This window comes from Cinclus cinclus, chromosome 12 (assembly GCF_963662255.1).
Source record: "Cinclus cinclus chromosome 12, bCinCin1.1, whole genome shotgun sequence".
NCBI lineage: Eukaryota > Metazoa > Chordata > Aves > Passeriformes > Cinclidae > Cinclus > Cinclus cinclus.
The window spans coordinates 17,750,826-17,872,721 of NC_085057.1; the positions used below are offsets into that span (position 1 = coordinate 17,750,826).

The 121,896-nt window shown below is 44.6% G+C and overlaps 4 protein-coding genes across 5 annotated transcripts; all 4 read left to right on the forward strand.

Moving 5' to 3' along the window:
• The first annotated feature begins 34,289 nt into the window (after nucleotides 1–34,289).
• MAJIN (membrane anchored junction protein) lies at nucleotides 34,290–51,357 on the forward strand. Its single transcript, XM_062500619.1, has 10 exons — nucleotides 34,290–34,390; nucleotides 34,679–34,724; nucleotides 35,946–36,021; nucleotides 38,821–38,946; nucleotides 40,408–40,439; nucleotides 41,198–41,307; nucleotides 46,631–46,685; nucleotides 49,497–49,569; nucleotides 49,679–49,823; nucleotides 50,592–51,357. Exons 1-10 carry the CDS (start codon nucleotides 34,290–34,292, stop codon nucleotides 50,635–50,637), a joined length of 810 nt encoding a protein of 269 aa, XP_062356603.1. The 3' UTR covers nucleotides 50,638–51,357.
• Nucleotides 51,358–53,826: 2,469 nt separating this feature from the next.
• LOC134048678 (antigen-presenting glycoprotein CD1d-like) lies at nucleotides 53,827–56,148 on the forward strand. The gene is made up of 6 exons (XM_062500603.1): nucleotides 53,827–54,346; nucleotides 54,630–54,887; nucleotides 55,046–55,327; nucleotides 55,432–55,716; nucleotides 55,823–55,919; nucleotides 56,088–56,148. Exons 1-6 carry the CDS (start codon nucleotides 53,827–53,829, stop codon nucleotides 56,146–56,148), a joined length of 1,503 nt encoding a protein of 500 aa, XP_062356587.1.
• A 3,737-nt stretch (nucleotides 56,149–59,885) lies between these two features.
• On the forward strand, nucleotides 59,886–63,705 carry LOC134048780 (antigen-presenting glycoprotein CD1d-like). Its single transcript, XM_062500763.1, has 6 exons — nucleotides 59,886–59,958; nucleotides 61,192–61,452; nucleotides 62,000–62,284; nucleotides 62,389–62,673; nucleotides 63,350–63,446; nucleotides 63,584–63,705. The coding sequence occupies exons 1-6, from the start codon at nucleotides 59,886–59,888 to the stop codon at nucleotides 63,627–63,629; spliced, it is 1,047 nt and encodes a 348-aa protein (XP_062356747.1). The 3' UTR covers nucleotides 63,630–63,705.
• A 9,769-nt stretch (nucleotides 63,706–73,474) lies between these two features.
• Nucleotides 73,475–121,588, forward strand: BICD2 (BICD cargo adaptor 2). 2 transcript variants are annotated; one of them, XM_062500560.1, is made up of 8 exons: nucleotides 73,475–73,748; nucleotides 102,149–102,361; nucleotides 105,217–105,369; nucleotides 105,934–106,386; nucleotides 107,349–108,368; nucleotides 109,402–109,553; nucleotides 116,242–116,452; nucleotides 119,579–121,588. In XM_062500560.1, exons 1-8 carry the CDS (start codon nucleotides 73,509–73,511, stop codon nucleotides 119,582–119,584), a joined length of 2,448 nt encoding a protein of 815 aa, XP_062356544.1. In that variant the 5' UTR covers nucleotides 73,475–73,508; the 3' UTR covers nucleotides 119,585–121,588. The 2 variants fall into 2 exon arrangements, with proteins under 2 accessions (XP_062356544.1, XP_062356543.1); XM_062500559.1 differs by lacking the exon at nucleotides 119,579–121,588 and having other exon boundaries at nucleotides 116,242–116,607.
• Nucleotides 121,589–121,896: the final 308 nt, after the last annotated feature.

The window sequence follows — 121,896 nt, forward strand, 5'->3', positions numbered from 1 at the left end:
TATGAGCACAAGGACTCTGCGCTGGAGCATGCTGCTGCTGAGACGGCCAAGAAATATCAGTGTTTTCTTCCATAGATTAAAGATGTTGCTAACTCAGCAGGTAGTGAGTGAATTCATGGGCTTTCCCGTTGGGGCACAGGGGAAGTGGCATGAGGAGAACTCTAAGCTGCTGCTGGCCCGTGGTCTCTCGGAGATTGCCGTGGTGTAATTCTGTCCCAAATGGTTTGTTCCTCTCCCCCTGCCTTGTTAAGTTGTACCTTCCCCTGATCCAGAATACTCCCTGTTCCTCCTCCTGTTAAGACGGCAATCCCACCTTGTACCTAGCCTTTGGTCTGGAAACTTCTCAGTCAGTTCCCTGTTCTTCAAAGCCCCATTGGTTTGTGTAAATTGTTCCCTCCTCCCGTGTTTCCTCCTTGGGTTATGTCTTGTAAACCCTGCGCTATGATCCTCCCTTGTGTTTTCCCTATTGGTTAAAAATTGTACCTTCCCCCTGAGACCTCCCCTGTATATAAGCTTCTGCACACTTGTGCTCATTATCATTTGTCCCTGACCCTTTCTTGGAATAAACCCTTTTGGACCTCACATGGAAGAGCTCTCCCTCATTCTTGCCCATGCCCTCAACACTTGACAGCCTGTGCTATAGAGCGTAAGCCCTACAGCTGTATCCCAGACTGCGCTGCTTTCTGGGAAGAACCCACTCTTGACCTGGCACCAGGAGCCAGCCGAGGAAAAATCCGGCACCACGTCAAAAGACGAGCCTAGGGAAAATTGCCTGGGCCCTAGCTTCCAGAACACTCCTCTCTTCCGTTGGCATTGTAGACTTTTGCTAGCAAACCTTGTTCAACAGCCCCTGTCAAATAAAGTAGGCCTCTTCCCGGCTGCGGTACCGCTGGACAGTGGAATCGGTTTATGGGAGGGAGGGGTTCATTTTTCATACCCATTGTTCATCATCCATATTAGGGGCCAAAAATTCTGATTTGCGCTAGGTGGACAGGCCACTTCCACTTAACCCAGAAGAAAACCACCCAATTCTATACGTTTATTAAGTAGCCAAATGCCTCATCATCTAATTAGTGACACGCAAAAATGGATGGACGAGCTTCCCACTGTCCGTACCTACTATCTGGTGAAACCACAGCCAATCAAATGGGCTTGGTGGAATCAGTGTGCAAAGAAGACCCTGTTGAGTTTGACTCTACTCGGGCGCTGTAAAGAGATGCGAGAAACGTAGAGTCAGTGGGAAGCCGGGCACACACTCCTGACTGTCGGTGAAATACCACTACAATGATCGTTTGTTGCTGACCCGGTGAGGCGGGGGGTGAGTCCTGAGGGGGGCTCTCACTTCTGGCACCAGCGGCTGGTGCTTGGGCCAAGGGCTCTCTGCTCTGGGCCCCACGCTGGCTGCCCCAAGAGCCCCTGGGCCAGGCTGTGGGAGGGCTGCTTTGCCCTCACCTGGCTCTCTGGCCTCAAGTCCCTCCTGGTTCTTGTCACGCATGGTTCTGGGCAGCAGTGAGTCCCTGTGAAGGAACACAACAGTCTCCTCCAGTTGTCTATCCTCCCCCTCTGTGGGAGAAAGAAGAGAGTGGGGAGATTGCAGCACAAGCCCAGAGCCACGAGGGCACTACTCCCTGCTCAGCCCTGTGTGAGCCCTGCTCCTGTCCACCTTCTCCTCCCCTTGTCAGCTCACACTGACCCACAGCCTGAGCCCAGCGTTCCCTTTTGTGCCCGTGGTCGCCTACAGCCCTGCCCATCAGGCAGCCACAGAGCACCCCTTGGGGCTGATGCTGTAGGCTAAGAGCCCCACACAGGTGCCCATGCCTGCTTCCATTGGCTCTGTCCCCTTGGGTCTTTACCATTAAAAGGAATGTGCTTGTACCAGCTTACCAGCACAAGTCACCTTGTTTGCAATAGCCTCTTATTAAAAAATCCCTTTCCCAGGACACCTGCACGTATGGACCAGGGATCAGCATTGATGCTTGCACAAAACAGCAGACTTCTACTAACTCATGGCTTCCCTGGAATCACAGCACTCATCTCCCCACAAGCCAGAGCCCTGAGCCCTGGAATGGGGCCGGGGACGTTCTGGCACTCAGGAAGGCGAGGGCGTGTGTGGAAACCCTAAAAGGCATTCCCAGTTATGGAGACACAAGAGCCCCGACTCGGCTGTCCTCTCACAACATCAAGCCCTGTTCTGTCAGTCCACTGTAGCCCCGTTCTGTTCCCTGGGTCAGCCCATGTCCCTTCCCTGTCCCTCAGTCTTTTGCTCACTCCCACTCTGTTCCCCGCGTGGTTCTCATGCCCTAATTCGCCCCCTGCACTGCCTCAATGTCCCCTGAGAATTGGTCCCTGGTATCTCTTCCCCTGCCCTGTTCATCTCGTGTACTTAACCTGGACCCTTATTACAAGGCCTTTTACCCCTGACTCTAGGCTATCCATGCACGTGGCTGAAATAAACATCTCTGTGGAACCCCTGCAAAGGCCTTTCCTCCTTTATTACCTGCAAACACCATCCCAACAGCTACCCAGACCACAAGAAATGGCACATTGTACAGGGACATCTATTCCTTCATTGCATCCAAATGCTGCCCCCCCCCCCCCCCCCCCAAGAGTTTTTTGACACCAGTGTTGTGAGTTTAAAATTTTGGGACACTCTTTGCCCTTTTCTTCATTTATACCCCTGCGCTGGGAGAAGATTTGGGTTGAGATGCAAGCAGGAATCATCCACCCACGGCAGAAAATCTACCTCTAACTTAAAAAGACTCTTCCTTGCAAAGATTCTGAATTTTCAAAGGGGGATTTGAGGTGTTTTGTACACACTGCTTGTTTGAACATTTTCCTTATGTTTCACCAGATTTATTTCTAAAGGATGATTTTTTGGAAGAAGTTTGGAGAGAGCTACACATTGGGGAGGACTCCGAAGTGCTGAAACTTTGTTGTTTGTTTCATATGATTGCTTGGTGTGTTCAGACTCCTGATTCATGTTCGAGAAATGCAAAACCCCAGTCAAAAACCTCGCCTCTGTGTCCCCATCCTCGTGTCCCTACACCCCCTCTCCTGTTTTTCCTGCAGGAAAAGTTTTCTTCTCCAAGCGTTCCGATCCTTAGCCCTGCTGCACAGGCTGGCTCCCGCCACGTGCTCGCGGCCGCCTGGCCGCCCTCATGCGCCCAAGATGGCGGAGACCGCGGGGCTGCAGGCACGGGGTCTCCCCTTCCGCCCCTTCCCGCGGCGGCTCCCTCCGCTCCTGTTCGGGACCCTGCCCTCAGGCACGGCCGCCCTCTGCTTCCCACGGTCCCAGTTCCAGAAGCAGCAGTGCTGTGGGCGGAGGCGCCGTCCCCAGCTGGCAAATTACAGCTCAGCCCGCACATCTTGGGAAGCTTTGTCAAGCCGCTCAAGTCTGTACCGAGGGAGCGAGCGTGTTCACCTCGGTTGCCAGGGCTCCGCGACACGCGGCGCGGGCGGCGACTGCCGCCGCCCTCATCAGCCGCGGCCCTGCCGCACAGCTACAGCCGCCGCCGCCGCAAACTCGCGGCCGCCGCCGCCGCCGCCGCCCGGCCGGGGCGGCCCTCGGCAATGTCGCCGGCTCCGAGCCAAAGGGCGAAACCAGAGCCGGGAGCAGCGGTCGGCCCGGGGAGCTTCCGCGCAGCTCACAGCACCGGCGGCCCCGGCCGCGGCACCACCCCCAGAGCGCCGCATGCGTTGTGCACCACCCGTGCTGCCCCCTCGCGTGTGCCGCCGGCGCAGCCAGCGACAGCCTTGCCAGCAGCAGCACGTCCGGCAACAGCACAGCCACGAGCACAGACTCGCTGGCGAAAGTAAAAGAGTCGTTGCCACCAAAGTTTCGGGGCCAGTGAAGTGGTTCAATGTGAAAAATAGATACGGGTTCATCACCCGAAATGATGCCAGGGAAGATGTGTTGGTCCATCAGACTGCTATAAGGGAGAAGAACCCCGGAAAATATCTCCGCAGTGTAGGAGGTGGAGAGACTGTAGAGTTTGACATGGTGCGGGGGAAAAAAAGGCCCCCAAGCAGCCAGCATTACCGAACCTGCTGCAGTTCCACTACAAGGTAGCAAACATGCCCCAGACTACCCACGTCCTAGAGATTCCTCACTCAACTACCACAGGGATGGAGCCCAAAACCAACAGCCATCAAGCCTCAGCAGCAGCCCCCAAAAGCAGGGACAACACAAAACACGAACCAGCCATCCTGCAAACAGAAGTCCCTTCCTGTATTTGCAGGACCTCTCCAATGGATAAATCCCACTCCTTCAAGTGCCTTCCCCCAACCCCTATTCCCTCCCTGCCTCCCTTCCAATTTCCCCTCTTCCCGTCCACTAAATAGGCCAAACTCCTTTAGAAATTTCTCCAAATTGTACTCTCCCTTCTTTATGTTCCCTCCAATTCCTACGTCCCTTTCCCTTCCTTCCTCTCCTTACCTTTACTACTCAGCTACCAATCCCTTTTCCCAAAGTTCTTTTTTTAATACAAAGAGGGGGATGAAAGCAAGGGGAGGAAAGAAAGGAAAGTCTCCTAAGGTAACAACCTTTCTCTTCAGAATTAATGATCTGAATTTGGAGTTCCAACAGGTACTGCACCCCCACTCTACCTCGTACAGACTCAATCACAGCTGACCACACTGCTAGCAGCCACCACAGTACCAGTCCTTGCTGAAGAATCCCTTTCCGGACTCACTTTCCTGATAAGCCATGCCAAGAAAACCTTGCCTCCTTCCTACTAGCTCTGGGATGCTTCAGAAAATATGTTTGGGCATTGGGGACTCAGGGAAAGCCCTGCATTTTGAAAATTATCTTACGAGTGCTTTTAATTACTTTTGTCATTTTGCGTTCATTCAGTTGCCTCAAACATTTAATTTGAAAATCCTTGAAGCCTTCTTAATTAATAAAGAAAGGGGAAGTTGTGGAAGCACTAAAAGGCATTCCCACTTAGAGAAACACAAGAGGCCCCACTCAGCTGCCCTCTCACAATAACAAGCCCAGTTGTGTCAGGCCAGTGTAGCCATGTTCTGTTCCCTGGGTCAGCCCATGTTCCTTATGTCCCCTGGTGATTGGTCCCTCATAACTCTTCCGCCCGCCCTGTTCATCCCATGTACTTAAGCCAGACCCTTATTTACAAGACCTTTGCTTTTTGCCCCTGACACTGGCCTGTCCATGCCTGTGGCTGAAATAAACATCTCTGTGGAATCCCTGCAAAGGCCCTTCCTGCTTCATTACCTGCAAACACCATCCCAACAGCTACCAAGACCGCAACAGGCTTGGACCTGTTGCAAACTGTGCCATAGGTCCCATTTCCTGGAGACAGGATGTCCTTTCATGCTTGAGCTTTACACACTTTCAAGCCTGATCAGCAAGAAGGGACATTCAACCTGTGACACACGTTGCACCCTGCAAGCTTGAAGTGATGTCTAGGTGTTAGATAAGCACAGCACTTGTTGCTAGAATTCTCTTTTTAAGACTCAGGGCTGGGCACGTTTCACTGATGTCAGAACGAGAGGTAGGCTGACCAAGCTTGGGAAGAAGGATGCTCACTGACAGGGGACACAGAGGATGCAGACGATTGGGGCCATAAGAATGTCTGTTGGGACTGCCAAGATAAGGAGAACACTAAGAAATTCATCTCAGCTAATTTGCTGAAATTGTTGCCTTCTCCTCCCATTGTCAGGTCGCACTGACACGTGGCCTGAGCTCAGCGTTCCCTTTTGTGGCCTGGATCCATCTTGGAACCTGGGTTCCCAAGGGGGCCGCCTCAAGTGGTTGCCGGGGAGCTGAGGCCATGCCTGCCCCAACTGTGGGTGCACGATGCTGATGTCAGCATGGCCATTGTGACCTGTGCGACTAAGGGTATAAAAGGGAACGCTGGGCTCAGGCCGTGTGTCAGTACGACCTGACAACAGGAGGAGAAGGCAGGGCAAGGACGCGGCTGCCCAGGGACCAGAGGGATCCAGTGGAGACAGCAGCGTTCCTCAGCGCGACGCCGGGAGGAGAAGGCGGACAGGAGCAGGGCTCACGCAGGGCTGAGCAGGGAGTAGTGCCCTCGTGGCTCTGGGCTTGTTCTGATATCCCCCCACGCTCTTCTTTCTCCCACAGAGGAGGAGGACAAACAACTGCAGGAGACTGTGGTGCTCCCTCACAGGGACTCACCGCTGACCAGAACCATGTGTGACAAGAACCAGGAGGGACTTGAGGCCAGAGAGCCAGGTGAGGGCAAAGCAGCCCTCCCACAGCCTGGCCCAGGGGCTCCTGGGGCAGCCAGCATGGGCCCCAGAGCAGAGGCAGGGGCAGGCAGGAGCTGCTCAGCCATGCTGGGGCTGGGAGCCTCCTTCCTCCCCAAGTGGGGCCCAGCTGGCCCAGGGGGCAGCTGTTGGGACACCGTGGCTGCAATGGCCCCTGCTCTCCAAAGCCTGCAGCCCTGCCCATCAGGCAAGCAGGCAAGCAAGCAGGCAGGGACAGAGCAGCCCTTGGGGCCGATGCTGCAGGCTATGAGACTGGCAGAGGTGCTCATGCCGGGTGCATTTGTCTCTGTCCCCTGCAGCATGCATGCTGTGCCACCGCACAGAGGCTGACCCGGACATCTGCAGTGACATCGTGCAGAAGTACGGGCTCTGTGCCCACGTGTTCTGCCTGGTGAGTGGCTCTGGACCCTCTCTCCAGCATTGCAATGGGCAGTCCATGCCACTCTGTCCTCATCTACCCCTCCCCTTCTCTGCAGTATTTTGCCACTCTGCTTCCTCGACAAGAAAATGAACGTGTTGGACTCGTGGGCTTTCTCCCTCGAGACATCCACCATGCAGTCAGGCGGGCGGCACAGAAGGTGAGAGCCTGACAAAAGGGCAGGGACATTTGTGCCAGGCGAGGTTTGCCTGAGCTCAGACCGGACACCAGGTGAGAAGGGGGGGGCCGGTCCTTCCAGCCCTGTGCGGGACACAGCCTGGCTCCCAGCAGCTGCACGGAGGATCTGGCACAGGATCCTCCTCCACCAGGCAGCTCTGCGGGCTGAGACCCAGCAGCGGCCACATCCTGCACCCTGCCCGCAGCCGTGGGGCTGTGTGGGGAGGCCCCGAGCCCATGGCTGATGGGGCTGCTTGGCTCTTTCCAGTTCTGCTGTGTCTGTGGCCAGAGCGGGGCTACCATCTTGTGCTGCGAAGAGAACTGCAGCGCATGGTTCCACCTGCCCTGTGCCAAGGAGGGCGGCTGTGTCAACCAGTACATTACGCCATACAGGTACCTCCTCCTAACTTCTGGCCACCCCTGGAGGGGGGGAATCCAGCATTTCTCATTTTGCCCATCCCTTTGCCCCCAGCTCCTACTGCCCTGAGCACTGTCCAGAGCAGGACGTGCATGTGACTCCAGAGCCAGGCACCGAATGCCCAATCTGCATGGAGCCTGTGGAGAACAGACTCTCCTATAGGACAATGGTGTGCCCAGCATGCAAAAGGGCCTGGTTCCACAGGGATTGCATCCAGGTAGGAGCCATGGCCTCAGCCCCGGGGCACAGCAGGTGCTCAGCAGCACCAGGGCCTCACTCACACTGCTTCTGTTTGCCCTGCAGGGACAGGCCATGCGTGCTGGTCTTTTATCCTTCCAGTGCCCCCTGTGCAGAGACCGTGAAGCATTCATTGTTCACATGTTCACCGTGGGGATCCGAATCCCCTTCAGGTTGGTGTTCTTCTGCCTGGCCAACAAGACAGGAGGCTGCAAGTGCTGTGCCAGGCCCTGGCCCTGGCGCTGGCCCATGAGTCTGGGCTTCAGCTTCACGGATGACATGCAAAAGCACTGGAGGAAGAGCAGGGACACCCTGTGCCTCCGTGAGGGCAGGGCAGTAGAAACTCATCAGCTACTCCTTTCTCCTTCAGACAGCCAACATGGGAGGACAACGATGCCTTTGCAGGTCTAGGAGAGAGGCACAGCCAGTGCAATGCCAGGAAATGTCTTTACCCAGGAGGCAGGGAACAGGCAGAGGAAGAGGGGTGAGTTGGGAAGCTCCTCCCAGGGCTCCACAAAGAACCAGCGGAGTGTCTCAACAAGGGCTCTATGCCCAAAGAGCCAGTAGAGCTTGGCCGGAAATTCCTGTGCTGTGGACACTTTGTCTTCAAAGCCATGAACTCATTTGCTTCCCCAGGCCCTGGGAATTGCTCCTGTGCTCCTCCTGTGCTGCTGTGGGCACCCACAGGCGCTGCTCTGGCCTGAGAAACTGCATAGACAGCTGGGAGTGTGATAGCTGTGCTGGTCTTGGCACAGGTATGAGGCAAAGCACCTGGGTGTCCCTGGGCTGGGGGCGGTGCCCAGGCTGGGCTTGGCAGAGCCTGTCTGCTCCTGGAGGGCTGGGGGCACAGCTCTGGCCTGGCCATCCTTGGGGGCTTTTCACATTCCTGCATGCCTTTACAGCCTCCAGGGCTGAGCCGGAGCACCGTGGCCCCATCCTGACCAGGCGGTCAGGATTGGAGCCTTCCCATGGCTCCCCAGCATCAGAGGCCATCAGCCCCAGCTCCCGCAGCACCGTGCCATCGGGTCTGGCTCCCCTGTCTCCAGAGACCAGCCAGCACAGCAGACCCCAACATGCAGCAGGGCAGCAGTCGCTGCCAGCTGCCTCAACAGACACCACCTGCCCAAGAACATCAGGGTCACCATACAGCAGCTCCACAGACCCTGACTACAGGGTCCACTCCAGGCGTGCTGGGCCTGACCGCAGGCGAAACCGCTCTCGCCAGCACCGTCGGGCCCCAAATCGACGCGTCCGGTCAAGGAGTCACCGTGACAGGAGCAGCAGGACAAATCCAAGGGCCAGGAGGCCCAGGCAAAAGCAGACACCATCTCAGGAATTCACCAGACACAACCGCTCCCGCCAGCAGGGTCGGGCCCGGAATCCACCTGTCCGGTCAAGGAGGCAGAGTGTCACACGGCACAACAGAATTACAATTGCGGACAGGCCCAGGCGAAGGGATATATTGATGTGGGCGTGCCGCGGACGCCGCCGCTCCCGCCAGCAACGTCGGGCCCAGACTCTAGCTTTTCAGTCCAGGAGTCAGCGTGACAGGAGGCACAGGCAAATTTCAAGGCCCAGGCTCACAGGGACCCCATCAGGGACGTCCCCCATACGCAGCCGCTCCCGTCTGCAACGCTTGGCCTCGAATCGACCTGTGCGGTCCTGGAGTCGTCGGGACAGGAGCAGGAGAACATCAGCAAGGGCTGACAGGTCCAGGCGCAGAGGGACACCGTCAGGGAATTCTCACACGGGCAACCGTGCCCGCCAGCGACGTCGGGACTCAACTTGGACATCAAACAGCAGGACTTAGTGCAGCCAGCTTGGTTCCGGCCCGGATGGACAGACCGTAGACCACGCAGGAGATCACTGAGAGGACTGCAAAGTTGGCGATCAAAAATGAATAATGGGTACAGATTGTTGAGACAAAAATAAAGAGGATTTATAAATACAAAAATAACCAATGGTATGAAGGCGAGCACAGTATAAAGGGGTGCGCCAAAAGGGCCAAGGGCAAGGGTAAACACAACTTATGCAAGGTAGGGTAGAGGTGGAGTTTGAGGGTGAGAGTCCAATAGGAAAGAGGGATTAGGAATATGCAAAATATTGCAGCGTTTTTAAACTTATAATCTTACCGAGAACCTTGTGGAGGTGATTAACATATACGCACAGGGGATGGTGGCCTGTCCCATGAGTCTGGGCTTCAGCTTCATGGATGACTTGCAAAAACCTTTCATAATGTACTAGTTATCTCTATCGCCTTTACCTAGCAACTAAATTCTTTATTTGTGTCATTACACGTTGTTTCTGCATAAAAAGTTGCATTCTTATGTGATCTATTATAAGTTGTTTCTCTACTTTTACAAAATGGATCTATTTCTGTCTTCCCCTCCGCCTACCTATGCATGTTACATGTTTTTAAACTTCTGAATTATCATATGTATATACATTTCCCATATCACCTGTTCCTGGGTCTGGGTTTCTGCCTGCTAAAATTCTCAACAGTGCAGGATTTCTCCCAGACCAAAGCAGCCGCCACCTAGAACCCTGACTGCCTTTGGTGTGCCCAACTTCTCCCACACACTAACATCAGGAAACACAGGTGGTAAAAATATGAGGGTTTGCCTCACCTTTCCTGCTCTGTGCTGAGGGAAATCTTATAAAAAAATAACTGAAAACTTCCCGGGAGCAGTCATCACCCCAGGACTTCCAGCTCAGCAAGGTTTCGTAGGAAAGGAACCTGAATTCAATTCCTAACTCTAAATCTCTGACAAGTCTCAGAAAGACACCGGACAGTCACCCAGCGCGCAGCATTAGAAGACTGTATGAGGAATAACAGAAGCTTTTCCAAGAATAGCACAGGTTCCTTTTTTACCCCCTCACCTGTCTGGGACTGTAGGACTGAATCTTTGCCACCACAAGAGACAAGAGGGCTGTTAATACTTAGACCCCTCACATGTTTTTGTTTCTCAGAGGACTGGGCCAGCACTGAGCTACTCCTATGTGCCTGCAGTGCTTTGGGGAGGGGCAAGACAATGTCTCACTTGGGTCTGGAAAATTCTAAGAGCATCAAAGGTCATTTCCCTTCTCCCTCTCTGTCCCATCACCAAAGCACCATGTAGAACAGGAGGGGGTATTTATGGGAGGGCTGATTCACTTGGGAAAACCCCAAAGCCTAAAGCAACAAAACCACCCCAAATTTCTAGCCGGAAACACACTGCTTCCTGAACAGGAGCATGCAAAACTCTGCAAAGCCAGAGAGCAGATTGCAGAGCAGAAAGAGCCAGAAGATGAACTTTGCTCCCATACACGCTCTGATTAATAATTCCCAAGGAAATTCCCCATGGATCATGAGCAACCACCTCTAATTTTTCCTCTGGAATCATGACTGCCTTGCCTTTCTGTGGAGGTGTTTCAAGCATCCATGGATGACTCAGGTGCTCAGGTGGGTTGTTTATGGCTCCTCCTCACAGGCCCAGAACAAACCCAAGCAGACCCATCACTGCTCCTGACCCAGTCTCAGGGAAATATGGATACGGTTTATAGTCCCCTTCCCTGTAACTCAGTCCATCACCGCACATCCCCGGAGGGAACTTAGTCCATCCTTTCTTCCTGATAGCACCTCTCCAGCACAAATCCCACTTTTTGAAGACACAAACTAAGCAGACCTAAGGCAATGTTTCCAGCAGCAGATGCAATCCCGAGCTCCTTCTTCCCTGGATTGATCATCCAAGCATGCCCAGGAATTTCACCTCAGCCCAGAGACTCTCTGTCCTCAAAGACAAACACAGCCTGATGGAACATGGTTCTGGCACCCCATTTCCTCTTCCCTTTTCCAGCCAACCAGGCTGCTGGAGGCATTACCTACAAAGTTCATCTCAGCAGAAAGGAAGAGAGCAACCTGTGACTCACCCACACCATGAGCAGAACCGGAGGGGCCCTCGTTGCCTTCAGCTGCTGCAATGCCAGAGCTGTTGGCAAAGATGGGATGAGTTCCGTGGGTTTTCCTGTCCTGAAAGAGAGGAGAAAAGGGAAGTTTCTTTCTGACACTCAAGGAATCAACTTAATACTGTCTTAACTCGATGGCAACTATTTAAACATTGGAACAAGAATAACAGGGACACCAGGCTTGGAATTCTCAGCAACTCAGTAGCTTGGCTACTTCAAGGACTTTCCCACTCTGGGAACCTAGGGCAACTCATCACGCCTCCTCTGCATTCCTCACCCACCTGGTCCTTCACCCATTGCAGACCAGGGTGGCTCTCTCCTAGGGATATTGGGTGCCCCAAATGACATGAGACCCCCGAGTCTCCACCCCCTCCACCCTCAGCCTTCTTTTCCCCCTCACCCTTAAAGAAGACACAGAATGAGTCAAACAACTGTGGATAGCAGCACAGCCCTTTACTCGAGCCCTTTCCACATCTACATCCCCCCCAAATGGGCCTCTGCTGAAACAGGAAAGGGGGGCAGCCCCCAGAGAAGAGAGTGCCAGCAGAGAGGACACAGGAAGAAAAGGAAAAACATGGTGCAGGATGAAATTGAAAATAAATAAATAAACCACTGGGTTGGGCAGCAGAACAGAGAGGGATTAGAAAACAACAGGAAACAGGACACAAGGACCCAGTGAGAAACAACAGCACCGTGAGAGGGAGCACCAGAGACCCACAGTGGACAAAAGAGGAACACGAGTGAGACATGGAGGAGGACAGAGAAAAAAGATAGTGCCAAACACACAGCAAGGCATAGAGATACAGAGACAAAGAGGGAAACAAGGACCCGTAGAGGAAACGGCCACACGTGCTGGTAGGGGGAAAGAAGGAAAAGGAGAAGCACAGGGATGGAGACAGAGAGGCACAGCCAGCAGGACAGAGGCCCACCAAGAGAGAGGTACAACAACAGAGGACCGGGCAGCAGGTGCAGACAGGTACAGGCAAAAGGACAGTGTGAGGGACAAAGAAATACAGTCACGGTGCAGGACAAAGGGGAAAAAAAGAGGAAGAAAGAAGGAAATAAAGATGTGGGCAGGGAGGAAGGGAGACAAAAAGCAGGACAGAACAGGGAGAGGGATTGAGCAACATTTATTAAATAAATTATTATTGAGGATTTATTCCTTAAAAGAAAAAAAACAAGAGAGTGAAGTAGTGAAAGGGCATAGGAGGAGGAGCACACAGTACAAGAAGGAACACAAAATGCTCCTATACAGGTGTCATCAGCAAAAGAACCAGGCTGTATTCTTCTGGATTTGCCATTTGAAACTTCTCAGCACAAAGCTGACGTATGTCTTTGGTACTGATATCTGGCCCTACTGGCAAAGTGGACAGCCACTGGCAACTTCCTGGAATGCATCACAAAGGCAGTGCTGTGTAACAAGAAATGAGACATTAAAAACACTTCTCTGACATCCCCATCTCCAAAGCTGACTCAAAAATCCCTCCCAGCAAGTCCTAACCCAGCACCTCACTTTCATCCCCTCTGTGAATTGAAACCCTTGACTTATCTCTCAGACATCCAGAGATGTGAACCCACGGAGGGTGTGAAGGAAGGCCGCCTCACCCTCTGGGAATTTCCTGCCCTCACCAGGCTGCTGTCTCTTAGACAGCTGCAATAAAGAAAACCAAACAGCCATGCATGACCTTAGCAGCACCATCGGCCAAAACCCAACAATTCGGCTACTCACCGTCTCCTGACGACGCCCGCGGGCCGCACGCTTCGGCAACGCTCAGAGGCTGAGGCCATCTTCAACTGCCTTAAGAGGAGACAAGGTGATGTGGCATTGCTGGAACTTGAGTGGACGCGCGCTCCTCCTCCTCCTCCTCCCTACCTCCCTGACTCACCGCAACTCCTCGGCCGTTGCCAAAGACTACCTGGATGGCATCTTCAAACAGGAAAAAGTCAAGGCTTCATCACAGACTGCTGCAATACTTCTGGAGTTCTCACGACAGCGGCGAACCGTCTCTGTTGGCCGGTTGGTGAGAGGCAGTCTCAGCTTAATACGAGTGCACTGCCTGAAACACACAAACAGTAATGGATGCTTAGAGGTGCACCACAAACACCACTACCCTAGCCATACCAATACATAAATTAAAAAAACAAAAACAAAAAACAGAACTAAAAAAAAATCCACCAAAAAAGCCAACTCAAATTACCCATAGCTAAACTAACAAATATAATAAAAAATATGCAAAACCCCCTTTAAAAAACCTCTAAAATATATGCCCCAAAAAAGAAACCAAAACTAAAAAAACCCCTGCCACTAACCAAATGAAAACCAAAAAGACATGCGTTTTAAACTCACACATCAAAACCATAAAAATATAAAAACCTTAGTCAACACTAGCACACAGTACATTAATTCCATCACAACATATAAAAACAAAACTTATTTCTGTTAATAGCAAAATAAAAAGGCACAACATTGAACTGTAAGAAAACCTGAAAAAAACTAGCTAGAAATAAAATTTTTAAATCCCATTATAGCTAACCCAGAAACTGATACATTCTAAACATAAACTTCCTCCAAATCAAATATTTCAAAAACTCTAAACCCTCAAATTATCATTTATAATAATTATTATAAAACAAAAAAAAATATTAACAACTAAACACCTTACCTAAACTGTAAAGGGAAAAAAAAAAATCTATCAGAAAACTTCTTAAAACAATGCCAATAAATACCAATTACTATCTCAACAATACACCTGCTGCGGCCGCCATCGTAGGTGTGGCAGAGTCACACTGCATCGGCCGCGTCGCTCTCACCGCACCCTTCCCCTGCCACGAGAGGACCCCGCGGGCACATCCCGTCCCGTAACCTCCCCGCCCACTGCCCTCCGGCTCGGGGAAAGGCAGGAAAGCACCAGTGCATCGAGGAAGAAAGAACAGTCGGCAGAGCTGTCTGAGCCACCCCCCTGCCTGCAGCCCGGAGCAGGTTACAGCAGGAGGCAGCTTCTCTCTCTGCCAGAAAGGTGAGAGGTGCGGGGTAGAGACGATTTTCCTCACTGTGTTCTGGTGCGATGCTGCTTGCGGGAGGAAAGAGCGTGAGATGCAAAGCCCTGAGCAGAGCGGTGAAAATGGGAGGTGAGGAAGGGTCAGGCTAAGGATGGGTTTAAACCGGGCTGGCTGCTAGTGCAAGAAGAAGCATTTTTCATCCAGGCTGCCAAAATGAAGACCTTTAAAATCCTAGCTCTGCCTTGTGTTTAGCATATTTTTGTTTCATATTTGTGTCATCATATAAAGCAAGAAAAGAGTAAATGTGACTGGTTCCCACAATTGCAATGTAAAGGTTTTTTATAGGCTGGTGTATTAATGTTCTCTTTTTCCATTACAAGCTTGGCTTTTCCCCTCCTTTTTCCATGTCTGCTGCATTGGGTGTCCCAAGGAGTGAGCTGGGCTCCTCAGCAGGAGTCTTAGGAGTTGGTGCTAATTCCACATTTTCTGAAGGTGTATGAAAGTGTTCTGCCAAAATTACTATCTTCTCCACTAAGAAGCTTTCCCTCAACTACCATCAATGCACGTATGTGTTTTGACCACGTAGCCTGATGTGCTAAGGTTTTTTACTTTCAACACCTGTAGCAGATTTCTGTTTGCTTTGTGTCTGTGAGAGGTAGGATTTGTACTGGAGAAGCGCTGTCAGTAACAAAGAATGCAGTAAACCCTCTTTGGGGATGTGCAGTGAAGGACTGAGTTGCAGGCAAGAGGACTATTTATAAACTGCATACATATTTCCCTATAATTCTGGGTGTTTAGATTTGGCCTGGGCTTGTCAGCATAAGTCAACTCAAGCTCCTGAACTCGTAATGCTTGGAACACTTCTACAGAAAGGCAAGTCAATCATGATTCCAGAGGAAAACCTGTAAGTGAAGGCTTATGATCACTGGGGAATTTCTTTGAGAATTATGAACCTTGGGCACATGGAATTTTAGAGGGAGAATTCCAGTTTCAGTCTTGGGTACCTGGAGGAGAAGACACGTCCTTATTCACAGAAAGGAACGCCCGGTTCCCCAGTGTGCCAGGTGCAGACAATGAGCTGTCCAGGGAATGAGCAGCAAGTTCCTTCTGCCCCTGCCCTCATCCTCGGAGGGGCAACAGCCGCAGGTGTGAGCTGTCAGGATGAGAGGACAGAGCAGCCGCAGGTGTGAGCTGTCAGGATGAGAGGACAGAGCAGCCGCAGGTGTGAGCTGTCAGGATGAGAGGACAGAGCAGCCGCAGGTGTGAGCAGTGATGGTGAGGAGGGGGCAGGTCCTGCCAGAGGCTGTTTTAAGGGGAGGGTTTCCTTAGCTTACTTTGACATGTAGGTGCTGGAGGAGAGTGGTTTATGGTGGGCTCCTGGGAGTGTCTCACAGGGTCTGGGGGAGCACCTGGTTGCACTGGGATGTGGAGCATCGCTTAAAGGAGGTGCTGAGGGACAAACCTTTGTGCCAGGAAGTAGCAGCTGAACAGGTGAGTCAGTGTGGATTTGTAGGGGGGACTTTTCTCCTTTCCCTTTTCAACTTTATCTTGCCAATCCCTTCCTTGTGCCCCGAGGAAATAATAGGGGTTATGAGGACAAAAGGAATTTAAATTGAGGGAAGTCCTTTCCCATTCTTGTTTGTTTTTAAACTGGGGGGGGGGGGGGGGGGGAATCTACACTCATCTGTGATTTTAAGGGTATTGATTGAAGGAAAATCTGCCTTTTCCAGGGTCTTAGGGGTATCAGTTGACAGGGAATGTTCTATTTTGAATGAAAGGGGAAAAATATTGTTGTTGTGTTATGGTTTTGATTTGAGGACAAACTCCCCATTTTCATCATCCTAAGGTTTAAATTGGGAAGGAGAAGCCTTGTTGCCCTTGCTTTGTAAGGGTTTTGTGATAATTGATTAAAGATTTGTGTTAATCATAAAAGTATTGGGGTTTGTATAAACCAGAATACTAAGGTCTGAAGTGAAGCATGGACACTAGCTAGAGGAAAATATATGATTAATTCTGGTTTAAATTCCCCTTATATGAATATTACATTTTCTGAATAAGTTTTATCTACTACCTGTTTGTAAAATCAGAATTTCCAATAGTCTGATAGATTTTGCAAAATCAGACTTCCTGCCTTCATTTGATCAATGCTACCTGTCTACAAAGACCAGTCTTCCCCATTTTTGTCAGATTTTTATGTACTAAAACCACATGGTTGTCTATGAGGCTGACTATTGCTCGGAGACTTTATGGATGCTTATTCGACCACCACTGCTTACCTGGCAAAGTCATGACAGCAAAAAACCAAAAATCGTTGATTACACCGTGAGACCATACTATAAGATGAGGCTGCAGACCAAGGTTGGACGGAGCGTGCGGAGTGGGCGGTGACCCCTCACGTTCCCCAGCGCTGCTTGCTCCGTCTCTATCAAACAAAGCAATCTAAATTTTGCTGAATATCGAGACTTTCTGTTTCTCATTTATAACAGGTTGTATTGAGGTAAAAATCCCCTCTTCCCATCATTTGAGGAAAACCCTTCCTTTTCTTTTGTTATAGGGTATTAAACTTTAGGGGAGAACACATTTATTTGCCATTTAAGGTGAGGTGAACGCTCCCTGTCGCCTCATTTTCAGGGGTTCACCTGAAGGAAACTCCAGCTTTCCCAGCGTTTGAAGAGCTGAAATCGGGCTGTGCCGCTGCATTCGAGGTCGCTTCTGCCCGGCACCAAATGTCTTGTGCAGGAGCGCTCCTAGCCCTCATCTCCGGGGGAACTGCTGAGGTGGGACGGGAATCTGGCGGCCGGGCTGCTGCTGAGAGCTGACAGAGCTGTGCCGGGAGCGGCGGCACGGAGCCGAGCCCGTCCCGGCCGCTCTGTCCGCTCCGGGGTGACCCCTGGGCCCGGTGCCGCCCCCGCTGGGCGGGCGGGGGGCTCCCGGCGCGGCGCCGCCCCCGCCCGCCGGAGGAGCCGCCCGAGGAGCGGCTTTTCCTGCCGGGAGCTGCGCTCCGCCCGGTGCCGGGAGCGCGGGGCCGGGCCGGGCCCCGAGTGCCGCCGCTGCCGTGGCCTGCCCGGCCCCCCGCACCGTGGAGCGAGTCCCGGCAAGGGGCGCTGGGGAACGCCTGGGGCTCGTCAGCTTCGGGCTGTGCTCGCGAAAGCCACGGCGGGGAAGAGATGGGGGGGGAAACCCAGCCCCGACCCCGCCGGATTTTTGTCCGTGGGCTTTGTCGGTGCTGCTCTTTAGCCGATACAGCTTTCAATAATGACTTGTACGCCTTCTACAAACAGTGTTCAATACGTTCTGCGCTCTGTCGGGAGCCCTTCAGGTCCGCGTGTTTCCAGTGCAGCGGCAGGGGGGAGGAGGGAATTGCAATTGGGGTGTGGCCTGGGTCTGTTTGGGCTACGGCAGGCGGTTTTTGGGAGGAGTTTGGATTTTTGCAGTGGAGTAAAGTTGAATTCTTGTAGAAGACGTTGTTACAGCTGAGGCAAAATTTTTCGTTTTGGTTAATAAATTAAGTTAGTTTAAAAAAGTAAAAAGTGGAGATTTTCTTTGTGTTAGACAATATGGTTTGGAGAGAATTTGGGGGGAGGATGATAGAGGATATCCTATTATAGTATCATTCTTGGACTTGTTTTTATATCGTCGGCTTAATGCTCAGGTTAATATATTTTAATTATATATATATTTATATAGCTAAATACAGATAGTGCAAGTGCTCTTTAATAAATAGTGGTATTTCTATTTGGGTTTTATTCAAAATTAAGTTTTTTGGTGGCTTGTAGTGTGTTGTTTTAATTTTTTGTCTTATTTACTATATATAATTTTTTGAGTGAAAGTAACTTTATGGATGGCTTTGTACTTGAGGTAGAAGTGATTTAAGTAGGTTTTTTTTTAATAGACTTTTGGTAAGTATTGTTGGGATCTTGGGTAGGGCCAGCTCTGGTGGAGTTTTCATGTTAATTTACTAGATGGCTTTTGTTAGATGTGGGGGGTTTTTTATTTTATTTAGTGGTTTTAGGGTGGTTTGAAATAATTGATTGTATATTTCTTCTTAGATGATGTATGTCAAGGGATATGGTCTATTTGTTTAATGTTACTTTTTTTAATTTAGGTGTTGATAAGGTTGTTTTTAAAACTGAGTTTTCCTGTTGGATTCTTTCTGGAGGGGTATTATGTTTTTAAAGCAGATGTTGTTTAAGGTTTATGATGGTGTTGTGGGCCCTAGCATGAGGTGTGGTGGTTTTTATTATTGTGAGTATGTAATGTTTGTTTTGGTGGCTTTGAGGTAGTATTGTGTTGCAAATGTATTAGGGTTTTTGTTAATATTTATACTTGGATTGTTGTTTATTGTATCATAGCGGTTTTATTTATTTGGTTTATTTTTAGTATATGTTTTGTAGTTATGGTTATTTTGGTGGATATTGTTTATGGTTAAATTTATCTTTTGGGTTTTGTTTTTATCTATAGGTAGTATTTGTGTTTTGATGGTTTGAGGCATTATGGCTTGTCCTGGTTTGAAAGATGGGTATTTGTAAGAAAGGCAGAAACCTCCCTTTGAACCAAAAAGTGTGATCTCTCCTCCCTGCAAATTATTATAATTTGGGAATTAAGGGGGCTCTCAGGAGAAGATATGGGGATAGGAATAACAGTTCTTTACTTAGTATACTATCTAACAAGACAAACAAGAACAACAACAGCTATGAAATTACCCACAAACAGAACAGTAACTCAGTCCCAGTGTTTTTTGGCTGCAGGCACCTTTTCCCTGAGCTGCAGTTCCCGGTGCTGGGGGCGGGCGGGTCCCGCAGAGCCGCAGGAGAGCTGGGAGTGGTGGCAGCGCTGTCCCACGGGGAGAGAGAGATGGAGAGAGAGAGAGAGCCCTCCGCTCATGGTGTCGGTCCCGGTGCTCGGCAGAGTGCTGGATGATGGCAGGTTAAAGCAGAAGGCAGCAGTGCAGGGTCTGACAGCAGTGAGGATGCCTCCCGGCGCTGGGATGGCAAGGATGGATCAGCGGGGATCGTTCTCCTCCGAATCCACGGGAAAAATGGGGAGAGCCGTTGCCTTCCATCTCTTCTTCTGGCTTTCTGGATCTCCAGGGGTTTCCCTCTTCCCTCCCCTTCCCCCTGTCATTAGAGCCTAATCAACAGGTATCTTAGCATAGCAATGGCAAAAACTCCACAGAGGGAAAAGGGAAAGAACCAACCCCCAACATGGGTTTATTGAGTCAGGAATAATTTTTTTGCTGTTGTTGATTTAAGTTCATTTGTGGTGTTTTTATTTTTGTATTTTGAGTTCTTTGTTGTTTTGGTGGGGTTTATTAGTTTTATTTTTGGAAACAGGGGTATTTATATGGTGGAGTTTTTTTAGGGAGTTTGTTTATTTGGGTAGTGATTTAAAAATTATTTTTAGTATGTTGGGGTTTTTTTATGTTGTTAATTAGTTTGGGGTTATTTTTTAGTTATTTTAGAGTATTGGTTGTTATTTATAAGCTAGTGTAGAGGTAGAGTTTTGGGGTTTTTTAGTCATGTTTAGGGTCAGTTACAAGGTTTTGTGTTCGGTAAGTTGGTCTGATTTATTTTTTTGAAGTATTTTTTGTGATTTGTTGTGATTTGAGGTCTTCTATATGGTTGGTTTTGATTTTTGTTTCATGTTTATGATATGATAATTGTTAGTGAAAAGAGTGTAGTGTGTGGGTTTGTTTTTTTTTTTTTTGCTGGTAGTGGGCTGTATGACAGAGTTTTTTTAGTTCATGCTATTTGATTTTGGTTTTTATGTGAGTGAGATTAAAGCTTTTATTTTTGGGTTAATTTGTAATTATTTTTAAGATGTAAAGGCAATTTAGATTTTTTATACAGGTGCACTGTATGATAATTTATTTATGTGGTATTGGTAGCATGGTGGATAGAGGGCATTTTTATTTTGAATATTTATTTTAATACTGGTAGTTGGGATGGTAGGAGTAGTTGTGTTTTAATGTTTATTGTTTTTGAGGTGGTTTGAATTTTTTTGTAGGTTAAGTTTTTTTGTTGTTGTTGGCTGGTGGAACTATTGTGATTTGATTTTTTTTTTAAGTGATATATGTGGGAATTTGATGCTGTTTGTTTTATTTTATTTTCAGGAATTGGATTTTTTTCAGTAGGTGTTTTGGGTTTTTTGGATGGTAAAACTGGGTTTTAGGAGAATTGGGATGATTTTTTAAAAATATTTTTGTATTTTATATATAATGTTGAGAGATTGTAGATGTTTTGGAGTTGTAGTATAATTTGGGTTAGTTCATGGTAGATGTTAGGATTGTGGGGGTTTTTGGGGTAGTTGGTGTGATAATTGATAAAAGATTTGTGTCAATCATAAAAGTATTGGCGTTTGTAAAAACCAGAATACTCAGGTCTGAAATGAAGCATGGACATTAGGCAGAGAAAAATACATACGATTAAATAATTTCATTTAAGTTCCCCTATTAAGGATACTGTGCTTTTTAGTAAATTGCATTTGATACCCATTTGTAAAACAGGGGTTTCCTGAAAGATATTGCAAAATCAGATTTCCTGCCGTTGTACAATCAATTGCAGCCTGCAAGATTTTGCAATACCAAATTTCCTGCCTTGGTGTAATCAATTGCAACTTATCTGTTAAGACAAGACCCCCCAGGTCTACTGTTCCTTATCTACCAAGACCAGATGACAAACCCTCCGGGGACTACAAGGAAAACCATCCTATCAAAAGGAGCTGCAAACCAAGGTTGGAGGGAGCGTGGAGTGGGTGGTGACCCCTCACCTTCCCCAGCGCTGCTTGCTGCGTCTAGATCAAATAAAGCAATCTAAATTTTGCTAGATATCCAAACTTTGTTTCTCATTTATAACAGAGGTGAATGTGTGCTTGCTGAAAGAGATGTGGATTTTCCCACGAACCGAGCGTGGAGTCCTTCCAACCGTGGTTCCGCTTTCCCGCAAAGGGCCCGGCCGGTGAAGGGACGAAGCGAGTGCTGCTTTTTCCCATCCTAGTCCAGGGAGAGGCGAGGTTCTTTTCCCATCCCAACCCAGGCAGAGATAAGATGAGGAGGGGGAAAGAATGGAAAGTAACACAGGAGTCACGGGGGAAAAGGGAAAAAGCTGCTTTTTCCCATCCCTAGCCCAGGTAGAGGCAGAATTCCTTCCCATCCTGACCCTAGGAGAGGCAGGACCCGGGTGGAATACAAGGGGGAGCACAAATACCTCAAGACAGTCCTTTGAGGTAAAGATGAGACAACAAAGCAGTAAGGTTTTAAGACTAAATGACTCACAAAAGGGGGTCCAGGTTCCTGTGATCCACAAAAAGATGAAGATAAGATCGGCAGGTTGCCAGAAATACCACAGGGCAGCCCTTTGGAAGTAATACTAAGACGTTGGGACACAAAGAAATTATACAGAGGAAAAAGTAAAGAAAAATTAATTCATTATTGTATGGTTGAATGGACCAAAGAAATAATCCATAGAGATAATCTGTACTGGCCCATGTTCCAGTCATTTGAGGGTTGGTTTTGTTGAGCATTAAACACATATGTTGCTTGTAAAAAAACACTACAGAAAGGAATGTGACTGTGCTTCTCTGTGGACCTAACAGCATAAACCATTCTCAGTACATACTTTAAAAGAAAAAAGAGGATGAAGATGGAAAAAAGGTCACCTGGGAACCCCTGGATAATCTCCCACCTCTGTATAATACAGAAAATACAGGAGACCCTCCCACTGTCTCTGCTCCCTCTCTTCCTGGTACTCCAATAGCTCTAAGGACTCAATTGAGTAAAGAAACAATACCAGGAGAGAGAGTACCAGCAGAGAGGAGGGAGATAATGACACAAAGGCTCCCCTTTACCCCCTGAGGGAAGTTCCATTAGCAGGACAACAGGCTGGATTTATTGGATTTGTAAGTGTTCCCTTGAACACGGGGAGGTAAGAAACTTTAAAAAAGAAATGGGAAAATTACTGGAATATTTTATAGGGGTATCTGAAAGACTAAATCAATTCCTCAGACCAAGTATGTATACTTGGATGGAATTACAATCTATATTAAGTATCCTAGTCACTACTGAAGAACGGGAAATGATCAAACAAGCTGGAATGAGGGTATGAGACCAGGAGCATCAACTTGGACTTAGGGGAGACCAAAAATGGCCATTAAATAATCTGAACTAGGATAATCAAAATTATGTCCATTGCCAGAATATGATGGATTTAAGATGGATACTTGTTAAAGGTACCCGAGAATCACTTCCTAAAGGACAAAATATCAATAAAGCCTTTAGTGAACAACAACAACAACAAAAAAAAAAAAAAAAAAAAAAAAAAAATCAAAAAAAAATCAGTCCCTAACTGACTGGTTAGAGCGGCTGAGGGAAGATCTCCAAATGTACTCTGGGATAGACCCTGACATACAAGTGAGGCAAGCACTCCTCAAAACCCCATTTGTTGCTGGATCATGGGGAGATATTAAAAAGAAATTAGACAAGTTAAATGATTGACAAGATCGGGGGTTACAAAAATTACTAAGAGAAGCCCAAAAGGTTTATGTAAGGAGGGATGAAAAAAAGCAGAAAGCAAAAGCTCAACTCTTTATTGCTACAGTTTGTGAAACACAGAAAGAAACCCAGCAGAAAGGGGGAAGGAAACCACAAAAACCCCCACCAAAACAAGGAAACAAGGCAGAAAATAATTCACTAAGTCAAACCTGCTTTCACTGTATCAAGAAAAGTCATATAAAGAAAAATTGTAAAAAATAAAGATAGGAGACAAACAAATGTTCCAGAAGAATGAATAAGAGGGTCAGGGGCTGTATGTACTGAGAACTATACCATCTGAAAAGCCCTTGATAAAATTAAAAATTGGTCCCCATGGAGAGGAGGTGGAATCTTTAGTAGATACAGGAGCCGAAAAGGCCACAATTAAACACCTACCAAAAAGGTGTAAACCTAGCAAAAAAACAGCACTCATGGTTAAAGCAAAAGGTGAACCATTTCGAGTCACTTTTATTAAAAATGTGCAAATTGAGACCCAAAGCAAAATTGAATTAAAAGATCTGTTGTTCCTGCCAGAGGCAGAAAATAATTTATTGGGGAGGGATTTAACAATAGCATTAGATTTGAAAATTAAAGTATCCCAAGGGCAACTTAAAATTTTTGCCCTAACCCAAAAGGATGAGGAACAAGTACGTCCTGGGGTGTAGTACACCCCTGGGGAAATAAAAAAGTTAAAAATGAAACCTATCAAAGTGAAAATCACTGATCCCAACTTGCCTATCTGAGTTTGTCAATATCCAATATCACTGCAAGGGAGAGGGGGCCTTAAGCCTGTCATAGAGAACCTTTTGCAACAAGGAGCTTTAGAGCCATGTATGTCCCCACATAATGCTCCTATTTTGGCTGTCAAAAAGACAGATGAAAACTAGAAATTAGTACAGAATTTGAGGGCTATAAATCAGCAAACTGCTACCAAATTTCCTGTAGTAGCAAACCCTTACACTCTTAAATCAGTTGTCCCCTGACTACACTTGGTATAGGGTAATAGATCTAAAAGATGCCTTCTAGGCATACCCACTAGAAGTAGTAAAAATTATTTTGCCTTTAAATGGGAAGACCCTGATAAAAGGAAAAAAAAACAACTGCAGTAGGTAGTACTGCCTCAGGGCTTTACAGAATCCCCCAACCTCTTTGAACAAGCCCTAGAAAAATTAATAGAGTCTTTTCAGCCACCAGAAGGGGTGAAATTGTTACACTATGTAAATGACCTATTAACAGCAAAAAGAAAAAAAAAATCTACTAGAAATAGGACTATAAAACTTTAAAACTTTTTAGGGCAACAGGGTTTAAAAGTATCCAAAACTAAATTGCAGTTCACAAAATCAGAAGTAGAATATTTAAGACATTGGCTAAGTAAAAGAAAAAATAAATTGAATCCTAATAGAGTATCTGAAATACTAAACCTGGGACCCCCAAAAGGCAAAAAAAAAGTGAGAAAAACTTTGGGATTGCTGGGATACTGTCGTCAATGGATAAAAAGATTTTGTAAAAAAGCAAAATTCCTACATAAAAAAACTTACCACTAATCGCCTAAAATGAGCAAAAAAAAGATAAAAGTTTTGAAAAAAATCAAACAGGCTTTAATTCAAGCCCCTGTACTAAGTCTCCCAGATTTGGAGAGACCGTTTCAGTTATTTGTAAATACCTCTGATCAAACAGCGTGTGGGGTACTCACTCAAAAATAAGCAGGCAGTCGAAAGCCAGTGGGATATTATTCTAAACTACGAGACCCTGTCAGTCAGAGTTGGCCTACAGGCCCTAAGTGCCACAGCACTTTTAATTGAGGAAGCCCAAAAAGTCACCTTTGGGGCACCCCTAGTGGTACACAGCCCTCATAATGTAAGAGAAATTCTAAATCAAAAAGCTGAGAAATGGCTAACTGATGCTCGAATATTAAAATATAAAGCTATTCTAATTACTTCCCCAGATTTAGAACTAAAAACAACAACTGCTCAAAATCCTGCACAATTCCTATATGGGAAACCAAAAAAACATTTAGAACATGATTGTGTAGAAGTTATAGAATTACAAACAAAAATTAGACCTAACTTAGGAGAAGTTAAACTTAAGGACGGAGTAAAATTGTTTATAAATGGATCTTCCAAGGTGGTAAAAAAACAAACAAAAAAATCAGAATATGCCACAGTAAGAGGAAAACAATTTAAATTAGTAAAATCTGGACCCTTAAATGCAGCATGGTCTGCTCAAGCTTGTGAACTATTCACTCTTTATAGAGCACTATCACATTTAAAAAATACAAAAAGAACCATATATACAAATTTTAAATATGCCTATGAAGTAGTCCACACATTTGGTAAAATTTAGGGAAAAAAAAAAAGAGTTAATTAGCACTCAGGGACAAAGATTGATACATCAAAAATTAATTGTTAGAATACTAAAAGCTCTCCGGGGCCCCACTGCTGTAGTCCATATAAGAGGGCACCATAAAGGAACAAGCTACTATACAAGAAGAAATAATCTGGCTAACTAAGAAGCAAAAAAAACAGTGTTAGAGCAAAAACCAGTTCCTGTATTAAGTACTACAATTAAAAATCCCAGTCCCAAACAGAAATTACAAAAGCATTTTACTTCTCAGGAAAAAAAAAAGCTATAAAGAAATTAAAAGCAGAACAACATAAAAATGAGTCTTACCAGATGGCAGGGAAATTTTACCTAAAACCCAGACCAGACAAATTATTGAACAACTACATCAATGAACACATTGAGGAACCAAGGCACTAGCAGACCAATTTTTAAAAATTTTTTAATGCATTGGCATTTTTTGATATTGCAAAGCGGAGCGTACAAGGTTGTTTAACTTGTCAGAAAAATAATAAAAAGTGTATGAGACAAAGTCTGTCAAAAGGATGAAAAACTGCTTATAGACCCTTTGAAAAAATACAAGTAAATTTTACGAAATTACCAAAAATAAGAAGGTGGAAATATTTACTAGTGATAGTAAATCAATTAACCCACTGGGTAGAGGCATACCCTGCAGCTAAAGCCACATCACAGGTGGTAGCCAAAATATTGGTAAAACACATAATACCAAGGTATGGCCTGGTCCCAGCAATAGACTCAGACCAGGGGACACACTTTACATCAAAAGTGAAGTTACTGACCTCAGCACTAGGCATCAGCTGGGAGTATCATACACCCTGGCACCCTCAGAGTTCTGGGAAAGTTGAAAGAATGAATCAAACTTTAAAAAAAACAACTGTCAAAATTAATAATTAGGACTAAAATGCCATGGACTAAGTGCCTCCCACTAGCCCTGTCTAATATATGAACAATGCCAAATTCAAAAACAGGAATTTCACCATATGAAATGCTGTATGGTATGCCTTGCCCTAAAGGAATATGCCTTGATCCGGCCTTAGTTCAGGACCCTTCTCTTCAAAATTACATAATAACAATCAACAAAAACTTGCAAGAATTAAGAGAAAAAAGAATTTTAGTTCAAACCATACCTATACAATTTGCCACACATAAGATTAAGCCAGAACAACACATGTTAATTAAAGTATAGAAAGAAGAAAGCCTGGATCCAAAACAGAAAGGACCATATTTAGTTCTGTTAACAACTAAAACAGCTGTACTTGACAGCCGAAAAGGAATGGACACATGTAAATAAAATCCAAGGTCCTGCAACCCCTCCTACTGCAGGTTAAACAGTGACATCCAAGCCCAGAGATCTCAAAGTACAAATTCAGAAATCTCGATGTCAGTACTGCGAGTGGCAGCAGCAAGGATGCCTCATTCTCAGCCAGGGTCCTGTCACGGCTACCATCTTGAATGTGGTGGAAGCCCAACCCGGCACCTGCAGGGCTCCCAGCACACTGGTGCTTCTGCCGTGTTGAGAGGGACATGCCCATGGGGGCAGCCCTGTTCCAACCCCGCTTGTCCGCCCGCTGCCCCCGGCCCATGGCACGCTGCGACCCTTCCTCTGCCACCAGCCAACACCGGCCCTGCCGGGCCGCTCCTAGCACCGGCATCCTTCTCAGCCATCGTGTCCCTCTGCACCCTCGGCAGCCGCAGAGCTCGTGGCCCTACCCCAGTCACCCTGAAATAGAGAAATTAAGAATCAAGCATTAAGAAAGGCCTCGACTAAAAGGGGAACTGGTGAAACTGTATGGTGCTTACAAGACCAGGAGGAGAGCAAGGCTATAAGGTGGGGGCCAAGGGCTAGAGTGTGCAGACAGGATGCAAGGATAAAGACACCACAGGATAAGGGGGTCCTCAGACCCCTGGGACCGGAAAAACTTATCTCAAAGTCCGGAAAATGACGAAAGGACTAATGAGAGAGCATGCACGGGGAGGCAAGGTGAAAAGTTCAGACTGAGAGGAGGACTATTTACTTCATCCCAAAGACCCTCAGATGAGCACCAGAATTATTCCCAAGAGGAATAATGTGCAGTTGCAAAGAGGCGTGAAACGGGGACATGCATATGAAGCAGGGATAGGCAATGAATATGTATTAGGCGAATGGTGTATTCCTAGTTTGTAGAGAATAAAAGAGAAGGGGAAGGTGGCCAAAGGTGTGCGTGGTTTTGGAGGAGCTATCCCCCATGCACCTCAGCGCTGAATAAACACATACCTGCTCTTATAACTTAGTTTAGTTATAAGAGCTACATCTATAGAAGAGTTACATAGAGCTACAGAGTGTTTTTCCGTGCATCAACCCAGCACCAGCAAGGAGCCGGGCGCTGGCACTGCCGCAGAACTCAGCCCGGGGCTGTGGCACTTTGGGGACAGACAGACAAGAAGCAGCAAAAAAGGACAAGTCCCATCTCCTTCAAAAAAATCCTCTAAAATGAATGCCTCAAAAATACCCTACAAAAGGAAAAAACCCCTTCCTCTAACAACAAAAAAACGACAAAAAAATCTCCCCTTCAGATATTAAAGAAAAATTATATATTTTTTCTATATTTATATTTATGACTCATATTCAATTTAATTTATATAATAATACAGTAGCATATATAAAATTTATATTATGTATCTTTTTATATCTATTACTAATATTTCTTTCCATTATATATATATTTAATAATTTTAATATTATTTATAATAAAGCCCTGCTTCAAAACAAATAAAAACCAAAATAATATTTATTTTAAACTATATTTAAATATACTTTTCTATTTATATTTTTCATATTTATATTTATATATGTAATCTATATATTTATAGATTATATATACATTATTTACATATCCTACATATAATATACATTTATATTATTTATATTCCTCAGTTCTATTTCTAGTTAACTATCTACTATATATACATAGTTTTCTTATGTATTTGTATATTTATATTTTTGTTTATATTATTTATATTTCTATTATTTATTAAAAAACCCTGCCTTCTAACCAAATAAAAACAAAAAACCCTTTATGTTACACTACATTTAAAATTTTATATCTGTATTTTTCATATTTAGGTTTACAAATAATAATATATACGATTTTATAATATATACGGTATATATGTATTACTTATATTTATATTTCTACAATAAACATATATATATATCTAATATTATTTATTTTAAAACCCTGCTTCTTACCAAATAAAAAAACGATGAAACATTTATTTTAAAACTCTATTTAAATATTTTTAATACTTACGTTTTTCATGTGTTCTACGGCCACCCCTCCCTGGGAATGTCCTGGCACCCGTGGGTCCCTCTGGGGGAGGGCACCCAGCACGGCCCCCCCATTCCCCACTCCCCTGCTCCTGCGCCGCAGCGTGGCTCCCTCTGCCAGGGACCTCGGGCTGCCCCAAAACACATCGGAGCCCCCAAGTCTCCATCCCCTCCCCCTCAGCCTTTTTACCTCACCCCCAAAGAAGGCACAGAACCAGTCCAGCTTCCTTGGGCAGCAGCATGGCACTTTATGGGAAGCCTTTCCATACGTCCATCCCCCCAAGAAGGGACCCTGCTGGCACAAGGAAGGGGGGGCAGCCGCCAGGAGGGCTGAAGCTCTTCCCTAGCCCTGCAGACACAGGCAACAGGAGGCAGAAAGAGGGAGGGGCAGCAGAGAGGACGCAGCAAGAAAAGCTTGGGATGCAGGATGAAACGGAAAAAAATAAAAACCAAGAAAACCCGGGATGCTGAATGGGCAGCATGACGGAGAGGGATTAAAAAAGAATAGGGACAGCGCATGGGACACAAAGATCCTGTGGGAAACAACGGCACAGGGAGCACCACAGAGCCACAGAGAATAAAAAACAGAACACAAGTGAGGCAAAACAAACCAAAAACCAAAAACCACAAAAAAGGGAGAGCACCATGAGTCTGCAGGGAGATCACCATGAGGCTGGAGGACACGGCTATACTGTGATGGGAATCTGTGCTCGCAGACTGTAACAGTCTGTAACACTGTAACAGCTCCAGCCCTCCCACCACTGCTGTATGGTTCGCTCACTTGGTCCACAGAGCTGAAAGTCAAGTGTGAAAATCTGAAGAGTAAAAGAAAAGATAAATATGGTTATCCCTCTGCTGCCTCTCATTGCCAAGAAATGTTTCACATGCAGTAACACACTACACAGAAACAAAACAAACAACATGACCTAGAGACATAAAAAATCGGCCCGAGAACCATGACTACAAAACCAGAGATGTCATCAGGCCCCCCAGCTAGGGCCCAGCAAGAACAGGGAGCCATTGCCCCATCCCTGCTCTGCATCACCTCCTGCCCAGGGCTCCCTCATAGCCCTTGCCCCATGCAAAGGAGGGGCAAAGGTGGTGAGTAAGGCTTTGTTCTGTCACACACGTAATAAGTTCCTTCTGCAAGTCTGCTCTGTCACCTGGGGGCCCTGGCCCTGCCCGTGCCCCCAGGGCACTTCAGCTGTTGTTTCCAGAACAGCTCTTGTCAGACTGGAAGGGAACAGACAGTTGGTCAGCTCCTGGAGCAATAGGCTGCTGGCCAGAGGTAGAGTCCACCAAAAATGAGCAGCAGGGCCAATGATGAGAGAAAAGAAAGAGGGAGAGGGAGGGGAAGAGGAACAGGGTCCAGCTTGGTGGTGGGAGTGTACAGGGAAAGCACAAGGTTGGGAACGGGACAGAGAATGACAGAAAAAGACAGTGACAAGAAAAAGGAGAGAAGAACAGCAAAGGGGGTGTGGGGGGAGGGAGTAGAGCAGAGATAAACAACCATAGAATCACTCAGGTTGGAAAAGAACTTGGAGATGGTCACAGTCCAAGCATTAACCCAGCACTGCCAAGTCCACCACTAAACCATGTCACTTGAAGGCAGCACCACCTCCCCCTTGGGGAATCCCACCTGGAAACACAGGGGAGAGAGGAGAGGCAGAAAGAGGGAGTGGGAGCAGGACAAAGGAAAATAAGGACAGGGTGAGGATGGAGATGAAGAAAATAAAATGGGATAGGCAACACAACGGTGCTAGGAAAAAAAAAATAATAGGGGCAGGGAACAGGACAGAAAGGTACAGTGAGAAACAATGGCCCACAAAGCAGGAAAGAGCAACAGAATGAAAATGGAAGACGGATTCTGAGAGAGGCACGGAGGACAGACAGGACAGAGCAGGTAAAAAGGACAAACAGATCAAAGGACAGAGCAGCATAGAAGGAGTATCAGGGAGGACACTGGGCCAGAATGAGAAAATGAGGGGCAGTAAGCAGGACAGTGTGGTAAGCACACATTGTTTTTATTTCTTTCATATAGATCCTATTTTCTTACATTTTTCAAGCCTTTTATTTTTAAATTTATATATAGAAAAGTTACATTTGTATTTCCAAATCCTGTACAATTTCCTATATTCTAAAATTTTGTATATACTAGATATATTTTTATTTGAAAATCAAGTTATATACAAATCAATACTATTTTTCCCTAAATACAAAAATGAGAAACTTTACAGTTTTTAATACATGAGTATGAACAGAAATTCTGCATTTAAGGTCTGATTATGTCCACAGTTGCACAAGCACAGTGTGATAGTAATAACATTACTATCTGTATTTAATGCTAGGATATTTTGAATGGCAATATATATCAAACCAAGTATGTCTCATAATCTGCTATTCAAAGAAAACCAATAATAAGCCAATAACATGCAGCTTGGGATCTATCTGTATTTACCACACTTCTGGTTAAATTACACATCCTAACTGTAAAACCCCTGATAAATCACAATTTTAATCTATTACTCCTCAAAATAAAATATTTGTGACAACATAATGGCATTAACATTAAAATTATATTCTTGCATGAATGTTATCAAATACCAAAATGTACCAAAAATCTATTTGGCAATTGTTTTTGTGTGTTCTGTGAATACAGCAAATTACCATACTGTACTGTTGCTAAAAATATAATTTTGATGTATCCAGTTTCTAGAGTGCATATAGTACAAGAACAAATATTTGCAGAAGTCCAGTTTCACTTCTAACTTCTTCCAAATTCTTGTCTCTAGTCTGCTGCATATATTTTAGCATTTTGATATGGATTAAGACAATGATGTAATTCTTAGTCTTTTCAGCTACATACTGAAAAAATACATACACGAGAAATTAAAAGCCTTACCTGAATGAATTTACCTCTCATACAGAAATTATAGTAATCACCTGCCTGCCTTTGGTATGACAGTAGTTTCTGTCTGAGCATTTCTGCCCAATGTTGAAATGTTTCTGGTAGATCAAGCATTCCCCATCTCAGGCTTTTTTCCTCCACAGAAATCCTGCAGAAAGGAAATATGTACCAGAAAAAATTGTTGGTAACACATTCAAACAAGTCACATCTAGGTATATAGCAGGAGAAGGAAGAAAATTTTTGGGTGGCCTGACAAATATAGAAAAGAAACATTTTTTTTTTCTAACAGTAGGCCCATGAAAGCAAAACTGACTGAAGAACACAGGATTTTTCTTACCAAGGCAGAGAAAGGTGTTATTACCTGTCTAGAGGATATTCATAATAATGCCCTAAAAAGTACTGAAAAGCTTTTTTTTTCTTTAATTAAAAATACGACCACTCTGTTAAATTATGACATTGGCAATATTCACTGTTTTTCAAGCATTATGTTCAAGTTGACTTCATACATTTTTCAGAGCATCCACAAACAAATATTCAGAGTGCCTAAGTACCTTTCCCTGCCTTGGCACAGATTCTCCTCAGAAGCAGCCAGCACATCACTGTCACAGCAAAGCAATCTCAGCCAACTTCCTACGCCCAAAACTCACCTTAAGAGATTACAGTGTGTTTTACATAAACCGAAAATATTTAAAAGTTGTTTACTGGAATTGTCTTGAAACACAAAACGGAATAAAATTCATAAGCGCTTAAACATCTTAGGCATTAATTTGAACAGTTTTGCATGGCACAAATGAAATACCTCAGTTCTACAGAGCAGAGCTGCAAGAAACCAAATTATAGTTTTCTCAGAGAAGGGGAATGGAATAAGTTTTTTTCCTTGTTTATGCCTATCAATGGAACATTGAGCACAAGTCATAATGCGTAAAATGTCTTCTTGGACATGAAAATGTTGGAAAGACAGGCATACATCATTAAAGGTGGCTGTGGGTACTACATTTGCAAGCCTTCCTCCCTCAGCATTTTCTCTAGTATGGCTAGGAGGGGGCTATGTACATACAGTGTTCCAGGTATGACCAGAGGATATCAGGAAGTGCAGTAGTTCTAAGACACTTAATTAAAAAAAAAAAAAAAAGAAAAAGAAAAGAAAAAAATGGATTTCAGCTTTTGAGGTCACTTTATCTGCCAGTAGTGCAGTAGTATTCTTCGGGGTGCTGTTCTACTGCATAACCAACTTAGAACCTCCCATTTGTTATTGAAGAGCAGCTCAAACAAGACATAACCCCTGTTGCTGAGATGCCCCCAGAATGCTGGGGTCAGCATTGTTAGTGAGGTTAGACTTGATAGTGAAGCTGTGTTTTCCACTGCGTTATCTGCTTGCTTGAACATCATTTCCCCACACTTACTAAAGCACACTGCTTGTGGATTAAATCAATGCAGCAATTTACTTCCTGACTCCCTAAGATTATTTTACTTTTTTTAAAACCAAAGGACACTGAAAATCAATTCAAAATTGTTCAGCAGCTGCTGAATTTTTCTCTATCTCATGTCTTCACTAATGCTGAGGGGCACCCTCATGCAGCTGCTTATAGAAACTGGGACTTCATCTCACTTCATCTCACAGGTGAGGGATGCTGTATCAGTCCCCGGATATCAACACTGCCGGGAAAGGAAAGATCTTTCAATTCCAGTCTTTCTTAAAGACATGTAGTATATAAAATGTTCCAGCTATATAAAGGGAGGACAACAGGGGCTGCAGCAGAAGTGGACAGGGAGCTGTGTGAGTCAGAAGGGGAAAAGAGGTGCTGGAGTGGCTAAGGACCGACACCTAGCCCCTCTCGCCGCAGGTCTAGCGCCTCCTGGAGCCTCTGCTTCCTCCGAGATGCCACCTCCCCAGCCCAGCCCCAGCCAACTCCAGCAGCCGCCACCGTAGCACGTCCTGCCCCGCCACCCCTCAGGGCAAAGGGGCTGCACAACCGCGGACCCGCTCTGGGCTGTGTCCCCGTCCCTACCTGCAGCTGGGCTCAGCTGGGCTCGGCGGGATGAGGCCGGGCTCGCCTTGCTTCGGCTCCGTTCGCCTCGGCTCGGCCGTGCCGGCCCGAGCACCGCTCGGCTCCGCTCGGCCCCGCTCACTCTGCGGGCCCGGCCCGGCTCCGCCGGAGGCGAGGCCTCGGTGGGCGTGGCGGGAGATGCGGGCGTGGAGCAGAGGGTGGCCGGTGGGCGCCGCGGTTGTCCGGAGGCCTCTCAGGCCTCCCCCGACTCTGGGGAGGGGGACGACATCTCGCGCCTGGTGGGCCAGACGCTGGGCGGTGTCCGCGGGGGACCCGGCCTTGCCCCAGCGGGCCTGGGCTCTCCGCCACAGCCGGGGGCAGCTGGCACTGTCTCCCTCGCGTCCGTGGCGGTCGCGGGCCCCACAGGGCTCTGCGGAGGGGATTGCCAGCCCCGGGGCAGGAGGCCAGCGAAGGTCCAGGGACCTCGGCAGAGACAGTTGGAGGGCGGCGCAGCTGAAGACGAGGTGGCTGACTCTCCAGGTCTGTCCTCGCACCCGGCTCGAAAACACTATTGAAACGGACGTTTAAAGCAGCCCTTTGCTGACTGGTAGGAGAATTCTCTCTGCAAATCACCCCTGGAAGAAAAACTGCATGTAATCTTTTCATTACGAGATGTGGTGAGGGGTTTTAGGAATTAACCTTTGACTCTCCTGCTTTCCTAGTCCGGCGTTTAGGGAGAGAGACAGAGAGAGAGATGTCGTTGAAACCATTCACCTACCCATTGCCCGAAACAAGGTTTCTTCATGCTGGCAGGCATGTGTACAAATTTCGACTCCGGTATGGCAACTTCAGCAGGTATGTGTGTTAAAGCCTAGAAGTCAGCCTGCTGTTTGGTGAGTGCATGTGGCCATGAGTTAATACAGGACCTTAAAACATAAAACACAAGTGGGTAGAAAGTTCACACAGAGCAATCCTTGTGAATAAGGGATATTTCTTGAGAGTAATAGATGAGGATTTAATCTGCCCTCTATGTATTTTTTCCTGTTCAGTAAGAATTGTTTTGTTGCTGTTTAAACTCTTACGTGAAACATAGCTTCATTGTGTTTTGTCTGGGAAGGTTCCAACTCTCTCTTTGTTTCACAGCTCTCCCAATCTCGGTCTCACTGAAAATGCTGCCAAGGAGTCAGAGGTAGGAGCTGAGGCAGGTCCATAGGACCTCAGATAGGTGTTAGGCTGAATAAATCATATGCTTGTTACAGGACTGAGAACATTTCAAGTATGAGTAATAGGGACCTTCCCTGGAGAGTGTGAGCATGAAAAAAAAAAAAAAGAGAGACATAAATGAAAAATGTTCCTCAACCGGCAAAATTTGGTGTAGAAGAGTCATGCTTTTGTTTGAAGTACTCCAAAGAAGCTAGTGACTGTTAAAATTGGACAAATGGAACCTGCTGTTTGTTCAGCTAGTCACACCCAGTTCCTGTCTGATTCCTCTTCAGAGTTGTTCTTGCAGGAGCTCTTTCCCAGGATTTCAATCCCAACCTCGAAACTGACCACCACTTTCAAGTTGTCAGGCTTGATTCTTGGTTTTTCAGGAGCTGTGGCAGTACTGGTGAGCTGGCTTAATGGAGGCTAATCTAATGCTAAATTGCATCTTTGCAACTGTGGAACCAATGGGTGTTCTTTTAATGATGCCATTGCTTTGCATCCAAGCACAAATTGACGGTCGCAACTGATGACTTTTATTGTTGTCATCTTCTTCCTGAGACAGAAGGCCCCTGCCATTACTAAGAAATTGAGTCAAATATACTGCCTGCTTAAAAATGCTCCTTCCTATTATGTAATTTCTAAAAGTCTTCGGAGTAAAGTAATAGCATTAAAAAACTTACTGAAGAAAATGTTAATTTATTTTAATTGATGTGAAGAATTTTTTTTTTCACTTTTGAAAATATTGGAATATATTAGTAGATAAAAAATTGTGTTGAGGAGTTTGTTGGGGCTTAACTGGAGTTCCTTTGTAACTGATTCGGGTCAATATTCAGAGAAAGAGGAGTAGGTAAATGCTATGTGTGTTTTGCTGGAAAAATAAAATGACAGTCTTTAAATTTAAAACTTCTTAAATGTAAAAGCATACCTCCCATTATATAGTCATTCTTCTATGTTAATTCAAGATAAACATACTCATTCACCTAAATTTTTATGAGTCTGTTAGTGCAGTGCACTGTAAAATGGTGGGAGGGAGCAGGGAGAAGGGGAGGAGGAAGAGCAGAATATCTAGAACCTGGTCTTCCATGATTCATGCAAACTGTAAAGTAAGGTTAATTTTTTCCCAAGCCTTCAAAGTGCACTTGACAGTGGAATTGTGATTATGTTTTTAATATTTTTCCTTTGTTTATTTTTTTGGCCTCTCCAGGAAGTGATTCGAGTGATCCTTGGAAATCTTGATGATTTACATCCATTTTCTACAGACCACTTCACTGTCTTTCCATGTATCCTTTCTTTCCTACTCATAAAAGAAACGATTCAATGACTTGTATCTGTTGGGCATTGCATAAGTCAATATTTATGTGTAGGAGTGTGCAGATCTTTAGCTGGAGTAGTACTTTGATCTTTGCAGTTTGTCATTGGCTGAAGGTATTGTGAACATCTCAGGTGTTCCCTTTACCAGAGAACTGATGTGATAAGAGTGTTTTACAGTGTTTTCATCCACACAGCCCTGCATTCCAAATTAGGTTTAGCCTAGAGCTAAATAAAGACATGTATAAATATTAGCCTAGAGCAAATAAAGATGTATATAAAGTGCCAGGAAGACCGCCTTATGCGCTTGCAAGCACAGCTGGTGCATTGTTCCCAAAGGTTCCTAGAATGTCAAGCACTCCTTACAGGCCCAGCAATGCTGGCCCACGGGCAGGGAAGCTCACAGTGCTGTTCTTTTGAGGTCCCTCAAGGTTAAACCACCATGAGCCGTTGGGGATGGAGGCTGGAAGCAAGTGTGAGTCTGTGTTCATGTCTCCACAGAGATGGCTGAGAGAAGCAAAAAGCACCTCACAGAGTAGTAGTTGAGCTAAGATAATTGGAAGTCCAGACAGGCTTTTGAACACAAAAAGCCTGCCGGATTGTCATCCAGTTATCCCGGTCCCCTCTTCAGTGTACATCTTTGAAGCCTCATGTGAAGCAAATGTCATCTGCGCCTAACTGTGTCATTCACCTTACTGTACTCATGCCCCCTCATTCCTGTGGGACCAATCAGCAGATCTTTCCCGTCTTCCCTAAAGTTTGGAGAGACATTGAGCTGCTGTCAGTCTGGCCTGCTGTCCACAGACAGTGCTGTAAAAGCTCTGTGCAATTGCACAACATGGTTGTGTAGAAGCTGATACTTGAATATTGGCATGCTGCACAGATTTTGAGGAGTGTCATTTCCTGGGATTTCACTTTTGATATAATAGTGAAGAGGCATTTGAAATTGGATTATTCTAGCTAGCTGCTGTGCTACAGGCTCCTCCGCTTTGTAGGTGTTTTTTCATCAGAATGCACCAAGACTGGCCTTCACTTATTTCTTCTGCCTTGTGCAACTGGACAGAATTTAGTCATGTCTGCTACATATTCTGCTGATTATTAATTTAATTTGGCAATAATTTGATAAAAGAGATGGTAACCATTAATATTTCTGTTGTAGTTGCTGTTGTGTAATGGGTTAAGAAGTTACTTTCTTGAGGCTTTCGTTGAAGAGGAAAATAATTCAGTCAAATGTTAGTATTTTCCAGTCCTAAAGGTATGTCAGCTTTTGGATCAGATCTGGCATCACCTCCTGTGATTCTGAGTGCCCAGGAGTAATAAACACCTCCAAGGCATTCCTCTCCTGATTATACATATTCTCCTTCTGCATAATGCAGAAGACTGCATTATGCCTCCTATTAGCAGGCAGGAATGAGGCCATCCTCTTTTTCTGTCCAAAGCAGGTCCATCCATATGACAGCAGCGTATTCCTGTTAGAGTCAAGAAGAGAAGGTAGCCAAGAGCATCATAACACAGAAGACACCCAACCCAGCCAACATTATTGGTTTGCTTCTCTAAAGCTCAGCCAGTTCTGCCTGCGTGTTGAGGAATGTTTGGTTCACAGACTTGTATTTGTAGAACTTGGAGTCTATCCACATGCTCAGCCAGCACTAGGCCTGGAAGAGAATTGTGAGCTCAGAAGCCTGGCATGAGGAGTTCTCTTACAGTTGGTGTGTCGGGCTCCTCTCTGTAGTGTGCCACTTTGTTAATCACCAGCTATGAGTTCTTCTATCAGTGATTGAGAGAGAGACAGGGACTACTGACTGGTGATCAGAATCCAAATTTACTACATGTGAGCTACATGTGTTTCTGTACCATTTTTAGGAAGGCTAGTAACTTTTTACTGCATTCTTTGGGTTGAACATCACACAGACTTCACATTTCTACCTAGTTCAATGTTCTTGCCTGTCACCAGTCTTGATCCAGTCTTCTTGTAATCTTCAAAGCTCTGTTTGCTCTTGCCAAGGCATCTTGGTTATCAAACTGCATATGCTAATTGAATCCACAGTACTCTCTCTGTCTTAGCTCCCATACCTTCAAGCCAAAATCCAGGCAATTTCAGTCCTTAAAGGAACTTAATGTATCAATGTTTCATCATCTTCTGTCCCTGGGATGTTAGTTTCTGCTAGCAAGTGTGGACTAACAGTATTCATTTCACCTGTTTCTCCCTGAGATCAGAGGTGAGTGAGGAGTCTTATGTCCAGCACCATTTGTTCTTCCAGGCAGAAGCTGCTGGATGTCAGAACTGTACTCATATGAGAGAATGGCTGTAACTGTGCTGGTTGTCATGTCAGTTATCTTTCTTCCCCCATTTTGAACTGTGAAGTAAGAAATTTAATGATGCTGCTTCCATGAATCCAAATAGTTTTCAGTTTTTCAAGTTTTAAAATAATTTAATTAGGAAGACTGCTGAGGGAAATTTTTATTCATAGCTTTAGAAGAGCCTGGCAGTTTTTTTGTGGGAGGATGTCAGTACTGAAGGCAAACACAGTTATGGGAATAGAACACTATTAATACAGGTGACTGATGGGGAAGAGTGGATAAATAAACCTGGGTAAATGCTTCCTCTAGTGTGTTACTGGTGCGGTTTCACAAGTTCATAGTAACAGGTTGTATTTGCTCCCTTGGGCACATGTGCAGTGTGCTGTGACTTTTGAAGCTTTAGAAGACATTGTCAGGACTCGTGCTCCTTTGAAATGTTAGTGTTGTGTTTTTCTTACCATTCTTCTCAGATTTGAGTAAATGGGAGCGAGTATCAAAGATGAAATTCAAACATGAGAATGTCTGCCTGGTGCCTTATCCCTACATTTGTACATTGTACCTAGAATTGAACTCATTTCAGCCAAACATATCTTATGGTAAGTAACTGTGATTGTGTTTGGGAAATTTCTTGAGACACGTATGATCTATTCCTTGCTTTTCTCTTTTCCTTCGCCTACTGTATCTGAATCAGAGAGACCAAAACTTCATGTGGGATGACTGTACCTTGAGTTTGAAATAGTGCATAACAGGGTGTTCTTTATTGTCTTGTATTGATTTTCTAAAATTCCCTGAATTCCACTTTGTCTTTCCAACCACCACTGACTCTTTAGCTGGTATTTTTATGAAGCAGTGCCCAGTGGCTCCCAACCTTTATTTTGTAATGTCAGTCATTGGGCTGGAGCCAGCACATACATATATATGAGACACATCCCTTCCTTCCTTCCTTCCTTTCCTTCCTTCCTTCCTTCCTTTCCTTCCTTCCTTCCTTCCTTCCTTCCTTCCTTCCTTCCTTCCTTCCTTCCTTCCTTCCTTCCTTCCTTCCTTCCTTCCTTCCTTCCTTCCTTCCGCTTGACTACATTTGTTGACATAGAACATCATTGTTGCTATTTTCCTAAAGAACTAAAGAATGTATTTTTCTAAAAAAAAAAAAAAATTATAGTAATCATGGCAGTAATGTATTTTGTATAATTAGCAAACATTTTCACCTCAATGGTGTCTCATTTTCCAGGTTTTCTGTGAATTCTCTGAACAACTTCAGGCCACAGCTTTCAAACCAGGACATAAGGCCTCCATGGGACTCTACATTTAAACTCCCCTGTTTTGAAAATTGAGTATTCTTACTATTTCCTGTTCTGATGATCAGGCTCTAAACAATTACTGGTTTTTCTAAATGACTGCTTAGCAGATAATGTGGTCTTTATAAAATCGCCAGCTAGTAATTTCTTAGTCTTGCCTATATGCATTCCCTATCAAACATCCCATGTTTGGATGTAAAAACTTATAACCATGGACAGTTCACTCACTTCCCTGTACACTTGCTCCAGTATTTAATTGTCCTATCCAGATAGTTGTATAGCATTGCTGTTCTAAAATTAGAAACAGTGTAAGGCACGGTTACTTTCAGACTTGATATCTCAAATTTCTCTTGGTGGGGATTTTTCTTCAGGGAAATACCTGTGAATCCCATACGTCATACAGCTGGCCAGTATTCTTTAGAGGCTGTGTTCCAGATGTTCTTGTATATTCCATCTGGTACCCAAAGCACAGAGAGATGCTAACTGTTCTTCAGGCCCTTCTTTTCTGAAGACACCTTTGACTTCTTTAAGACAAGCAATTGTCCCATCCCATTAGTATCTGGTGTTTATAGCGAAGAATTCTGGTTCAGAAAGAGATGTATTTGAACATTTTTTATTTCAGTGTATCATACGCAGGTCCAGACTGTTTCACAGTAGTTTGTCTTGCTCTTGGACTAGGAATTGCACTGCAAAGGTGTACTTTTCCATTGGTTAAAGAAAGTCCAGTCTAAATATTCACCAAGTTTAATACCTCTGTTGCAGGTAAAGAAGTAAACAAGGGCAGTGATGAGCTTGTAAGTTGTGCATTTGGTTTTGTTTTGTTGTTTATGTTCTAAGTATTCTTGAGAAGCAGAATATATGCCTTTAGGCAGTGCTGGAGTTCTCCTACCACTAGGAGTTAATCAGTCAGTGTAAAGTGGCATGGAATTCTCACCTAGAACCATCCAAGGGGAGTGAAGTTCTTCTGGCAGTTCTGCTGGGCTTAGAAAGCAGTCCTATATCAGGACCTGGGAGCTGCTGCCTTCAGTTCCATGGATTTTCTGCAAGCCTCAGTGAGCTGTCCAGTGTTTTCTTCACTGGAAGAATCTGTGAGGTTGCTATTGCTGAGCAATTACGTGGTTCCCTAGGTAGTGTGTCATAAACAGCGAAGTTATGCTTATTTGAGAAGTTTTTGTGTAATGACAGCTGAGGGTATGTTTATTTTCCATATAGGTAAGTGTCTGAAGTGAATTAATGAAGAATAATTCAAATCCAAATTCCCCTAAGGAATTTTTCTATCTCTGCATTCCTGCTACTTACTTTTCTTGGCAGGCCTCTGAAAATGGAGGAAATAGGATGTCCTAGAAAGAAATATTATGTTTAAAACTGTTGAGCATAATTCTCTGGCTGACCTCCCAATGCTTGTTTTAGTCCTGAATCCTTTTTTAGTTTTCAGTGTATAAGCAAGAACAATTTTTGCAAAATAATGAATGTAGATTAACAATGAAATTTCTTCTGAAATAGAAAAATCAAAATAAATTGTTACCAATATCAAATTTGCAATGTTTTGAAGGTCAGTAGAAGAAATGAAATGCCAGAAAGTACTGCAATGAAAGAAGCAGTGAAGAGGAGAAGAGTGGATGTCAGAGATGATGCCTCATGCCCACAGTCATATATGGACAGGTCAGTTGACTCCAAAAGAGTCTTCCAGGACACATATTTTTAATGTCTCTTGTACCTTCTGCATGTTTCATTTCTGTGCAATCCTTTGCCCCATTTTTATTCTTCATTTTCTTCCATGGGTAACAGAATCTAAGCATCGTTCCTCATATTGGGAAAGAAGTGGTCCTGTACTTTCCAAGTTCCCATACCATTGACCAGAGCTCTGCCTGTTTAACTCCTCTGTGTTCACATCACCTTTTGAGTCACAGTGAGGTGATAGCTCAGCAGCCAGACAGAACAGTGCAGGCTTGCACACCTGAGTCTAGGACAGCAAGGGAACAACTGGAACCAGTTTTCCACCTGCCTCTCAGCCTGCTCTGTTGAGCCAGCTGATGAATGCCTCCCTCTTGGCTTGAGGCCTTGGAACTTGCTCTTTTCCAAGTGCTTTAAAGTCTCATGAAATTGCACATGTTGTGTGTACACATTAGTATTCTCACATTTCACCATATGTTTCTTTGGTAGCTAAACTTCTCATAGTGATTCCCAAGTAGATCTCTATCTCTGCATTTTACAGAATGGTTGAGGTTGAACAGGTCCTTTCATATCATCAAGTTCAACCCCTTCTGCTCAAGCAGGATCACCCAAAGCAAGTTCCCTGAGGTCTGGACTAGACTCTGCGCGTGGAACCACCACAGCTGTGGAGAGCCACTTGCAGAATCACAGAATCACAAAACTGGAAGAGACCTTCAAGATCATCTAGTCCAACCCGTGCCTTAACACCTCACCTAAACCGTGGCATTGAGTGCCACATCCAGTCTTTTAAACACATCCAGGGATGGTGACTCCATCACCTCTCCAAGCAGACCATTCCAGTACTTTATTATTCTTTCTGTGAAAAACTTTTTCCTAATATCCAACTTATATATTTCCCTTGGTATCCTGTCATTCTGTCAGTTACTGCCTGGAGAAAGAGACCAACCCCTACCTGACTACAACCACCTTTCAGGAAGTTGTAGAGAGGATTAAGGTCACCTCTGAGTCTCCTCATCTCCAGGCTGAACAAGCCCAGCTCCCTCAGCCATTCCTCACAGGGTTTGTGTTCTAAGCCCCTCACCATCCTTGTTGCTTCCTCTGGATGCACTCAAGGGTCTCAACGTCCTTCCTAAACTGAGGGGACAGAACTGGACACAGCACTCGAGGTGTGCCCTCACCAGTGCAGAGTACAGGGAAAGAATGACCTCCCTACTCCTGCTGGCCACACCATTCCTGATACAGGCCAGGGGCCACTGGCCTTCTTAGCCACCAGGGCACACTGCTGTCACCAGGGCTTATGTTCAGCTGGCTGTCAACCAATACCCCCAGGTCCCTTCCTGCCTGGGCCTCAGCCACACTGTCCCCAGCCTGAAACATTGCAGGGGGTTATTGTGGCCAAAATGCAGGACTTGGCACTTGGACTTACTACACTTTATCCCATTGGACTCTGCCCATCCATCCAGTCATTCCGGGTCTCTCTGCAGAGCCCTCCTACCTTCCAGCAGACCAACACATGTTCCCAGCTTAGTGTCATCTGCAGATTTACTAATGAAGGACTCAATACCCTCATCCATGCCATAAATGAAAACATTGAACAGAACTGGCACAGCACAGCCCCCTGAGGGACACCAGTGGTGACTGGTCACCAGCTGGATGCAGCACCACCCACCACCACTCTCTGGGCCTGGCCACCCAGTTCTTAACCCAGCAAAGAGTGCTCCTGTCCAAGCTGTGGGCTGCCAGCTTTTCCAGGAGCTTGCTGTGGGAGACAGTGTCAAATGTTTTGCTCAAGTCCAGGTACACAACATCTACAGCCTTCTCTGCATCCACCAGGCAGGTCACCTGGTCATAAAAGGAGACCAAGTTGGTCAAACATAACTCACCCCTCCTAAACCCATGCTGGCTGGGTCTGATACCCTGGCCATCATGTAAGCGCTGCATATAAACTGCAGTATAAATAAGTGCAATATAAACTGCTCCACTGGGTAGTGAAGTCAGGCTAACTGGCCTATAATTACCAGAATCCTACTTCCCATCCTTTTTGCAAATAGGAATCACATTGGCCAGCTTCCAGTCATTTTGAACCCTACCAGTGAGCCAGGACTGTTGGTAAATGATGGAATGCATCTTCACAAGCTCATCTGCCAGCTCCCTCATCACCCTGAGATGGATCCCATCTGGTCCCACAGATTTATGAAGATCCAAGCAGCTCAGCAGTTCTCTGACTGCCTCCTCCTGGATAACAGGGGGACCATCCATTCTGCTCCCTGACACCATCTACCAACCCAGGAGGACAGTTGTCCTGAGGACAAGCCATCGTCCCACTAAACAATGAGGCAAAGAAGGCTTTAAGCACTTCCACCTTCTCCTCATCTGCAGTTACTAAATTCCCTCTCGCATCCAGTAGAGAACAATAGTTGGTCTTACCTTTCCTTTTACCGTTAATATCTTTGTAAAAACACTTTTTTATTATCCTTTACAGAAGTTGCCAAATTAAGCTTGAACTGAGCTTTGGCCTCCCTATTTTTTCCCTATATGCCCCAGCAGCCCCCTTAAGTGCTTCCTGAGAGATCTGACCCTCCTTCCAAAGATTATACATCCTCTTTTTATTCCTAAGTTCCTTCAAAACCTTGTTGCCCATCCAGGCTGGACATTTGCCTCATCACCTGATCTTTGGCACACAGGGACAGTCTGTTTCTGTGACCTCAAGATCTCTGTTTTGAAGCATGCCCACCTTTCTTGAACTCCTTTGTTTTTAAGGGCTGCTTCCCAAGGAACTCTCTGAATAAGTCTCCTAAATAAACCAAAGTCTGCCCTCTGGGAGGCCAGTGTAAAAGTATTATTGATGTTCCTCCTGATTTCACCAAATATCAAGAATTCTATAATTTCATGATCGCTATGCCCCAAGTGGCCTCCACCACATCTCCCACCAGCCCATCTCTATTTGCAAACAACAGATCTAACATAGTCTCTCCCCTGGTGGGCTCACTCAGCAGCTGCGACAAAAAGTTCTCCTCCACACACACTTAAAAACTTCCTGGACTGGCTCCTTTCTGCTGTATTAAGTTCCCAGCACATGTCTGGTAGGGTAAAATCACCTACAAGAACAAGGGCTGGTGATCCTGAAATATTCTGCAGCTGCGTATAGAGTAAGCTGTCCCCCTCTTCTCTCTGATTGAGTGGATGATACCACACTCCCAGTAGGATATCACCCTTGCTGGCTTTCCCCTTAATTCTAATTTTAATTCCCATTAAAACCATAGGCATTCAACTCCATCATCCTTAATTTCTATATCTATGGCACCAAAAGCCTCCCTAATATAAAGAGCCACCCCTCCATCTCTTCCTATACCTTTCCTATCTCTTCTGAAGAGCTTGTAGCCATCCAGTGCAGCACTCCAGCTATGTGAGTCATTCCACCACGTTTCTGTGATGGCAACTCCATCATAGCTCTGCTGTTTCAGCATGGCCTCCAGCTCTTCTTATTTGTTACCCATGCTGCGTGCGTCGGTATACGTGCGCCTAAGATGGGCTACTGATTTCACCCCTAACTCAGGATTACCAATCTTGGGCATGCTGCCAGACAGCCCAACTGCAGTGTATGACCACAGTTCTAGTTAAAAACGTTTTTCTTGTCTTCAAATTTAATTTCATGTTTTGCATTCTGTGCCCTTTGCCCCTTGTCCTGCCAGAAGACAAGAGGGTTGAAGAGAGCCTGGCTCTGTTTTTCATTCCCTCCCATTAGGTATACATTGGTAAGATCCCACCCAAACCTTCTCCAGGCTAAAAAGCCTCATCTCTCAAAGCCTCTCCACTTAGAAAAAATTCCCCAGTCCCATCATCATGTTCGCATCGTGGCCCTTTGCTAGGTTCACCCCAGTGCATCCCAGTCATGTACTGAGGTTTTCGGTCCAAACTGGGATGGAGGAGCCTCAGCAGCCTTGAGCGGAGGGGAGAGATCACTGCTTGAGGGCAGTGATTTGGCAGAGCTCTGCCTAATTCAGCTCAGGGTGTTGCTGGACACCTTCAGCATGAGGGTACAGGGCTGGCTCTTGGCTAACCTTGGGCTTAGTTCTTGACTACCTCTCAGAGACCCAGTGTTACTTACAGGCTGGTAGGCTTTCTTTTTAGAATGTATTTTTTTAACAGAAGAAAATCTATATCTGTACTGAATCCTCAGAAGTATGTGGCAAAGAAGTCCTGTATCCATGATCAGTCACAAGTGTTCATGTGCACCTTTCCCCTCCCATGTAGAGCCTGTATCTAATAATCTACCTTGTTGCCTTATATCCTGCCCAATTCCCAAATGTGTTTCATTCAGAGATATTAACAAAGTCTGAAGGCAGTTCTTTTCCTGCTCATGCAAATTTAGTCTTTTAATCCCACCCCCATCTCCCTGGCCTGTTTCTACTTACAGTACAAGTGTTGGATATGAGAGGGGAATGAGCCCAGGATTCAGAATGCTTTTTATTTATTTTAGCCAAAGACACAAGTTGTAGATCAATAAAATAAAAGGTCAGAAAGGACCTATTTCATGATCCAGTCTGGCAGTTCTGTCTAGGTCCTGTATCTTGCTGCAGCAGTTATGATTAGAACAATCTGTAAGTCTTAAGTGTATGCTTGAATTCAAAATCAAATTGGTGAGCACTAGCTTTGAGCCTTCTGTCATTTTCTTCCAGTTACACTGTTAGACTGAAGAACTCATTCAGGCTGAGCATTTTCCCTGCCCCAGGAAGGAGTGTAGTTGCTGTAGTAAGACCAGCTCTTTGTCCTCTCTTCTTTCTGGACAAGGTCTTTTGATTCTAAATTCTCTTGAGGGATTGGGGTTTTCTTGGGGTGCTACTGAGTGTTGAGAAATCAGAATCTCTAAGGGCCATTCCCAGTGATTCTGATCACGTTAAGTGAAGCCAGAATGGTTTTTCTGCACGTGCATCCCTTCATACTTCCCCATATGGAGTTTCCTCTGCCATTTTAATGCTCCATGACCAAGTCTTGCAAGATCTTTCTGTGGTTCTTTGCTACCTGCCCTTGTGACCTTGTAGGATTCACAAGCTTTCTCAGCTATCTGCTCACACCCCTTTTCATGTAACACTTCTTCTCTTTAACAGCTTGTTTGTTGTCATAGAAAAGCAGAAGGAGTACATATTTTCATTTTTAAGGAAGACTTTGAAACATGAGTACAAATATAGATTAAGGCTATATATCTTGTTGAGTAGAGTACTACTAAAGTCCTGATTTTTATTGTGAAGTACTTGGAGTAGCTGCTTCTTTTTTGTGACTTTTTGTAAACCCAGTTTTTACTTATCTTCAGAACTGGAGCTGACTGTGTTCACCAGATGAGTAAAGCAGAGCATGGATTTGAAAAGGTAAGCTACAGAATATTTAGAAAGAGACAACAGCACCTATTTAGTCACGGACCTTTAAAAATGCCTGCAGGTAATTTGTCCCCTTTTTCCCTGCAACACCCTCAAAATTTTTGACTCCTCACCAGACTTAGCAAAGGGATGAGTTATATTTTTTTTTTGAGATGACATAAATTTCTCTGACTGTCAAGCTACAAGCTCGGGGGTAAGCTCAGCCTCTGAGAGGTGAGCCTGAGGAGTGTCCTGCCTTTTCTCCAGGACTCCAGTCCTCTGTCATGTCACGTAGCCCTCCATGGAGAAGTCCACAAAGGGCCAACATTGGGTGCTGGCATCTTGACACTGGCTTTGCTGTGTCTGAGTGGCACCATGTGCCACTCCCCACCAGTGTCCCTCTCTCTGCTGATGGCCATGCAGGCATCACCCTGTTCCTGAAAAAGTGCCATGCCTTTTCTCACTATGGCATCAGAAGGCAGATTCATGACAGGATTGTTGCAGAGGGGTTGTCTTTTGCTCTCTAAAGCCACTGTTCTCCAAAGACCTTGTTAGGAGAAGAAGATTCTTTCTCTTCTAGCCCACAGGCTCTAAGGCTGCTCTGAGAGAGCTGCTCTTAGGTGCACCCTAATGCCTGTGTCCTCCTGGCTGTTGCACATCCTCCCAAGATGCACTTCATCTATTTTCTGGATACCCATTCTAAATTTAATTCAAATCTCTACCACACTATCACCTTCCTGGCTTTTCCCCCCTCTCGAACTCTTTGGAAGAGAGATTTTTCCAAGGAGGCAAACACATTTCTTGGGTTTGCCCACAAAGGAAGCCCAAAATTTTCTTTCAGAACAAGGTTTTTTGGTAGGTTTGTTGAATTTGCAGGATAGGATGAAGACTGCCTGATAACTACTTGGGAGCATTCAGTAAAGAATAACTTCTCTAAAACAAGCAGGTTTATTTGTCTCTAAAACTTGTATCCTTTTTTTTTTTCCCCCTCTGCTTACCTTTGCAGTATTAGTAACAGGTCTCTACCCATGCCCTCTCTGGCTTCTTTCCTCGGGTACTCCAAACACTCCATTGGTGAGATAAGGGTCATCTTCTGACAGATGGCTTTTTATTCCCCACTTTGCCTCCAGAATTCCTCCATTGTTTGTACAGTTTTCAAGACTCTTTTCAAGAGTCCTTGAAAGCTAGAGCTCCGAATTAGCAGCTTGGACCCTGAGCAAGAGTATGACAGGTGGCAGAGGTCACTCTAAGTTCCTCTTGTGTTAACTGATGTGGGAGGGCATGTCTTGAGCGCTTTCCAGGTAAATTGGAACTGTGATGCAAAAATCAATTCGGCAAATACCAAGCCAGGTGAGAAGAACCTTCTCTGGAACAGCTGCTTGTAGCATCATGACTTGTCCTCAGAATTGCACTAGTCGAGGCACTGTTATGCTGAGAGGGATGTCTGGACACAAACTGTTCTGTTGATGATCGTCAGATCACGTGTCACGAGTACTGTGGGAAATCATGGGCAGAAGTCCTCTTCCTAACATGCATTTTTTGAAAATGAAAGCCAAATATTTCTGTGACATGGTTTCTGTTTGGGTTTTGTTTTTTTGGTTTTTTTTTCTTTTCATTCCAGATTAGAAGAAAGATTAGAGTTTAGGATAAAAACGTGTCCGTGCTCCTGTACTTTATCGGAGCTTTTCTGGTCATTCTTCCAAGGGTCTTTCTCAGTTTATCAACAGTGTATGGTTTTGGTTTCAAATCCACCCGGTATTTTATAATGCTTCTCCAGAAGGGAAGGGTCTCGTTAAACAGGAATGAATCTGTCTACATGGTACGTGTGGGATTGACTTTGGCATGTTGTATTCAGAATGAGGAGCAAAGAAGTGCCACAGGCACATGACTGTTCCATGGATTGCATTTTCAGCTGTCATCCAGGTGTCTCCCAGGCCTGTGGTGGTGACATCTGGTCAGTATGAATGTGGTCAAACCTGCATGTCTTTCCACTTACACAGTGCACCAGTGAAAGTCAAAGAAAGGAAGACATGCTCAGCCTGTCACTCCAGAGAATTCTCATAACGTAGTTAATGGTCTCAAACAAAACTACCAAGATCTCAGGCCATCAGAGGGTTGGAATTTTGTGTTAACCTGAGCTTAGATATGGCTTCTGGGGACATATTAAGTGATGGCCTTGGCAGTGCTGGGTTAGCAGCTGGACTCAATCTTACAGGGCTTTTCCATCCTAAATGGTTCTGAGATTAGTGCAAGGGAAACACCATCAGGAAACACTGTTTTAGGGTTTAATTTCTTATAGAAGCTTACCTGCTGATTTTGTTGTGTTTTTATATGCTTATTTTGTTTTTTGTGGTACTTTGTGTTGTTGATCACCTTCCTAATAGGTATTCCTGGCCTACCTCTTGCTTCTGGCACTTGGAATTTTTGTCCCTTCCAAGTGAAGTCTGTGTCCCAGGAGTGTGTCTTAGAAGGGCTAATGTCCAGGGCCTGCACTGTCCAGGGGCTGTTGTTTCCCACAGCTCTTCTGTTCATGTTTTTTGAAATCTCTGCCTATTCCATAGCTACTGTTAGTTCACTGTCTGTCTTCTAGAAGAGAAGTCTTCTAGATGAATTACAGCTTTATGTTATGTACTGACAAAGGAGGTGTAAAAATACTTTGGTGAAGAAAGTCCTCATCATAGCAGAAAAAAATTCCCAAATGAAACCATGCAACAGAAAGTGTAGATCTTGCTTTTTAATACTTTCAGGAAGCAAGCTAACAAAAATCTCTGTACAATAGAATATAGAATTATGTAACAGTTTTTGGGTTCCTTTTCCTTTTAGATTTCCTCCAAAGCAAATGAGCTTGAGTTTAGCCCAGCATCCCTTACTAAAGACTATGACCAACTGAGTTTCTGTGAGTAAGGAATTAATTCTTGGATTCCACTGAGTTTAATTCCTCTGGGTACACAGGGAGTACATAGAGAGCGAGGTTGTGGTTTTGTTCTTGTTGCTGTTTCTTACAGGGAAGCCTGTGGAGTTTGGCCTTGAACAAAAAACAGTAGCCAGTCAGGCTGAGGGTGCAGTGCAGCTGCTGCAGCAAATGGACCAAACAGAAAAGAAAGGAAACATGAAGTCAGAAGGAAGAGGTCTTTCACATTTCTGGAGAAGGTACTAATCCTGCGCTGATGAGCAGAGGCAGTCCTGGCTCTGTCCAAGCCTGTGTCAAAGGCTGATTCTGGCAGTGTCAGGTTGTTCTCCATCATTTTGAGATATCTTTTCTGTGGTTAAATGAAAGTGTCCCAAGGCAAAAAAAAAAAAAAAAAAAAAAGGATGTCACTTTACCTCATGCATTCCCACTAAATGTTCCTCTTCTGAGCTATCTTCAGGAAAAACTGCTGATGAGAGAGGGTCACTGAACCTCCATCACAGCCCTTATACAAAGTAGCTTTACTCAGCTGACGAGGGGCCAACTAAAAGGGTCATCCTGGATGGACCTTCAGCCCCATTAAGGTGCTTGTGACCTTTATTTGGCCACTGCGCAAATCTGGACATTGTAACTCTGACTGCCAAAGGCACCATTTTAAACGGAAATCAGTGTCACTGTGCCGACACCTGCTGGCTGCACAAAGGAGTTCTCTCATGCTGCTGAGGCAGGATCCTGTGAGTTCCGTCCATCACTGTGCAGCACCAACTGCATATTGGCAGCTGCTGGTTTTTTTTAGTTTGTTTTTTTTTAAAAATAAAATTCCTTGTTAATTGTAACATATGCCGTTCCTTTAATAGTTAATTGTTTCCTCCATTTTTTCAGTTTCCCTCTGTATTAATAGTTTTGTACTGGCGTTGTGTCTTTCTTTTGGGCAGAAACTAGCTTTTTCCCTGTTTTCAGAGAAGTATTTTAAGTCTAATATGCTCTTCTTGTTGTTATTGTTTCCCCAGCATCATCTTTTCACCGCTACAGCATCTTTTTGGTGGAAAAAACTGACCTGGAACTAGTAATTGTTGGAAAGACAGATTTGTAGTATGAATATTGGGTTGCAGTTTCTTTGGTAATTCAGCTTTTTACATTGCTTGTCTCAGCTATTAAGTGCTTTAAATGAAATTTTACTTTGCTAATGTTTTCAAAGTAACATTCTGAAGATGTTGGGTTAGAACATGTTGGGTTTTTCTTCACATCTTAGAGGTTTTGGAATAGAGCAAGAAACTTTAAGATTTTGATCCTTCAGTGTTACGAATTGTGAATTTCACATTATGTGTATTCTAATAAAGCAAGCATCAGCTTGGAACTGTGTGTTATTTTTATCAGACTTACCACGCAGAAGATACTCTTTCCCTCCAAGAAGAAGCAGAGGTTTCTAGTATTAGATAGATTCCAGTACTATGCTTCACACCATTAAAAAGGTCAAAATTATGGATAAATATTTCGCATTAGAGATTGCCACTGCCCTACAACTTAGGTAGTTATTTATGTATTCAATATGTAATGGGATGAGGTTGGAATTTAAGATTTCAGACATGCCAAGGCCATGCTCAGGTAGCTTTTTGCTGCCATACTTATGCTTTATAAATGATCTATCATTCTTGAACCACCCCCTGAGCTGGGTAGCTGGCTATAGGTGACTCTGCTTGGGCAAGGGCTTGGGCCAATGGCCTCCAGAGTTCTCTGTCAGCCTTGGCCACAGTGTGATGTGATGAAGCATTTCCTGAGAGAGCTTCTTTCACTTGTTAAACTGTCTTGACTCATGAGTGTTTTCTCAAATCTGCCTTTGTGACACTCTCCCCTGTCCCCCTGAGGGAGTGGGTGAGCAGCAGGATAGGGGGTCACCTGCCAGCCAGGGCCACCCCCTCCCACCCCTGAAGGGGCTGCAATCTGCAGAGAAGACAGGGGAGCTCAGGCAAAGCAAGAGGCCACACTGTTCACAGACCCTGTTACCCTGTGCTTGGCTAGTGGCATCCAAGTGTGACTTGCAGCTGTAATGAGCTCTCTTGCATATTGGACTGACTCAAGGCAAATTCCAGGAGTGCTTGTCAGCAGTACTGTGCCAGAAAGAAGAGCGTGGCCTTGCTTCAGTCTGAGCCCATAGCTTGCCAGCAGTGCTCAGCTGAGGCAAGAAGGCACCAAGTCATCCCAGTCCAGCTGCTTTGCCTTGCCTTGCTTTGCCTTGCTGTTCTCTGCCACAAGGAAGGCAGAGTCTCTCCATGAGTTCTAGACTGTTTGCTGAGTATCACCTGCTGGAATGTGCCAGCTGCCTTTGTTGATGGAGAGGTAAGTAGGGCGGAAGGCTGACTCTGTTTTCCCTTTGTCTCACTAAACGTGGTTGCCATGGTGGATGCCGTTTTGAAAGGGGGGAGTAGTCCTCCATTTTGAGATTGTCTTTGTTCCTGTGGAGTTTGTGGGATTTAGCAATTTTATTCTCACCAGTAAGGAGAAGTGAAATATGAGTAGGTATAAATGGATTATGTCTACTGGACCTCATCTCGACATGCAGTGAACTGCATGGTTTTTGAGTTTTGTCACATGCACCTGCACAGGACAGAGGGCTGTGGATGGCCCTCTCAGCTGCTCAGCAAGAAGTGAGCAGCAGTCATCTCAGGGGAGACCACGGGGACAAGTGATCACCTCACAGGACTGCAGAGACAAAAGCCCCCTTGTCTCTTCCCTCCCTGGCTGCCCCATGGCTGCTCTTTGCCATCCTGAGAGCCAAGCGCACTCCTCTGGGTCTAGGACTAGTGGGAGGGATGTGGACCTTGTGCTGGCATAGCTGGACGTCCCCTGTGTCATGCTGCTGGGGAACTTGGTGTCATTTCTGGGCCTACCAGGCTGCCACAGCATCCCTATTTCTCTGTGGAACAGCTCTATGGAAGGGAAGAGGTTTGGAGTCCTTTTGTCCCCATGTCTGACTCAGTGTCATGGGGTGCTAGAGCTCAGCCTGTAACAGCCACATAAGGGCCTCCCCCATGTCCCTACAGCTGGACATACCAAAAATGGTGACATGGAGTGGTGCTAGCTGGTTCCAGTTGTGCTTGGAGGGGTCATATACCAACATAGATACCTCTGCCTCTGTTGTGTTTGGTTGTTATCAGGGCACTCCACCATAGACTTCCCTCAGCTGTGGTTTCAGTTCTGCCTTTGCCCTCAACATGGGCACCCCCAGGAAAGGGGGGAGAAAAACTGCAGGTGAGGGAGGAGCAGTGGCTGTGGGACACTGTGGGGTGAGGCTGGCTCTGGTCACCACATTGTCCCTCCAGCACTGGACGCTGTTGCCAGTTTGGACAGAGCAGGGGGATGGCTCCCAGCATTTCTGTTTCCATGTACAGGCTCTTGGGGAGGGGGACTGGATTCCTCACCAAAGCTGGTGGGAAGGAAAGGGGAGTATTCTAGACTGCAGCTGATCCTCAGGCCCTCTCCCCTGACAGGGCATTTCGGGCACGGTTTAGGCTCCCCTACACTGTGAGGTGCAGGGAAGCAGAGAGGCAGCTCCCAGGCCCCATGGCACGGATAGAACTCTGTGGAAAGGGGGAAGCTGCATATCCACTGCAGCTCCCTGGAAAGGGCTTGATGGTGGGGTCCCATCCCCATCCCATCTTGAAGACTCCCAACTGCCACTGCTGCAGGAGTCTGATGACTGTCAGTGGAAACAGTTCTTTCCAGGCCCTGCAGCCTATCTTTCCCCTTGGGGACCACCACACTACAGGTGCTCTAGTCCCTTCATTTCTTGCTCCCCAAGAACTCCTGGAAGACTGCTCCCTCCAGTTATTCCTGCAGCCATCCTTGACCCCACAGCTGTGGTCCAGGCTGGAAGTGCTCATCACCTCAACTCTGGGAAGTCCCTTCCCCCAGGATGAGACCAGCAGTGTTGAGGGGTCAAGGGATATTGCCATCAGCTTTCCTCCTTCACTCTCTTACCCCCTCAGAACTTTCCAAGTCCATGGCCCAGCTCTCCTGCAGGTTTGCCATATCACTGGCTTATATACCTGTGGCCCATCAGTGTAGCCATCAGTGGTATGGTTGGGAGGTGACAAAGAGGCATGGGACCAGTGCACAGCCTGGGGGCACAGAGAGCCCAGGCATGAAGCCCTGTGGTGGGAATAGGGCTTGCCTGCCCTGTGAGAAAAACAGCCACGTTGTTGTGAAGCTACCTGGCAGCGCAGAGCAGGTGGCAATGTCTGTTCTATGCAGGGCCAGATATGCCAGGCACAAGTAAGGGACATTCCTATCAGGTCAGTGGATGCAGTGCATGGCCAAGTGACACGTCCACCCAAAAGCGGGGAAGAACAGAGGCCTCAGTTCACCTATATCATCCTGATTGTCAAGGTGCTGCTGCAGCCAAGAGGGACTGCTCCTGCATGCAATGGAATGACTTTGCTCACAATTAAATTTCCCCACCACTCACAGCCATACTTAGAGGATACTCCAGCTCACTCCAAGTGGGAAACCTCAGAGCCCTCCCCTAAACCTCAGTGCCAGCCCCACTGGCTGCCGGGGCCATTAGCACCAGCAGAGCTGCCCAGGCAGAGCCAGCCTGAGGAGACATCTGAGCCCACATCTCTCAACAGTCTATTCTGCCTGCTGCTGCACCCACTGCTGCACACTCTGGGCCTCACTGCTGGAACTATGCAGTCCTCTCGCTGCTGCCTTCTCTCCCTCCTCCTCTACCTCTTCCTCGTCCCTGGGACATGGGCAAACCTGGAGGGTAAGTGGGACCCATGACTCATACACATCTACCTTCATGGGATTCCATAGGGGAGAGGCTTCCTGCTCCCCACCCACCTTGGGCACTTGCTTCCTCACTCCTTCTTGTCCCCTGGCTCCCCAGCAGCGATGCAGCCACCACAGGTGGGTGCAGGGGATGGGAACTGGGGCTGCAAAAGTTGTAAGGGGCTTATGGGGGGACCTATGGATCCCTGCAACCTTTACTTTCCTTGGCCCTCTTCTCCCAGTCCCATCTCCTCCCTGTCAACCCTTGTCTCATGTAGGGGCCTTCACTCTCCGGCTGCTCCAGACTACCACCTTCCAAAACACCTCATTTACGGACATGGAGGGACTGGGCCTGCTGGAAGATATCGAACTTGGTTGTCTTGATAAACACACATGGTCCATCCACTTCCGCCAGCCCTGGGTGCGCCCAGCCCTGCCCTACATTGACTGGGACACCATTGAGAACCTGCTTAAGGTCTATTTGCAGAAGTTCAACCATCTGATCAACGAACAGGCCACGCAAAGGGACGTCCCCTGTGAGTGCCCGGTCTTCATTTCATCACCTTTCTGAAAAGCAGCTGGGAAGTGGGGAAGGATATGATAGTGCTAGCACTGTATAGGAGACACTGACCGTGTCTGCAGGAAGGCAATCCCAGCCCCTCATGCAACCTCTCTCTCCTCTCTGCCCCACCAGACCCCTTTGTGGTTCAGTGCATGGCAGGCTGCATGCTGTACCCCAACAGAACCTCCCAGGCCTTTGCCTATGTGGGTTACAATGGTCAGGATTTCCTCAGCTTTGACACAGAGAACATCATGTGGACCCTCTCCCAGGACACCCAGTTGTCACGGTATGTCCAGTCATTTCTCCAGAACTACACTGCCTTGAATGAGCTGGTGGAAATTATTTTCAATGATACTTGTGCCGATGAAATTGAAGTGTTACTGCACCATGGGAGGGCAGCTCTGGAGAGACAAGGTGAGATGACCCTGACCCTGCAACAGCCATCCCAAAGCCCCCCATACTGGGGCCCAGCTGTGCCCCACCGGGGCTTGCCTCACCTCTTTGCTCTCATTCCCCAGAGTTGCCTGTGGCCACGGTCTTCGCCCGCACCCCCAGCCTAGACCAGCTGCTGCTTGTTTGCCATGTCACTGGCTTCTACCCCCGTCCCATCAGCGTGGCCTGGCTGCGGGATGGTCAGGAGGTGCCTCCAGGCCCAGCACTCAACACCAGCACCATCCTGCCCAATGCTGACTTCACCTACCAGCTCCGCAGCGTCCTGGCCGTGGCCCCCCGTGATGGGCACAGCTACATCTGCCGTGTGCGCCACCACAGCCTGGGCACCCGCAGCCTTCTCATCCCATGGGGTAGGTGCCACCCACTGGTGATGAGATGGGGGTCCTGAGCCACCCTGCCTCACAAGATGGAGCAAAACCCAGAAAGTTCATGGCAGATTCTCCTCATGTTTCCCAGGGAACTCCGAAGTGGTGCTGATCACAGGGCTTGTGGCCGGGCTGCTTGCAGCCATGGCCGTAGTTACCATGTCAGTGCTTTGGGTGTGGAGACAAAGGTGAGTCCCTGTCTGTCCCATGGAGAAGCAGTGAGAGAGGAGGGGAGGAAATTCCCAGGGGATTTCTGCACTGAGCAGCAAAGCTCTTGCTTTGGCCCTGCCAGATGCTGTCTGCACTCCTACAAGGTCTCTGCCATGGAGCATCCAGCTGTCCCCCTCTCATTTCAGAAAGTACCAACAGATGGAGGAATCAGAGCCCAGAAACTCCATCCTGAGCAAAGAAGCTTAGCTCAGAGGGACCCAACAGTCCCCATTCCCTCCTACGACTTTCACAGCAACAAGAACTACCTTTTTCTGCTTCACCGAAGTTCAGGGCATTGCCAATTGCAAGACTAACTCAATCCAGAGATGCACAAGAAAAACTTGGCAAGAGAAACGTGAGCTTTTGACTCACGTGAATTTTCTAAAGAGACACAAATTCAAGTCTGAGACCTCCTCACTTGTTACACGTGATCCTCTCTTAGCTTGTGGCACTGACTAGTCCACCCACTGATGTTCTAGGACACCTCAGTGCCCAATGGCAAATTCTTCTGGTTTTGCTTCAGTAACAGTTTGTCAGAAGGTGGAAAGCTGTCCCTTTCTACTGTCACTTTCTGTTTTGTTTTTTTTCCTAAAAATTGCCTTTATTAACCATATTCCAGAAATATTTGTGCTGAGACTGAACTGTTCCACACAGACTAACAGAACCTGGCCAGCAATGGCTTTACAAAGTGCTGAGTAACACTGAAACTGTGGTGTGGCAGGTGCAGATGTGTATGAAATTAAAATAAACCATTCATATTTTCACTAAGATCATGTGCCTTTCCTTAGCAGTTGAATGGGCTTGAACATGTAGTTTCAAAAGGTTTGGTTTCACTGGACAACTTCCTGCAAAGTTTCCCAGAGTAAGTCTGGCAGCTGTATACGAGCCAGAAAACCTGGCTGGCTTGTGGCCATATCCACAGCATATCCAATGGTGTTTGTTCTCCCCGGCCAGAACCTGGAAACAACATTGGTGGGATGAGGACTGTGTTTCCCTAGCAGCCAGACTCATCTGCTGGCATCACAGAGCTCAAGGATTTCTTTGCAAGAGAAGTGACACCAAGCCTCTCCCAGCCCCCACTGACTTGGGACAGACAGGTGAAAGTTTTAGGTGTGGGTGTGCCCCCCCTGCAGCCTGGATACCCACAGGGCAAATGGGGCAATTCCACTCCCAAGCAAAGTGGAACATCCTGAAGCACTCATGGGACCAGGCAGACCTGGAGAGCAGGTGCAGCCAGTGAGGAAACCTGCTGAGGAAAGCTATTCATGTGAATGACCTCCCAGGAGACCCTACAGTACCAGACCAACAAACACCTGGTACCAGGAGGTGTCTGCAAGTATTTTCTCATATCCCCTAAGAGACCTTACAATAACATGCCCCACCCAGGTAGTTTTAGAGGGCTCTTAAGGCCCCTCATCACAGCCCAATGCAGCAGTTGCTGCTGCTTACCCACCCACCCAGTATGGCACCCAAAGGCACTGCATCTCTGTCCATCCCACCTCAACTCACCCAGGTGAGACTTGGGGGTTACATCCATCACCTCCAGGGAGATTGCAAGGACCAATGTCACCTGTGGGGTCTTTGAGGACCAGTGGCCACATGAGAACTTTAAAGTCCTATAGTCCTCTAGGGCAGGAGGAAAGTGAGGGCCAGTAATCACTTGAAAGGACTGTAAGGACCAATGTCACCTGAGGGAACCGTGGGGACCTGGGAGTGACTCTGAGTACCATGGTTACTTGAGAGGACTCTGAGGACCAATGGTCTGTGTGGACCTACAGCCCCCTGTCCTCTTGGGTCATTTTCAGAACAGAGATGTGACAATATGAAGGAGGAAAAAGTTGTGAGCAAAAAAAGGAAGTGAAAAAACCTCCAAACATTAGAAGTACATTCAATAGAGAAGTGGAAGGGCTAAAGTGGAACTGCAGATCCACTGCAGCAGTGGGAGACATCTAGAGGAATTTCCAAAGGGGCTGAACACATTGTGACCATCCACGCGAGCCAGGTGCCTGGTCCTGTCCTATGAGCAACTCAGACACCACTAGTGTCACATGCACCTGCACAGGACAGAGGGCTGTGGATGGCCCTCTCAGCTGCTCAGCAAGAAGTGAGCAGCAGTCATCTCAGGGGAGACCACGGGGACAAGTGATCACCTCACAGGACTGCAGAGACAAAAGCCCCCTTGTCTCTTCCCTCCCTGGCTGCCCCATGGCTGCTCTTTGCCATCCTGACAGCCGAACGCACTCCTCTGGGTCTAGGACTAGTGGGAGGGATGTGGACCTTGTGCTGGCATAGCTGGACGTCCCCTGTGTCATGCTGCTGGGGAACTTGGTGTCATTTCTGGGCCTACCAGGCTGCCACAACATCCCTACTATCTGGGACAGCTCTATGGAAGCAAAAGTATTCAGTGCTTGGATGCTACCAAGGTGCACCCCTCAGACTTCCCTTTGGTTATGGTTTTGGTTCTGCCTTCACCCCCAGTGCAAGCGCCAGCCAAAAAAGGGAAGAGAAACTGCACATTGAGGGGAGGAGTCGGGGAGGAGCAGTCGACTGGGGACATTGTGGGGAAGAGGCTATGGTCAGCCCATGACCAACACTGAACACTGGTGCCACTGGGGATACAGCAAGGGAATGGCTCCCACCATTTCTGTTCCCATGAACAAGGGGCTCTAGGGGAGGGGGACTGGATTCCACACCAAAGCTGGTGGGAGGGAAAGGGGAGTTGCCAGGCCCATCCCCTGGTGTTTAGAGCAGAGCTGGGGCTCCCTAGCAGTGTGCTACAGCTTGGGACTAGGTGGTACAGTTTGTCATCTCCGCCCTGGGAGCCCCATCCCCAGAATTACACAAGTGATTCAGGAGTAGCCTGAGCTGGAGGTGCCAGGAGTGGGAGGGGGGTGACCCAAAGTATTCCTTCTCCCTGTGTGGGGGTTGAGAGGACAGCAAACACCTTCCTCCAGTCTGGTCTGAAACCCAAAAGGCGTTGTCATCTGCATTGGTGCTGATCTGTCCCACAAGAACAGGGATAAGACAACGTAATATTGGTAGTGTGATAATTGATAAAAGATTCATATTAATCAGAAAAGTATTGGGGTTTGTATAAACCAGGATACTAAGGTCTGAAGTAAAGCATGGACACTAGATAGAGGAAAATATATGATTAAATAATTCTGGTTTAAATCCCTCTGTTATGAATATTATGTTTTCTAAGTAAGTTGTATCTACTACCTGTTTGCAAAATCAGACTTTCCGATAGTCCAATAGATTTTGCAAAATCAGACTTCCTGCCTTCGTTTGATCAATGCTACCTGTCTACAAAGACCAGACTTCCCGATTTTTGTCAGGTTTTTATCTACCAAGACCACATGGTTATCTATGAGACTGACTATTGCTCAGAGACTTTATGAATGTTTATTCGACCACCACTGCTTACCTGGCGAAGTTGAAAATTACAATGAGAGAGCATAGTATAGGAAGAGGCTGCAAACCCAGGTTGGATGGAGTGTGGAGTGGGCAGTGACCCCTCACGTTCCCCAGCGCTGCTTGCTCCGTCTATATCAAATAAAGAAACCTAAATTTTGCTAAATATGGAGACTTTTTGTTTCTCATTTGCAATAGTGGGGAGGGGGAGTCATGAAAACACAGCTTAGATGTTTGAGTATCTTTTTGTCTCGTGCTGTTTCCTCCCTTTCCCTGTCTTCTCTTTCTGGCTGGGCTGTTCCCAGCCCCAGCATGTCACGGCACTTCGTTCTCAAGACCTTATTTCAGCTTTTGTCCCGCCCATGCATCCTCAGCCTTCTGACACATCCCTCCCGCCCTGACACATTGACTCCCCGACTGGTGGAGAGCCACCGCAGTGACTGCTGGGCTGGGTAGAAGCTTGGGGTCCCGCAGGTTCTTCCTCCTCCCACAGTTACTGCTGCTGCTTCTCCAGCCTTGCCGCATGCACCATGCAGCGCCCTCACCTCCTCCTCTTCCTCTTTCTCCCGATCCTCCTCCCTGGGATGTGGGCAGACCCAGAGGGTAAGTGCGAGCCCTGGCTCACCTCAGCTGCTCTCACCCCCCTGCCCTGTCAGAGGACCCCACAAGTTCTGCTCAGGGGAGGCATGGCCGGGCCACTGTGCTGTACGGGGGGCCAGATGATTCTCAGCATCAGAGGGCCACCTCTCACCGTGTACCACCCAAACACGCTTTACCCCTGCCTACCCTCTCTGTTCCTGCCTCCAGCTCAGGACTTCTGCCCCACCGGCTCCAACACAGAGTCTTGGGCACACAAGCAGAAGAGACAACAGTGGTCCCCAGCCAGGCCTTGGGTGTTGAGTTTCCCTGCAAGATGTCCTCCCCCTGCAGGGACCCCATGGGTGCCAGGCAGATCTCAGCTCCAGATGGTACCGAGGGCCCCTTCCAGCAGCTCGCTGGGGAGCTGCACCTGCCAGAGGGTGTTTCGGGTACTGCTGTCACACAGAGAGTTTTACCACAACCCCATGAGACCTTATGCTTCTGCGGCAGGCAGCATCAGACACAGAAAGGCTTTATCTTTGGATAAATCCCAGCCCAGGATTTATCTCCAGCCTGGGCTGGTGTCCTGGCCCTAACACAGAGCCCCAAAAGCCCCAAACATGGACGAAATGCCCTTTCCTATTAACCATCCTCCATATACTCTGTACCATGTCCAGGTCTTTGACAGATACAGGTCCTGGCACAGGTGCTTCTCCTGGGTGGAAGCATCACCCCAAATGAGCAGCAAGGTGACCCTTAATCTGCTCTGCAGTCAGACAGCAGCTCTGTCCAGGAGGGAGGCATGGAAGAGAGGGGACAAAATGCCTAAAATCCTCTGCAGGAGACAGCCACTTTGTTGAAAGAAAAATAGAGAAGAGCAGTGAAGTCTGAGGAAGTTCAAATAGGAAACCAACACTGAGCAGGATGAAGAGCTTAAAATCACAGAAGTGCAGAATGATTTGGGGTAAAAAGAACCTTTAAAGGCCCTCCAGTCCAACCCCTCTGCTATGGGCAGGGACACCTTATGTGCTCAGAGCCCCAAACAACATGGCCTTGAATGTTTCCAGGGATGGGGCATGCACCAGATGTCTGGGTAACGTGTGCCAGTGTCTTACCACTCCTCATAGAAAAAATTTCTTTTTTTTATCTAGTCTGAATCCCCTGTTCCCCCTCCAACACTTCCACTTCCCGTTTGCCCTTTAGCACCTCCACTCATCTCCTTCCTGCACCCTTTCCTGTCTCCATCCTGTCTTCTAGCAGAGCCACAGGTTATCCAGTACCTCCTGACTGGCCTGTTTGCCAACATCAGCTCTGCTGAGATATCATGCCTGGCACTCGTAGGGGACATACCAATCTTAACACTGGATCCAGCCAACTGGAGCGTCCACTTCCACTGGCCCTGGGTCAGCCAGGCTGCAGCTGAAGGAGATGGGGAAATGATGATGTCCCAGTATAAAATTGTTCTGCGCAATATGATCCGATTTGTGCATGACACAGTTCAGCAGACAAAACAGCACTGTGAGTACAGGAACGAGTCCTGCCAGAGCCCTAGGCTTTCTCTCCAGTTTCTGGCTGTGGCCTCCTCCCCACCAAGAAGCCATTTGGGGGGTGGGGGTCTCACAGATTGCAACAGCTCCTGAAACACTGTGGCTGCTGGGGCATATAACTAGCAGGAGTGGATAGGGCAGAAGACCAAAAATACCCCTCAGGGCTTCTGACATAAGGCACAAGGAACCCCTCTGTATGTCAGGGAGCTACCACTAAATTTACTGGAGCTGCAGGATTAACACAGCAAAGATTATGAAAGAGAAAACTGGGGGCAAATATTTTGGGGGACAGAGTTCTTTTTAAGCAAGCACCCCATACCAGTTTCCACTTCATTCTTCCAGAGGGCCTGAGGGCTTGCAGGATGTCTGTGGTCATCTGAAACATGGCCTTGCCCCCTCCTGCCCATTGCACCCTGTTTTCCACTGCATCCCTGTATGTGCCCTCAGCCACATCCCACCTCATGCCATGCACATTACACACACTCATGGGACCTCTCCACTGGCTTTGTCCTTGACAGACCCATTGGTGGTCCAGTTCCATGGAGGCTGTGTGCTGTACCCCAATATGACAAGCCACAGCTTCCTGAATGTTGGCTGGGGTGGCAGAGACCTCGTAGCTTTTGAGGTAGAAAAACAATGCTGGGAGGCCCGGCAGCCATCCCAGGTGGCAGAAGTGGTCAGCAAGAGCCTGAACAAGCAGAAGTCCGTAAGAGTGCTCCTGGAGTACCTTCTCACCATCTGGATATGCCAGAGCAACTTCCAAACCCTGAAGAGGTATGGGAGGGAAATTCTGGAGAGACAAGGTGAGATGACCCTGACCCTGCAACAGCCATCCCAAAGCCCCCCATACTGGGGCCCAGCTGTGCCCCACCGGGGCTTGCCTCACCTCTTTGCTCTCATTCCCCAGAGCTGCCTGTGGCCACGGTCTTCGCCCGCACCCCCAGCCTAGACCAGCTGCTGCTTGTTTGCCATGTCACTGGCTTCTACCCCCGTCCCATCAGCGTGGCCTGGCTGCGGGATGGTCAGGAGGTGCCTCCAGGCCCAGCACTCAACACCAGCACCATCCTGCCCAACGCTGACTTCACCTACCAGCTCCGCAGCGTCCTGGCCGTGGCCCCCCGTGATGGGCACAGCTACATCTGCCGTGTGCGCCACCACAGCCTGGGCACCCGCAGCCTTCTCATCCCATGGGGTAGGTGCCAGTGTTATAAATGAGAAACAAAGTTTGGATATCTAGCAAAATTTAGATTGCTTTATTTGATCTAGACGCAGCAAGCAGCGCTGGGGAAGGTGAGGGGTCACCGCCCACTCCACGCTCTGTCCAACCTTGGTTTGCAGCTCCTTTTGATAGGATGGTTTTCCTTGTAGTCCCCGGAGGGTTTGTCATCTGGTCTTGGTAGATAAGGAACAGTAGACCTGGGGGGTCTTGTCTTAACAGATAAGTTGCAATTGATTACACCAAGGCAGGAAATTTGGTATTGTAAAATCTTTCAGGCTGCAATTGATTATACAAAGGCAGGAAATCTGATTTTGCAATATCTTTCAGGCTGTGGGAAACCCCCATTTTACAAACTGGTATCAAATACAATTTACTAAAACCACAATATTCATAACAGGGGGATTTAAACAAAATTATTTAATCATATATATTTTTCTCTATCTGATGTCCATGCTTCATTTCAGACCTGAGTATTCTGGTTTATACAAACCCCAGTACTTTTATGATTGACACGAATCTTTTATCAATTATCACACCACCCATGGGGATGTGGTGCAGGCTGCAGACAGTAGACACTGACCCTGTGAGGGGCAGCTCCTGACTGGTGCTGCCACCCTCACACAGTTGTTCTCTTCTCTCCCTGTCTTAGAAAATCGCAGAACAGCTCCAACCATCAGCATCACCATTGTAGTGCTGCTTGTTGTGGCCATAGTCTCTGCTGGGGGATTTTGGTGGTGGAAGCACAGGTGAGCTCTCCCTTCCATCACCTGGTGTGAGATTTATGGGCATGTAGGTCAGTCCAGGGGTTGCAGCAGCGGCAGCAGCTCTGTAGGGGTGAACTCCATGACTGTCAGCACAGCTCACACATACACACCCTTTGCAGGAAAGGCAACAAGACTACATGGGAGACCCAGGAATTCATCATCTGAGGCCTGGTTGCCCACACAGCAACAACTGCTTGCTCTCCCTTCTTACGTCATGTCCCACCCCTGACCCATTAGCACCAACACAGCTTTGTTCTGGAAAACCACCACATTAAACAGCTACAAACTTCCCCTGATGCATGTGGCTCTTGTGTCTCTCACCATTCTTCCCCCTTAGGAGCTTTTCTCAGGAAACCACACAGCGCACTACAGAGACTCCATACTGCAGCCAGAGACTTCCTTTTCCTGGACTATCTAGTTGGTCTCCACCTGGCATGTCAGGAGAAGCCAGTCCTCTGACAGCCTCTCCCACATCTCTCCATGGCCAGTGTCTTTTCTGACAGGGCAGTTACAACCCAAGGCCAGACCACTGTGTGGCTGTGAGTGAGATGTGGGACAGAGCAGGCCACAAATCATGGAGCTCTTTCACTGGGGAAAGAGAGGGAAAGGAGGACTCTGGTGACACCCCTGATATATCTGACACATTTTGAACACATTGAGCTGCTCCATCTCCAAGGCCGATCTCGCCCTCATATCAGAATGGTTTTAGATAAGGATCTCCTCCACTTCTGATTCCTGCCCCCATGCCTGCCTCCAGTCTCTGTAAAAGTTGGAAGGATGGGGGATTGTCAGCCTTCTACTATGCCTGACAGCCATGAAAGAACCATGTTGAGACTCTGTGAGACTCTGAACAACACATGCCACAGCAGGATGCGGAATGAGGATTATCATCAGTTTATTATATAATGTCCACTACTCCTTCCTCCTCACTCTGCTCCAGTGTGGAGTCCCACCCACAGGAGACAGTCTTCCACAAACATCTCCAGTATGGGTCTTTTCCATGGTCTGCAGCTCTTCACAAAAGGTCCAGCATGGGCCCTTTCTATGAGGTCGCTGCTTCAGGAAAAGGCTGGTGCAGTGTGGATTCTCCTCAGGGTCACAAGTTCTCCCAGGAACCTGCTCCGGCAGAGTGTCTCCACAGGGTCAGAGTCTCTCTCAGGCACACCCAACTTCTATGGCATTGGGCTCCTCCAAAGGCTGCAGGTGAATCTCTGCGTGGACCTTCATGGACCTTCAGGACAGCTGCTTCCCTGTGGTCTTCACCACAGGCTGCTTGGGCACCATCTCTGCTCAGTTGTCTGGAGCCAGCAGGGTCCCTGCCTGACCGTGCCCAAGCGAGCTGCTAGCGGTGCCCCGGTACTGCACCCGACGTCGCCTGGTGCCCGGTAGATCCCCGCTGCCCTGCACGCCTCATGTTTCCATTGGCTATGCCAATGCCATTCCTGTTCTTCCTCTGTCACCGGTCACCTGTCACCAGGCGGGCCTGGTGGGGCTGAGCTGGACCCCCATCCAAACCTGGGCCTGCGCTTCCAAGCACTCGCTGTGGTGGTGGTGGTGGATTCCCTCACCCCGATCCTGTGTGTCCCCAGCCTTCAGTATCCCCCCTGCACTGAAGAGCCGAGGATGAGCCCAAGGCGTTTCCTGCCTCAGCTCCAGATTTCAAGATAAAGGCAAAAAAACAAGAAGATGTTTGCAATTGTCAGGCCTGCTTAAAAACCCAAAGCCGTGTTGCATCACCTGTCTGGGGGAGACAGAGAGATATGACATGGTGAAATAATCCAACCATTTGGGCCAGAAAATTATAGATTGGAGCTCTGTGGACCTCATTGTCATCACATACCCTCTTTCTCTTTGTATGCACATACATATGTGTATGTACACAAAGTCTGTAGATAAAACTACTGAAAATTTAAACTTTGAAATTTCATATCAAAGCAATAAAATCTCCCTGTTTGGGTGGGTTATTCTGCAATTCCCACTTCTTCTGAGAAAAATCTCTTTTGAGAAACTAGTGGGTATGCCAGGCAGAAATCTGAGACACCAAGGTACTATCATGTTTGGGGACTGACACCAGCAAAACTGCTTCTAATGAGCTCCAGGGTAAAGCCCTTATTGTAAAATAAATTAATTGATGGATATTATAAACTTAGAAATATTAAAGCTTACTTGATCTGTGAACTTGTATCCCTCATTCAAACATGTTTTCTGATGCTTTCAAAACCTTCTCACAAGTACCAGTTTATTTGCAGCTGGCTGCAAACCAGAAACAAATTCCTCATGGATGGGAGGACACCTTTGAATGGATATTTGGACTCTGATCCAGCCATACCATACAGCCCTACTAATGACCTTGAGTAAGAACAAGCCTATGCACTAATAATCAGGGTTTCTTAGGCCATTGGTTTCTCCCAGATGGTCACTAATCCTGCCTGAATTGTTAATGCCTAATTAATGCCACAATGATAATATCTCTGCCGTAGATACAAGTTTTCTATTCCTCCTTAAAGGCGTTGAAGGCCCCTGTACTTTCTGTTAGAAATGGGCCAGGAGACCAGCTCCTTTTTAAAGGCCTCCACTAAAGGTGAGCTCTGGGTGGGGAGCCCCAGGGGTCGCACACACGGCCGCTGCTCCCACCGGGCGACGCTGAGGAGGAGAACTCACAGCTTTGTGTCCCTCCCGGCAGAGCTGGGGCTTCCATCCTCACGAGAGTCCCTAGGAATACACTTACCAGATCCTGGTCTAAGAGTGTCTACCATCCAGGGGCTGTTCAGTCATGGCAACAGATCACGGCGGTCTGATGTTCTTTACTGTTCCGCCGGCTCAGGAATGTTATTTTCAGTCTTTAGTTTCAGGTTGGCTCGTTGTCCTTGGGGTCTTTTGATGCTGGATGTCTCTAATTTACATATAGCCTTGGGCACACAGACTCCTGGGAGCAGTAGAGGTGATACCCGAAGGAAGGGGATACAGGTACAGAGTAGGTGATGGGAAGGAATACAGATACAGGGGCAGCAGAACACGCCTTCACTTATCAAGGGATATTAACACTTAACAATGACAACAAAAGGTAGGGTTTAGAATTTTAACACTTAACATTCAATAGCAAATTAACACTTAATATTCAAAAGTAAACTGACACCTTAATCAAGAGTTCATGACTTTGGGGTTTTATTCTTTACACTTTCCAATCACACTTTCCAAGAGGAACAGCAACCTATCATTTACACTCCAATTACTGGGAAATAAGATCCATGTGGAGTATACATATGTCAGATGACACTTTGTACATTTGCAGAAAATGCATTAGCCATTAAAAACCTCCTGATCCCAGGACTGCATGTGAATTCCAGATCCCTCACTCAGTGTTCCAGTGGAAGTTACAATGCAGATGAAGACTGTCAGCTTTGGTAACTTTTCTTAGAATAAATGTTTTCTCAGGACTTCCTTCAGCTCAACCAAACTGAACAGCAAAGAGCAATTGTGACTAAGTGGTCAATAAATTACTTTATTTTCACTCGTAGCGGGCAACTCAAGTCTTACCTCTTGAATCCATGATAACTGTTAAAAATTACCAAATCCTTCTGGTTATGGCATACAGCACAGGTTTCACAGCATCTATTTTCAGCCCTGTGGAGGGAGGGGATATATGGAGCCCCATTTTAGAGAGAAGGAGCTAAAGCAAAGGGAGAGGGGTCAATATTCCCTTATTTTGCATGTTCTGGTCAAATAACCTGATATGGTTTTTCAGAGTACATGGAAGGACATAGGTGACCCCCTACAACTATTCCTCATATGGGAGAGACACCACTTGCATCTCTGCCAGCAAGGTGTTAACCTTTTCACCTGATGCCAGTTCCTCCAGACCTGCTTGTTAAGCTTTTCTGTCTTAGGCAATTTCTCCATCGCCTTCTTCAGCAATGCCTACCTTCTTAGTCGTCTGCAAAAATGAATTACCAGCTTCCCTTCCATGCTTTCCACAGTAGTTCAGCAGAGTGGAAAGTGCATTTGCATCTACAATTTAAAACAGAGAAGCCTAAATTGTTCTTTCTAAGATACTTCCTGTTTGGAGCAAACATGTTTAGATAAGGAGAGAGAGCCATCTCTCTGTCATTTGTTTCCTACAAATAATCTGAATTTAGTTAATTCTGGCCTGAATTTTAGAAGCACATCCATCTTTGGCTAATTACACCTCTTTATTGCCTTCTTTATTTTGTTATTTCTTGTCCTCTTGATATCTTTCTAATAGCTGCAGGGCTGATGCTTGCTGCTTACATGAACTGCCTGCAGCTCATGATCATGATCCCAGAACTGAGTGACTGGGAAAGGATGCAGGAACTGTTTCAGTCATGCTGCAAAATTACTTGTTCCAGATTTTTGCTTTTGTAAACATGCTTCGAATTTTAATAATCATCTCAAAATTGGACAACTTCTCTCTTGAAGATAGGGACTAAACACTCTTCCTGTTTCTCTCTCCAGTATAGAAATTGGGGTAAACACAGCAAAAACAAGCAGCAAATTATTCCAGCCAGCTTGATCCTTAATTGCTCTAATTGCCCTCTTGTGCTTTCCCCAAGGTAAAATAAGAAGCTCTTAAACTCTATGTTCAAGGCCACAGCAACTTTCCAGACAACCATCACATGTACCAGAGAAAGAAGGGCCACAAATTCATGTGGATCCTATTAATCCTTTGCCATTATTTACCTCCGTTTAGTCCTTTTTCTGGTGGTATTGTTTTGTATTGTTTTGGGATTTTTTTTTTTCTGTTCAGCCTGTGTCCCTGAAGCAGTAGCATGCTTATTTTACCTAGCAGCTAGAATCACTGAGCCCCGTACACTGTATCACCTTCCACCAGCTCAGACCCATGTCCATGGTCCATACAGCCCCCTTGGAGTGTTTCTCTGACTACAGTTTATTTTAGCTTCACTTTTGCTCCCCACTCACAATGGTCTGTACTGGGACTGTAGTTCCTGTGAATCTTAAGTCACTAGTCAGAGTCCCTATGACAATAGCCTGAGGATGGAGATATCAGCTCCCTTTCGGTGGAGTCTGGGATCTGGTTTCCTTCATGTTATTTCCTTCATGCTATTTGTTTTTTGGTAGGGTGGATTTTTATTTTGGGGTTTTTTTGTGTGTTTTGGGGTTTTTAAAATTTTCTTTTGACAATCTGTGTATAAAGACTTCAACCAAAGAGAAATACATACTGTACTGAACAATAGTATATTAAATTTTAATCCTCAGAGCTGTGATAAACAGGGAAAGAGCATTCAAGTCATTATAGCAATCTTCATTAAGTATATTGGTGCTGACAGACTATTTCTCTGGAATTTACTTGTTGTGTAAAAGAGAAGGAAAAAACTTTTCTTCTCCTAAAACACCCTCTGGGTATTTCCAAGGTGATCATGCAGTTCCTTTTTTTTCCTCCAGAGTGAGTTTCATTACTTTGAAAAACAATTTTTTTTTTCTCTGACATAGGATACACATACTGAACAGTCTAGAGGATTTTAAGTTTATTTTCACCTAGGGTCATTACCATACCTTTACCAAACATCTTAGCAGTCCCAAAGTGGTCTGATGCCTAAAGTTAGGGGTTTTAAGTAGAAAATAAGAGGAGAAATTTGGAACAGCTTGCTAGGCTTTCTTACAGCTGTTCCAGGGTATATTTAAAGACTTTCTTGTTCTGGTGTTTGCTGTAGCTGAGCTGTACACAAATGCAGTGGATAAAAGGAGATTGAAATTATGACATGCTGTACCACCTAATTGTGGTACACTTGAACTTATCCAAAAAAGGTATGAAAAGAAAGATGTCTAGAAAGAGTTTCCTGTCTGCAATGGCCCCAACTTTAAGCACAGGTTAGGTTGGTTTTCACATTCAGATACATGTTTTCAGCGATTCAGATACAAAGTTTTGCAGCTTGGATTACAGTGCCTATCTGCTTTGGGATTTGGACTCAGGTTAAATATAATCAGCATTTTAGGGTTAGCATTGCAGGGTTTTGCCTTTGCTGTGACTTTTCCACTAGAGGAATTTTTTTTTTTTCTGAGGATAATTTCCACAAGAAGAAACACTACACAAATTTATTTTAGCATTCAAGGGGGTTCCTGTATAATTCCACCACTTTGTTCTCAGTGGATAACTTTAAAATCTCAACAGGAAAAAGAAGAGCAACAATCTCCAGCTGCTGTGTAAGTCTATACCACCAAAATGTACTTGGCCGTGACACCAGTGGGGTGGCAGCTACACCTTTGCATGGATGGAGTTTGAGGATAGTGACCTGGGAAAATGGGCAGTGGTCTCTGGCTGTGCTCAGGAGCAGGTGAAGGGCACTGGCCAGGCTGTACTCTGCCACTCATTATACAAGCTTTTATTATCCTGCATCATTACCTTGAAGGATGATGGGAACCTTAACTTTAATGAGTGACTCGGGTTTTCTGAAACTGGGCAGGAATACTTTTGAATTAGCTATTGCAGTATTTATAATTTCTGCCTTTGCATCTTGGGCAGTGTTATAAATGAGAAACAAAAAGTCTCCATATTTAGCAAAATTTAGATTGCTTTATTTGATACAGACGGAGCAAGCAGCGCTGGGGAACGTGAGGGGTCACCGCCCACTCCACGCTCCGTCCAACCTGGGTTTGCAGCCTCTTCCTGTACTATGCTCTCTCATTGTAATTTTCAACTTCGCCAGGTAAGCAGTGGTGGTCGAATAAACATCCATAAAGTCTCATAGATAACCATGTGGTCTTGGTAGATAAAAACCTGACAAAAATCGGGAAGTCTGGTCTTTGTAGACAGGTAGCATTGATCAAACGAAGGCAGGAAGTCTGATTTTGCAAAATCTATTGGACTATCGGAAATTCTGATTTTGCAAACAGGTAGTAGATACAACTTATTTAACATAACATGGGGATTTCAAACAGAATTATGTATTTTCCTCTATCTAGTGTCCATGCTTCACTTCAGACCTTAGAATCCTGGTTTACACAAATCCCAATACTTTTATGATTAATATGAATCTTTTATCAATTATCACAGGCATTTTATAAAATAACAACGTTTGAAACCTAGAAACAAGCAGTAGTTCTAGATATGACCTAGAGAACAAATTACCCAGTGAAGTCCCTTGTGCTATGATGAGTTGATCAGCTCATCTCTATTAACCCCCATAGCTAGTCAGATCTCATAATTCACTTGCAATCCCAGAAATATTCAGGATGTGAACTGAAGCTCTATATCCTGAGAGCAAGTTGTTACATGCAGGTTTCAGTTCAGAAGAGGGAGGAGCACCGAAGGGTAGCTAAAGTGTTTGAGGTCACAGCTGCTGAGAAAACGTGGAATGAAGGCTCAGAAAGTAAGAGGTGAAAGAAAATAAACCAGTGTTTATTATTAAAAACATCTTAAGGATGAATCAGTCGTGAATGGGTGGGATTAGCACTACTACTGTTGAGGGTTAGTTTTTCTTTCACCTGTTGCCTGCGGAATATTTCCCGCTGACTTGCTCCAGAAGCACTGATGGCTATTCAGACAGGGGAGGGGAGCCATCCCGTGGTTTTTGGGAGTTTCTCTCAGAGGGAGGGACAGAGACACTGCGAGACGAGTAGCAGGTAAAAGCAGAGGGGGCGGTTCGCTCTCTCACGCTCGCTCTGCGCTTCGGAGGAAGACGGTCACTGCCACCCCCGCCGTCCCAACGCCGGGACCGCCCCTTCTGCTGCTGCCGCGCCCCACACCCCCGCCCTCCCAGGACACCCCGCCGCTTCGGTTCGCCGTTTCCGAGCGTCCCGCTGGAGCGGCGGGGCCGACCCCGGCCCGGGGTCCGTGAGCAAAGCCCCTCCGCGCCATCCCCTCCGGCCGGGCCCGGCCGCCATCGCCGCCTGCTCCCCGAGCCCGCGCCACAGCGCCCCCTGCAGCCGGCGGGGACCGGCGCGCCTGCCCCGCCCCCGGGAGCCGCCGGCGCCCCCTGCCGGCCGTGACGGGAACTGCACCAGAGGGGAAGCGCCCGCGGCCGGGAGGGCCGGGCCGAGTTCTGCTCTGTTTGCTCTTAATTCCGTAGCTGGTGCTGTTTTGTTGGCCTTGTTGCACATGCTAGCAAAAAACCTGCTACGCCTATCCCCATGCCTTTGCCTGAAACCCCTTCAGTTTCAAAATTATAATAATTCGGAGGGAGGGAGTTTACGTGCTCCATTTCAAGGGAGGGCTCTGGTTTCCCTAGCGGACACCTGTCCTTCAAACCGAGACAGCTACCTACTTGGGCAGACCACAGAAAAACATAAAAGCCCATGAAGAAATCCTAATAGTGAAAAATGGGGTGTGGGGGAGAGATAATGCTGTTATTTTCCTCACTTATCTTTATAAAAGAATCAAAATGTTTAAATCCCCTAAAAACATTCTGTGACAGTCATGATGTTACAGAGGCACATGACAGTGAAAATACCTTCTATTGAGAATTCTGAAAATAATAAAACTAAAGTAATTTCACATGCACACTCTAGACTGAGGACAATGATTTGCTGCTTCTAAGGTTTGTGTGTCTGAGTGTCACATCAGTGCTCACAGGACAATCACAGGCAATGTCAAGGCCCTGAAGAAAAATTGACCAAGGCAGCTTCATGACTAACAGGCAGCATTCAGCCATGACACAGCTTATTAAAAGGATAAGGTATATGTGCACAGGCAGAAGTTCAAAGTAGCTTGAAAAAACCCTGCAGCTGTGAGCAAATAAGTTTCTTTATGTGGAGTGCTCAAACATGTAATTGTTTTTATTATGCTTGCTATTTGCTCACCAGTTCATTACAGATTGTTTTTGACACTGGACTGAAATCCAAGCTGCACTTGCTGTATGAAGCTGCAGGGCTCTTCTGACCATGGGAGTGAAGCATCTCCCCATCCCACAGGTAAACACACACCCCACCTTTATGGTGCTGCTTAGGAATTGCAATGGTCCCACTAGTAGAGGTTTGTTCAGTCTTCACTATGCTTTAGAAATTAGTTCTACCTATGGTGCCCTAATGTGTGTCCCAATCCCTGTGCCTTTGACACCAAATGTACTCAACAGGTGTGACCTGGGGCAAAGACTGATGGCATTTTCCTCACAAGCTGACAAATCCTTTTTAGGAAGCACAGTACAGCTGCCCCGGTGTCTCTGTCCCACAGCTGGTGATGGCACTGGGTCCTTTCATCAGGTAGCTCAGTCACAGGGGAACACCTTGTCCAGTGGCCATGGTTATCCTCAGGATGACTCGGGGGACACGGTTTGGTCCTTGTCAGCGGGAGGAGAACGCCTTGTAGCGGGAATTCCACCTCTAGATGCTGAACACCGGGAACGGTGAGATGCTGGCAGCTCTCGGTATGGCGTGGGGCTGGTACCAGTCTTCTCCTGTGACTTTCTGTCCTCTCCGTGCTGCTGTGGCACCACCCGCCGCACCGGAACCTGTGCCCCCGCACACGCTCTGATGCAGAGGCCCATTTTTCATATCCAGGCGATCCCAGCGCTTTCTCAAACCCGCCCTGAAAGCCCTCCTGAGCGTGGTCCGGGCCGCCAGGGTGTGTACACGGGCTGCGTGCGTGCACGGGGCCTGTGCCCGAATTTGTGTCCGGGGGTCACTGGGGGGTCTCGGGCCGCGTTCGCCGTCGGGCCGGCCCCCCCCCGAGCACCGCCGGCCCTCGCCGCCGCGCTACCCGATCCGCCCGGCAGAGGTCGCTCTCCTCCTCGCCCCCGCCCATCGCGGTGCTTGCCGGGAGCTGCAGTCCAGCGAGCTGCGCGGCGCGCGGAGCGCCGAGTGCCGAGGACTCCCGCTCCCAGCGTCCCGCGGGGCGCCGGCCCGGCCGTGCCTTTTGAATGATTTCACTGCGCTCGGCGCTTGCGGCGAGTGCGGCGGAGGTGGGCGGGATCCAGGGAGGATCCGCGGCGGGAGCAGCGCGCGCCTGGCCCGTCGATGGCGGCCCGAGTGGGGCCTGTTGTGGCCGCCTGCGGGCCGCGCCGTTGTTAGGAGTGGCAGACGAGCTGCGCGTTCGCCCCTTCGCCCATCCGCCTCCGCGGCCCCTCCGTCGACATGTCGCTGGCCATGGAGGAGGAGGAGTACGCCCGGCTGGTGATGGAGTCGGAGCCCGAGTGGCTGCGGAGCGAGATCAAGCGTCTCTCCCAGGAGCTGGGCGAGACCACCCGGGAGAAGATCCAGGCGGCGGAGTACGGGCTGGCAGTGCTGGAGGAGAAGCAGCAGCTGAAGCAGCAGTATGAGGAGCTGGAGCTGGAGTACGAGACCATCCGCACCGAGATGGAGCAGCTGAAGGAGGTGAGGCGGGGGCGGCGGCAGGTGGGTGGCCTGGGCCCGAGCGCGGCCGTGGCGGGTGAAGGGGCGAAGGCAGCACGGAGCGGTGGGAGCGGAGCCGGTTTGGAGTCCTGGGGCGGTGGGTTGAGGGGCTGCTGTGGGGCGACCGGCGGGTTCCCAGGCTTCGGCCTGGCTCCGGCAGGGCGGTTGCACCCTTCCCCAAGATGACAGCTCGGAGGCACCTGGCTGCAGGCCGGCACAGGACAGGGAAGGGATGGAAAAAAAAAGGCCTTTCTGCCCCGACACCCGCTCCTGTGAAGGGGATGCGGGAGGGAGGCGGGTAAACGCTCTTCTTTCTCTTCCCATTCCGTTCCGTTTCGCCTCGGGATCCGGGAGGTGGTCTGCCCCAGGGCTGCTGTAGGCCGAGGAGCCGGGCTGGGGTTGCCCCTCCCCGGGGTTGCCGCCACCGCGCCCCCGGGAGAAACCCAAGCAGGCGGCGGGGGTCGTGGGCCGGGACAAGGATGCGGTGGCGATGCTGTCATATGCCTGCTTTTGTGTGGAAGGTGAAATCTTACGTTCGTGTTAATCACTTCCTCAGTGGGGACCTCCACGAAAATAATACAGCAGACTGCAGTTCACATATCTTTATTTTGGTGCAGGTCCTCCCGTTGGCATATTTTTTATTATTTTATATTTTAAGGGAAATTCCAGATCTAATCTGAACTGGAGAGTATAGTTTGTCAGTAGAAACACTATATTAGGCAATTTGCACATTAAGATTTTTCTCCTGCAAGGTCTTCCCTAGGTGTAGAATGTGGGAAAAGGGAACTGTCCGGGGAACAGTCAGAGAATGCAGACTGGTGGTTTGCACTCTTTATGAGCTGATCCCGTCAGCCCACTGTAGAGCATGGTCCATGGGAACAAGTCTGCATATAGCTTTGTTTGGTTCTGTGATTTGGCATGCAGGAAAACCTTTTGGTGCTTTTCAGCAGGTTTAGGCCTTGCCTTAATAGCAAAACATCTGATACAGTGAAGAGGTGAATATGGGTGGATTTGACCTGTACAAATTGTATCCAATGGGGCTTAGCTTTAGTTTATTCAGTTGGAAATGGATTTTAAGTAAAATCAGAATACAGTATTTCAAAGAAAAAGTAAATCCTTGTAACAGACTGGTACAAAATCAGCTGAATTGGTGAGTGCCTTCCCTTCCTGCATACTATGTATGTTTTAGTCTTGTAAATAAAGCTTTATTTTGCTTTTATTGAGTTAAACAAGCATAAGCAAAGAGGTTAGTTACTTTAAATTACATGGCTATAAACTTGTTAACTAAATATGCAAGCTGAACTGATATGCTGCTGTTCTTAAAGCCACTTGAGACCAGCACAGTTACAACAGCGTACAGGAGCAGAAGCTTGGAAGTCAAGGGAAGAAGCAGCTATAGAGTTGAGCTCAAGGGACAGTAAAGTCAGTAAACCCAGCTGGTAAGTGAGATGTGAAACACAGCATGGAGAGGTGAAGGGACTGGCCCAACCTCATTCAGCAAGGCAGTGCCTGCCATACCAGTGGGAGCCAGGATGCCTCGATCACTTTAGTAGTGCTTTAGTCACTGGGCTGTGCTCTGTGTGTTTGGGCATTACGTGTTTCGACTTGCAGATGGAAAAAAAGCTTGATGATACTGTCTTTTCATTCTTTTAGGGCTGTAACAATTGAGAAGCTTGTAAAAGAGATTAAAAAAAAAAGGCAGAATCAGCGATGATTCACTTCTCTCTACTTTTTTACATTTTGAAGGATTTGCTTTGTGTATGCATGTCCCACTCTAATTAAGTCAAAACCTGGGAGGCAGACAGTTCTGGGACCAGCTTGAGGACTCTGATAGCCTACACAGGGAAAAAGCATTGCTCCTCTAGCTTTCTTGTGGTGCTGTGCAGGAATCTGGTCTGCTGACAATCTTGTAAACCTTTATCAGATGTATGAAGCATATGCTCAAGAAGCATCTTTGCTGTTTAATGCAGCTTCTTTTCTTTCCCCCCACACTCAGCTATAGTGCTGCATACAAGACTTACTACATGTTACACTCCAACCTAAAGGGACTCTACCTTGGGTTGCTTAAGTTGTCCTTGGGGAGTGTGGGAGATTGATGTCAAACTAGAACAGAATTGCTGTCCATCTCTTGCTTCTTAACTGACTTCATGCAACCTTTTAAGACATAGCTCTTTTAGCCTCTCTAGATCTTACTTTGTTCATCTATGCCAAGAGAGCTAAGAGGCACAAGCCCATGTTGGTCAGGGTGCATGGCAAGCACGCAGTGGTTTTCTGTCCTGCTGGGTATTGTAGATTTGGAAATGCTTTAATTTGATTAATATTACGAAGCATTCCTATGTCATGGCCCTATTCATACCATAGGTAAATGGGTTCTGAGCATGGGAACTTTGTCATGCAGTTTGCTTTCTGCTACAGTCGTCAGAGCTTTCTGGCCAGATTCTCCTCCCTGCCTCCCAGTCCACAATGTGGCAGAAATTCAGAGCCTTAACCTCCACTGCTGTGTCCCTTTGGTGAGTGTGAATGGCATGGTCAGAGCTGTACCCCAATTTGTAAAGATGTCTGTATACTCTCACTATTTGCACTCCAAGTTGTTCTGGTTAATATGGAGAGCTGCTCTGTCCTTGCACTGCTGAGCCTCTACACCAGCCCCTTTTTAACTGGGGTCAGGTCTTTTCTAAGATTGTTCTTTTACTTGTATGTGTGCTGACTTGATCACATGTGTCTTTTAAGGTACTTTCTGCTGCATTTCTTCTGTCATTTTATTTGACAGAACAAGACTGAAATACCAGGTGTCTTCCCAGGTAGACTTACTGTTTTTTGCAGTGCCACCTTTGCTTTTGTAAAAGGGAATTAATTTCAAACTTTTCTAAAGATTATGATAAAATCATAATCACTAGGTTTTCCCTAGTTCAGAGAAATAGGATACTGGATTTTTTTTTTTTTGCAGTGAAATACTATATTGTGTTGTAAACATATAATTTTATTAATTTTTTACTCCCTCTAGGAGATGAAGTAACTTAGTTTTTTTTTTTTTTTTTTCTGTAGGCTATGTTTCAGCTGGTAAGTCACCCTGCAAGCCTTTGTGATAGTGCTAATTGTATAAATGACAGGGCTGACTACCTGCCTGACCTGGGATATTTATCTTACATGAATGATACACACAGTCACACCTTTGTGCACTCCAACTCACAAAAGTGATTGTCTGAGGATTTGGTTATTGCTTTCCTAATGATTTGTGGGGGAATGTGGCATGGAAGGCTTGCTTGAAAAAGAAGTTTATCTGCTTTGTTCAGTACTTCAGAGTTGCTTCGAGATTTCAGATTTATAGTAACCAACTACTAGCTCAGTTATGAAAGTGGCTGCTGTCCAAAGCTCCTTTCTGATTAAGTGGTTACGTTTTATTGGTGGTGGTAGAATTGTTTTGTGATTATTTCTGTAAAAATGCAAAAATTCTTAAGTGAACTGTGTCTGTCCTTAAAGTCTAAAAGCACATGTCAGTACATAACAGTTAGTGTAATGCATATTGTTTGTGGTTTTTATGGGGGGAACAAGCTTACAAGAATACTGACAATGATCTCCACAGGGCTCTTACTTTCTTTGTATGGTAAAAGTGGCCTTTGTTTCTGTTTTTTGCCTTTAAAAATCATGTATTGACTTTAATGCCATTTTATGACTTCTCTGTAGATGATTCCTGGGTAAACTTGCAAGCTGACTTTGAAAGAAACATGCAGATGACACCTTGCTGTTTCATTTCCCATGAAGCCCAAGTGGGGCTTATGATGCAGCTGAGGTGATGTGTCCTGGGCTGTAATATTTGTACTGTTTGAGTTTATATTGAGGTGAAGTATATCAGGATCTATGATTGCTGACAGAAGTTTTGCTTTGCTTAATTGACTTACATATGTACTACTTGAGTACGTTATATTTCATCCAGGCTGGTTTAATAGTTCATTATGTTGCATGTTATTAATGTATCATTTAACTGTGCATCTTCAGAAGTGAAGGAGAAATCATTCCTTTTCCTGTCTACCTCATGTAGTGCTATGTACCCTGCAGACAGACATTGTAAACTGCTTGCTGAAGTAGCAGTGATTTTTCCCCACTGGATTTATCAAAGCATTTTTCCAGTTTGTACTGCTGTGCTCATTTTGTGTGTTAAGAGCATAAAGGCAAAGGGGGAAGAAATGGCTAGGCTAAAGTTACCTAACACACCCATGACAGACTGGGATTAGACCCTCTGTGCTCATGAATCAGCACTGGATTGACCAAATGTTTCTGTCTAATCGTGGTGTAAATAATGATGTTCAGTTGCAATACCTCTAAGGCTGCAGGTACACCTTTGCAGTCTCTTCCCAGTAAATATTCAAGTGGTATATTGATTCCTGCTGAAAGGAAAGGTCATGAATGTCAGTTGAGATTACCTCTAACTTTGCAGCACTGTTAAAGTCAAAGGGTCTAATGCATAAAATAAACATTTCTTTAAGTCAACCAGTTTAGTTGAAATTTAATTCTGTTTATACAGATGTAAATCTAGAGTAGGAAAAGTACACCTGCAAATTGAATTTAGGAAACTGATACCAATTTTGCACATGCTAATAGAAAATGGTTATACTTTTTTGAATCTGTCTTGGGGACTTAATGGTGATTGTTATTTGGACTTCAACACCTGCCACACTTGAAATATTAGAACTCATTTGCTGTCTCTGCTGTCAGATCAGACTGAAAACTCTGTGTGGGGTAAGCAAAATATTTATATGTAAATTAAGCCTCTTATATTTTGATAAATCATAGTTGCTTTATATGAAGAATAGAGGCACCCCTGATACTACTCTGAAGTTTGCAGTGATGTAGACATTTAGTACTGTGTTTTGGAAAAACTGCTTTTCTCACATAGCCTTATTTAGGAAAAAAAAACAAAATGTGAAAAATTAAATGTAATTCTTCGTGATGTACTGGAAATAGTAACCTGCAATGTTTCTTATTACTAAATTAATTTTCTTTGCCGGTGTTCCTTGAACTGCCTTTCTTAAAAATAATAAATAGTATTCTTGAAGTGATGATTTCAGATTATTTTATGAAATTGCTGGATGTTCTTCTTGGTCTTTTTCTGATAAAATTAACGATACCTTATATATTAGAACATCCATAAATATTTGGGTAAATAGTGAGGACCTTCAGGTGGAATTATTTTAAAAACCCTCATGCTTCTGCAGAAGTGGTTTCCCCTAAACTGCTGTAGTCTCAACTGAAAGCTGGGTCTTGGGGAAGAGTCATGTTTTACTTTCGGTTTGTGGTGTTTGGCTGTGCCTCAGCTCGAAATGATGGCTGTCCCTGACCTCCAACAACCATTAGATTCTTTGTTTCTAAGTTTCTGCATTAAGTTTAAGCCAAGGTTTCAATGTTTGGCAGCCATAGTGCAATTTGCTACCTATTTTTTCCCTGGAAGTGTGGCAGTATGGAGTGTTTGCTATCCTGTGGAGGGGTTATAGTAAAACTACACTGTGAAACTGAGCCAGATTTCCTTTGTTATTTTTCTTTCTTTTGATTTTGTTATTGAATTAGTTCAGTACCCCAGTTTGGTTCACAGGTATGTTTTATGTGGTTGTGCAGGTACCGCCACCCCTAGAACATGTTAAAGCAGTGGCAGACAAGGAATGAGAGGAGCATGTTCAGCTACTCTTTCTGCTGAGCTTGGTGGTGAAGCTGCTGCCTGAGCAGCACAGACAGCAGCTGCCCAGCGAGCGTGGTCCGTCTGGTCTGGCTGCTGGGAATTAGCAGTCCTGGGGATGCTGCAGTGGCAATGTTATTGTCAGGCTTTGGTTGAGGTCTGTCCTGGGATGTAGTCTTCCTAGAAGAATTTCCTGTGCTTACACAAATAAATTGTTCATTACAGCTTTGCATTTAGCATCCTTCAATGTGCAGTCCCAGATGAGGGTACCTGGGAGCTGGGGCGTGAAGGTGGGATGGCAGGCTGCTTGGGTGTTCAGAGAACAAGGGAAGACCATCCTCACATAAGAAACACTAGAGCAAATGCTGCCCGCTGGTGATTTCTCTGTGCAGATGCTGCAGGGGAGGGTTTTTTCCAAGCAATATTGCTGAGGGCTGGAGTGAACTTAGAGGACTTCAGAGTGGGGGACATCTGTGTGTTCTCACATCCCTGAAGCAGAAGTTCGTGCAGCCCCTGATGTGGCAGATGTCCTGCCTGGAAACTGAAAATCTCAAACCTACAGTCACTGGTGTTGTTTGGTCACATGGGTTGTTGCAGTTTCCATATTTCAAATCTTGATCCATCCTTTCAAAATCTGTGGGAACATGCTTGCTAGTTTCAGGGGTATTAATATCCAGTTTATCCCTTTGAATTAGGACCATATTTCCTCTAGACTGCAAGAGAGTTCTAATGATTTGGAAAATTGCCTGATTTTACTAGGAGGGACAGGAGGGTGGGAACAGCAGTTCTCAAATCTATGCACTGCCCCCAGACTTAGTAGGTTCACCATTTCCTCTTTCACTCTATGGTATGTGAGCTTGTGACTAATCTGTAGCAGCTTCGGCTGTAAGATGACTTCCAGAGGGTGATGCACACTCTAGGCATTCATTTGCTTTCTTTCTCTGCTTTTGGCAGACTGCAGAGACTTGTTTGTTCAGATTTGGTAACCCAGCAGCAGAGGAATATAGTGTGGGTTTGAAATATGATCTGCAAACCTCAGCAGAGGGAAATGACATAGATCAACTTTGCCATCCAAATGAACGGAGGAACCTCCATTTCAGAGAAGAGATTAAGTTTTAGGTATAATAGTTGCAAACTGTGGCTTTTTGTTCTTAGTTTCCCCATTCTTTAGATCATCTTCCTTCTTTCTACCTCCTACTTTCCTCCCCCTCCTCTCTTCTCAGCTGTTTTCACTAATCTGGCTGAAATACTCACCAGGCAGCTGATGTCAGGCTCACCTCACTTTGGAGTGGGGACTTGCCTGAGAGGTCTGCTAAAAGGTATGGTCTGTCTTGCCCAAAAACAGACAGAGGCTCTGGGCAAACAGGGTCATGGGGCTAAAATGGAATGTTTGGCCCCAGCATAGTTGAAGCTCAGTGTGGGAATGGATATGGATTCTCTGCAGTCCTGTGTCCATGTTCGGGAAGCAGCTGTGCCATATGAGGGAGGACCTATGCAACTCTTACTGAAACAAGTGCTGTGTCTGGTGGGGTGCTGAGTTGTGCTGAATGACCCAGACTCTGCAGCATGCTGCAGTCCTTGGTCTCCTTAATTTTTAATTTTTTGGTTTTTTGACCCCTCAGTCATTTGCCAGTGTGCAGTGTGGAACTTGGCAGGTTCCCAATATGGTGTGGAGTGCTGTGCTGCAGGCAGTGAGACAGTATTTAAGTTCATTAGGAAGTCCTTCTGCATGTTCAGTGTTAGTGCTGGACGGAACTGGGGCTGTAGTTCACCTCTGGCACCAAGGCAGGGAAATATACCATAACTGGCTTCTAATCTGCCCAAACCAAAACCAAACAAGATTCATTGTTTCCTGTATGCAGAGTTTGTTACATCTGATTTTAGTCTTCAAGGTCAGAATCCCCTGCATTTGCTGATGATGAAGGATGATGTTTGTTTGCAGCTTGTTCTGTTGTATGAATGGGTAACTCTAAACCAGAAGGGATTTTCTCTCATCTTGCTGCACAAGGCTTGTGTGTATTTCGAGGGAGAAGTTTGGTTTTGATGCATGTAGTCCACTCAGCCCTCTGGCTCTTGGAAGCTGTGGGTGAAGCTTCTCAACAAGGTGATATTAGGAGTGAAATGGAAAGAATGCATTTTCAAGCACTCTGTATATAATTATTTAGTGGTATTCTACCATGTCATTTGGAGAGAGCACTTGGCCTTTGTAATAGAAATTGGTTATTGTTGGAATGAGTGTGACTGTCCCCAACAGGTCATGAGTAGTAACAAGTGTGTTTGTTATGTAGCATGTGCCCTCAGCTTTGGTACATTCTATCAAACAAAGAAAGGTCGTCTTGCCAAAACATACTTCCTTAATAAATTTAGGTCTCTGATTCAGCAGAAATCATCAGGCAGTTGTCCTGATTTGAAATTTTCTCTGGCTCAGTTTAATACATTAGCTTTATGAGACTTGTATCCATGTCAGTAAAAGCTTCTGTCTGACTTGTATCTTGGTTCACTGTGTTCAACAGCTCTGCAAAGCAATTCCAGGTGGCTCCCCCTTTTGGGGATGCTTTCAGAAAGTATGTGGTTTTAACCAAGAGATGGCTAGCCAGCTTCACATGAAAGTTTGTCTTTGCAGGTAGGTAAGTCAAGTCTGTCAGTGGTGGAGAGCTGATGGTGGTCTTATACCAGATTTACTTGTTAATAGCTTGGTGTTTGTCTTCTCTTGCTCAAGGTGGCTTATTGGGCAAACATGCTAGGTGCTTTGAGGGTATGTAGCAGAGATGGGATGTTCCCTGGGAAGGTGCCACACTGCAGCATGTAGCTGACTTAGAAACTGATGAGAGATTACATTTTTTGACTGAGAGTGAAATTCATGTTGCAGTGGTTGACATGGATGAAAAAGGCTCTGGATGTGCTGATAAGGAGCATCTGCTGGTAGGAAGGTTCCTGTGGATGCACTAGACACTTCTGGCTCTTGGTGCAGTTTACAGCATTGAGTGTAACATCTGCTTCCACCTGAAGCTCTGTCAGGCTGCATTTCAGACACATTTGGCTCAGACACAAAATGCAAAATATAAGGCATTTTTCAAGTTTCTTCTTTTAGGGGTTATTAATAACCTCCTTTTTTTTGCATGTATGTTCTCTACTAATTGAGTCCAATTCAGGGAGCTACTTAAAGGTGGGCTGAAGCCAAAATATCCAAACAGTTGCCAGGGAAACCAGACCACTTGCACTTAATGGCTAAATTAGAGCAGTGTTTGGGGAGTAGGATTGTTTCAAAACATTTTCCCCTCCCCCACTGGATACAACAAAGTCTTGTTCCAAGATTGTTCAGTAATTATATAAATATTTTAAGATCAGATTTGAGTCACTTGGAACAAATCAAGCAGTGGAGTTGGTTCAGCTCTAGCCTCCAGTATTATTTGTGTTGCTACAGAGAATTCCATAAAAACTAAAGACCGAGCCCTAGCACATGCATAAGTAACCACAAACACAATGTGCCATGTGTAACTTGTTTTCTATTCTTTGCCCATAGGTTATGTGGCCTCCATCTTGGGAGTCACTGAAATCCCAATTGGACAATGTCCTGAGCACATGTTTGGTGGTGACCCTGCTTTAAGCAGGAAGGTTGGAATAAATGACCTCTAGAGCTCCCTCCCAGTCTTCAGTATCAACAATTCTACAATTCTGTTTTTTTTACATATGTATGTTTTTTACATACTGTGCTTGAAAATATGCCCCATAGTTTAAATACTAAAGTTTGAACTAATTTTTATGGTTCACCCCCTCTAGCTCTATTTAGTCAGTGAATACACACTGAAGGATTGAGTAGCTGAATCTACATTTTACCAAGTGGAGCTTGTGAGATGTATTTTGATTGTCTAAATTTCAGGAGGGCTGAAGGAATGCTGACTGCTGTGACACTTGCAGTGTTACCCCTTAGGAAAGGAATGCAGAGAGAAGCTAATAATGTGTCGTTGTGTGGCCTTTCACAGGCTTTATAGTTTTATTTCTGCATGTAGGCTTTTGCAGTGATCCTAATAGTCACTCTGATGTTTGGCAATTTTGAAGCCTTCTTCTCATGTATTCTGCATCGTTCAATTATCTATACTTGTGAACTGCTAATGTAACTTCTTAAACAATGTGTATGAATTGTGGTTACCTTTAACTTCTGTGGGGTTCTGGGGTGGGAAAAATCCTATGTTCCAGGATTGATTTTCACTCATGTGAGGCGTTATACTTTCCTGTCTTCCTGGGTTCACGGTGGAGATAAGCACAGCAGTGAATTGGAGGGAAAGTGTAGCTAGGACTCTTCATGGCTTGACTGAGGCTTGAGTACGTATCTTGTGATCTTTCTGAAATCTGGGAGGCTTTTAGGAAGTAGAGAGGGCCTCTGAGGGCTGGGTTGTAGGCGTTTTGTCAAGGCTGCTGGGATAGGGGACTTGAGCATTGTCTGTTTTAGAAGTTTGGAGGAAAACTTTCTCATGGAAATATTCTGTTTTCCAGGCTCACATGGAAAGGGACAGCACAGCTTTCCTGGCAGTGTCATGTTTCAGGTAGCTCTTTCACCTGAGCACTTAGTAAATCAGCTTGTTCTTATCTTCTCTGTAGAAGGAGACAAGGAGAAACACCTACTCATTTCTCGTGCCTACTCATTTCTCATGCCTACTCTACCTTGAGTAGCAGGTAGAAACCAAACAATAAGAGTACAGTAAAGGAATGTGGTGGGAGAGAGCTGCTAGTATATGCACACACACACACACACATATATATACATAATTTAGCTACTCCACTAGTTTGTAGGTGGTTGTTCTAATGCAGCCTGTGTGGCCAAGTGCCCTAAAATATAAATGCCTTATTGGGACTGAAGCAGATGAACCCTTTTAGTGTGACACAAGGCCTGTTAACATTAAAATTGATCTGATATTCCCTTTGACCTCCTTATTGTTAGGGTTTTTAGGGAGCATAGTAAGGCATTAATTCCTTTCATGCTCCTCAGTGTGAGGGACTGCAGCTGGGGAACATCTTGGAATCTGGCTCATCCAGGGAGGCTTTTGGGGCTGACAAAGCCCCTGTGAGGCATCTGTTTGCTTTTGAGGTTCTTGGCTCTGGGAATTGCGAGAACTGGCCTCAAAGAACATTTATCAGTCCTGTGGTCTGCCACTCTCAGTGTGGCTATGTATGCCCTTTTTCCCACAGTAGACCTGAAAGAGCATTAAGGTTGACACTACATTCCTATGTGTGCTTTATGAGAAATGTATTTTCTTGTTTTATTATCACTGTTCTCTGTGGCAAGGGTTGTCTCCATAGAAAGTGATTAATTTGATGAAAGTATTTTTCTTGCCCTGGGCTCCATTTGTTGCCTGGTACCATGCTGTGCTAGTCATGTGTTAGCTTTGTCTTACTGCATATAGCATTAGGCTTTGTGTGAAGAATGTGGCCTTAATCTTCAGTAGGCAGTGCTGTACAAGGGAACAGAGCCTCCACTAGATGTGGAGTTCATGCAGATCCAAGGTTTGTTCCATTGCCTCTTAGCTCAATGAGGCTCTAAAGCTAGAATTTACTTCTAAAGGATTTCAGAGCTATCAGGAACACCCCAGTACTTGGTGTCTGTGTACCTAGGAATGCTCTCCAGTGCTCAGGCTCAGATTGTTTAACTCCTTGTGTTTTAAGATCTCTCTTAATGCTTCCTTTGGAACTGGTGCTGCAGCAGAGTGTAGTCATGTTTTCCTAGTGGGTTACTGATCTAGTGTCTTGAAATTTCAGGTCTGTAGATAGTGGGTGTATGTCTGTTTCTTTTTGCAGTGCAGTAATAATAGAAAAGCTGTGTTTGAGGAATTTGAGTAACATCTGTGGGGAAGGCTAGAGTTCCTCTCACTCAATTTCTTTCATTTTTTTTCTTTGTGGCCTTCATGTGCATGAAGCTAGTGTCTGTTTATAATGCAACAAATCAACTTGCTGAAATTCAAGCTCTAAATATGAAATTAACTTCTGGAGAGACAGAGAATTCTTCCTCATAGTTTTAAAAAGTAAAACTGGTCTGCTTCAGTGTGTCATTGAGTACAAGATGCAACTTCCAGTTCTATGTTGGGATCATAATTTTATTTTGAATTAATTGTGCTTTAGACATCAGACCTGTATAGATGTACCCAGTGTTTCATTTGAGAATGAGCAGCAAGGGTAGCAGTGATAATGAATGCAAAGAAGTGTAATTATGTCCAAGGATAACTAGTAATAAACTCCAAAGTTTCTTCTAAGGTATTTTTAAGTGCAATGCCCAGCTACTTGCTGTTCAACTTCCAAAACTTAAACGTTTTTTGAAAGAATGCCCTGAGCAAATTACACAATTGCTGGTCATGTTTTCTTCCAGGGTAGAAGACAAATTTCATCCTTAGGCAAGGAAACTGGAAGCAGTTAGGGCACGAAGAGGATGAGGGTGCTCATTCATATCTAGAGTGGACAAGCAGCTACAGGCTCATAACTCTTCTTCCCACTCTTACTTCATCCTGCACTTGGTTTTGTTCCTCCTCCTTGGTTTCCTGCTGAATTCCATTGCAGTTGCTGATCATCCTGCTGCCACTGCTACCCTGTGCCACTGTCTTGACTGTTGTCTCATATCTTTTCACTTGGACACATGCTCTTTGCCTCCTTACATGATTTGCTTTCTCCCTTGGCACTAGTACTTCTCATGGCTCCTCATCTAATCAGTCTTTTTCTGGCAGTTTTCTCCTCCAGCTCCCAGCCTCCTTGCTGCAGAGTTCTTTCTCCCCTCACTGGTTCCCAGTAAGCTGAGATGGCTCAGCCAGCTGGGCAGTGGGTTCATCTTTCAAGCCTGAGGCTGTCAGAAATGCCAGGCACTGCCAGGCATGGGTAAGAAGTGGAGAGGGAGGGGGTTAAACCTTGGATTAAGGCCTTGTCTATGCATAGAAATTATTACCCTTCATTAAACTTTTAAAAATAAAGCTGACTGGGCCAGACTGATACCAGAAGGCAGGAAGTGGGCGTATCCCCAATACTGGATCTTTGCCCAAACCAGCTGGGTCCCGCCAGGCTGAGCTCTGGGTGGTACTGGCAGCTGAGCCCTTCTGAAGGCTTTGACTCTTCAGCACTGTGGCAGCCCCACATACCCTACCCAATCTGAATGCCAGTGAATGAGGGGTTTGTCTCTGCAGCTGTGTGACCCTGCATTCCATCCCATCAATCCAGTGGTCTTGACCAGCTGGCTGGGGACAGCATGGGCTGGATCTCTGCTGCTGGCCTGGGAGCTGTCACCGACCGCTTGGAAGCTTTGCAGGATAAAGGCTTTTCATTGCTGCCAGTGTCTGCCAACTCCTATTGCAATTAAAGGGTAATCTTTTCTAAATGGTGCTAAATTAAGGCTTAATCCCTCCCTCATGCCACGTAAGAGGATGAATCCCTGGTTTTCTGAAAACAGCTTATTGTTTGGGCCACTGTCCAACCAACCTGTACAACAATGGTCCTGGATGGTTTGTCTGTGGAGAGGACTCACACTTTTTGATCAGTCTGCCTGTAGATCCAACTCCAAAGTCCCCAAAGAGGTGTATGGAGAAGTAGAGGAGTTATTTACCACTTCCTTGTATGGCTCATACCATATGAAACTTGGGAGAAGGTTTCCTGTTCTGAAGTCCTTACCCTAGATGCTGTGATGATGGGAAATGACTTTGCCTGTGACTGTGTGTGCTGGGTCCATGCTGTTGGCTGTCCACTCGCTAGCCACCAGCCGTGCGCTGTGTAAGCGTTGCATCAAAACAAACAGTCCTGGCAGTATGGGTTGGCTTGTTTTAATCAAGGCAGCTGTGTGCATGAAACTGTAGTTTAAATTACTGTTGTTACGTAAGACTACTGCCACAACATGAATCAATGAGGGGGGGTAATTTTTCACTGCTCTTGGAATTGCTGATCTGGATTAATAAAGAACAAATTTCACCTATGGGGAGGAAAGGAGACTGCCTTGTGAGCCCTTGTTAAGATTGGGCTTTTATGCCTCTCCTTAGGGGAACTACTGTGTCTGTAGAGCAAGATGCAGTCAAAGTGTTTATTTGCTTATAAATATGTGGATTTATTTAAAGAAAATTCAGTCAAATAGGATGGAGGGAGGGAGCAGTAATGGGGACACAAGTTTGTGGGCAGCTCATCAATGGAACATCCAGACGCTTGCTTTAATTCCATGTTTTTACACAAGTTCCTTGAGGGGGAAAAAGTAATTTGGAGAATTTCAGTGGGACAATTCTAGGAATAGGATCTCAAATATTCTATTATATAAAATCCTCTTAAAATCCTTCATATATAAGACAGTTTTCTCCATCCTATTCACTTATGACTCTACATAGCAGTGTCTGTAGCATTACTACAAAGATCAGACCTGGTGTGGGCCTTCTTGATCTGTCTGCAGCCTAGGAGCAAATGGCTCCTGAATAGTCTGGTCCTCACCCAAGTGCAAGAGTGAATGGTTCTGGCTGGATGCTGGCAGAGGGGTTCACAGGTATCACCTCCTCAGGTGAGGAGACCTTGGGCAACTGAACCTTCATAGAAATGTTTAAATTATTATTAGAGGCAACAAAACCTGCATTATGTTCCTACTGAATGTGAGGTCAGAGCATAAATCAAGATGTGTTTGTTTTAAGATGCGTTTTCAGTTAGCGTGAGGGACCGCTGGCTGGAGGATGGTGAGAGACATGAATGAATCTGTCACAGACATTCCCCATCTAAGAACACAAAAATATAGGCAAAACAGAAGAGCTGGCCAGACAGCTGTTGTGGTGACAAGTGGCCTTTGAATTAATCCTTGGGACAGTTAAAGAGAGATGGTGCCTTACATGTCCAAAATCCCAAATGAAGTTTCCTGTGTGCATTTTTAAAAAAGAGGATAATGACATTAATTTATTTTTGAGTGGATCTGGCAGTGAGAGCACTGCTCAGGAATGTAAACATTCCTCCTGCTTCCTGTTGCTCAGTTCTGCTTTGTTGCAGTGTCTTGCCCTGCTGAAATCAGGGCTGTGATGAACTTATGAGCACAAAATAAAATTAGACCCATTATTTGGAAGAAGAATGCTTCCTTTTTATTTTTGAGTAATACTTTATTGTCTCTTCAGTAGTAGTCCTTATAAAAAGAGAGTCTGAACTTAGCCCTTACCTCTGTGTATGTGGTTCTGTCTTGTGGTGTTGCAATTTGGTGTCTGCTATTCATGATCAGGATTTTGTGTTTCTTGTGGTGGCTGCATTTATTGCCTACCACACAAACAACACAGCTCTGCACACCTTTACACAGACGGTGTGAAATCATATGGGACCTGCATCAGTAGTACTTCTTACCTGGGTTTGCAGTTGGAAGCAAATAACCATGGAGATTGTTGTCTCCTGAAATGATGAAGAACATGTAATTAATTAAGGAGAAAAATCACACACCTATATGTGCCTACAAAGTCTCAATATTATAAGTTGGAAATTAATTCTTTAATGAAATAAGGGATATATTTATGGTTTGATTAAGCTGTGTAAAGCTATTTTAGGAGCTCTGTGATCTGCTTTCAAAATCTCCAAAATTCACAGACTTGATTTGCTGCCTTTTAATTCTGAATGTCCAAGGCCTTAGGATAAAATAACAATGTAGATTATTCAAGTTATTAATTCAATTGAATATTGAATGAATATTCAAATATTCAAGTTTCATGTCTTTGACAATCTTGAACAGATTTCCTTTCTAGTGGTATTGGCAGTTTCTCACTATGTGTGAATCCATCATGCTGTTTCAACTCTTTGTTTTTCACTGGATCCTCTGAAGCACTATTATCATTTCAGGTTTCAGTCCTTGGCCTTGGACTCCCAAGACAGAGCTTTTTCAAGACATCCTTTGGAATTTGTAATGATCCATATTGTTGTTAATTTCTGACTGTAGTTAACTGCTCTTTTTGTGTAATTAATGATTGCTGAGCAATTTTCTGAAGAGTTTGGTAATTCCATCTTTTCTATGCTGAATCCTGCAAGTTTTGATGCATCTTTTAACTTAGAAGAATTTTTTGTATGTTCTTCTTCTCTGACAAGGTGGCTTTCCAGTTCAGCCAATAATTTAAAAATCTACACAGCTTCTCTTTACACCCTTCTAATTAACCAAAAAAGACCACCCTTTGCAGTGTCCAATAGTAATCAGGCTCTTATTTTATTATTATTCTGTCATTTATTTTAACTAATTCTGCTCTCTTTTCAGTAACTAGTAATTGTGTTTGATTAATTTGAAATCTGAGGACAGCTTTTTCTTGACCGTTTGCTGTTGCTGCTTGCTGTTGCATTTCTGGCGAGGACAAGAACATTGTGGGCTTTGTTTGGGTGTTTTTTGAAGCCCCATTTTGGTTTTTGGTGGGATTTAAAAAATTTTTATTTTTTATTTTTAATGATAGTTTCTGTGAAAGTTTTCTGAAGTCAGAAGCAGACCGTGTTCACAGTCTATCTTTGGGTTTCTCAGATTGCATCCAATTTAGAGAATTCCTGAGTTCACGTTGATTTTGGACATTGGGCCTTGCTAAGGTATGGTCTCCTGCTGAAATTAGCAGCTCTGTCTTGCAAGCAGCGAGACTCATTTACTTCCCATGGTAACCATCAGGCCTGAACCTTGAACAGGAAACTGTGGGCTTGCTCATAAGGTAGGAAAAAACACCTGAACTTAAATCATGAAGAGTATTTGAATGTTTGGAGAGAAGAGGCACTTGCTTTGCAGCTGAGAGTGTCACGGTGATGCAGGACCTCTCAGATGGCCACAGAGCAGTGACACATCCCAGGGTAGCCAGCAGTCTCATCAGGTGTGCTGGATGCTGCTACAATGGTCTTGAACAAAGGGGCAGGATTCATATTGTCTTCAGCACGAATGTGATGGTGTGCAGGTCACTCTGTTGTGCTGTCTGATTTAGCCAAAACTCTTGCTCTTGCCAGCAAGGGCAGTGCCTGTTATTGCTCTGTTTTGACAGGTATTCTCTTCCAAAATGAGCAGTGGCTGCTGTAAACCTGGGTCCTGTAAAAATAGCTGCCAGTGTGCTTGTGCTGTCTTGTGCTGAGGACCTTTCTCCCTTCCTGTGCGGTGCTGCTGGGACCCCTCCGGGGATGGGGCCCTAAGGGAAGCCTCTGCTTCCTGTTTACCAGTCATGCACCAGAGCTTCACTTCCTCCTGTGTTTTGTAGCTCTCTCTTTCCTAATCCTCCCTTTTACTCCGGAAAGTCTCATTGAGTTGAGCAGATGGAAATGCACTTGTCCTCCCTTTTTTAAGTGATGATAAAACCCTGTCCTTGAATTGTTTCTGACGCTGACACCGCTGGCAGATGGACATCTGAGGGCGCTGGGCAGTGCCTCACCAGCCACACTGACTAAACTGGTGCACGCCAGTGACTTCACCACGTGGCTGTTGCAGCTGGCAGTTGCTCTCTACAGGGTGTTTGTAGAAATTGCATTACCAGCTGAAGGCTGGTTGCTCTCCCTTCTTGCCTTTTAACCCAAACCTTAAAATAAAGGCTTAATGTTTATTTTTTTAAGCGATACACAACCATGATGGGCAATGGTAAGTGAACATGCTGTAGTTCAGTGTGAAGCCTGGATGCAGGCTGCAAGCACAACACATCAGAGAGACTTCTCTGGAGTATGTTGTAAATAGTGTGCTAGTAGGACACAAAAGATTGTGCAGTTGTATTTAGGTTAAAATCTCTGGACGTTTGCTTAGGTTCTAGGGGGAAAATAAACTTGTTATTCATGTGTAACGAATTATTAATGAAAAGGCAATTAGATAACAAGAAAGTGTCTGCTTTTGCTATGCAGAACTAGCTACCAGTGGTACATTTGATGAAATACTTTGTGCAGTTGTGCCGGAGAATTCTGAACCATGTGTGAGAATGGTTGAAGACCCCTAAAACCAGAAAGCCTGACTAGTAGTTTTGGTTTTTCTACAGCTCTTGGCATAAAGGTGCATGAACCAGAGAACTCACATGAGCATAGGTAACTTTGACATATGCTGGAAGTGATTCCACACTTAGCATTAGTCTCCTTTAATACTTTGGTGATTAAAAATATGCTTAGGTATTTTAAATAATTAGTCTGAGATTTTAAATATTTATTTTATTTTTCCACAAAGTGCTTTGTGTCCTGGTTCATTCTGGTACCAACAACTAGTAGGTATTTATGTGTACTGGGCTGTGTTTATGCAGCCATATTTGTGACACCTTGTAAAGCAGAGTTTGTTCCTGGAAGCCTCTATTATTGTCACACCTGGGGAAGCCACTATGCTGGTAAACAAGCATCAGTGTAATAAGCTGTATATTATATATGTTTTGCCAGATGCAACCTACTTCCTTGTGTTATTTCTAGAGTGGGTGTGCCTGCACAGCAAGCAAGCATTGTTCTTAGGAGGAGTCCTCATGCAATGAGATGCCAATGCTATTAGCTATTGTATTAAAAAAAAAGAAAAAAGGAAGTCATTTACTTGAGTACCACTGGAGGATTTTATGCTTACTGTTACCCATGCAGATAAAACGTCCTTGGTTGGGGAGCAAAACCAATGAAGAGGATGAAAAGTGTTTTCTGTCACCACTGTGTGTGGAAGGAGTCCTTTGGTTACCAATAATTAGTGAGTGGAAGCTGTGTCTTCTCATCCCTAACCTCTCAATCTTGTTCCCAGTTAAAACAATTATCTTCTAGGTCCTCTAATTTCAAGTGCTGGGTTGGGGCAGAGGAGGTGAGAGAGAGGTTACACTTAATTTCTTGGGACTGGCTGTTGAGCCAGGGAGCAGTTTCTTTGGTGCCAACTTAATCTCTTGGTTAACCTTGTAGAAGCCTGCACTTAAGCATAGGTTGAGTAAGTGGATTGTGCTCATATGTAATAAGTAATATTTCTTGTGTGGGAGCAAGGATGTTATATCTTGTGCTTTATTTGTACATTCCTTTTATAGAAAAGTAGTTCATCATCATCAATTTTTCTCAATTTTGGACTAAATCACGTTGAGGCACGCTCAGCAGGCGTGGATGTGTACCCTGGTACTCCAAATTTGTACAATGTCACTTTGTTTCCTTACAGTGTATTACTTCAAAGGCACCTAAGGGTAAGTGAGCTCTGCTGTAGGGTTGAACTGCAGTGACACTCTGGAAGGTAGAATCCTTCTCCAACTCACACTACAACATTTTATGGAAGGCAGTCTAGAATTATTTTGTGTGTTAACTGGGCTTTCTTCAAAGAAAGTGTAAACCATTATTTTAGCAAAATGAAAGCCAGATCAAGGACTGGACTGTTTCCTGGAATGTGCACAAATCTTCACCGTTGCATGACCTTTTGGAAGATGCTTGATGTCAGTATGGAGTGGGCCGACATGGTGGGCAGTGATGTAATGTTTTGAAAAGCCTCACAACTTCCCTCAAGGTACCAGAACTCCTGTGAGCTGTTGTTTGTGAATTGGCACCTGCTGGTTAGTTAAGGTTTGTGTTTGGCCCCTGGGGATATTGGAGTGTGGGAGAAAGAGCCTACTCCCAAACTCGTGGGAATGTGAGAGCTTTTGGCATGGTGAGGAACAAATAAGGAGCTGAGATCTGTGTGGCTGTACTGGCACTCAAGTGGTGGCTGGCCAGAGGCTGAGTGCAGTCTGGGGCTGTGGATTAAGGAGGTGGTGGTGCTGGGCTGGAGATCCAAGATTGCCAAGAGGAGCTCGGTCACACCTGCTACTTGCAAGGCCACACCTTCCTGTGCATATGGGTGACAGACTACAGACAAGCCATTGTGTTCAAATAGACAAAGAAAGATTTTGCTTACAAGTTCTGTATGGGGCAGTTAAGATATTTCCATTTTGGTCTAATGTAAAGGACAGAATGCATATACTGGCTTTATTAAGTATAAGTTGATTTTAGTAAGTTTATAAGTTGTCTTTAGTAGGTATAACTCCTAACTTTAAATACAGCCACATACATGTTTAGAGGACTGAGATCTCATTTGATTTTTCTTTCATGCTGTTGCAGGATATTTTAGTTACAACGTTGTGTTTTAACTCCACACAGCCTCCAAGCCGCACACAGCCACAGGGTGGGTTAAGGTGGTACCAAAATTGGCCAGATAGAAACTTTCTAACATGGTTTTGAGTATTAGAAAGCAGGCATTCCTTATTGCAGGCCTGATCACTTGGAGGATCCCTCCTCTAATCCAGTGCCTTGGTGAACAGAGATTTTATCATGCACAATGATTACTTTGTCATTAGCTCTCCCTGCTTTCTCAGTGTATATGTGTTACTTTATTTTACATAGTTTCCCCCCTTATTGGAAGTCTTTAGGTGTTCTCTTGGGGCTTTCTTTGCTGGTGTTCAATTTCTGGGGTCCTTTTTAAGTGGCTTTTTCAGCTCCAGCTTTTGAGGAAGTGCAGTATCATTGTTTTGCATGGCTTCTCTCTTGTCAGCCTTATCTGTTTCTCCAAGGTTACATTGTTTCCGTAATTTGATAAAAGAAATATTGTTCTAGTCCACTATCCTTATCAAAGGTGAAGATGAGAAGGAAGGCAATGATGTCAGCCGAGGTACTCCATGATGCATTTGCTCAGTTTCCAGTGATTTATTGATCAGACACTTACTGAACAGTAATGGGTATAATTTGATTAGTAACACTAGATGAAAGATTTTTCTTCTATGAACTATTACAATAAAGGCTGTGTAAGGCACATACTTAGGATAACCCTGCATTGTCCTTTATGAAATGCATAACTTCAGTAAGATCTTGTTGAGTTTTAAGTCAAGAGCTAACGTTTTAAGAAGGAACAGGCTGCTTCTAAGTTTCTAGTGTCCATGCACTCTTTGAAGGTTCACAACATATCTTCTCAGGACTAATTATGAGCTTTAATGAAATTATTCTTTGAGGTAATCTGCTAGAGATCTAGTGTGATACTTACAGATCACTGCTCCTGGTTTTCAGTTTCTAAAAATTATTTCATTATAGGTAATACCTACATCAAGTTTCCACACAATTATTTGTAATGCATGTCCTGAGAGGTGCTTAGGTTGAGTGCCTGCAGAGGAGTGACATTCTTAACAGGACACTACTGTACAGAGTCCATTTGCAGTCATTTCTTGTTTCATATGCAGGGTAAGATGATCCAGTGATCTGCTTAACAGGATCAGCTGATGTTGTGAACTGGCCTGTACAAATATATAATTCCATCAAATTTAGCAGAAAGGTTTAAAAATCAGCAATTGATGATCAAATTTCCTGCGGCGTGACTTCTGGGAAGAGTGAGTTTGAACAGTGTTTTGATACCATAGAGGGTAGGTAAGGGCACCCTTTGTACTTGTAAGTAGAAATCTCTAGTTTCCTCTGCTGTCTAGCTCCTAAACAGTGCTGATGTTCACCAGCATTAACTCCTCTTACAACTTTACATCTTTCTTTCTTTTGAGACTTGGTCTGGAGCTGTGTAGGTGTTGCTGGCAGCATTAATTGATCTGTTATGATGCACAGCAGAGAAAGATGTCTCAGGATAGCTTGTTTTATGTTTTTCCTTAACCCATCAGACCTAAAGTTATCCTGAAAGGAGTACTTTTTTCTATTGACCTGTGTGTCATTCCCCCTCACCATTCTCCACTCACATGTACCGTTTCTTTGTTTATAGGAAAGCAGACATTTATGCTCACCAAACTTTCCATTCCTCTCTGGTTTAAAATCAGCAGAATGCAATTGAGTCTTTTTTAACTGTCTTTCCCTGTTACAGTTATAGGAATGTTTCTTGCAAAAACACCCCAACCAAAACCCTAGGTTTTGGCTGAGTGCTCTTGTAGTCACTGAGAACAGCTGGACTTGCTGGTGGGCTGTACAGGGGGCTGCAGGCTGTGTGGCTTTCTTGGGAAGGTGTCTGATGATGAAGGCAGCAGCAGGTTTTGAGGTGGCCATGGCGACACCATCCTGCCCACTGTCTCCAGAGCAGGACAATGAGGATGAGGAAATGCTCCACACTGTCAGGAAATGTACTTTTAATGTCAGTAGTCATGTGTTTATAAGTGACAGAGACCACATTTTGGGTGGATATGTATTTAGCTAATTTATAGCATGAGCTTTGAAACAAAAATAGCATTCACATCTTCAAGAGCAGCAAGGCTCACAGTCTTTCACAGCAGTGATGAATGACACTGGTGAATGAATTACCTTGTGACTAATGTCCTTGGCTTTTAACTCTGAGCTTTCCAGGACCTCTGCTTGGAAATCAGGACAGTAATGAGTCCTGGCACGGCTGGCTTTGCTCCCTTACACCAAAGGGAGAGAGCAGGTGTACCTTGATCACAGTTAGGTGCCTGCAGCTGAAGGAGGGGAGGATGAGTGCTGATCTCTGCTAATCAGTAGAACGCCTCCTGAAAAAAGACTTGAATCTCTCTTGAGTAGTGGTAGAAAACAGCTGAAGGAAAATGTCATTTGATTTTAGTCTCATGACTTTTATCCTTATTTTAAATAAAAAGGACGTATTGATTAATGGCACCTTTTTTATTGGGGGCTTGGGTTCTATTTAATTTTTATGGGTAAGCCATTCTTTCACTGGAAAAGTAGCTAATGATAGCCTTCTAAAAGGGGCAGTTTCTCTAAATTCTTGATCTTCAGCACAGAAGAAACAAACACATCTACTAGAGTGCTCTCAAACCTCACTACAAAGGTGCATAAGCACCTCTGTGTGTGTTTTCTGTGGTGATGTATGTACATGGTACTGCTCTTCAAGTGCATGCATGCACGTGGGCATCACCCTGCTTTTTAAACTTGACTGAGAAAGGCAAAGGGACTCTTTTCAGACAAGCTCTCCTTTATTGCCTTTCTCCTGTATTTATGTCAGCTTTTCTTGTCAATGAGTTTGAAACTAATTCCTCTTCTTTCTAATGTGCCTCTTGGAGGAACGTATGCATGTTCTTGTCTGCTTGTGGCAGTGCAGTAGCTGTGTTAATGTGACTGTGATAGCAAGAAGGGCTGAAGCATCTCTTAAATATATCACTGTGTGAGTGAAGGAAAGGGTTATTGTCTCATGCTACTTCATCTGTTCAGGATGGTTAGCATCATATAGCAGTGTTTCATGGCAGAGAATAGGCCAGTGTGACATTTACTAAAGGCTGCCCCTGCTGCTTGACATTTCAGCATCCTGTGTGGCTGATTGCGCAGCCTGGAAAATGAGAAGAAATCAGGCCATGCACAGGTAAAGGAGGCTTCATTTGAGAAGAAATGGGCATAGGGATCAATGATGTCCAGAAGTTGATCTGTGTTGTAGAATTCTGTGCTCTTTTAAGATTTTACTCCCTCTTCCTTAGTTTTTCAGCTCATGTATAAGCAATTGTTTCTCTCTGCTCCTTGTCTACTTCTCTAAATGGAGAACACAAGTTCGGGTTTAGATGATGAATGAATTTTTAAGCAATTTACTTTATGAAACTCCTTCACTGAAATATTTTTGTTTTCTGTTTGCTTGGATGTGTTTCTGCATGGCACAGCAACCTACATGTCATTTTGACTGAGTATGAGAGGGATGTCACTTCCTCTGCTTGTTCATTTGTGTCATGTCAGGGCAGGTGGGCTGTGACTTTCCGCTTTAAGCAGCTGTGAGAGTCTTTTTTTGCCCTTTCCTAGTTGCTGTGGTTCAATGTGTATAAGAAGACAGAGTGCCCTAGAGACAGTGCAGGGCAGCCTCCAGAACCTCTAACAGTCCCTGTGCAGTATCTGGATTCTGATCAGCTCTAGACAGGCATTTAGGGACATCAGCTCTTTGCAGAGGTTAGTAGAGGGTTTGAGATTGTACTGGGTTTGTTCAGAAAAAGCCCTTTCTGGCATCTCTTTTGGGAGTTTTCTATGATAGTGGCATCCCAGTATTTTGTGTTACTCTTGTTTTTAGCGGTCTAGTTCAGCATCCCAAAAATATGGAAGCATAACCAGCATACTTTGGATGACTTCTGGGCCAAGTAGAGATCTGGAGTGACAGATTATAGAGTCAGAACTGTTCTGATTTTCCTGAAGGCCTGAGAGTCTTGCTTTTGAGCATGACTGAGATCAGTCTATGCATCTCCTATATCACAGCAGCTGTTCTGAGAGAAGCATTTGGAATTCTCTAAGAAGCGTGTTTCAGAGATTCTTCACATTTTCATGTGTTCCTTGACCAGCTGCACTATGAAAAAGAGCTTCTTTCAAAAGTTCATGCTTAAAATTTTAACAATGTTTTTAAGAGCTTGGTATTTTGGCAGTATGCTAAACTTCACAGAATTGGAAAAACTTTCTTTTCAAAGCTTGGAGTTTTATATGAGAACATCCTTCAGTGTACTGGGTTTCATGCAAAAAACTATCTATGTCTGTATGATTGAGATCTTGTTCCTCCCGCAACATAAACAGATGATCTGTGTTATCATGAAACCTACAGGAAGCTTCACCTTTTATTAAGCCTGTCTTTTGGAAATCAGTACCTTAAACTCTGTCTAAATGTAGTTTGATCCAGGGCTTCATTTGAAGTGAGCTGGGTTTGACCATTTTATATAACATTGCAGTTTTTGGATGAGCCTGCCTCATCCATTTGCTGTCCAGATTCTTTTTTCTGTTCATAATTGTTGTGGAGAGCTTTGAATTCTTGAGATTTAAGGCATCATCACCTAAAATTTGTAGTAATCTCCTTAATTTAGCAATGATTTTTTTCTGGACTATTTAAGAAGATGATAGCGGGTATTTTCTACATGCCTTGATTCTGCTGATATAAGCAATTCTGCAAACATGAAAGTTGATTTAATAGCATTTAATACCATTTTCATTACTGATTTTGGTAAATCTTCACTGGAAAATTATGGTAAGTTTTCCATGTGTTTCAGAGATGTTATAATTGGCCTTTGAGCAAGGCTGTCTAGTGTATTTGAAAGAAGAGAGGAGAAGGACCTCATGGACTGACATGGCTGGTAGGGCATGGCGGCTTGATCAAAGGAAACCTGTCAGTTATCTGCAGCTTTGGCAGCAGGTTATGAGCAAGAACCAAAAATTAACATCTGAATGATTTGGTGCACTTCTCTAAGCTCACTGTCCTTGCACCACATAACTGCAAGTCCCCAGCTGGGAAGTGTTTCATGTTTGCCTGGTCCAGAGGTAAACAGCCATACAAAATTTGGGGTTGTGTATTACAGAATTTGAGGTTGTGTGTTGGGGGGTAGATGTTCATTTATGTTGGTTTCAGGTGGTGTTAAACCCAAGGAGGGCTTCTGATGTGTGTCCCGTTCAGCTTTCTGAAGAGATAGTTGTGAATAATTTGTACGTTTGTCCAGAAAAGTGCTTTCCAATGCACTGACGAGCGCAGCTGAACAAATAGCAAGACAGCATTTTGGTTCATGAACTCTTTGATTTTCCTTTTGCTCTGATATTGGGAATCTGGAAGATAAGAACTTTGATAATCCCTTAACATGAGAATCTTGTAATTCCTAGAGGCAGCTGTTGAGCAGCACATGATGTTTTGCAGCCCTCACATCAGAAACTTTTATTTTCTGAAGAGATACTCCGAAGTCTATAATTTCAATATAGCTCTGAACAGTTTTCTTCCCTAGTAGATGGAAATAAAACTTTTGGAAGAGGAGGAAGAGCAGGGTAACTTTGACTTCTGCTTCTATGTTTTAGATAATGTTAAAGCAAAAGTAGATGGGCAGATGCTGGGTCCAGGATGTATGAAGGTTTAGGGTTTTCATGCATAGCAGTAAAAAGTAAGTTTTCCTTTTACTAGCTTTGTTTAAGACAGGTCATGGCTGTAGCAATGGCAGGTAATTGCATTACCCTGTGATTTTGCACAATTTTGTTTAAAGTTACATTTCCTGTTCTGCGCAGGAATTCTGAAAATGGCTTGTAACAGTGATGTCTGAAGTTGTTTCTAAGGACATACAAGAGGCATGACAAAGCTTGGTTGGAATGGAAGTGTTTTTCAAGTGTTATCTAATAAATGCACGCAGCTTGAATTGTTCCAGGCTGCCTGTCCTGATGACTGTGGCTCTGAAGGAGGTTTCTCATGTTCTTTGTGTGTCAGAGTCTGTTTGCTCACAGCTCTGTACTCCAGACAGTAATACTCAAGCTAACGGCAGGGTTTCTGCTGACACTTTGCAACCATGCTGGCTGGCTAACAGCAAGTAACAGCCTTACTGTGCAGAATTAACTGGAGCCCACAGGGAACAGCAGCATCCTTTGGCAGGAGTCACCATGAGCTGGTTTCTGCAGTTAGTGTGTGTGAGCAGTTCCTGTTTGTTTGGTTCAGCTGTGCTAGATGGGACAAGCCATAGTAAAAAGCAGTTTCTGAAAAGGGAGTCTGATTGTGGTAGTGAATGGAAAAACCTCTCACACATAAAAGTAGTGATAACTTACTGAAGTTCACCTTGCCATTGCCAGAGAATAGAGTTGTGATTGATGGCTCAAAAAATAGTGAATGATTGACAGTTGACCATGGAATTAACAACACACTTTTAAGCCTCTGAACAAAAATATACATTCTTTTATGGAAATTTGGGAAACTTGTAAACTGATGAAAAAGTATCATGTAAAAGTAAGATTTTATATACAGAATTCATTGCTGTAGGATTTTACTGAGGCAAAAAAATGCATAAACCTCTGAAAAATAAAGAGGTGTTTTACATGGGTAACTCAATGTTAATAGGTCTTCCAAATTTACATTAGGCATTCTCCTTCGAGGCTTAAGGCCTGAAGAGATTATGTGATTTCTTGCACCTTTCTCTGAAGCATCTGGCAGTAGCCTCTGTAGAAGACAGGATATTGGATTTAAAAAATGTCATCCTTTATGACAGCTTCTGTGTTTAAATACTCCTTGTCAACTGTGACTTGGGCAAAATGATGACATTTTCTTTCCAGATGTTAAAGAAACCCAAGGCCTAGCATCTGCCTTTGAACTTTCATGAGGAAATCAGACATCATTTGTAAGAATCCCTCCCTTAGTGGTATTGCTGAACTCCTTGATGGAATCATGGCTGGGCTCTGAGGTCTGGCTGATGAATCAGCTGTGGCTTTAAGTGTCCTGAACTTCCATTTGCAGTTTTGGCATCCATCAATGGTGCTACTTCACTGGGCAAAGAGATGCCCATTGTCCCTTTGTCTGTGACAGATTTGTCATACATGCTGGTCTATAAAAGGTAGATCTTAATTTATAACAGGGGGAAAAAATCAGTGTATTTGAGGAGCTGGGGTGCTTTTTGTTATCCCTTTAACATTTATGGAGATCTTGGGTATTAGGCTTCTAAGCCGCTTTGTTGAAATTCATTTGAGAGGGACTTGCACAGATGGTACTTTTTGTCTGAAATATGGTGCTTTTTAATTTCCCTTAGGTTATCTTGACAAATCTGGCTAGAATTTCTGCAATGGATATTTGTCTCCTGTATCTTTGACTTGCTTATCTGAAATAAAATTTAGTCTGATAGGAGCAATATCTGTGTGCCTTTAATCATAGGCATCATTGATCAGCTGTTTCAGTCCTGGTATCATTAGTAGTTTCTGTGCTATTAATGTGCCTGCTTTAATATACAGAGGTAATAAAACACTGAAATCTGTTTCTCTTCAAAGCAGATTTTTTTCTTCTCTGACAGTATTTTTCTGAAGAGCTGGCAAAAGATGATCTATTGAAAATACATGACTAGATCAGGAGTTTCGTGAGATGCTTCTCCGTCCTTGACTTGATCAGATATTAATGCTGACTAGGAAAAAGATACTGAGGCACCTGAAGAGGCACCTGAAAGCTCCAAATATGCCTTGGGTTGGATTGTGGTGCAATTCTTAAAAGATGGCATTTTTAATCTTGCTAGATATGGCTGATGTGCCAGGCCATGTGTTACAAATGTAACTACTGGAGTGGCCACCTCTGCTCTCCAGCGTGTCGCAGTGACAGCTGCAGGCTGTTCTGCACCCCAGCAGCTGGGGTGTTTGTGTGGGCTGGGGGCACCTGTGGAGAACACTACCACAGGGACCATCACCTGGAAGGGTTTCAAGCAAAATGAAGACCCCCAAAAAGAAATGCGAGGAGGCAAAGTAATGCCAATGTCAGGACTAGCCAAAGGCAGGCTGTGATGTGTGGGTTGGATTTCTGACCTGCCTCTGAGTGCCTTTGCTGGCACACTGCTGGGGATTGATGTGTTGAGCTGGCTGGGGGATTGTCCACTGACCTACTTCAGCCAGTGTGACCCCACTGGCTTAGCTTGAATCCGGAGCGGCCCTGCCGATGTCGCCAAGGCCGGGGAAGGGGATTGTAATCTCCCAGCCAGGAGCAGCTGCTGGGAGCTCTCAGCCTGGGAAGGGGAATAGGCTGCTAATGGCACATGTGTTCTCAGTGATTCTGGTGTTGCAGAAGTGAATCTCACCCCACTACAGAGAATATCCGTGTGCAGTAGTGTCTGGTCATCTTGCAGTCATCTGGCTGAAAGCCAGTCATGTTTTAACAGCAGACTTGAGTCACTACATTGTTGTTCCCTCCCACAAGAGTTTATATGAGGGTTTACTTAAGCATTCTGCATCACAAAACACTGTTTGAATGCTGCGATTTGCTTTCAAGAGCACAGTGTTGCCACTGATTAGCATTTGTAAATCTGACCCCAGAATTGGAGGGTGTAGGAAAAGGTTACATTCCTTTGTCTTGAAGAAATATATGAGGCTAAATATTTTCAACTATTTAAAATAGAAGTTTCTTATGCAGAATTATACATTTACTGATAAAAGATGTGTTTTCTGACTGTCCTAGGCTTTTGGACAGGCCCATACAAACCACAAGAAGGTAGCAGCAGATGGAGAGAGCAGAGAGGAAACCTTGATTCAAGAATCAGCCACCAAAGAAGAATACTACATGAAGAAGGTCATGGAGTTGCAGACAGAATTGAAGCAGATAAGAAATGTCCTTGCCAACACACAGTCTGAAAATGAACGCCTTAATTCTGTTGCACAGGAACTGAAGGAGGTGAGTGAAGATGCACAGGGTGCACTGGAACTTGGATTTGTTACATTTTCTAGCGTTATATAACAAAAATGGGGTAGATTCTTGAGCTGAAGGGTGGTTTGACAGGCTCGTGGCTATATGTTCAGCCATGCTGGTCCTGTGGGTACTGCATATCAGTCCCCTCAGTTCCAGAATTGCTGCCTTAAAAAGCAGAGGAACCTGTTTAGGCCAAGCACAGAGACTCTTGGATGTACTTTTTCTGCTTCATTCCCAGTGCAGACTTTCTTGCTGCAAAATATTTGTGGCATTTTTTCCCTTTTTATCCCTTTTTCCTCCCTAATTTCTGAAGGTGTGGGATTATAACAAAACACTGAAATGCACAAAGAGAAGAATAGTAAAGGTTATAGTCTTGTGTTTTCTCTCATGAAGTGGTGGCTTTTACATTTACATAGGTTGTTTAACATAATAGCTTTGATTTATTATTGTTTTACTATTGAAACCACATATTTTCAAGGGAAAATAATTGCTGAAAAGTTACTTAAAGAGTTTAATTACTTACAAAATCTGTAGCTCAGCAGAAGTCTTTCTTGCATGATTGTTTTGAGAGCTCAAACCATTGCTTAAATTCAGACTAGTAAAACTACAGAGACTGTAAGCTACAGATGGATGAATAAAACAGACAGCAGTTATTATTCCTGAGCGCTCTTGCAGCTTCCTTTGAAGCACTGGGGACTAGTCTTGTCTAGTCCTAAGTTAATCAGCTGGCCTCCCCTGCCAGGAGGGAGGGCTTTCCAAGACCCCACACTTGAATCTCAACTTACTCCATGTGACCTCAGCTGCAAGTGTCTCATGTAATTTCTTTAGGACATAGTAACAAATATGGGGATAATATTTGGTGGTAAAATCGATGAGAAAATCTGGATGACTTCTCTGGAGATTTGGGAATTCACTGGTGCTTCTTGTAGGGGTATGGCAGAGAAGATTTGTGGTACAAGCGGTCACAAGTGATCAAACAGGCCAGTCAACTTCTCCTTTAACTTTGTGGAACAGACTTGGAATCAAGCCTTGTCCTTAGACAGGGAAGCAGTTCCTAGAAATGCAGATACAACCCTATTTCCCAATCTTAAGACTAGCTTCATGGAAAAGCTGCCCACCCAAGAGGTAGCACGGTGTCTGTGAGGGATTCTGGTCACTCCTCAAAGTATGCTGAGCAGCAGATTTTCAGTTTTCTTCCACTGTCACTGCAACTGGAGCCGCTTTTTCTTTCCAGATACTGCCACATTCCAGTTACCTTTTAAACAGACATAAAAATGTGAATTCATGTCAGTCCTCAGCTTTCCCTGTGGCCCTGGCTTTGTGCAAAGATAGCGAGACAACTGAGGCATGGAATATGGGATATAGCAACTTGTAATTTGCATTGGTGTACTGTTGTGTCTGATTGCAGCAGTTTTGATTTCTTGGTGTGCTATGAAGTTATGCTCTCTTTGTGGCTAAACACAAGCAGACAGTTTTATATAGTCTAATCTTTACCTGATGTGTGAGGGAATTGTAATTCAAATTTATTAGTCTTAGCAGTTGCAGGTGGCTAAGTATTTGTGTTCAGAACATGCCAGATTAAAGTCTTGGTACGTGCTGCAGCTGCAAACATTTCCCTTACCTCAGTGTACTGTGTGTGCCTGTTGGTACCCGTGTGGTTTACTCAGTGGATCTCTGCTGCATGCTTTCAAGGGCTGAGACCCTATATAGTCATCACTGACATGCCTCTGTCTGGCTGGGAGTGGAGAGCTTGTAGGGAATCTGAGTTTGTAGGTCTGAGGCTGAAGCTTGTTTGGCTGGGCTGCAGGACAGGTGAGATCAGGCAGAAGGTCCCATATGCCAGCTGAAGTGACAGGCTGCCTCTGTCAGCAGCTAGCAGTAGTCTTGAACTGGAGCTGTGGAGAACTACCCCATCATATCACAGGCATGGCTACAAAAATACTATTTTTCTAGTCAACTGTATTCCCTGTTTGCCTATGTCTGAAGCTAATTCTGTGAATGTTTTAGAACATACTTTTCACTTTGTATTAATTAAGTGTTTGAAGATAGGGCTTGAAGGAAAATAATATTGGAAAACATGCAAGCTAAGTACAGTGAGCCATTCCTATAGCTGTATATGTTCCAGCTCAATTTATTCAAGTGTCTGTGTATATTCATGAAAGACCCCAAGATCATACTACATTAATATGATGGGTTTTATTTCTTTTCTATTTCAAAACAATGATAATGTTTTCTTTGAAGTTTTTCTTTAAGTCCTGCATAAGTCTTGTGGCTGAGAGAAGGGAGTATTTTATGTCAACCAGTTTCTGTTATTTTCTACCTGACATCTTAGATTTCATGAGTTTTAACTCTGTGTTTCTCTCCAAAAGGATTAATTATATCATATTTTCAACTTATTGCTCTGGTTATAAAGAAAATGTCTGTTGAAAAGCAGCAGCAAATAAGAACATCTGGAGTCATCTGAATCTGTCTTTCTCTTGTGAAAAGGCCATTCTTTTTAAAGTGGAAACAGATTTGGGCACTGACTTCTGGTCTGGAAAACTTTTGGTGGTTACTACAACCAGTGAAACAACACAGGTGTGAGTGTTGCTTTCCCAGCTTGTTTGTTGACCTTTTTCTGAGTCAATGGTGAGCATTTGTAAGAAAAGCAAGAATGCAAAATCTAATTATTGTGTAAATGACTTGGTTTTCTGTGATTTCAGGGGGTGAGGGGAAGAGTTTCAATTTCAATATAATTCAATTAATTAATGCACATAAAAAGATATAAAATATATAAAATTTTGGAATTTGATTGTAGTTGATCCAGTTGCCATCATTTGTGGGTTGGTTTGGTTTTCTAGGTCAACCAGAATGTGGAGATCCAAAGGGCCCGCATGCGAGATGATATTAAGGAATATAAATTTCAAGAAGCACGTTTGCTGCAAGACTATACTGAACTTGAAGAGGAAAACATCTGTCTCCAGAAACAAGTGTCTGTCCTGAAGCAAAGTCAGGCAAGTTTTTCAGCCAGTGGGCATTGCTTTGGTAACACCAGTTAATTCCTGTGTTACAGTATGATTTTGTCTTATTTGAACATCCAACTACTTATTTTCTACCCTTGTACCGCTTCTGAGTCTATAAGCTCTACATTTTAGCACCAAGATTTGTCCTTTCTGACTCTATTTATACACAGTCATAATACTTCATTGCTTCTACTTTGACTTCCAAGTCCTTCCATTGCCTTCTCTTTCTCTGTTGGAAGAAAAGTCTCTATCACTCTGTTTTGTTACTTGGTTTAGTCCTTTTGCTACAGTAGTTTTTCAGTATCTCTTTACAATGCCCTCCATCATCCATCTTCCATCCTTCCCCTTCTACAGTATCTGGAAATGATGGTCTCTGTGAAGGTAAACATAAGCCATGTTTACAGTCATAGTGCTCAAACTAGACTCCAGAAACGAAAAAAGTACTCTATTACTACAATATTGAAGTGACGTCAAACATTCGAAAGCAAAATGACTTGGTGCCTTGCAGGCAGACATTTTCATTTGAGGTACTTCCCCCCATTTGTGTATCTCCAGGTGGAGTTTGAAGGCTTGAAACATGAAATCAAAAGGCTGGAAGAGGAAACAGAGTTTCTCAATAGCCAGCTAGAGGATGCCATCCGGCTGAAGGAGATCTCTGAGCGCCAACTTGAGGAGGCCTTGGAGACATTGAAGACAGAACGGGAGCAGAAGAACAACCTTCGGAAGGAGCTGTCTCACTACATGAACATCAATGATTCCATGTACAACAGCCACTTAAACATCTCTTTGGATGGGCTGAAATTCAGTGATGAAGCCACAGAGCCCAATAATGATGAAATCATGAATGGGTTTGAACAAAACTGCCTCAGCAAACTCAGCAATGGCAAGAACAGTACTTCAACACCCAAGAAAAATGAAAGCTTCCCTCCAGCCCCAAGTCTGGTTTCAGATCTTCTGAGTGAATTAAACATTTCTGAAATCCAGAAGCTGAAACAGCAGCTAGTGCAGGTAAATGGGTTTCCTAAGAAGCTGTGTACTTCCAAATAGGTCCTAAGGTTTGTTTGGAATATAATTTCAGTCTTTTTGGTATCTCACGTGGTACTGTTTATACTGTATTTTTAAGGGCTTCAATTGATTTAGAATTTGAGGGTGTTAAGTGATCATTAGTGAAAAAACACAGCTTTTTTCTTTTTCTTTCTTTTTTTTTTTTTACACAATTGAATTAGCAGTCATGTCCTTTCCTTGCTGGAAAGTTCTAATGCATTTCCTTTTCACTGGCAAGAGCAACAGTAGTTTGTTTCAAAATTGAAAGTTACTCCACCTTCATCAAAAGGAGTTTTGTACTTATATTTTCTGTAATTAATTCAAAGAGCATTCAAAGAGCATGAAGTATTAATCAGCACCAAGCATTTCTGTGCTATATTTGTGCAATTAGGAGGTTGGACAGTTTAGAACAAGGTGCACATTTCTGTTTCCTACTTTTTGTCAACCATGTTTTAAATCATCTTCTACAAGAAAAAGCCCTTGTGCAAAATACTGTCAGAATTTTTAAAAGTGAGAAATTTAAGAGGAGAAACTTGAAAAAGTTTTGGTATTTCTGAGTCTTTCATGAAGTTCCAAGCTTTCACTATAGAGTAGCTGTGTGTTTTCTAGAATTTACTTGGTAATTTAGAAGGTGGCAATAAACTTTAGCTTGCCTTTAGCTGAAAGGAAGTTTTCACAATGAGACCATCAGCTAGGGAATAAATGTGTAAAAATGTGCATTTTGAAGAGGAGATAAGAAAGAATTGGTGATGAACACTGTACTTGAGGTAATTTTAGAATACATTGTAGAGCCTTTCCCATAATGTGCAAGTGATTGGATTTCTGTAACCATATGGACCATTTGCTAAGTTGCCGTGTCTTGGAGTTAAAACCATTTAAGTTGACACAGTTCCCTTAACACAGATGTCTGTGTTCCTGCATTTCAGATGGAAAGAGAAAAGGTTAACTTGTTAACAACACTGCAGGAATCTCAGAAGCAGCTGGAAAATACACGGGGGGCCCTCTCAGAGCAGCATGAGAAAATTGGCAGGCTCACTGAAAATCTGAATGCCATGAAGAAGCTCCAGGCCAGTAAGGAGCGTCAGTCAGCCCTTGACAATGAGAAGGACCGAGATAGCCATGAGGATGGAGACTATTATGAAATAGACATCAATGGGCCAGAGATCCTGGAGTGCAAGTACAAAGTGGCTGTGGCAGAAATTACTGACCTGAAAGAAGAGCTCAAAAATTTGAAGGCAAAATACAAAGAATGTGAGTCTAAGTATGAGGAAGAGAAGAGTAGGTATGAGACTGAGAGCCAAGCTCTCACTGAAAAGATCACCTCACTGGAAAAGTCCAGTAGGCATGATAGAGAACAGATGGCCAGGCTGGAGAAGGAGCTGAAGAAAGTCAGTGATGTTGCTGGAGAAACACAGGGCAGCCTCAATGTGGCCCAAGATGAACTAGTCACCTTCAGTGAAGAGCTGGCCAATTTATACCACCATGTCTGCATGTGCAACAATGAAACTCCAAACAGAGTGATGCTGGACTACTACAAGGAAGGTAAAGGTGGACGTAGTAGTCCAGAGACCAAGGGAAGAAGGTCTCCTATTCTTCTTTCTAAAGGGCTGTTAACTATTGAGCTGGCTAAGGCAGAGAATGGAAGTGGTGACAGCAGCCCATCCCCCGTGTCCTCTCTGCCATCCCCTGTGTCAGATCCTCGGAAGGAGCCGATGAACATTTACAACTTGATTGCAATAATTCGGGATCAGATCAAACACCTACAGGCTGCTGTGGACAGAACAACTGAGCTGTCCAGGCAGCGCGTTGCTACTCAAGAACTTGGGCCAGTGGTGGACAAAGACAAGGAGGCTCTCATGGAAGAAATCCTGAAGCTGAAGTCCTTGCTGAGCACCAAGAGGGAACAGATAGCAACTCTGAGAACTGTGCTGAAAGCCAACAAACAGGTAACCAGGTCTTAGAGCTTTGAAGGTTACAGTGTCAGGGAATTAGGTCATAAGCACAAGGTAATTTATCTTTGAGATCATTCTGTCATTCCCTCAGCTCTGTGGAGCTTTTGTTGTTGGTATTTGGCTAGTCTGAGGCTGAAGCTGGCTGTTCCATTTGAGGTACCCAGCTGTCCCACTTAAAAGACAAGCACTGAGGCAGTAACTGACTTCAGCTTCTCACATACTCCTGAGACTTCATTAAGGTTAAGGTAGTTTCAATCTACTGTTTGTCTGAATTAGGTCAGGTTACATGCAATGTAGGACACCTAAAATGAAGAGGTAGTCTTATTTTCTACTTGAAAGAATTCTAGTAGTTACTCTTAAAAGAGTTCTGAAATTTAGATATTGTTCTCTCTCAAACTGCAAAATAAAAGAGCCTTTCAATATAAGAATATAAGAATGTGGTCGAAATAACAAAGGTGAAAGATAAAATTAGTCTTTAAGGATTGGTTATTCAACAACTTTAGCAGAACAGTAGATGAAATTTACTGCCATTGAAGCACCACATGACATGTTTTGTCTTCTTTATGGTTAAATTGAATTAGAAAAAGAGTATAGTGTTGTTTAAGAAGAAAATAAACACATTAAGTTTTCTTTTGCACATTTGAATGAAGGTGTCCCAAATGTAAAATAGGTAAAATGCTGTAAGGATTAGAGAACTGAGCTAGTGATTGACAAAGGCATTTAAGTATTGAGATACTAAGTGGATTGTTTTGTTCCTTTGTCTTGCTAGTAGATAGGTTTCACTACATTTGTATTCTGTGATTTCCTGATGCTGCTGCATGGTTAATGGGAGTTGGAGACAGCTTTGTCTGTTCCCAGTATTCAGAAATGGAATTTTATCTTTACAAGATAAGTTGACTACAAGTTTAACATTCCAGTACAAAGTAAATGTTTCATTATGTGAATAGGGATTAAAAATCTTTTAGCCAGCCATTTGATGAAGAGTTTCATTAAATGTTATGTTTCTGTACTCCCTGGTAACCAACAGACTGCAGAAGTAGCCCTTGCCAACTTAAAAAGCAAGTATGAGAATGAGAAAGCAATGGTTACAGAGACGATGATGAAGCTGCGAAATGAGCTGAAGGCTTTGAAAGAAGATGCTGCCACCTTCTCTTCCCTGAGAGCTATGTTTGCTACAAGGTAAAGAATATAATGAACTCTGCAAAGTTAAATTCCTTGCTTGTGTGGGGAAAAGTTGAACATCCTTCCCGTCCCCCCTGCAGAGAGTGGAGCAGTAGGTGTTTTTTCCCAAGATAATTTCTTGCAGTGTGTGTGTGTGTCTGAAATGCTCCAATTGATGAGGAACACACGTGGATATAGTGTGCTGCTACAAAACATAAAGCTGTTGTGGCAGAATTTATTCAAACTGGCTGGGAGATTACCTATTCTCAGAGCTAATGACTCTTAAAACCATTAGCTCTGAGAAGGAATGACATTTAACAATGCAGAATTTATTGTACACTGAAGATCGGGCTCTGCTTTACCTTGATCTAGAAAAAGGTAAAGATGTTGCAGACATCCTGGTAGTCTTAGGTTGTCCATCCTACAGTTGGTATCTGTAATTTCATTTACCTGTATCAGCTGATTTGATTGTTTTGTCTTTGGAACTTTCTTAGTTGTGCTTTGTGGTGTTAACAGACATCAAACCATGCTGACACATAGAATCACTTAATCATCAATTCTGGAAGAGATATTAAAGATCAAGTCCAACGGTCAGCCCAGGACTGCCACTTAACCTCTAACCCACGTTACCCAGCACTGGATCCAGATGCTTTTTGAACACCTCCAGGGAGGGTTACCTCACTACCTTCCTGGGCAATCTATTCCAATGTCTGGCCACCTGAACAGTGAAAACGTTTTTTAATATCTACTCTGAATCTCCCCTGTCTCTGCTCAAGGCCATTTCCTGTGATCCTTTCACTGCAGGAGCAGCAGAAGAAACTGGCCCCACCTCACTACCAACCTTTCAGACAGTTGTAGAGAGTGATGACATCCCCCTGAGCTTCCTCTTGTCAAGACTAAATAAACCCAGCTCCCTCAGCTGTTCCTCATTAAGGCTCAGAGGAGCCAGGCACAGGTGTGACTTTGAGCATTTCAAGAAAGGGTTTCCCAGGTGGGAATAACAGCACTTGCCTCCTGTTGCTGGTGCTAGATCTAGAGGTGATGAATGGCATATAGGGACAAAAAAAGGTCTGAGCTGCTGTCTTGGTTTGAAAGATCAGGTGTCTGCTGAGAAAGGCAGGAGCCTTTCTTGAAATGGAAAATGTAAACCCCCTCCCTCAAAATTACTGTAATCTTGACATTAAGGAGCTCTCAGGCAAAGATATGGGAGCAGGAATAACAGTTCTTCACTAGGAAAATTAAAAATAAAATGAAATAAAAATACAGTAATACAAAACACTGACAGAGTCAGAATACAACCTGACACCCTGTCAGTCAGGGTGTTGGTAGCAGTCTGATTAAATGGTGGCTGCAGTCCTCCTGAAGTAACAGATGTGGTTCTGTTGAAGCACTGGTCCTGTAGAAGGGTGCAGTTTTCCTCTAGAATCCAGTGGAAAAGGCTGCTCTGATGTTCCAAATATCAGATTTCTATCTAGGTAGGAAATGCTTGGCTCCTCTCCCTGAGTGGAGCATCTCCCAATGGGATGATGTGATTTTATTAGTCCTGCAGTGGGACACAATGGCCCATTAACAGAAGGATATCTCCCTAGAGGAAGGATGGGTTGTGGAAAAGATAAAGAACACTGTCCCAGTGATTCTAACAAATGGATTAACAGAAGATATCTGCCCTGGAGATAAGGATCACTGCCCCACCTGGTTTTAACAGACAGTGATAAAATACATACTTTTGGTTACATCCTGCTGTGCATGCCAAGACAGCTGCCAATATCCATGTGAAAGCAAGGAGTTGTCCAGGGAGGACAAAAGCATTTCACCTTCCAATAGGCGTGCTGTCCCCATAGATGATGTTGTGCACACATTCAGATTTATAGCACTTAGGTGCCTGCTCTAGACTCTCTGCGTATGTTGCAGATTCAACCTTGGTGAAGGTGCCTCCTCTAGATAGGCCCTGGACCTGGGTTGTAACAGTCTACTTCCAGGGATTTGTTGGAGTGTCTATTTACAGACCACCTTCCCATGTTCCTGGTGCTCTGCTTGAACACTGCTGCTAAGGAAAGTGAACCACAGGATTCATACCTGTAAAATACTAGTGGTGCAGAGAGTTCCTCACAGTACTCTGTGCCAGCTCTTGTTTGGCAGTTTGTCTGCCCTTTTTGGTTTTAATCAAAGTGGAAAGTGAGTTACTTTAAAATATGGGAGATTACTCAGTCGCAATTACTTGTCTCCATAATGTTTTAGATTGACAAGTCCTGGTTTTGTTTGACAATCATAGATTGTGTCAGTGCATGTATCTTGTAAGAAACAAAGCACATGCATAGCTTGGGTGGTGTGGAGAGAGCTGAAGAGGTTGGAATTGGATTCTGGGGTAAGGAGAATTTGGGGGAAGGTGTTAAAAATCTGTCTTGAGTATTAATTTCTTTAGTATTATTAATGTCTATAGGATTAATCAGTATTAATTTATTATAATTAATTAATTAATTTTCTAATATAAATATTTAGTTAGAAACAGCAGGTGGCTGATCTCTTGCAGCTGAATGCAGTCAGTGCTCATTTATATATAATTTTAACTGTATCTCTGCTAATACATTTCCCACTTTTTAATAAAGATGAGAAATTGTGATTTTAATCCTGCATATTTGAATTTCCTTAGTGCATTGACAATTTAATCTCTCAAGGTAGAAGTAGTTTAGTAGATGCTTCTCTCTAATGCCTCCTTCAGTCACTGTTGAGTGACCTGTCTTGTTTCCTTGGAAGTTGTCACATAGTCCTCACTGATTGCAGGGAAAAGGGAAAAATTATGGGTATGCCCAGGTGCATTTGGTTACATCATTTTTTTTTTCTTTTTCCTGGAACGGGGCTTGATTCACTAGTGAATTTACCTATAAATGATATTAAAACTATTACATGATGACCCTTGCATAAACTGGTCTGTAGAACTAAGGCCAAACCAATGTTTGTGGGAAGCAGTGGTATGCAGCTTTGGAAGATGCCAAGTTAGGTTTTTCAATAATTTGGCTTCAGGGAGTTTCAGAAGATTTAGTTTTTATTTCTCATCATTATAATTAACACTCAGGATATCTATCTGTGTATATACACCACCAGCTATGTGTATATAGCTGGTGTTGTTTCTAGAAATCTAGTTGATGTCTCCTTAAACTTTTTTTTGTTGTTGTTAATTACTAGTAGTAAGAAAATGGGCAGCATTGAATCCTTGTGTTCGCTATCTACTTAAAGCTGTAAATGTGTGGAAGTACAACAGGCTTATACTAATTTCATATTCCTCCTAAAAGCGTAAAAGCTAAATTATTTTCTTTCAAAGGTGTTTTTAAAAGAAAGACATCTTCTATTCTGATTTCATTGAATATACAGCTGGGAAGTAGCCTAGCACATGACAAATGGAATTGTAAAAGGGAAGGAGCCCTTATTGTTCTGTCAAACAAAGCAGTAAAAATACATACAGCACAAAGAAACGCTGCCATAGCTGCTGCTGCCAGCTAAAGCAAGTTGAGACCGTGTGTCATCCTAGATGGTTAGGGAGGCAACGTTTCTGGGTTTTGGTTTGGGGTTTCTTGAGAAAATTAAATTGAGAGTCAGTGATCAGCATGAAGGAAGAAAGTGGGGCAGATCCCAGTCCCCCTGTGCATATGACATCTACAGCCACTTTTAGGAAACTTCTCACCCCTTTGTTCCATTAAATGATTGCTGTGCTTTGTACAGTGTGATGTTCCTTGACCTGAGTCAGCCATGACCTGGGACAGCCATTCTTGCACCAGGACAAGGTTTGAGTTTGAGGCTGTAGGATTCCTTTTGGATTAAAGACTCAGGAAAGCAGGTTTAGGATGTGGGATGGTATGTAGGCAGAGTAAATACTTCTGCCTCTGCCCAATCATCTCTTCTGTAGGAGAAAACCGTCACTCAGGTGCAGTTAAAAACTGCAGCTGCATATATGCTACTGACAACACTTCCCGTTTGTGGGGAAGAAAGGAAAAACTCCCTGAATAGAATTCTATGGAAAAAAAAAACAAACCACTTTAGGTACTTGAAATAGTGAATGCCTTGTAATTTCTAAGGACAGTCAGTTGATGTTATAAACTTTTGTGCTAACAGGAAGTTCTGTGAGATAATGACTTGCTACAATAATCTTTTGGAGTCAAAATCCTGGCTTTAATTACAGTTTGACTCACATGGGAAAGACTTCACTGCATTCTAGACTATGCCAGGCATCTGTGTCACCTGTCAGCCATTGACTTTGGCACAACTGGCTGTGCTTGGTCAAGAGGCAGGAGTGACACCAGAACACAAGTAGGACAGTGTGGGAAGTCCCTGCTCTGCTTTACTGCAATGGTTTTGTTTTCCTTATCTGTTTTTGTTCCAAATGGGGTGGCGATGAAGAGATCTGCACCCACCCCCCCCCCCCACCCCCCCCCCCCCGTGCTTTGGCTGGCCTGGATAAACATTCTTCTGCTGCATGTCAAATCAAGAGGACAGCAATCTTGACACTGTTTCACTGAGCTGAAAGTTTTGGGGCTACATTAACTTAGTGTTCCTTATGAAAACATGGATATTTTTTGATTCACAAGAAGTTGGAAAAAGGGCAGGAGGGAACCTCCCTGTATTTTTACATAGCCCACATCTTTTGGGAGGATAGTACTAAGCATGAAACAAGGAGAACAGGGACAAGTCACTCCAGTGCCAGATCATATTTTGCTGAAGCAATCACATTCCAGTCCTCAAGGAATTGATAATGCTATTCTGGACATCTTCCTGGTTTGCGATAGTGGAGCTTGGGAGGAATCAAGTTCGAGGTGTGCACAGAAAAGAAAGCAGAAAGGTCACTTCTGATATAACCAGACCTTGCTTTCACCTCAAATATCATGAGCGTGTTTGAAAGCTGGGGCTAAACCCCACAGCCTCTCTGACCTCCCAGAAATCTTTAGCCTTTTTCTTGCTCCCACCCCCAGGGGAAGAAAACACCTCTGACACTCTGGAGCAGCAGGGCACAGGGTCTGTAGGATGCTGGGAGCTGTTCAATTTTGTGACCACATCCCCGTTCTGGAGCTGGTGATGCAGTCCCTCAGAGGGGAGGACTCTTACGCTTTCAAGATTATTTGAGTCTTTTCAGACTTCCTAGGGCTGTTTCAATCTCTGTTCATCTCTAAAGCTAAAATGGGTTAATGGGACAATCTGGCCCTGAGTCTGGCTACCACTCCCTGGAGTGTAGCAGTTGGTGTAGGTCCATCTGACCACACTGAGAAGGGCAGGTGTTGGTGTTTCAACAAGTTTCAGGTTCCTGTTTTTTGTTGTTTTGTTTTGGTTTGGTTTTTTTTTTTGTTTTTGTTTTCCTTTTAAGGAAAGATCTCTCACGTTTTGGTTCCTCCTGGGCTGCACAGTGTGGGAAAGTCTGTGAGGAACTCTGGAGCAGGATGCCCAGAGATGCTAGGGGACAGATTCCTACGCATGTGGGAGCCCCAAATTCACCCAAACTTCCTGGTCCATAAAGCTGCAGTGCAGTTATATTTCATGCAGTTTTGTATTTCTGAGTTACTGTTTAATCTCTCTATGTATTCAAAAATAAAAATCTGGTTTTTTCTTTTTCTTATTTCTATTCCCAAACAAATATAATTAGGAATATAGGCCTAATCTTGCTATTTAAAGTCAGAGAGAGTAGAATTCGGGGCTTGATAGTATAAGTGCCTCTGATGAATCTGCATATCAATGTGTTTTTGTTTTGTGGTGGCTTTTTTCCCAGTCTGCTTTATGTTACCTAATGATAAATTTCCCATGAAGTCAGGGGCTTTTCCATTTCAAAATTTAAAGGAACTTCACTGCTGATATTCTTGCTTTTATGAAGAAGATGTATTTTGCAGATGGTAAATTCTAGCTGGTACCTATGAATATTTACTTTTCTATCCATATGCATAAATGTTGTCTCTGTGCAGTAAATATGCACCTACATGTAGACTTTAATTTTTTAAGTTGTTCATGGTGCAAGTTAAGCAGCTTCCAGGCTCAGTGACAATATCTGTAGATGGAACACCTTGAGGCATTCAGACAGCTTTACCACAGCCTTCTGACTTACTCAGTTCCTTTAATTGTTTTAAAATCGATTTTGATGGTGAGAACATTAAAACATTAAATAAAACATTAAACTTTCTTCCTATTGAGGAGATACCCACTATTTATAGCATAATCAGAGTAGATTAAAGTAGAATTCTGAAAGATGCTTGTTTTTAATAGTGCTGTTCAGTCCCCAGTGGAGATTTGTTACTTGGACTTTGTGTCAAGTAACAAATGGCGCAGTTCAGGTGGCCATTTCACAACGCTTGTGTTGCTGCCCTCAGACCCTTTCCAGCCTGAAGCTTAGAACCACTGTGGGCTCTGTAGGCAGAGACAAAGTAGTATGACTGCATGAGGTCTACTTGCTATGGGAGGACATCTCACTGACATTCAGACACGAATACAGTTGCATCGGGCTCCACCCTTCTGCTCTCCAAGGAGGCTGTTAATTATACACCATGGGATTTTAAGAGCCCCAGTGAGAAGTAGTTGTGGTTTTCTACAAGTTTAGTTGAAGTTCTTGTTTAAAGAGTGTGTGTGTTAGCAGCTACAAAGCTATTACTGCTTTATAGGCTGGACACAAGGGCTTAAATTGGAAGGTGTTTATAATGGAACCCGGATTGCTACAGATTGATGTATTTCGTTGCAGATGTGATGAGTATGTCACACAGCTGGATGAAATGCAGCGGCAACTTGCAGCAGCTGAGGATGAGAAGAAGACTCTGAACTCCTTGCTTCGGATGGCTATCCAACAGAAACTGGCCTTGACTCAGCGCCTGGAACATTTGGAACTGGACCACGAGCAGTCCAAAAGGGCACGCACAAAGTCTGCTTCCAAAGCCAAGGGCAGTAACCCCAGTGTAAGTCAAATTCGGTCCTGTGGAGACAGGTCTGAAGGATCTGTCCTGAGCAGCCAGGTGTTTTGTAGTGAGAAATATAAAATCTATTGTGACTAGGACACATGTCTAGAAAAACCATATTCTGCATCTTTTTTTATGCTGTAACTGCCAGTGTAAATCCCCACTATCTAATGTCACAGTGAGTTGACTTGTACTAGTATGTTGTTGAACCAGGTAATACAGATTGTATTATGGTGTTCTTAACTAATGCATAAGTATGGGGATGCTATTAACAAGTTAATAGTGGAAAACAATTAGCTTTTTCCACAATTAACATGTCTGGGATTTGCTATTTATGGTAAGTGTTAAGAGTACGCCTGATAAAGTATATATCTGGTGTTACTTACTGTAGTTTGTATATCACTAATGTGATCCTTTCTCCAGGGTTGCAGTATACTTCAGTAAATGCTTTCATAGGCAGAAAGAGAGAACCTTCCTTGTTACAGTGGCTTAAGTGGTGAAAAGCAAAGGTTAAAATTAGAGCTATGTCTTGGGAATGCAGAGCATTTGGAAACTGGAATCAAACTTAATTTGCCTGTTGTAGTAGATGTTAAATACTTGCTGTTAGATTACCACTAGCCAAAGTTCTAAAGCTTTTATAGGCCATTAAAAGCTAGACAAAAACTTGGTACATTATTTACGCTCTGCGTCCCTCTCTTCAGAGGGATAATCAGAAGAAACTTGCACATTTATATTAAAAATATGCAATATTAACTCCATCTTATACAAAATTTAAAATGTCAAGAATTCGGATTCTGCTTGGCAGACAGTTCCTCTATAAGAAGTTATGTTCTGAAAGGATCTGTGTGGTCTTATGTTGCTCCTTGCAAGGATAACACTTTGGAAAGAACCCATCTGAGATACCCTTTACAGGAAAGTAGCCACACAATATGTATGTGCAGAATTAATGTGACTGTGGTCTAGCATTATTGGTCACAAACAATTTTTCTCAGCTCTCAGTATTAACCTAAATAGGTAGTATTTCAGAGCTCTGATCACTTTTTTAAGTACACAGAAGATAGTGTGTTCCATATGCAAGCCATGTGTTTCATAGGGCTCTACATTAGAGGCACAGGAAATTGATCCAGATCATCCAGCTAATAATGATTTATGAAGTAGCTTAGTGCACATTCTAATCTTTAAAAACAAATAAACCTTTGTCTGATATTGAACTTTCAAGGGGCCTTTTTACCCACTTAATTACAATACGTTTGATAGTATAAAAGTGTACTTTCTAATTGGTGCCTACATAAGAGAAAAAGACTGAAAATGTTGCTTCTAAAATTGTGGAAAATTTGTGGAGCACTGAAAGGCACAGTTCCTTGTTTAACCTGGAGTTTGAAGTGCCTAGCCTCAGACTTTATTTAGTGTAAAGCCCTGCTCATTTTGTACTCTTACAAATACTTTTGTATACCTGTAGTGTTATTAAAAGACAGGCAAGCCTTTGCCATGAGTGCTCGATAACGTGGTTCCCAAAGCAGTTCTAGCCCTGTGCTGAGGCTGTGCTCCCCCGTCCCTGTGGATGCTCACAGCTTGCTCCGTGCGTTACCCGTGCGCGCACGAGAGAGATCCCACTGCTAACAGAAGTTAGTAAGAGCATGGCTGGTGTTCCCACTGGAACATGGAAACCATAGGAGATTGATTTTGGCTTCCCAGATATTTTTAGGCATGCTGGGGGGAAGTCTTCTGAATTATTACAGTGAGATTTTAAGCAAATGGAACTTTGCTGTAAAGCTGGGAACCATGGAAATGCTGCAGCCCGGAGCCAGAATTGCATTTATTGATCTTGAGAGCAAGGAAAAAAACCCTCAAGTGATTCAATTCTAATGCGTTTCTAAAGCATGACTGCTTGGGGTTTAAACAAATTTCACTTCTGCTTTTATAATCTAGGCCCTGTGTGTCTAGAAAATACTGAATTCTCCTGAATTTGAGCTTTAATATTGCTAAATAGCAGGCTTGATATTTTAGAAGAGACATCTTTTATAATTTTCAATCCTGCTTTTCTTTTTGCTGCACAATCTTCCAAAAGGCCTTTATTCTTCTCATTCCTTTGTTAAGTACAATTTAAAAACACATGGTGAAAGCAGGTTTTTGAGTGCTAACTTTCTCTACTCTAATAGACTCAGTAACAATTCTGCTTCCACCATAGTTGGGAGCTTCAACACAATTTTCACTGCTTCCCTGTCTCTAGGGACAGTACTTCAGCGAAATACTTATGGCTAAAAGGTAAACTGGAGAAACTAATTGAATGCATTGTTAGTTTTTTTTCCAAATTAGTTGGAATTTTCTGTATTAATCTGGTGTTACCAGACAGTGACTATTGCTTTCAGGCTTGGCTCATTCTTTCATTTGTGAGTATGAGCAATTTTGCTATTAGCCCAATAGCCTTAGTGATCATTTCCATCTTCAGTCATTTCTGAAAATACTTTAAAAATCCTAAGAGCCAGCCTGACTCCTGTTTGAGTCTATCACTGTTACAATTTATCCTTTCAGAAAAAGAACTGAGGAATGGTGTAAAGTGTCTTGATCCTGCCGTTTGTATTTTTGGGTAACATTTAAGACTGAGTCTTTTAATTTCTGATTAACAATTTCTTGGTGTTCATTTGCTGTAAGTCTTTAATATTAGTCTCAATGGGTTGGGGTAAAGCATGGAAAATTCCTTAAGCCATCACCTACCTCTGCAAGCAGGCTCTTCTGATTGATTCTCTGCATAGGCCTGCATGATATATTGACCTGCATGTTTCTGGAGAACCTAAAGCTTCACTGCAAGCTTTCAAAAAAATGAAAACATTTCTTGCACACTTACTGCTTTTAACTTATGCTTGAAGAGCAAAGCTTTATTCAGTACTTGTAAGAATCCTTCTTTCTGCAAAGCTGTTGCTTCCAGGCTGAGCCCACAAAGCCTCGTTCACCCAGCAGGAAGGCATCTGCGAGCTGGAGTGGCTGCTGTTTCCCCAGCCAGCTAACAGACCCTCAGCCAACTAACCTGCCTGTGCAGCACATGGATGGGGTTACATTTTCAGTTGATTGAGAAATAAACACTGATTTTTTTCTTTCCTAATGCTATTTTATTTTTCCGTTTTTCAGCTGTAGAGTAGTCCCTGGAGAAGGCCTTTCCAACAGTGCAACAGCATTTCTTAGCCCTCCTGACTCTGGTTCAAAGTGGTAGACCATTGCACACAGAATGGAAACCACTGACCTGATCCTAGCTTTTGAAAACACCTTTTCCTATATACTACCTGAAACCTTCCCTTTCTGCCTGAAGCTATAAAACAAACAAGCTTTACCTATAAGTGCTACTGCAGTAAGAAACCTTACAAGTGCTGAAGAAACCTACTTCAAATGTAATGCTCACCATATTAGTCTGTGCTCTCCTAGAAACGTTGGATGGGGGAATTTACTTCTTTGCAGATGCTAATTTTTTACCTGATTGCTAAACCTGTGCACTTTTGATATTTTTCTTTAGCTTCTTTAATTCCTTATGTATAAGAGTTTATATAAATGCAGTGGTTTGTGCTCATAGTCTCTCTCCAATTTGAAACTTGTGACTTATGACTTATATATCAGCATGTGGCAGAGATTTTGGTGGGGGATTGTGATTAGAAAAGTGTTTCAGCAAAAAGCAGGAGCTCTGCTAAACTATGTGCTGTGCTTCAGCATCTTTTTTTTATTAAAATGTTATGCTTTATATGTTTAAATCACTGATTTTTTTTTTAAACTGCCATGTTCATTAAGAAATCCAGGGTATTCAAATTCTGGGGTTTTTTTCATATTGTATTATTATTCTTAGGAATAGTTCAATGTAACAAGAAGAAAACTTGACTTTGCTCTGGTTAAAACAGTAATAGGCACTTGAAAGATATTAAATAAGTAGTATTACATATAAATTCCAGAATTCCTGGGTTTTAGGAAGGTGAAGTATTATCGATTAACAGAATTTTATACAACTATACCAGTTAAATTCCAAATTGGAATTGTTTTGTTACTTTTTCATTTTATTGTGCCAAATTATGGTACATTTAGAAGGAAAAATTCTAAAGTGGTCAGTGATAGGGTGTTATCTGTCAGCGCCTTTCTGTCACTCATTATTGCCAGTAGTGCCTTTGATCATTTGAAGGGAGCTTAGAGCAGTGTAGACTAAGTCCTGTCACTTAGGAATAGAATGGCTGGTTTGGAATTTGTTAAAGATGTGGAGCAATAAGTGCAAAGTGAAGTCCCATTTCGCACATTTTTAATGGTATGCTTACTATAGAGTTTATATATTCAAGAAATTGTAAAAAATTCTGTTAGTCAATGATATTTCATCATGCACATCCTTGCAAATTCAAGGGTATAGAGGGGAAAAAAAAATCAAAATCACAACCTGAACAATCCTGACTACTCTTTGGGAACCAAATGGACTCATGTTGAGCAGATGAGCAGTGTATGACCACATTTATGGTATCAGTTGGGGAATGTGTCAGGAATGTCACTGTCTGTGGGCAGTGGGGGGCAGGAGCCACGGCTCTGTGTGCAGGTGTGAACCGCAGCGCATCGGGATCTCTTGTGCATGTTGTCTCTAATTGTCATTTCAGCAAACAGAAACAGAAGTGCATCAACAAGCCATGCCAGGTTCTCAATGGTTTGGTGAGGCTCATGTGGATGATTAAATTGGTACTTGCTGGAGGGGAGCCTTCCCACTTCTCAATAAAAGTACAAATTGAACTGATATTGACAGCGCAGTAAAGATTTCTGTTTGCTGGAAAAAGCATTATTATTCCTAGACATGGGGACTTATACTTCCATCTTCTGTTACACTATTGATTCATAAGAAATATTATTGCATTTAAAATTACTACATTTGTATGTGGGTATTTATTTGAAATTATGTCTAAGTACTGTATTATGTTCTATGTGCATTACCTTTTAGTGGTGGGTTGGTCTCCATTTAACGTCCTGTGCATGTATTCTTGCTAAGTAACCTTTACACAGATCTGGAAAACAAAAAAGTTAAACTTCTAACTGTGTGTTAATTGGATAACCTTAGGAGGAGGGGTGGAGGTCAAAACACTGCTTCCAGATTAATAAAATAGTTTTTAATCTAGGAAAGCAATGTGCCTGTGTAAAGGTACTCTCGTTGGCAGGAGCAATAAAAGAGAAAAGGACTTCTGTGTTTGGCCTGTTGGTTTTGTGGTTTAAGAAGGTGCTGGTTAAGTGGTCTGCTGAAAAGATTTTCAGCTGGGGGCCAAATAAATACTAATTTTTTTGTGAAAGAAACTGAATATGTCACATGAAGTTTTCTGCAGAGCTAGAAAATTAATTATTTGTGCTCACATTCAGGGAACACCATCCTGTCCTATCCCATGATACCTTCATGGATTAGTTTTGGCCTGGATCAGACTGGTTTAATGTGTGTTGCTGAATAG

Excerpts from the sequence above, each read along its gene's own strand:
- LOC134048780 (XM_062500763.1), top strand. The coding sequence starts at position 59,886 with ATGCAGCGCCCTCACCTCCTCCTCTTCCTCTTTCTCCCGATCCTCCTC. Across the intron at positions 59,959-61,191 it reads GATGTGGGCAGACCCAGAGG|CAGAGCCACAGGTTATCCAG; the intron begins GTAAGTGCGAGC and ends CCTGTCTTCTAG. Across the intron at positions 62,285-62,388 it reads GGAAATTCTGGAGAGACAAG|AGCTGCCTGTGGCCACGGTC; the intron begins GTGAGATGACCC and ends CTCATTCCCCAG.
- LOC134048678 (XM_062500603.1), top strand. The coding sequence starts at position 53,827 with ATGCAGGGCCAGATATGCCAGGCACAAGTAAGGGACATTCCTATCAGG. Across the intron at positions 54,347-54,629 it reads GACATGGGCAAACCTGGAGG|GGGCCTTCACTCTCCGGCTG; the intron begins GTAAGTGGGACC and ends TGTCTCATGTAG. Across the intron at positions 55,717-55,822 it reads CAGCCTTCTCATCCCATGGG|GGAACTCCGAAGTGGTGCTG; the intron begins GTAGGTGCCACC and ends CATGTTTCCCAG.
- BICD2 (XM_062500559.1), top strand. The coding sequence starts at position 73,509 with ATGTCGCTGGCCATGGAGGAGGAGGAGTACGCCCGGCTGGTGATGGAG. Across the intron at positions 105,370-105,933 it reads CTGTCCTGAAGCAAAGTCAG|GTGGAGTTTGAAGGCTTGAA; the intron begins GCAAGTTTTTCA and ends GTGTATCTCCAG. Across the intron at positions 108,369-109,401 it reads TGCTGAAAGCCAACAAACAG|ACTGCAGAAGTAGCCCTTGC; the intron begins GTAACCAGGTCT and ends GGTAACCAACAG.
- MAJIN (XM_062500619.1), top strand. The coding sequence starts at position 34,290 with ATGTCGTTGAAACCATTCACCTACCCATTGCCCGAAACAAGGTTTCTT. Across the intron at positions 41,308-46,630 it reads CCACAGTCATATATGGACAG|AACTGGAGCTGACTGTGTTC; the intron begins GTCAGTTGACTC and ends ACTTATCTTCAG. Across the intron at positions 49,824-50,591 it reads CTTTCACATTTCTGGAGAAG|CATCATCTTTTCACCGCTAC; the intron begins GTACTAATCCTG and ends TTGTTTCCCCAG.